At 43.0% G+C, this 144,179-nt stretch overlaps 1 pseudogene; it reads left to right on the top strand.

Moving 5' to 3' along the window:
* The first annotated feature begins 36,477 nt into the window (after nt 1-36,477).
* LOC144820355 (uncharacterized) lies at nt 36,478-93,393 on the top strand (annotated as a pseudogene).
* The last annotated feature ends 50,786 nt before the right edge of the window (nt 93,394-144,179 follow it).

Below are 144,179 nucleotides of genomic sequence, written 5' to 3'. Positions count from 1 at the left end.
GATTATGCAGATAACTAGGAAGGTTTGGGAGTCCCATTACTCCAGGATCTTTAACCCAAAGGGTACTTTCCTGAAAAATGGAAGCGAGGATGAAACTCATTTTAATATTGAGACTGCACAACAGCTTAGTCTCTCGCTCACTTTGGGGGAAGTGGAGGAGGCCGTGAGAAGAGGCATGCTACTTAAGGCACCAGGTCCTGACTCAGTACCCCGGGAATTGTTAAAAAATAATCCTGTAGTGTGGGTACCTCTGCTGCTAAATGTTTTTAAGGTGATTATTGTGGGGCGTATTCCATCGACATGGAAAGAGGCAGTAGTGGTCCCAATTTTTAAAAAGGGCAATAAATGTGACCCCTGTTGCTACCGGCCAATCTCCCTAATAGACGCATCTTGTAAGCTATTGGGGAGACTAATACTGGCTCGCCTAGAGACATGGGCAAACTCATTAGGCGTCATTGTGGAATCACAGTATGGCTTCAGAAAGGGCAGAGGTACAACGGAGCAGTGTCTCAATTTGGCCCTGATTATGGGTAAGTCCATAAAGGCCAGGGGTGTTTCTATGCACCTGGCCTTTATGGGATTATCCAGTGCCTTTGATACTGTGTGCATGGAGAAATTATGGCTACTGATGGAGACTATGGGTTTTGAGGACCCGTTGATAACTTTGCGACGTAGATTACACGCCACCACCTCCGTGGCCATTCGATATGGGCCTGGAGGGGAAAAGACAGGGCCCATCCCATCAACGGAAGGTGTCCGCCAGGGCTGTATTCTTGCCCCCTTTTTATTTTTAGTTTACACAAATGGTTTAGAAAAATTCTTGATTGAAAAAGGTTTGGACTTTCCTGAAATTAATGGCAAATACTTACCCTTATTGTCTTATGCAGACGACACAGTGTTAATGACTTTGACTGCAAATAGTATGCAAATATGCTTGGACGCTTTTAATGAATTAATCTTGGGTTTAGACCTAAAGGTAAACTTCACAAAATCCTTTACAATGGTCTGTGGCCCAAATAAGACCAAAACACGTAAATTTGTTGGCGATAATAAGGTTATCGAAAAAGTTCCACATTTTAGTTATTTGGGAAATGTTTTTAACAAATCTCTGAATTGGGACCCTCTTATAATATCACGGGTACAAAAAACTACCAGATCGATAGAGGCTCTCTTTCGCTTCGCTAGCAAACTAGGTCAAAAACCAATTGCTGAGTTAAAGACCCTGTATAAATCAAAATGTTTTCCTGTGGCAATTTACGGTGCAGGGGTATGGGGATACCATAAATGTGCACAGTTACAAATTATGGAGAACAAGTTTTTAAAACGCCTGTTATCAGTGCCAAGTAGTTCTCCAAATATATTCTGTCATTCCGAGGTAGGCCTTGATTTGGTGAGTGACAATATCCACGTTTCCCTACTTCTTTTATGGGGGAAAATTTGGTCCTCGGAAGACCTGTTGTTTTCAAAAGAAATTCTGAAAGATTGCATACATTTGGAAAATGCCTTGAAAATTCCCTGGCTGTTTTACGTAAGGGAAACCTTTGAAAAAATTGGTCTTGGTGATTTTTACAATAACCCACATCTGTTTAAATCAGATACAAAAATGGTGATTAAGAATGCATATCGTACTATATTAGGCTTGTCTAAACATGAAAATCAGCTTCCATACCAAACAGTTATACTCCAGCAACAATTTTATTTATCTTTTACTCTACACACGCAATGGCGTTTTTACTTAACTAGATTTCGGTTAAATGCACTGCACTTTTTAGTGGCTTTTCCAAAGCAAGGAGGTTGGTGTGAGAGGCTACCCCCTTGCCCATGTGATAATGAAGCTAAACAATGCACATTGCACTTTGTGCTTTTTTGTACACTTTATAAAGCTCCGCGTGATCGCTTTATTAAACCCCTCTTAAGGGACATTAGCCCCTGTAATTTTAGGGAAGGTTTTGAGCATTTAAGATCATTGTCAACTGCTGTTATATGTAGTTATATGCTCAGTTTTATTAGATCAGCAATTTTAATCAGGAATCGTTACTGATATTGTGTCTTCTGATATTTTTGATTTTGATCTTATTTCTAAAAATTACTGAAATTGCTAGAAATGTTGATGATGACTAATGCTTTTAGCTAGAATGTATTAAAGTCACGTCAATGGTCTTACATACTTGAGTGGGAAGGCGTGAGAGGCCAACCCATTTAAGTAATGTTATGATCAATTTTTTAAAACATATAGTGCACTTTACACTTATTTATGAGCCTCGTAAGGGATAACTGACCTTGATTTTATAGGAGCTTCGGTTTTTGAACGCTTTTAGCTATAATGTACCAAATTCTCCAAGTGGTTTGCTAAATTTAAGCTGGTTGGCCTGAGAGGCTAATCAGCTTTTATACAATGTAAGGATGCCGTTTTCTGATCATGCACAGTGCACTTTATATTTGCTTATTAACTTGTGAGAATGACGCTTTTGATAATGCACAGTTCACTTTATGTTTCCATATTAGCTTGGAGGGATGTGACTGAGATTATAGAATGAAATCTGCTATAACCGTGATTTTATATTGATTTTTAATGTAATTTTGTTATGGACAAATATAGGAATATATCTATATCAATTCTGTTCTTGATATATTCTGCTGGAGTTTTGTGTTTTAACTCTGGGAAATGAAATAGCATTTGTGAATTTGTAAGTTTAAAACTGTATACTTTTATGATTCTTCTTTCTTGAATCGAATAAAGTTACTACTGACGGAGTGCATCATGAGTAGGTCTGTGAGTGGGTGCATGAGTCTCTGAGTGGGTACATGATTCTCTGAATTGGTCTGTGAGTCAATGCATGACAATCTGAGTGGGTCTGTGAGTAGGTGTGTGGTGAGTGTCCAAGTGAGTCTGTGAGTGGGTGCATGAGTCTCTGAGTGGGTGCATGAGTCTCTGAGTGGGTCTCTGAGTTGATTCATGATTATCTGAGTCAGTTTGTGAGTGGGTGTGGGAGTGTCTGAGTAGGTCTAAGAAAAGATGCATGAGTCTCGGAGTACATCTGTGCATGGGTGCATGAGTCTATCAGTAAGTCTGTGATTGTGTGCATGAGTCTCTGGTAGGTCTCTGAGTGGTTGCTTGGGTCTCAGAGTGAGTCCGTGAGTGTGTGCATGAATTTCTGAATAGGGCGCCTAGTGGGTGCATTAGTCTCTTTGTTGCTCTGTGACTGCATGCGTAAGTGTAAAAAAGGGTCTGTGAATGGGTACATGAGTCTGTGAGTGTGTTTGTGACTGGGTTCATGAGTTCCTCAGTGAATCTGTAAGTGAGTGATTGAGTAAGTGTATCAGTGGGTCAGTGAGTGAGTGTGTAAGTCTCTAAGTGGGTGCATGGGTCACTGAGTGGGTCTGTGAATGGGTGTGTGAGTCTCTTAGTGCATCTGTGAGTGGATGTGTAAGTCTCTGAGTGGGTCTCTGAGTAGGTGGTTGAGCCTCTAGGTGGGCCTACGAATGGGTGCATAAGTGCATCAGTGGTCCTGTGAATGGGTGCATTGGCCTCTGGGTGGGTCTGTGAGTGGGTGTGTGAATCTCTGAGTGGGCTCATGAGTGGGTGCATAAATCTCTGAGTGGGCTCATGAGTGGGTGCATGAGTCTCTGAGTGGGTCTGTGCATGGGTTCATGACTATCTGAGTGGTCGTGTGATTGGGTGTGTGAGTTTCTAAGTGGGTCTGTGAGTGGGTGCATGAGTCTGAGTGGGTCTGCGAGTGGGTGCTTGAGTCTCTCAGTAAGTCTGTGACGAGCAGAGGTCCATACGCAGGAGGACCATCCATATTCTAATTGAGAGTACCACATGACTCTTGAGACCTACATTAGAGGTATAATTCTTATGAATACATAAGTGTCACCTTTACTTTTCAACACTCTGGCTGGAGTGGTATACTGCAGTCCAGCTGGATCAGGGGTAAAAGTTCCCCCTACCTCCACTCGTATCAAATTGTAAATTATTGGTCCTGCTGAAGATGGAGATTTTCAGCAATTTCCATCGAAACGTATGCCACTGAGGGTTAATGTTTCACCCCTTGTGATTCCGTCTGTGTATGCAGTGTTGTACTGGGATGTGTATGAGTGTGTGCAGTATGTGTCAGTGATACGATTGACGAGTAAGTGAATGAGGTGTTAGTATGCAGCTGTATCGGGATGAGAATGGATTTTAGTCCTCTAGAACAAAATGGTTACTGCATATTGGATTTACAAATAATACACTGATAAGGTTTGCCAACTGAGAAAATCAAATCGATCATGTCTATATACTGTTTTACAAATGAGGAGCATTGTCTAAATTATGTATTATGATGGAAAAACATTGTTTCCTCTTTTTAAACCAAATGACAAATAAAATAAAGTATGTTTGAATTATAAACAATGTTTGGAGATAGTTCGTGTAACAGAAGATGACCCACTAAATTGGCATTAGCTGTTAGTAAAGAAATCTAGGTCAAGTGGGAGGCTTTCTATTTTGTAACTGTTTATTCCCACTTATTCCCAGACCTGCACAGGTAACTTTTTAGGGGGGTGCCTTTCTCATCTAGATGCATGCGTAAGTGTATCAAAGGGTCTGTGAATGGGTACATGAGTCTCTGAGTGGGTAATGAATTCCTCAGTGAGTCTGTAAGTGAGTGAATGAGTAATTATATCAGTGAATGGGTATGTAAGTCTCTGAGTGGGTACATGGGTCTCTGAATGGGTCTGTGAATGGGTGTATGAGTCTCTTAGTGGGTCTGTGAGTGGGTGCATGAATCTCTGAGTGGGTCAGTGAGTGGGTGGATGAGCATCTGGTTGGGTCTCTGAGTGGGTGCATAACTGCATCACTGGCCTGTGAATGGGTGCATTGGCTTTTGAGTGAGTCAGTGAGTGGGTGTGTGAATCTCTGAGTGGGTTCATGATTGGGTGCATGAGTCTCTGAGTGGGTCTGTGAGTGGGTTCATGAATATTTAAGTGGTTGTGTGAATGGATATGTGAGTTTTAAAGAGGGTCTGTGACTGGGTGAATGAGTAAGTGTATCAGTGGGTCAGTAAGTGGGTGTGTAAGTCTCTGAGTGGGTTTGTGAGTGGATGGATGGATAAGCCTCTGAGTGGGTCTATGAGTGGGTGCGTGAGTCTCTGAGTGGGTCTGTGAGTGGGTTCATGGCTATCTGAGTGGTTGTGTGATTGGGTGTGTGAGTTTCTAAGTGGGTCTGTGAGTGGGTGCATAAGTCTCTGAGTGGGTCTGTGAGTGGGTGCATGAGTCTCTCAGTAAGTCTGTGAGTGGATGTGTGAGTCTCTAAGTGGGACTGTGAATGGGTGCATGGATCTCTGAGTGGGTCTGTGAATGAGTGTATGAGTCCCTGAAAGGGTCTGTAAGTAGGTGCATGAGTCTTTGAGCGAGTCTGTCAGAAGGTGTGTGAGTGTCTGAGTGGGTCTGTGAGGGGGTGCATAAGTCTTTGAGTGGGTGCATGATTCTCTGAGATGGTCTGTGAGTCAGTACATGACAAGTTGAGTGGGTCTGTGAGTGGGTGGGTGAGTGTCTGAGGGAGTCTATGAGTGAGTGCATTAGTCTCTGAGTGCATCAGGAGTGGGTCTGTGAGTGGGTGCATATGTCTCTGAGTGGGTGCATGAGTTTCTGAGTGGGTCTGTAAGTTGATGCATGACTATCTAAGTCAGTCTCTGAGTGTGTGTGGGAGTGTCTGAGTAGGTCTAAGAATGGATGTATGAATCTCTGAGTACATCTGTGCATGGGTGCATGAGTCTCTCAGTAAGTCTGTGATTGTGTGCATTAGTCTCTGAGTAGGTCTCTGAGTGGGTGCTTGAGTCTCAGAGTGAGTCTGTGAGTGGGTGCATACATTTCTGAATAGGTCTCCTAGTGGATGCATGAATCTCATTGTGGCTCTGTGAGTGCAAGCGTAAGTGTATCAAAGGGTCTGTGAATGGGTACATGAGTCTGTGAGTGGGTCTGTGAGTGGGTAGTGAATCCCTGAGTGAGTCTGTGAGTGAGCAAATAAGTAAGTGTATCAGTGGGTCAGTGAGTGGATGTGTAAGTCTCTGAGTAGGTACATGGGTCTGTGAGTCTCTTAGTACATCTGTCAGTGGGTGTACATGTCTCTGAGTGGGTGTGTGAGTGGGTGGATGAGCCTCTGAGTGGGTCTATGAGTGGGTGCATACATTTATCAGTGGGCCTGTGAATGGGTGCATGGACCTCTGAGTGGGTCTGTCAGTGGGTTCATGAGTCTCTGAGTTGGTCTGTGAGTGGGTTCATGACTATCTGAGTGGTTGAGTGAGTGGGCGTTTGAGCTTCCAAGTGGGTCTGTGAGTGGGTGCATGAGTCTCTGAGTGGGTCTGTGAGTGGGTACAGGAGTCTCTCAGTAAGTCTGGGAGTGGGTGTGTGAGTCTCTAAGTAGGTCTGTGAATGGGTGCATTGATCTGTGAGTGGGCCTGTGAATGAGTGTATGAGTCCTTGAGTGGGTCTGTGAGTAGTGCATGAGTCTCTGAGTGGGTCTGTCAGAGGGTGTGTGAGTGGGTCTGTGAGTTGGTGCATGACAGTGTTTGAGTCTATATACTGTTTTACAAATAAGGAGCATTGTCTAAATTATGTATTATGATGAAAAAACATTGTTTCCTCTTTTTAAACCAAATGACAAATAAAATAAAGTATGTTTGAATTATAAACAATGTTTGGACATATTTCATGTAACAGAAGATGACCTGTGGTCTGTGAATAGGTACATGAGTCTGTGAGTGGGTAATGAATTCCTCAGTGAGTCTGTGAGTGACGAATGAGTAAGTATATCAGTGAATGGGTATGTAAGTCTCTGAGTGGGTACATGGGTCTCTGAGTGGGTCTGTGAATGGGTGTGTGAGTCTCTTTGTGGGTGCATGAATCTCTGAGTGGGTCTGTGAGTGGGTGGATGAGCATCTGTTTCGGCCTATGAGTGGGTACATAACTGCATCAATGGACCTGTGAATGGGTGCATTGACTTCTGAGTGAGTCAGTGAGTGGGTGCGTGAATCTCCGAGTGGAATCATGAGTGGATGCATGAGTCTCTAAGTGGGTCTGTGAGTGGGTTCATGTATATCTGAGTGGTTGTGTAAATGGGTGTGTGAGGAGCATCCTGTATTTTTACCATTGCGGCGGGCGGTGCAGAAAGCGCCTAATATGGCGGGGGTCTTTAGTGCAACGATGTCGGGCGGATTGCCCCCGCCTTGCTGGCGGTGGCATCGTAATGGGCCCCTAGAGGTTTATCAATATATTGTACACATGTGGGATCCCTGAAAGATCCTCTATTCCTCGCATGGGGTCAGGACATATCTAACTTGACCCCTGATGCCAAGTTCTATCATCTGATTTCAGCCCTGGGGACTGTCTTGACGAACTAAAATGGAGGCCACATCTCTCTGCTCAGGTTGTGGGCAGCAAATCACGGCATTCCTGTTGGCACACGCATCCACAATCATAGATAAACACATTTGAATTTCCTCAACTTTTCTCAACAACTACCAAACAGATTTACACCAAATAACAAAAAGCACAATCTGGTACCAAAAGCTTGTTTTTTTCCAAATTTAGGGGCCAATTACGATTGCGGTGAATCCCATCCTCCGGGCCGGCGGAAGCCACCGCCTGCCCGGAGGATGCGGATTCACCGATGAGATGACTGAAAAGACCCCCGCCACATTAGGATGGCTGGGGGGTCCGCGGTGGACGGCAAGACCGTCCGCCGCTTTTCCGCCAGTCGCCTTCGTGACCGGCGGAAATAGTGCATACATATGGTGGCGGTGTCTGCGAGCCATATTATGATGCCCGTGGTCCCATGCCTTTCCACGGCGGCATTGCAAGGCATACGGTCTTTCCTCTAAGGGCCCGTTGCGGGCCCCCAGGGTGAAGGGGGGGTGGGGGGTGCACATGGGGGGTACCTATGGTACCCCCCTGCATGTGCATGGACAAAGCGGCAGGCACCGCGCATTGTGCAAGCACATGCAAAGCATGCATTTTGAACCTTGCGGCGGGTGCTACTTCAAGCAGCACCCGCTGCAATGTTAAATATACAGGATGTGACCGCCAGGGTGGGGGTCACATCCTAATTCCGCCGCTGCCCCTGCCCTCGGGGGTGGCGGACGGACACAGGTCCATCCGCCATCATAATAGCCCCTTAGTGTAACTCCATCCAGTAGTTTGTGCTCCACTCAAGGTGGCCTTGCATGGCTTCGTATATTTTATTTATGATATTTGTCACCTTTGCATTCCCTTGCACAGCACGAAGGCAATGCAAAACCTTGAAAAATTTGGGCCTTTGTCCGCGGGTAAAACTTCCGACCCTGTGGAACCTGGTTTCTGTATTAGACCAGTGCTCCATCGCAGTCAGACTTATCTTGCACATAGGTACCGGTGAGATGCACCCGGATGATGACTGTGGCTGGTCCCTAACTCTTTTGTTGCTATTTTGAAGTTTAAAATGTCATAAATCACAATACTGGTTTCCCTTACTGGAATTTTGTTGCTCGTGTCATTTTATTTATTAAAATGTACCCTATCTTTCTAAATTGTTTTTTTTGTGTGTTTTGTTTTGTGTTTAATACTGTTTTGGTAATGCATAAATACCTGGCACTTGGGGCCTGATTCATTTGTAGTAAGCCCTGCACTACACATGACCAACCACTGGTGCTGCAGCACTCTCCTTTAGAAAATAATGGAGGTAGGGACCTACTACAAAAGTGTAAGTCACTGCAAAAGTGAACAATACTATAAACATGCAGTGTGTGAATAGCACTTTGTATTAAGTTTTGCATTACTACTGTAATACTACACAGTGCAGTTTGTGAATCAGGCATGCTTTTAAGTTGAGCCTGTCTGCTCTGTACAATGGCTAATAGGGTAATAGGGTGATGACATAAGGTAACTTTAGTAACTTTAAGGGTTAACCCTGACACAGGTTGTGATGATTACTTGAGGTGGGTGCTCACTCCCTCAACAAATACCCCAATTTCTTACTCACCCCTTACAGAATTGAATGAGGCACAGGATTTTGTAGCACAATACAGGGTACAATAATTGGTCTATTCCCGACAAATTGAATTAACTCACAAGCAAGAAATCACAGAAATGGGGAAAATACTAACAAGTATGATAAAGTAGACTAAACATATTCTCCTTTTAAACTGTGGATAGTGATTAAGGATGTTTGGAAAAATAATCAGTCTTTTGGTAAACCAACACATGTGTATTTGAAATGAAATATAAGGATTTCTGTCAGGAAAATTCCATCCAGATTAATGTCTGGACATTACAGTTCCACCCAGTAGAATGGAAATGGCTCTGCCATGCATTTGCATGCTCTTAGAATGTAAAACAATCGATGAACATTCCATGTGGTCACTGCAGAAAACAGGGTTCACTCAATCCCCAAAGTTGGATGGATTTACGATAAATGGCAAAACACCTCCTATTGCAAATGTAGGATAGTCCTCTGAAGTGTTAATAATATTGGGATCATCTAATGAAAAAGTAGCACTATTGAAGTATATTGTAGTTCGACCTTAGCACCAGAAGAGGTCATTCAAAATGGGAGTAATAGGTTATGTTAATTTTAAATGTTGTAAGGTCCCTCCTATTCAACTTGAACTGCTGAAGGCAGAGCTAAATATTATTCACATTCATTATCCTGCTGCTATATTAGTACCGGGCAACAGACTTTCCTTTTTAAGATCTGATGCAGAGTGCAAAGATCAATCATTAAAATAAGTGATATAGATAGATATATACCGTTATAGATAGTGCTATAGATAGTTGTATTAGATTGAAAGTGGTGTCCATGCATATTTTAAAGTCCAAAAGTTGGAAATGGCATAGACAATACTACAACTTGATCTTTCTAAACGTAAGGTTTTCGAACAAACAACATGCTGTTCACACGTCAGAAAACAGTAATTGTGAATGTTGAAGATTTCTTACTCTCAGCTAATGGATTTTTCTATTTTCTAACTATACGATTCTAGAGGAAGGTGACAGCAAGCAGATCCCCATTGTTGCACCAATAAATGATTGATCGGTCAATATTAACTATCAATTTGGACATGCTAGAAATGGAATTGTCAAAGCTAGAAAATTCTAGTCTCATATTTGCCTGTTCTGAAGTACATTTAGGTAGATTTAGGAGTTCATTTTAACTAAATATAAAAAATAAACTTAATTGAAAAAAATATAAACGAGCAAACATAACAACTTATACATATACATATATTTAATTTACCTAAAAATAATGTATTTACTATTATCTTTATTTAATTTTTAAACTTTTAAATTATATAAAAATAAAATATATACATATATCAATATTGTAATATTAAAAAAAATATTCTATAAAGAATTAAAACATTAAATTATTAAAACAAAATTAAAACTTACATTTCGCAATATAATAAATACAACAGTAGGGAAAATGTTGGAAAGCGAAATAATTAAATTTACTATTCCAACTCCAGTGAGTACAACAGTAGGGAAAGTGTTGGATAGCGGAGGGGTAAAAATTACTATTCCCTCTCCAAAGAGTGCAACAGTAGGGAAAGTGTTGAATAGCAAAGGGGTAAAATTTACTATTTCCACACCAGTGAGTGCAAAAGTAGGGTAAATGTTGGATAGCGGAAGAATTCAATTTACTATTCCAACTCCAGTGAGTGTAACAGTAGGGAAAATGTTGGATAGCGGAGGAGTAAAAATTACAATTCCTACTCCAGTGAGTGCACAGTAGGGAAAGTGTTGGATAGCAGAGAGGCAACACATAATATTCCCACTCCAAAGAGAGCAACAGTAGGGAAGTTTTTAGATAGCGGAGGGGTAACAATTACTATTCCCACTCCAGTGATTGCAACAGTAGGGAACGTGCTGGATAGCAGAGGGGTAAACATTACTATTCCCACTCCAATGAGTGCAACAGTAGGGAAAATGATGGATAGCGGAGGGGCAAACATTACTATTCCCACTCCAGTAAATCCAAAAGAAGGGAAAGTTTGGATAGCGGAGGGGTAAAAATTACTATTCCCACTCCAGTGAGTGCAACAGTAGGGATAGTTTGGGATAAGGGAGGGGTAAAATGTACTATTCCCACTCCAGTGAGTGCAACAGTATTGAAAGTATTAGATAGTGGAGGGGTTTAAATTACTATTCCCCCCACCAGAGAGTGCCTCAGTAGGGAAAGTACTGGATAGTGGAGGGGTAAAAATTACAATTCTTACTCCAATGAGTGCAACAGTAGGGAAAGTGCTTGGTAGCGGAGAGGTAAACATTATTATTCCCAATCCAGTGAGTGCAACAGTAGGAAAAGTGCCGGATAGGGGAGAGGAAAAAATTATTATTCCCACTCCAATGAGTGCAAGAGTAGGGAAAGTGCTGGATAGCGGTGGGGTAAAAATTATTATTCCCACTCCAATGAGTGCAACAGTAGAGAAAATGCTGGATAGTGGAGGGGTAAAAATTACTATTCCCACACCAGTGAGTGCAACAATAGGCAAAGTGTTGGATACCAAAGAAGCAAAAACTGCTAATTACATTAAACAATTGGAAAAAATTAAATAATCTCATAAATAAATAAACAATATTTTAAAAATATATGATTAAACATGTTAAACATATAAAAAGAACTCATATTATAATGTTAATTACATATAACAAAAAGGTAAAAATATTATATAAAATAAATTAATAAATACATTTATAAACAATATTTATTGAAAAGGAGCAAATATCAACAAACAAATTATTTAGAACATAAATGTATGTTTTTTTCCTACCCTATAACACCACAACAATAAAAAAAGTCAACATTTTTATTTAAATGTATTCCCATAATAACATAATTAAGAATGAATTAAAAAAAATAATTAATAAAAAATAATAAAAACTCGTGTACACATTTTTTAACACTATATTCACAACACACATCTAAAATTATTTACACAATTACCATATTTAATCACTAATTAATTATTTTAAATAAATTAACAACTAATTAATAATTCATCAATACAAATTAACTTACTTCCTACCCTTCCCACCATTTATACCTACAAACACCACAGCACACACCAAAATTTAATTACACAATTACAAAAATCAATTACTAATTAATTAAATTTAATGAATTAACAACTAATTAATGATTCATCAATAAAAAATAAATATTTCCCACCATTCCCACCATTTACACCTATAAACACCACAACACTTACACAATTCCCATCATTAATTACTAATTATTTAATTTACATTAATTAACAACAAATTAATAAATAATTAATAATACATGAATTTACACATTTAACACTATAACATCACAACTAAACAAATATTAATACATACAAATTATTCAATACATTTTATATAGTTCATTTACTTCCCACCCCTTTCCCCATAAACCCACAACCTGCTACAAAATTAAAAAAACACAAAATTCATATAAAAAATGTATAACTACTAAAAATAATCAATACATTTTATATAATAATATCACGTCCCACCCTATTAACCTATAAACCCGCAACCCGCTACGGAACTAAAAACGCAAAATTCAAATAAAAGAAAATTAATAACTACTGAAAATGTTACCACATATGATAAAAATACAAAGAATTCTCATACAAAAAACAAACATCGCACACATATGAAATATATACTAAAATACATAATATTAATAAAAAAATGATATTTTTAACAACTATATTTTTGCAAACAATATTAAATACTTTGATATTTTTAAAATGGTTATTACTTACCTAAAATCGATATTCTAGACCACAAGACTTTGGCTGTCGATATTCCTGACCCACGATATTTTTGCCACGGTATTTGTGAAATTTAAAATGTTGTACTCGAGAGTCTGTCTCTGCACCATATGACAGGTGATTGGTGGAAGCCACGTGTGGGTTGACCAAGAATACCTACAATTAAAAAAGTATATTTGGGGTTCCAAGTAAGGACACACGGACATGAGAAGTCATTACCAATTTATGCCGCCAACAGGAAAAAGGCTATGATTACAGAAAACTGGCAAACACTGGATGAAATCTTGACCAGGGGAGATTATAGGCAGTTCTGGAGAATGGACCAAAACTAGAAGGAAAAACAGACCCCCAAAATAAGCTCTCAAGTAGAGTCTGCCATGTATTTATGCCACAGACTTCATGTCTGTAAGAATTTGCAATACAGAAACAGACAATCAAAAATCATGTATTCTAAATCATAATAACATATATCAATGGTAGGAACTGAAAACATTTTAGTGTAAGACAACAAGACTACAGACAAGTCCTCATTACCTTAAATGAGAGTGTATAAGGAGATGATCACCCAAATGGGTCACTGTGACAGACCAAAGATAAAGGAAGTGGAAGAAGACATGAATAGATACAAGTAATTACTATTCAGTGTGGTTAACAGATGAGAACCTATCACCATGAGGTAATCTATAGATTCTGTAAGTGTGAAAATGTAAGGTGAACCTATAATCAAGATACAGTGATGTCCTAAAAACATGCACACAAACCTCAAACTATGGTCCAAATCACGAAAGGCTTGGAAAGGTCAGCCAGTCTGGTAATTCAATGTTTCAATTGGTGTCCGAAAAGATAAATATTTCTAGGGAAATATAAGTGGGCACATTGGGGCTCATTAGGATGACGGGCGGACTTGGTCCGCCCGCCATCCTGTCAGAATTCGGGACCGCCCGCCATAAGGGCGGGGGTCCCGTGGGGGATATTAGGATGTGCCCGACACATTGGCGGGCACATCCTGCATTTTTAGCATTGTGGAGGGCAGTGCTCTCTGCACCGCCCGCCACAATGCTAAAAATGCATTGATGTATTTGCATAAACAAAGCGGCAGGCACCGCGCGGTGCCTGCCGCTTTGTTAATGCAAATGAAGGGGGTGTGCACCCCCCACCTTTCCTTCACTCTGGGGGCCCGCAGGGGGCCCCCAGAGTGAAGACCGCATGCCTTTACATGGCGGCATCGCCGCCGCCGAAAGGCACCTACAGACGCCCATCATAATATGGCTGGCGGTGTCTGATAGACACCGCCACCATATTATTCCTTTTCCGCCCCGGCCGCAAGGCAACCGGGGCAGAAAAGCGGCGGATGGTCTTTCCGTCCGCCGAGGTCCCCCCGCCATACTAATATGGCGGGGGAGAAATGAGTGTGGATGTCGGGCGGATTGCCCCCGCTAGGCTGGCGGTGGCTACCGCCAGCCTGGCGGGGGCAATCCGCCCGACATCCTAATGGGCCCCATAGTAACCAACTTATTGCATCTCAAGATATGAGAAGAGAACAGTATTAAAAGATGAAGTAACTACAGCTTATACTAGTAAGAAACGGTAACCAGTTGTTGGTCATCTTTCTGTACGGTAAAATCGATGATTGTATGTCTCCAATGATAGTGAAGTATAATGCAGTGCAAATAGGCAACTGTTAAGGCTGTATAAGGGAAGTAAATTGAGATGTGTTAATAAGCATTGTGGGAAATTCCTTACATTTTGAAAAAATAAGTGTGAGACCATGGAACCCACTTGAAGGTACATGTGATAGGGAAAAGATACCTACAATTTGTGGTCAAATTATCGACAATTTTCCGATTCCAGGGCCATATTATCAAGAAACGGCATTAAAATTATCGCTGCTTTAGTGGCAGGAGATCTGCCGCTAAAGCAGCGATAATGGGCTTGATAATATGCCCTTGTAAATTCCCATAGAAGGCCATGTTCTGGTGTGAACATGGGCTTCTATTGGAATTCTCGAGGGCATATTATCAAGCCCATTATTGCATCTTTAGCAGCAGTTTCCTGCCGCTAAAGCGGCGATAATTTTAACGCCCTTCTTGATTATATGCCCACAAGTCTTGCAAAGCTACTCAAGTGGCTTAGTTATATGCACAGTTGGAGGAGTTATACATAATTAATCCTGTTTAGTGATTAAAGGTCCAAACATAAAATGCTCACCTACATGTGACCACGGGGTCACCTGACAACAATTGGCAGAATTTGTAATTCTTCTCAGCCAGCACCAAAGTAAGTGGGAAAACTGATATGCTCCTGGGAGGAATAAAAGATTGTAGACCGCATCTTGTAGACACATTTTAATTTGTTCAAAGTCATGCAAAAAGCTTTAGTGTGCACTGCCTGTTAAATTAGTTAATTTAATTACAAGCTATTTGGAGGAACAATAAACTATAATGCAACCATTAGTGTTGTGGCAAAGATCACACAGTGTATGCCAAACCAACTTAAATTATGTTAAACAAACACATTTCAATTTGCTCAAAGTCATACAAAATCTGTGCAAAAAACTTTAGTGTGCACAGCCCATTCCATAGTTAATTTGATTGGCAGGTGCACAGAGGAACCATACATTATGGTGCAACCATTAGTGTTATGGCAAAAATCATGCTGTATACTCCAAAACAACTTAAATTATGTTAGGATCTGATACCAGTCATATAATCTAGCCTGTGTGCACTATTAGTGCTGCGGCAAACACCACGCCTTGGCAGTAACACCAATCTTTACTTGTGTAAATATCTAATTCCAGTCATACCTTCATAGGAGCTTTGATACTCTCCTAACATAACAAAACAAGCATTTTTAAAAGAGAGGCCACATACTCCAGTAGATTGACATCTGTATAGTCAATTGGGTATATCGTACCTGTCAATTGGGAGATTTGATAAGCTCTTGAAATGACAAAGTGAGCGACCAGGCAAAGAAATAGAAGAACTCCTACGTCCCACAAAGTCTAACTGACCACTGTGAATTGGATTCTGATGGAGCCCTCGCTGGACTGAGAATCGAACTCTATATTATAAAAAAGGATCTAGTAATCCCCTGTTTTTCTCAGCACCATAAGCCTTCATTAGTTGGAGCAACTTTTATTTCTCAGCATGATTATGACAATGTTATATACAGAGATTCCCGACACAGGCTCAAACCATCCTAAAATGCAATTTGTGGCATCTGTAAGACAGAGGTCCTCTTCCTCGGAACCACCCCGTCAGCATGGAATAACACCTGGTGGCCTACCACCCTGTGCCCCCCTTTACCTCCACAGAAATCTCAGCATCGTACTTGACGCCTCCCTCTCCATGAATCGCCAGGTCAACTCTGACACCTCCAGCTGCTTCAACACCCTCCTCATCCGCCGTAAGACCTTCAAGTGGATCCCCCCAGAGACAAGGAAGACAGTCACCCACGCCCTCATCACCAGCAGACTGGACTACGTAAATGCCATCTACGCCAGCATCAACAAGTCTCTACTACACAGGCTCCAGACTATCCAGAACACTGCTGCCAGACTCATCCTCAGGATCCCTCGACACAAACACATCATCCAACACCTATGCAAGCTCCACTGAGAAAAGAGTCACCTTCAAGATACTCACCTACGCCTACAAATGCCTACACAACATCGTACTCCAATACCTTAATGACAGAGTCACCCTCCACGTACCCAAACGAGACCTCTGCTCCACCAACCTCCTCCTCGCCAAAACCCCACGCATCCGCAGAGCCAGAGCAGGGGGTAGATCTTTCTCCTACATTGTGGCCAAGACCTGGAATGCCCTCCCCACCGAAATCAGACAGGCCCCTTGCCTGAACACCGTCAGGAAGGCACTGAAGACCTAGCTCTTCAACTGAATTGGACATGCTGACCCCCCCAGCGCTTATAACCCCCTGATTGATTGATTGATTGATAATGTTGCTGATGCCATGAAGCCTCTGTAATATCTACCCAATTAGCGCAAGATGACCTTGATTTAACCAGCAAGACTTTCAAAAACGTCTCCAGTTCCACAATCCATTGAGATTGCACACAAAATCAATTACAAAAATCCTCAGGGCAGGTCTGAAGTCTACACCGTTTCCACTAATAATTTCAAACTGGAATCCAATTCTTCTCCTAATCACATTGAACTGCAATAAACCCCAGCTTCATATTCTGTCATATAACACTGACAATACAGAGAGCCACTGCAAGGTGGCTCAGGTTCCCTTTGAGTGGGGGGGTCTCAGATGCTTTCCAAGTAGCTGCGAGGCCAGCCATGCCTGTGGATTTTCTGTTGGGCAATGATTAAGAGAGCTCTCCTTGGGCTAAGGTGGGGATTTAGGTCTTGTTTGAAGATGTTGGGTTTGTCTGAGTGGGCGTGTGTGACCACTCGGTCTATCGCAGGCAATAGGGGTGTTCAAGAGGTCCTGGAGCCTGAAAGTATGGCCCAGGTACCTGCCTTAAAGAGAAAAGGTAGGGGACATGGGGAACCAGCCCCCATTATTCCCACAGTCCAGGAGGAGGCAGACCTTGAGGTGGATGCCCTGGAACCTACAGTGGAGCAAGTTGCTGAACTGGGGTACCTACCTGAGTTGACCCATTGGCAGCAAGAAGGAGGACCCTCCAGGGAGGAATTCTGTGCAGAACAGAAGTAATGCCCTTCTCTTGTGGGTTTGCAGCAACAGGCCACAAACCAGGTAGCAGGTGATCAGTCTGGATCACATTGGATCTACTGGGAGAATGACCTCCTATATATCGAGCCTAAGGCTGCTGAGCCAGGGTCAGCCCATGTGCTGGTGGTACCCCAGCGCTTCAGAGCCTTCCTACTGGATTTGGCTCATGATGTACCTTTAGCTGGACATCTGGGGCAGGACAAGACCTTTGAAAGGCTTGTCACCCACATTTATTGGCCCCAGATGAGCAAGCGTTCAGACACTCATTGTAGGACTTGTCAAACTTGCCAGGCAAGTGGGAAGAGTGGGAGGAAGCACAAGGCTCCTCTCCAGCTTTTCCCTGTTGTCAGTACCCCATTTGACTGGGTGGGCATTGGCATTGTGGGACCACTGGACCCCATGACTGCCATGGGAAACAGGTTTATCCTGGTCTTGGTGGACCATGCTTCCTGGTACCAGGAAGCCATCCCTCGCAGGACAGTGATGGCCCCCGTGGTGGGACATGCACTGGTGGGGATTTTCTCTTGTCTGGGGTTGCCCAGAGAGGTGGTGTCAGATAGTGATACAAATGTTGTTTCTAAGTATATGAAGTCCCTGTGGCAGGAGTGTGGAGTAACTTATAAGTTCAGCACTCCTTGCCGCCCCCAAGGTAATGGGCTGGTTGAGAGATTCAACTGGACCCTCAAAGGCATGATTATGTGTCTTGAGGAACCTATGAGGTATAAGTGGGACGTCCTCTTGCCATGCCTTCTCTTTGCTTACCGTGAGGTGCCACATAAGTCCTTAGGGTTCAGTCCCTTTGAACTGCTGTAGGAACACCCGGTAAGAGGACCTCTGAGTCTGGTTAAGAAAAGCTGGGAGAAAGCTCCCAGGAAACCTCCTCATGATGTATATAGCTACATGCTGGCCTTCTGGAGCCAGACTAGGCTATTCAGACAACTCACTCTGGTGAATCTGGAAGCCAGCCAGAAAGAGATTAAGTGGTGGTACCATCAGAATGCCACTCTGATTGAGCTTCAGCCTGGTCAGAAAGTTTGGGTCATGGCCCCAGTGGAGCCCTGTGCACTCAAGAATAAGTGGACCGGACCATTTGAGGTGGTGGAGTGCAAAAGTGATGTCACCTACATGGTGGACTTGCGATCTCCCAGGAACCCTTTGTGGGTGCTACATGTCAACTGCAGCAGCGACAGATGCTGGAATGGAGGAGGAGACTGAGCCTCTTCCTGACCTTCTGTCTGCAACCGATCAAGATGTGTCAGTGGATGGAGTAAACCTCTCTTCCACCCTGACCCCTGAGTAGCAAAATGATTGTCACCAACTGTTGGGGCAATTCTCTGATTTGTTCTCCCTGGTTCCTGGTGTCACTGAGTTGTTCATCCATGATGTAGACACTGTAGACACTCCTACTGTTAAACACAAGGCTTACAGAGTGACTGACCGGGTCAGAACTTACATCAAGGAGGAGGTCTCCAAGATCTTTGCCTTAGGGGTGATTGAATCCTCAAATAGCCCTTGGGCCAGTCGAGTGGTCTTAGTCCCAAAGGCTGCCACACCTGGTGCCACACCTGAACTCCGGTTCTGTGTGGACTACCGAGGACTCAATTCAGTCACCAAGACTGACATGCACCCAATCCCCAGAGCTGATGAGCTCATTTATCAGCTAAGGGCTGCACGGTACCTCAGTATGTTTGATTTCACGTCTAGGTACTGGCAGATCGCCTTAACTGATGGGGCCAAAGAGAGGTCAGAATTCTCCACACCAGATGGGCGCTACCAATTCCGAATTATGCCCTTTGGTATGAAGAATGCCCCTGCCATCTTTCAGAGGTTGGTCAACCAGGTGTTGGCTGGACTGGAAGATTTCAGTGCCACCTACCTGGATGACATTGCAGTGTTCAGCGCCAGTTGGGAAGAACATCTGCACCACCTCTGGGAAGTGTTGATGGCGCTGCGCAAAGCAGGCCTCACAATCAAGGCGAGTAAGTGTCAGATCGGGCAGGGTTCCATTGTGTACTTGGGGCACCAAGTAGGAAGCGGCCAGGTGGCGCCCCTACAACCCAAGAATGAATCCATCCGGGCATGGGAACGCCCCAAAACCCAGACACAGGTGAGAGCCTTTTTAGGACTCACAGGGTACTAGAGGAGGTTTGTAAAGGCATATGGCAACATTGTTGCACCCTTGACTGAGCTGACTTCTAGGATGCGGCCCAAGAAAGTGAACTGAACTGACCCCTGTCAGAAAGCTTTTGACGCCCTGAAGACAGCCATGTGCGCAGCACCCTTGCTTCAGGCGTCCAACTTCTCAGAGGAATACATTGTCCAAACAGAAGCTTCAGAGCTTGTTGTGGGGGCTGTTCTTTCACAGATCAATAAGGAGGGATTAGACCAACCTGTATGCTTCATCAGTAGGAGGTTACTTCCACAGGAACAGAGGTGGAGTACCATTGAGGGTGAGGCATTTGCTGTACTCTGGGCACTGAAGAAGTTGAGACCACACTTAGTTGGTACTCACTTCCGGGTTCAGACAGACCACATCCTCCTCAGATGGTTGATGCAGATGAGGGGTGAGAATCCAAAGTTGTTGAGGTGGTCTATTTACCTACAGGCGATGGACTTCACAGTGGAACACCCCCCTGGTACAGAACACACGAATGCTGATGGTCTGTCCAGATTTTTCCCCCTTAGGGAGGAGAACTTCCAAGAGGATGGGTAGTTCTCCCCACATTTCAGCTGGAGGGGATACAATTAGACCTGGTACGATTGGCGTGAATCTCCCTTCCATTTTTTGCTGTTGTCTCCTCTATTTTTAATATGTTTTGCTGGTTTTAGATCCTGTGCCACGGCTATTCAGTGCCACAGTGCAAGTGCTCCTTATTGTAAATTATTGTAATATATTATTGACTCCACTTTTTTTATTTTTATTTTTTGATCCTGACAACCTTTATTTTTTGGAAACATGTTGACAAGCACAGCAGCCACTGCCAGATGCCTGGATACTTATACAAGAACCCCACTTTACATACACTTTTTGAGTGAGTCGCTCCATGATTGGCTCATTTGATTTACTTGTCAGACCCTAGTACAATGCACCATGTGTGCCCAGGGCCTGTAGAACAAATGCTGCTAGTGGGCTTGCAGCACAGATTGTACCACCCACAGAAGCAGCTTGTAAAGTGTGTCTCAGGCATGCCATTGCCGAGCCTGTGTGCAGTCTAGTACTGCCATGTCGACTTGGTAAATGCACCCATTTTCCAGTCCCTAAACCTTCCCTTTTCTACGTTAGCCACCCCTAAGGTAGGCCCTAGGGCAGGGCACATTGTATGTGATGGGTAGGACATGCCCTGATGTGGGTAGCATGTCCTGATAGTGAATGACAGCCAATTTTGTTTTTTACTATTGCTAGGCTGCCTGTCCCTATAAGCCAGAATGGACAGTTTGATTATAATATCCTATAATGCTATCTGACCCAGGGAACATGGTAGAAAAACGAATTTAGTATGCCTCAACTGAAGTTGGTTTTAACATTCTTTGTTTGACAATATCACTTTTAGAAAGTAGGTATTTTCTTGCCTAACCATCCAGGCCTGCCTCTGCTAGGTTGTGTATTCTATGTCTGGTTTGTGAGCGACAGGGGCTGGTGGGGCGCCGGGAGGCTGAATAGATCTATCTGCATTAGGAGTGGCGGGTGGAGTAGCACCTGGGCCTGAATAGGGCTGTGCCTGCCTTCCACAATGCTGGCTCCACCTCCTGTGGTGCGTCTCATAACCCTGGCCCACACTGACAAAGGAAGAATTTGTGCACTGGCAGAATGCACCCAAAACTGGTTTGGACTAGGTACAGACACGCCTTCAGAGACAAAGGATTTTCAGTATAAAAAAGGAGACCGAGGTCCCAGAACTTTAGATCACTTCTGGACATCAAGAAAAACTTTTTGCCAAGGAGAAGAACCAGAAAATCTGCAGGAGTTTTTTAATTCCCCTGTGCCAGTGTGTAATTGCTGGGGTTTACCTGCAGTGCTTTCTTTATTGTCAAGGAAAGGAGAAGGACTTTTATTTGCAACTTTCATCATCTTGAAGAAGAATCTCCAAAGGCTTGAACTGTGCTTGCCTCCTGCTGACATCTCAGGGATAGAAGACTTTACCACCAGCTCTCCCCTAAATTTCCTTGCTGGGAATTCTGTCTGCAGAAGCCTGTGTGTTGTTGGGAGCTGGAAGCGCGACCCAAGGAGAAGAAGCGTGTCGCATCTGCAGCTGTCGCCGTTGCATCACCGGAGAAGTGTGTCTCAGTCGCAGCTGTGTGTCGTCGCATCACCGGAAAAGCGAGTTCACTACCACGAGGGTCACCATCACATAACCAGAGAAGCATGTCGCAGAGCCTGTCGCGGCTCCAAAGTTACTGAATAGCCGCACATGCACGCATTGTCTTCACGTCGTCGCATCGAATCAAGGGCGCCCTCTTCACGCATCACACCGGATCGTCGCATCGCCACAAGGCGACATCTTGTTGCATTGCAACCGGGATGCACCACAAGATCGTCACATCACCTCCTCTCCAGTAAGGAACAGACGCATCGCTTACTGTGCGCAAGCACTGAGGAACAGATGCATCGCCTCCCCCGAGGCAAGGAACCAACACATCGTTCTCCCTGCGAACATTTTGCTTATTTAGCGTGACACATCCAAAGATACTTTGTGAGAAACCTGTTGCATTTATCATCTAAAGTGAACTGAGTTATTTCTGCCATGTTAAAGTCATGTTCTTACTACTGTATTGTGGATTTTTGTCGTTTGCGTCTTGTGTTAAGTCTATATAAAGAATACTTATTTTTATAAAAATAAATACTCATGTTGTGTCCGATGCTGTAGTGTTTTCACTGTATTACTGTAAGTGTTCACAAATGCTTTACACACTGCCTCTGAGATAAGCCTTCCTGCTCATGCCAAGCTAACACAGGGATGAGCAGGGGTTATTTTGGGAGTGTAGCCCCCTTACTCCGACTAGAAGCAAGGGTCACTATTTGGACAAAGGTGCAACCATTGCCAACTAGAGACCCCCAGTTCTAACAGTATACAAGACAATCTGTCCTTTACCCTGCTTTTTAAAGCCATGACATAAAATCTGCCCCAAGGTGGAGATCAATTCCCTTTTGATTTTTTACACCCCAAGTATTTCATAAAGGTCAGGCTGAGGATGTTAGAGGAAGCATGCAAGTTATGGTATCAAATTAGTCGGACAATAGGAATGTCATATTATAGTGAATTTGCACCAAAATGGAATTCACTGGGAACTCCTGAATACCTACAAGACAAGCTGTCAAACCCCTGAATTGAGGTGGGTGTGAATAAGTGGGGTCAAATTATTAAGGTGAGTTCATTGGTCTCTCTGAAGTCCCTGACAGAAACTATAGAGGGAACTTGTCCAAATTTAAATACTGCTAGTTGGCAAGTTGGGCATGTGGACTGAGTAGAAATGGAAAAGGACATAGAGAAAGGAGGAAAAGCTTCAAGGAAGTCCGCTCCAAAGAGGAGAAGTCTCCAAATGGTATTGGATGCTAGAGGAAGTTTTTACCTTGCCAACAGGGACTTGGCATGGTAAAGACGGACTGTGTTCACATGTTCTGGCAGTGCCCCTTGATCCATGTCTTCTGCAGGAAGTGGGTGAGGTGCTTTCTGGGGTAATAGCACAGAAAGTAAAGGTAAGCCTAGCACTGATAATTTTTGGGGTCACATATGGTGAGGGGACATTCTTAAAGTTGAATAAGAAGCAAGTACTCTTACCATTTGTGTTCATTTTGATGGCACAAAGGGAGATCTGTTTGAATTGGGCAGTGCCTAACCCTCTGGCTCTCCGGGATTGACCCAAAGTGAGAAGTGGGCACATCCTGCCAATGTTTCTCTAGACTAAGCTCCTTTTGTCTCCAAGCTTCACAAATGAGGACAAGAAAAAAAATAATCATATGAAAACATAAAATACTCATCCTATAGTTTTCATTCTTATTTGCCCTCCCATTTTATGCTTCCTAATCCACAAAGGTAATCCACCACCACCCTGAGTTGGTTCTAGTCTCGCATCTGATACCGGTCGTTTGCAATATCATGCGTGGTGCCCTGCTATCCACCTTACTTGGGGGATTTTGCCCTCCTCCCTGTGGCTTGAAGTTGATTATTAAATTAACATCACATTGGGCTGGATCTTGCCCAATATACGGAATTCAGGTATATTGTTACTGTGTTGACATCGGAGCAAAATTGAAAATGATTGTCCAACAATACTTTCAATCTTTCTGGTTGGAGAACCTGTGCTTGAACATCCTGACTTTTACATTGTTTAGCAAGTTGCTTAAATTTCTCAAGTTGCTAATTTCTTGCATGTCTCATAGGAGACATCAGTAAATATAGAACATTGAAATAGACCTAGAACCTGTGTTTTCTTTTTTTTAATTACTTTTGAAATCATCAGTTCCTTAATTCTGGAAACCATGAAGTTGATCAAGACTGTACTTGGACAAGCACTATGTTTTAGGTTTGTGAAAGGCACCGGATGCGCTCTCGAGATAGTCAGATTTAAGAGGCCCTTGGGTGCAAAATGCTCCTTAATAACTTTGGTAGTTATCTGTGTGACTCCAACTAAACGAAGATTATATCCCTAAAATAGGTTGTTGGCACCCTCAACATTCCTTTTTTTTCTTTGTTTCTTGCAGATTGTGTGTCCTCAGTCAAAGAACTTCGCGTTTTTAGTATTTTTGTTTTTCAGGAGAAGTTCTCCATATGAGTATTTATCGCATCTATTGTCTTGTGAAGCAATGTTGGAGCTGCTGACTGTGTGGATTTAATCTCTCGAATATCCTGGAGGAGATGGTGTAACAGATCCATAACTTGGTTATGCACTCCATGATCCTTTTGTGGCAGCAAGAAACTGATTTGCTGAATATATCATTGCTAATTAGATTAATTGAATCTAATTGTTACTTCATAGGAGGTATCATTGGAGATGTCTTAGTTAAAACTAATGCTGTTTGGAAGATTGGATAGGGTTGATATTTTTTTCAATTAAGTCAGAAATGTCGGCACTTGTGGGCTAATAATGTGCTTTATCTCTGCACAAAGTTTTGTTTTTATCCGGAGATGCCTTCAGAGAGGCTGAGTGCTTGCTACTTGAGGATAGAGTTAGCTGGTTCTGCAGCTGTTTCTGCAAGCGACTTGCAGTATTCTTATTTCGTGTACTCTAACATGGATCCCCAAGTTAACTATTGCCGACAGGTGCATTTTCCACAGGGTAGTGTGAAACATTGAGCACTGTGGCAGCCCCAGAGATAGATACTTGACTGTTTGAAACTTCTGACTAAACTTGCATTGCTATTAAGCTTGCTCTTTTAATTGATGCTGAATTGATGGTTTGATTTGGGCTGGCAGAGCCAATCCATAGAGTATTGCTCTACCTGCTTGGTTTAACATTACAATTGTCCTTGGATGTAGGCTTTATTCGAAGCAAGGAGGTGGGGGGACTTACAAAACAAAAGAAGACAAGAGACTGTTGTGCAGTTGGTTCTTTCATGCACCCAAGATGAATATGTACTTTACATGTGAAATGAGATATGCCGCCTTACCCCTGGTACACTACCACCTACTACCTCCAATCATCCACTCTATGTAATTCAAGTAACGAAAACGCTGTTTCACCCTTTTATCTATGAGCAGCCTTTCAGGAAGCGGATTAAAGCAGTCTTAAAAGGGAGAAAACTGACCACATCTGTCATCTGAGAAGATTCCTTGCCAAAAGAGAGGCATGAGCTCCTGATTAAGCACCTTGTTAAAAGTGAATTGCTTTGCAGCCACTGCTCTTGTAGAGATACAGCCCAACTACCAGTGGAGTCTGTGTTGCAGAAATATAGCAAAGATATCAATAACAGTAGCACTCTCTACGGGTCTATTTCAATTCAGTTAGTACAATACAACAGGCAATCAACAAAAGAAAAGGGAGGTAGTAATATTGTATTTATGCAACTTAACGAAATACAACAGGCTGAAGTAAGGCTCTGAAGCACATTTGAACTTATTGTTTCATGCTTTACCGTCTATTTTTTAACTGTTTGTTCGTTGCATGCTTCTGCTTCCAACAAGCATTGCCAAAGCCAATAGGTCTCTCTATGCGAGAGCTATTTGCTTCGGCAATATGTTATGTTATGTTAAATAAATTTCTATTGCGCATCTATCCAAAGGTGTCTTGGCACTTGCGGATAATGAGTTACTGAGCTAGTGCATTACTGTTTCCTAAACAGCCAAGTCTTCAGTTCCCTTGTAAAATTAAGAAGAGTGGGTATAGATCTAAGATACAATGGGAGGGAGTTCCTTAGCTTAGCACTGCTATTGATATTCCTTCCCATTTCACTTTCCTAATTCTTGTGATGGTAATCAGTTTGGTATTCGTTGACCGTAAAATTCTGCTCGGTGAGTGCCAATTGAAAGCCTTCAACAGGAATTTCGGTCCTTCTCTGTACAAGCATTGTTGGCCAGACAGAGAGCCTTAAACTTAATCTGTTGTCCCACTGTGAGCCAATGCAACTCCTGAAGGTCTCAGAAATCAACTGGAATTTGGGGATGTTCAAGGTCAATCTGGCTGCTGCATTTTGAACCGCTTGGCGTTTATCAAGTAATTTAACTCGGAGATTCATGTACAGTCCATTACAATAATCCAGTTTAGATAAAATCAATGAAGAGACAACGCTCTTTATAGTATCTCTTGGACTGCAAGGAAAGATTTTTGATATGGTTTTTATCCCAAAAAAACAGAAGAAGATACAATTTACGAACACCTGTATATCATATCTGAGCTTGTCATTCATGATAAATCCAAGACTTTTAGCTTTAGCGACCTGGGCGGGAGGACAGCCCACAGTGCAGGCCACCAAGCCGGAAACCATACTCGAGAGAGATTTCGAAACAGAGTAACCTCTGTTTTACTCAAGTTCAATTTTAAGCAGTGTCTACTCATCCAGTTGCTTAGGGCGATCATGTGATCATGCAATCATGTAATCTTAGAGAATAGCTAACATCATTATCCACAGCAGACAAGACCAATTGGGTGTCATCCGCATAGGATGTTGGAATTAAGTTAAAACTTTTAATAAGAGGGGCAAGTTCTGAGACATAAATATTAAAGGGCGTTGGGCTCAATGCAGAGCCCTGGGGGATTCCACATGGTAGAGTAAAAGGTGATGATTTAAACTAACCAAGATTCACAATTTGAGACTTCTCTGACAGAAAGGAGGTTCGTAAAGTGAGCGCTTCATTTTTAACCCCTATGGCATTCAAACTGCGGACCAATAATCTATGGTCCACTGTGTCAAAGCTGCAGAGAGGTCAAGCAGGATAAGAGCTGCTGACCCTCTGCCATCCAATGCAATTCTTATCTCTTCAGTGGTTTTTATCAGTGCAGTCACTGTACTGTAATTCGCTCTAAACCCAAACTGACTGGGGTATAAAAATTGATTGTCAAGAATATAGTAAATTGGCTCAAAATAAATTTGTTTCCACCATTTTAACTGGCAACGGAAGTCTTGAAATGGCACGATAATTTGCCGGATCACTAAAGTCAAGAGAGGGTTTCTTTATAAGAGGGAGAATATTGGCTTGTTTCCAAACTACAGAAAATGTCCCTTGTTCAAACATTTGGTTGAATATTAATGAAAGATGAGAGACGATAGGCTGAATTGCGAGTTTTAAGATCTTAGAGGGACATGGATCGGCAGGAGATCTGGAATTAGTAGCTAAAAGAAGAGGTTCTATTTGGGAGGGAGATGCTGTAGTGAATTTTGTTAAGGAACGATCATTGGGTACTTCCAGGTTCTTAGTGTTTATATCAATATCGGATTTGTCAAATTGGTCAAAGATTACGTCAACCTAATTTCTAAAGGACTGGGCCAGAGTATCGCAGAAATCTTGATTTTGAGTAATAGTGTTATTTTTTGTAGCTGAGGTCATTTTTTTTTATAACCTGGAATTATTCTTGTTAGAACTGGGGGTCTCTAGTTGGCAGAGGTAGGTACCACTGTCCAAATAGGGACCCTTGGTCTAGTCAGGGTAAGGAGGAAACCCTCTGAGATAACCCCTGCTCACCCTCTAGGTAGCTTGGCACGAGCAGTCTAGGCTAACCAAAGGCAATGTGTAAAGTATTTGTACCAACACTCACAGTAACACAGTGAAAACACCACAAACTGACTCCACAACAGTTTTAGAAAAATAAAGGTATTTTAATCTAAACTGCACAAGACCAAAACGACAAAAATCCAACATACACAGTTCAAGAATATGGTTTCAAAAGAGTTCTTAAGGTTTGCGATAGAATTCTCTACGTTGCGATAGAATTCTCTACAGATGCGTGGAAAGTTCACAGTTGCGTCACATTTACTCACAGTACCTTTTAGTTGCAACAAAGTTCCAAAAGCAGAAGCTGGTGCGGTGGAAGACAAGCGATGCGTTGCTCCTGAGACCCTGGGGAGGCGTTTGCGACAGCCCCGCTGCAGCAGCGGGCGTGTTGCGACGAATCCGGTCTGTATGGGGAGGAAGGCCACTTGTATGGATTCCGGTGCATAGGTTCCGTAGGAAGTCTGTTCTCGCAAAGGCACGATGCGACGATCTCGTAGGGGCTGTGACGATATCCGGGGCGACGATGCGCGGTCCAGCGGTGGTTCTACGACGATGCTCACAGCGACGTGATGCGGTCCGCAAGCAAGCGGTGCGGCGATCTCACCCAGCGACGACAGGCTCTGCGACGAATCTCGCAGCGATGTTCGAGTTTCCCCGCACCGGTCTGGTGCGTCCCGCAAACGAAGGATGCGCCGGCTCTGGCAGCGGTGTCAGGCGCTGCGACGATCTCGGCCTTCGTAGTGGCGGGAAACTTCTCGCACTGTCGGGGATGCGCTCCGCAAGAGAGCGATGCGACACTTTTCAACTTCAAAAGTCTCTCAAGCTTAGTTTCAAGCTTCCCAGCACAGGTACAACTTCCAGAGGCCCCACAACTGGATCAAGCACTCTAGGAAGGACAGAACTCTCTCAGCAGAGTTCAGGGAAGCTAGGGGGTGAAGTCCTTTTGTTCCTGGGACTTCAGAACAGGGAGCCAGCTCTACTCAGGCCCTTGGAGATTCCTTCAAGACAGGGGACACAGCTCAGCAGCAAAGTCCTTCCCCTCTCCTTGGCAGCAAAGCAACAGGTCAGTCCAGCAGAGCAACAGCAGGATAGTCTTTCTTCTTCAGTTTCAGCTTTCTCCTTGGCAGAGGTTCCTTCTTGATTCCAGGATGATCTAATTTTCTGTTGTCAGGGGCCCTGTACTTATACACCTAAAGTCTTTGTTCTCTCTGTGCATGTGGGCCCTGAGCCCGGTCTGAACCAGTTCTGGGTGTTTCCTGAGTACTTTGTTTTGCTGGCTTCTTCTTTCCTTTCAGAGTAAGGGACAGGGTCGTCAGCCTCCCAGCAGGAGGTGGAGCCAGCATTGTGGAAGGCAGGCACAGCCCTATTCAGACCCAGGTGCTAATTCCTCCCACCACTCCAGTTGCAAAATGCAGTCATTCAGCCTAGGGCTGACTCAGCCAGCCTCCTGGGGAATCCCCACCCCCTGTCACTCTCAAACCAGACAGTCAATACACAAGCAGACCAAGGCACACAGAAGGATCAGACAAGAGAACAGCAACTTTCTAAAAGTGCTGTTCTCAAACACAGGATTTAAAAACAACCTTTCCTAAAAGATGTGTTATTACATTCTGAGTTCAGGGATACTAGATCCTTATGTTCTATCTGGTTCCTATGGGAAGAAATGCTGTTAACCACTGTAGCCGGCATCCTCCATGTTAATCTATAGAGCCAGATAGCCTTACAATAGTGAAAAACGAAAAAGGCTGCCATTCACTATCAGAGCATGTTACCTGCACTAGTACATGCTCTACCTTTTACATACACTGCACCCTGCCCAGGGGGGTACCTTGGGCCTTCCATAGGGGTGACTGATGCGCACAAAAAGGGAAGGGTTAGGCCTGGCCAGGAGGACATGGCAGTTTCTAAACTGCACACAGGCACTGCAGTGTCAGGCCTGAGACATCATTTTAGGGCTACTCCTGTGGGTGGCACAATCAGTGCTGCAGGCCCACTAGTAGCATTTGTCATCACCAGCCCTGGCACACCCAGTGCACGTTACTAGGGACTTCATGGTGATACAAATATGCCAAACAGGTTTATCCAATCAGAATAATACTTTACATAGGGAGCACTTACACTCTGGCACTGATCAGCAGTGTCAGAGTGACCAAAGCATCTAAACCAGCAAAAACGAAATCCAGCACAGCATCAAAAATACAGGAGGTAGAGGCAAAAAGATAGGGGTAAACCACGGCAAAGATGCCAGGTCTAACAATTCTTTATTAGAATTACTAGCTTTTTCAAGTTGTTGTGTATAATAAAGGTTTTTTCATTGATAACCATTTTTTTGTAATTTGCAAGAGCTATTTTATATCTATGTTTTTCAGGTTCATCAACTTCTCTCTTGCCTCCTGCAGGCTTGCTTTTCGAGTGTCAATGCTTCAGTAAACCACGAGCCAAAATGGCCCTTCTATGCTTGTTGACAGAAATGATGGGAGCCATTTTTGCAAAAGTAGATTCGAGCCATATAGTATAATTCTTGGCGGAGGCGTTAGCGTCCATGCCACTATCTGGTGGGCTCTGTAGAAAATGAGACATTAAAACCTCTGGGTCTATTTTCTGCCAAAGCCTACTGAATACTTTAGATGCGAGTTTAATTGAAGTCTGACAAGATGAACGTAGCGTGTAATCAAAGAGTATCGCTCGATGGTCTGACCAAACCAAAGGGAGTGTTCTAGGATTAGAAATGTCAGGATTGTTGGAAAAGAGGCCGTCTAAAATATGACCAGCAAGATGCATTGGGTCATTGATCAGTTGTTTGAGACCTATTTCAGATGTCATATTTAGAAGATTTAGCGTATCTTTATCTGTGGATGAATCTAGGTGATAGCTGACATCTCCCAAAAGTGAGAAATAATTGGTTTGAAGGCTATAGTCTAGTAATGAATGAATACTGGCTAGGATTTTTTTTTAGGGCCAGGTGGTCTATAGATAGGTATTTCAGTGAATGTTTCTTGTTAGTGTACTGTCAGTTTAAAAAGAAAAGCCTTGCAGTCTGTAGTGGTAATCTCCAAGCAATATTTATTAATCTCACAACAGTGGATTAAAGCAAGGCCTCCACCTCTGTTTTAATCGGATGTATGACGTTAAAACGCATACTTTTACAACGCATACCGTTACAACTGGACTTTTACAACGCAAATACTATTACAACGCATGTATTTACAACGCATTTTTTTACAACGCAGGTACCTTTACAACGCATACCATTACAACGTAAGTATTGGTAAGTATATATATTTTTTTTAATTGTATATTATTTAAAATTATTTTTATTTAATGTAATTGTATTTAATTTAATTTAATTTAATTTTATTTAATTAATTTAATTTATATTTATTTTTATTTTATTTTTTTCTTGTACCCCTTTATCTAAAATTCCCAAAACTGACCCTGAACCCTAAAAATACCCCTTTACCCAAAAACCCAAAACTGACCCTGAACCCTAAAAATACCCTTTTACCCAAAAACCCAAAACTGACCCTGAACCCAAAAAATACCCCTTTACCCAAAAACTGAAAACTCACCCTAAACCCTAAAAATACCCCTTTACCCAAAAACTGAAAACTGACCCTGAACCCTAAAAATACCCCTTTACCCAAAAACTGAAAACTGACCCTGAACCCTAAAAATACCCCTTTACCCAAAAACTGAAAACTGACCCTAAACCCTAAAAATACCCCTTTACCCAAAAACTGAAAACTGACCCTGAACCCTAAAAATACCCCTTTACCCAAAAACTGAAAACTGACCCTAAACCCTAAAAATACCCCTTTACCCAAAAACTGAAAACTGACCCTGAACCCTAAAAATACCCCTTTACCCAAAAACCCAAAACTGACCCTGAACCCTAAAAATACCCCTTTACCCAAAAACCCAAAACTGACCCTGAACCCTAAAAATACCCTTTTACCCAAAAACCCAAAACTGACCCTGAACCCTAAAAATACCCCTTTACCCAAAAACCCAAAACTGACCCTGAACCCTAAAAATACCCTTTTACCCAAAACTGACCCTGAACCCTAAAAATACCCCTTTAAAAAAAACCTAACATATAACATTTTAAATATAATTATATACTTACCAATACTTACGTTGTAATGGTATGCGTTGTAAAAGTACCTGCGTTGTAAAAACATGCGTTGTAAATAAATGCGTTGTAATAGTATTTGCGTTGTAAAAGTTCAGTTGTAATGGTAGTGCGTTGTAAAAAATGCGTTGTAATGGGTGTATACCGTTTTAATCATTATGTACACCAGTGTGGCTGTTGTTTAGCATGGCATGGAGTGGAGTAGGATAGATTGGAGTGGAGTAGATTGAGTGGAATGGGATAGATTGGGGTAGTGGAGAGTTGTCCATTGGCATAGAGTGGAGTAGGGGTAGAGTGGGGTGGAGTGGGGTAGATTGGGGTGGGGTGGAGTGGGGGTAGATGTAGGTTGATTGGAGTGAAATAGATTCCGGTGCAGTGGGATAGATTGGGGTGGCGTGGGATAGATTGGGGTGGAGTAGATTGAGGTGGAGTGGATAGGGGTGGAGTAGATTGGGGTAGATTGGATTGGGATAGGATGTAATAGAGTGGAGGTGTATATATTGGGGTACATTGGAGTGGAGTGAGGTAGATTGTGGAACAGTGGAGCAGAGTTTAGAGGATTGGGGTAATTTGGAGTTGAGTCGAGTAGACTGAAGCGGAGTTGGGTAGATTGGAGTGGAGTGGCATGGGATGCATTGGAAATGGATAGAATGGGTGGATTATAGTAGGGTAGAATGGAATGGAGTGCCGGTATATCATGGTAGTTTGGGGTGTGGTAGATTAAGGTAGAGTGGATTGGAGTGGGGTAGATTGGGGTGGAGTGGGGTAGATTGGGATACATTGGGGTAGAGGGTGGGTAGAGTGGGATACATTGGATCGGAGTAGATTGGAATGAGGAAGTGGGGTAGATTACATTGGGGTAGAGCGGGATAGAGTGGGGTCAGATATATTGGAGTAGAATGGAGTGGGGTCGCTTGGGAAAGAGTGGACTGCAGAGGATTGGTGTAGATTGGAGTGGAGTGGGATAGATTGGAGTGGAGTGAGATAGATAGGAGTGTAGAGGGGTAGATTAAGGTGGAGTGGGGTAAAGTGGAGTTGGATAGATTGGAGTGGGATAGCTGGGTTAGATTGTGGCTGGGTAGAATTGACTGAAGTGGGATAGATTGGAGTAGAGTCTGGTAGATTGGAGATAGATAGATAGATAGGAGTGGATTCCTTTTGAGTGGGGTAGATTGCGATAGACTGGAGTGGAGTTGGATAGAGTGAGTTGGCCAGATTGGAATGTAGTGGGGTAAATTCGAGTGGGTAGATTGGAGTGGGGTAGATTGGGGTGGGATATTGTGGGGAAGGGTGAAGTGGGGTGGAGTTGGTGAGATTGGTTTGGAGTAGATTGGAATGAAGTAGATTTGGGTAGATTGGAGTGGGGTATATTGCAGTGGGGCGGATTGAATGGGATAGATTGAGGTATGGTAGTTTGCGGTGAAGTGGAGAAGGTGGTTTGGAGTGGGGTGGATTGGGGGGAGGCTACTCTAGACTGGAGTGGATGGATTTGGGTGGCATGTGGTAGATTGTTGTGAAGTGGAGTGGGGTAGATAGGGTAGAGTACAATAGAGTGTAGGTTAGTTTGGGTGGATTGGGGTGGGGTAGATTGGGGAGAGTGAAGTGGGGAGGAGTTGGATAGATTGGAGCGGAGTTGAGATTGGAGCGTGGGGTAGATTAGGGTGGAGTGGAATGGAGTAGATTGGGTGGATTAGAGTAAGGTAGATTTGAATGGAGTGGGGTAGATTAGAGTGGGGTAGATCGGAGTTGGGTAGATTAGAGTGCATTGGGATAAATTGGAGTGGGATGGGTTGGATTGGATTGGGGTAGAGTGGGGTAGATTGCAGTGGGTTGGTTGCAGTGGGGTAGATTGGGGTACAGTGGGATAGAGTAGAGTGGAGAAGCTCGGAGTGTAGTAGATTGGGGTGGGGTAAATTGGGGTGGGGTATATTGGGGAGGGATGAAGTGGGGTGGATTAGTGTGGAGTGAGTTAGACTGAAGTGGAGTGGAGTTGATTTGAGTGAAATTTGGTAGACTGAAGTGGGGTAGATTGGATGAACTGGAGTGGGACAGATTTTGGTATTCTAATGTGGAGTGTGATAGAGTGGAGTGGGGTGGACTAGAGTGGAGTGGGCTAGATTGGGTGGGTTGGAGTGTGGTAGATTAGAGTGGGGTAGATTGGAGTGCATTGCGGTAGATTGGAGTGGAATGGGTTGGATTGGATTGGGGTAGAGTGGGGTACATTGCAGTGGGTTGGTTGCAGTGGGGAGCAGTGGGATAGAGTAGAGTGGAGCAGCTTGGAGTGTAGTAGATTGGGGTGGGGTAAATTGAGGTGGAGTATATTGGAGAGGGATGTAGTGGGGTAGATTAGTGTGGAGTGAGGTATTATTATTATTATTATTAATAATTAATTCTTGTTGAGCGCATCGCTATCCGTAGGCATCCCAGCGCTTACGCAGCAATGGAAAAACAAACCTAGAGTGTTTACTGCAGGTTCTGGAATAACCAAGTTTTTAGCTGTTTCCTGAATGTCAAGTGATCTGTTGTGGATCTGTTAGACTGAAGTGGAGTGGAGTTGACTAGAGTGAAATGTGGTAGACTGAAGTGGGGTGGATTGGATGAAATGGGGTGGGGCAGATTAAGGTGGAGTGGGGTAAAGTGGAGTTGGATAGATGGGAGTGGGATAGCTGGGTTAGATTGTGGCTGGGTAGAATTGGCTGAAGTGGGATAGATTGGAGTAGAGTCTGGTAGATTGGAGATAGATAGATAGATAGATAGATAGATAGATAGATAGATAGATAGATAGATAGATAGATAGATAGGAGTGGATTCCTTTTGAGTGGGGTAGATTGCGATAGACTGGAGTGGAGTTGGATAGAGTGAGTTGGCCAGATTGGAATGTAGTGGGGTAAATTCGAGTGGGTAGATTGGAGTGGGGTAGATTGAGGTGGGATATTGTGGGGAAGGGTGAAGTGGGGTGGAGTTGGTGAGATTGGTTTGGAGTAGATTGGAATGAAGTAGATTTGGGTAGATTGGAGTGGGGTATATTGCAGTGGGGTGGATTGAATGGGATAGATTGAGGTATGGTAGTTTGCGGTGAAGTGGAGAAGGTGGTTTGGAGTGGGGTGGATTGGGGGGAGGCTACTCTAGACTGGAGTGGATGGATTTGGGTGGCATGTGGTAGATTGTTGTGAAGTGGAGTGGGGTAGATAGGGTAGAGTACAATAGAGTGTAGGTTAGTTTGGGTGGATTGGGGTGGGGTAGATTGGGGAGAGTTAAGTTGGGAGGAGTTGGATAGATTGGAGTGGAGTTGAGATTGGAGCGTGGGGTAGATTAGGGTGGAGTGGAATGGAGTAGATTGGGTGGATTAGAGTAAGGTAGATTTGAATGGAGTGGGGTAGATTAGAGTGGGGTAGATCGGAGTTGGGTAGATTAGAGTGCATTGGGATAAATTGGAGTGGGATGGGTTGGATTGGATTGGGGTAGAGTGGGGTAGATTGCAGTGGGTTGGTTGCAGTGGGGTAGATTGGGGTACAGTGGGATAGAGTAGAGTGGAGAAGCTCGGAGTGTAGTAGATTGGGGTGGGGTAAATTGGGGTGGGGTATATTGGGGAGGGATGAAGTGGGGTGGATTAGTGTGGAGTGAGTTAGACTGAAGTGGAGTGGAGTTGATTTGAGTGAAATTTGGTAGACTGAAGTGGGGTAGATTGGATGAACTGGAGTGGGACAGATTTTGGTATTCTAATGTGGAGTGTGATAGAGTGGAGTGGGGTGGACTAGAGTGGAGTGGGCTAGATTGGGTGGGTTGGAGTGTGGTAGATTAGAGTGGGGTAGATTGGAGTGCATTGCGGTAGATTGGAGTGGAATGGGTTGGATTGGATTGGGGTAGAGTGGGGTACATTGCAGTGGGTTGGTTGCAGTGGGGAGCTGTGGGATAGAGTAGAGTGGAGCAGCTTGGAGTGTAGTAGATTGGGGTGGGGTAAATTGAGGTGGAGTATATTGGAGAGGGATGTAGTGGGGTAGATTAGTGTGGAGTGAGGTATTATTATTATTATTATTAATAATTAATTTTATGGCAAGACCGGAGGCTCCTATTATGCTTTCTTATCTTGCAATTTAATTAACAGCAGCCAAGATAAGTGTAAAACTACAGTTCCCAGAGGGCCAGGCGACAACTGGGCCATGGGGACGAGAAAAAACGAGATAACAGTAACCAATCAGAGCACACCTAATAGATAAGAGCACACACTGACTGCGCAGCTTCCTCTTTTCTTGCTGCTCGCAGTCAGATTAGTGTTCTCTTATCTATGCTCGCTATGTTTCATGTTAATTTATGCATATTTATGTTTACAGCTTAATATTTATGCTCCTGTGTTCACGCGCTGTTGCGTTGCTTTGCTAGCGCTTTGTGCGCTTCCTTTCATTCAAAGTTGTCCCGCTTGCCTCACGCTTGTTTCCCCCGTCCCCGCCCCTACAGTGGTCTCTCCCGCACCGCGGTCTTCGCGCTTGTTCGCGAACGTTCTCACCGCCTGCAACTCGCCTGCCTCACCGGCGCCGGAGCCCGTTTTTCATTCTTCCCGCTTTCCACGTTGCTTCCTCACTTTCACTCGCTCTCACAGAGCCGGCTGACTGACTGCCTCCAGCCCGGTTTCCTCGCTCAGTTCAACCCGCCCCTGCCCTTCCCCTGTTCACGCCCCCTGCTCTTTCTCAGTCATCAACCTTTCTCTACCCTACTGGCTGACATGGAACACGAGAGCTCTTCTGAGGAAAACTCCTCTTCTTTGGATAATGGGTCTCTCAAGCAGGACCTTCACAGGTTTATCAACACTTCAGTTGAACAGGCAATGGAAGTCTCTATGAAAAGACTATCAAAAAATATGGAAAATTCCATGGTCAGCATGTTGTCCAAGGTTTTGGCCCATTCTGCGGGGGATAGCAGAAAACGCAAGGTGGAACACTCTGCTTCTGTGCATAAGTCAAAAAAGTCAGCTATGGTTAGCGAGTCTCACTCGCTTATGGACGAGGACTCAGTGCCTCACAGGCCTCCTACTAAGGAGGGGTTTGTCGGTTCCGAAGGCAAAAAGAAGCAAAAATCTAAGCACACAGAGTCCCCTACAAAGAAATTAATGATTTCCACCATCTTGGACACAGATGATGATATGCCTGATGCTGACGACCTATTTGATATCTTTGACGTCACTGACCCCCCCCCCCCCGAAACTTCCCAAATGTGACTCTTTTAACTTCGAACCTGTTTTTGACTCGGAGGGTCTCCCTATGTTTGACCCGTCCTCCATTCGTCATCCAAATTTGACTGAATGGCTTCCCTCTCACCATGTTGGAGAATATATTTCCGCCCGCCTTCGTCTCCCTCTTGAGGCGACTGTGCGTTCCAGGTTGAAGTCTGAGTGTCCTAAACCCGCCCTTCCAGATAAGATCACCCTCGTCCCTACCATCGATCAACCTCTCCTTACCTTCTTCTCTAAATTTGGCAAGGACCCTCGTCGTGGGGTAGACAAGGCATGGTCCACATGTCAAGACAAGTTATTGGACATTGTGGGTCCCTTAGCCCGTATTTTCGACATGGCAGAGTCTGCCCGTCTTGATGGTTCGGATCTTTCAGCCGAAGACATTTCCATGTGGGTTCAACGTGCTTTTTGCCTTCTGGGCAACGCCAATGCTGCCATTACCCACGAAAGACGTAAGGGCCTTTTGATCAAATTGGATCCCAAACTGGCCAACCTTGCTCCTATGGACCCCGGCTCAAAGGCGAATGGTCTTCTCTTTGGGGAGAATTTGGTGCGCGACATCAGCCGGTTTGTCTCTACCTTCGCTTCCCTTGACAAGGCTCAGCAATCTATCAAAAAGACTTTTGCTCCTCGGGTTTTTGGCCGGGCCGGACGAGGCAGGGGCACGCTCTTCCGGCCGTCCCTACAATCAAGGCTCCTAGACTTCTTACGACAACACCCAAGAATACAAGCCGCGCTTTTACCCACAACGAGGCCGTGGTTTCCGCGGCCGAGGGCGTCAAGGTTATCGCAACTCCAACTCCAATCAACAAGGTAAGCCTGTCTTCTTTCCCTCCTGTAGGGGGTCGATTGAAACTGTTTCTGCCAAAATGGCAATCCATAAGTGCAGACCCGTGGGTCCTTTCCACGGTTCAAGGCTATCTTATAGAGTTTTACTCTCCTCCTGTCCAGACCTTTTCCCCTCCGCCTCCCGTGTTCTCTCTGCACATGGCAAATCTCATTTCTACCGAGATAGACTCTCTCTTACAAAAACAAGCCATTCAAATTTTTCCTCACGACTCTACAGGCTTTTTAAGCTCCATTTTTCTGGTTCAAAAGAAGAACAAGAAATTACGCACTGTCATAAACCTGAAATGGTTCAACCACTTTGTGGTGTATCGTCATTTCAAAATGGAGACGATCCTTCATCTGAGGGACACCCTTCGCCCCCACGATTGGATGGTTCGTTTGGATCTCCAAGACGCCTATCTCACAGTTCCACTCCACCAGTCTCACTGGAAGTTTCTCCAATTCCAGTGGTCAGGTATGACCTACTGTTTCACATCTCTCCCTTTTGGTCTCTCCTCGGCACCATGGTGCTTCACGAAACTGCTGAAGCCAGTGGTCGCTTTTCTTCGCTCTCTTGGTATCCGTCTCATAATCTACTTGGACGATATCCTTCTCCTGAATTCGGACAAGCAGTGTCTTCTTTCAGATCTTCAGACCACTCAGAGGCTCCTTTTGGACTTAGGTTTTCTGGTAAACCTCGAGAAATCCTCTCTGGTCCCCTCTCAGAACATGGAATTTCTGGGCTTCCTAGTGGATTCGGTGGCAGCGTCTTTACGCCTCCCCCTTTCCAAAATTTCCAAAATCAAAGCGGAAATCGCCTCGGTGCTACATCTTTCTGTCATCTCTCTCAGATCTCTGGCCCGGATTGTCGGTCTTCTTTCTTCTTCTATTCAGGCGATATTTCCGGGCCCTCTGCACTACCGGGCCCTTCAGCGCTTGAAGATCAGACACCTTCGCCAAGGCCTCGCTTACTCAGACATCATCGCTCTAGACCAAGAGTCCCGCACAGAATTGCAATGGTGGATAGACCATTTAGATGCGTGGAACGGGCGCACTATCTTCGCCACATCCCCAGATCTTGTGTTGGAATCCGATGCCAGTCTATCGGGTTGGGGCGCCCGATGTGGTCCAATCTCGACTGGAGGAGCATGGTCAAGAGAGGAGTCCAGACTGCACATAAATTGTTTAGAGATGCTTGCTGGCTCCTTTGCAATCAAAAGTCTTTCCAAAGACAGGATCCGCTGTTCCATACTCTTACGCATGGACAATGTTTCTGCGGTTCGTTACATAAATCATCTCGGCGGCACAAAGTCCAAACCCCTGGCGGACTTAGCCAGAAGTCTGTGGGAATATTGTCTAGCCCATCATCTCTCCTTGACAGCGGAGTACCTTCCGGGCAACCTCAATTCAGTGGCCGATTGGCACTCGCGGTTCCTGCGCGACTCCAGCGACTGGAGGCTTTGTCCCTCCGTCTTCCTTTCTCTTTCAACTTTATGGGGTCCCTTTTCTATCGATCTCTTTGCTTCTCGCCTCAATTCTCAATTGCCCCAGTTTTACAGCTGGAGACCAGACCCCTTGGCTCTTGCCACGGATGCTTTCCTCCAAGTTTGGTCTCGTCAACTCCATTATGCCTTTCCTCCTTTCCTCATGATCAACAGAGTGCTGGCGCAGATTCGTCGCCAGGAATCCTCGCTGGTACTGGTGGTTCCTTTCTGGCAAGCCCAAATTTGGTTCTCTGTTCTTCTGGAGATGGCGATGGATTTTCCTGTACTTCTGCCATCCTTCGACGATCTTCTTCTCAACCCTCTCGGGGAGCGTCACAGCTTGATCCTGGACCACTCCCTCACTCTGTCGGCCTGGAAAGTTTCCGGCCTCCCCCTTCTAACATCCTCATTTCACAAGAGGCTGCTCACTTTATCAACCAGGCCTGGGCCCCGGGCACTTCAAAAGCCTACAAATCCGCCTGGTCTCTTTGGGCAAGCTGGTGTCTGGAAAGGTCTCTCGATCCCTTTTCAACCTCTTTAAGTTCTGTTATCAACTTCTTGGCTTCTCAGGCCAGTTCTGGGAAGGCCTATCGGACCATTAACCTTTATCGCTCTGCTATCTCCCTTCATCATACCCACATTGATGACAAGCCCGTTGGGGCTCATCCTCTGATTTGTCGCCTCCTCAAGGGCGTTCGATGCTCCAAACCACCGTTGGCTAAGTATACTTTTTTGTGGGATGTTTCTGTTGTACTTAAATTGTTCTTGAATTGGCCCTCTAATTCTGCTTTGTCTCTCAAAATGTTATCAGCCAAACTTACAATGTTGCTTTGCTTGGTTTCTATCAAAAGAGTTTCTGATGTCCGAGCCTTGGATGTTTCTTCTCGCCATTTTTCCCCTACAGGTGTCCTGTTCCAGATTCGCAGACGCACAAAGACTAACTTAGACTCTGTTTTTTATCCCTATTTTCCCGATCAACCCCAACTTTGTGTGGGACAGTGTTTGAAAATGTATGAACAAAAGACCGCTGATCTCAGAACACCCTCTTGTTCCCAACTTCTCATTTCCTTTCGTAAACCTCACCTTCCTGTTTCCTCCCCTACCCTGGCCAGGTGGGTTCGCTGGGTTATGTCCCTTGCCGGTATTGATGTCTCTGTTTTCGGAGCACATTCGGCTCGGGGAGCCATGGCTTCTAAAGCCTTTTGGTCTGGCTCCCGTTTAGAGGACATACTGAGATCAGCAGATTGGTCCAATGACAGTATTTTCCGCATGTTTTATTGTAAGCCTATTCATTCTGTTGCTTCTGATGTTATTAATTTGCTTTGAACAAGCATAATAGGAGCCTCCGGTCTTGCCATAAAATGTAGATTTTCCTAGTTATTATGACGGAAAGTCTTAATTTTATTAAAGACACGGAGGCGAGTATTATCCCGCCGCTACACTACTAACATGTGTTCTCCCTCCCTACAGCGAATCCGGCATTGCCACCTGCTTCATAGAAGATCTTCTCTCCAGCGGTTCCGTTCATCTCCTGCTTGGATGTCTCCTCTGGTTCTTCCATCCCCTTCGGATCCTTTTCCTGGACTTTGGCGATGGATTCCTCTGTTTAAGGACTTCTGCTCCTGGACTTTGGCGTTCTTTCTGGTTATGGCTATTTTTCCTTTATTCTCTATTGTTATCTGACTGTCTCTCAGCGAAAAGAGGAAGCTGCGCAGTCAGTGTGTGCTCTTATCTATTAGGTGTGCTCTGATTGGTTACTGTTATCTCGTTTTTTCTCGTCCCCATGGCCCAGTTGTCGCCTGGCCCTCTGGGAACTGTAGTTTTACACTTATCTTGGCTGCTGTTAATTAAATTGCAAGATAAGAAAGCATAATACTCACCTCCGTGTCTTTAATAAAATTAAGACTTTCCGTCATAATAACTAGGAAAATCTACATTCTTGTTGAGCGCATGGCTATCCGTAGGCATCCCAGCGCTTACGCAGCAATGGAAAAACAAACCTAGAGTATTTACTGCAGGTTCTGGAATAACCAAGTTTTTAGCTGTTTCCTGAATGTCAAGTGATCTGTTGTGGATCTGTTAGACTGAAGTGGAGTGGAGTTGACTTGAGTGAAATGTGGTAGACTGAAGTGGGGTGGATTGGATGAAATGGGGTGGGGCAGATTTTGGTTTTCTGAAATGGAGTGTGATAGAGTGGAGTGGGGTGGACTAGAGTGGAGTAGGCTAGATTGGGTGGATTTGAGTGTGGTAGATGGAGTAGAGTGGGGTAGATTGTGGTGGAGTGAGGTAGATTGGAGTGGAGATGAGTTGGATAGACTGCAGGGGAGTTTGAGGTGGAGTGGGGGTAAATTAACATGGAGTGAGATAAATTAGACTGGGGTAGATTGGAGTAGGGTTGAGTAGAGGGGAGTGTGGTAGATTGGAGTACAGCTGGATAGATTGCAGTGGAGTGAGTTAGATTGTGGTACTCTGGAGTGGGGTGTGTTGGGTAGATTGGAGTGGGGTAGATTGGAGTGGAGTGGTTTGGAGTGGATTGGGGTAGACTGAGGTAGATTAGAGCAGGAGTGGGGTAGATTTGAGTGGAGTGCAGTAGATTGGTTGGAGTAGAGTACATTGGAGGGGGCTAGAGTGTGTAGATTGGAATGGGGTGGGGTTGATTGGATTAGATTTAGCGCAGTAGGATAGATTGGGGTGGAGAATAGTAGATTGGAGTGGACTGGAGTGGTGTAGATTGGAGTGGAGTGGGTAGAATGGGCTTGAGTGAAGTGGGGTGGAGTTGGGTAGATTAGATCATCGTGGAGTGGATTGGGCTATATTGGTGTGGAGTGGATTAGACTGGGTTAGAGTGGGGGATATTGAAGTGAGGTTGATTGAAATGGGGTGGGGTAGATTGTGGAAGGGTGGAGTGGGGTTGGCTAATTGGGCTGTGGCAGATTAGATTGGGGTAGATTGGAGTGGAGTGGGGTAGACTTGGTGGAGTGGAGTGAGGTAGGATAGAGTGGAGGACATTGAGGTAGGTTGGGGTACATTGGAGTGGAGTAGAGTGGGATAGATTGGATTGGAGTGGGATTTTAGTGGAGTGGGGTAAGTAGTGTGGAGTGAGGGGTGTAGAGTAGAGTTTCATGTTGTGTTGTAGAGTGCGTGGTGTGGTGAGGCATGTCACAGTGTCTCAGAGTTGAGGGGCATAGAGTGGAGTGTCATAGACTGGTGTGGCATGGCATAGAGTGGAGTGGAGTGGCATAATATGAATTGTGTGGTAGTGCACTACCATTACAGATCACACATTTTCAATTGAAATGACCATGGTGCTCGCTATGCCACCAGTTCCAAGCTAGCCTCGCTGATGAGGGGTGACACCCTGAAACCGGTCCCACGATGCTTGTTTTCCATCCAGGGAGGACCTAGACAATTAGTTTGGGCTGGACTGTTGGGCTAATTTGCATATGGCTGGATCCAAACTGGAATGGAGTGGTGAGCAAATTAACGATGGATTAAACCCAGATCCATAACTGGAGGTGAATGTTTGGCAATGTTCAACAGTCCTTCCTTCCTCTTTTTGTATTGCATGACATTAGAACCAAATTATGGTTTTACTGCTCATAAATTGTTAAAACCCCCGGATTACTGGTGGTTGACTGAGGTAGGTACCGTAGGCCAAACAGGGACTCATGAGCCCCAACGTTATGGAAAGACAGGTCACCTCTAGAGATAGCCCCCACTCCACCCACTTGGTAGCTTGACATGAGCAGCCAGGCTTATCTTCAAGACCACTGTGTAAAGTATTTGCAATCACACTCACAGCAACCCAATGATAACACCACAAATAGACTCCACACGAGTGTCATAAAAAAACTAAGTATATGTTTATAAGAAGATATATGATGCGACCACACAATACTAAACCAACATATGCGGCGGAGTAAAGCTTCCCCAGGCCTATTACTATTGAGCTAAATTAAACAATCCTATGTAATCCCAATGTCATAATATGCAGTTTTTTTATGCAACAATCAGGTATTTCACAGCATAAGAATAATACAGATCATAATATGGCTATGTGGCGATTTGTACTGTAATGCAGAGCGTAATGCAACAACGTTGTAAACTGTTATGCCCCCGTAATGCAATAAGTGTAGTCCCCTTCAAATACTCTGTTAGGAAAAAAGCAATGCAACATGTAATAAGGTTATTAGGCATTTTGTTATGTGAAACTGATGCAATAGGGAACACATATATCAGGCAGTTCGGTATGCAATACTAACACAATGTGTAATACGACAATCCGGCACTTTGTGATGCAGGACTAAGGCGTAACACATCTATCAGGCAGTTCATTATGCAAACCCAGTGCAATGTGTAGCACACCTATCAGGCAGTTTGTGATGCAAAACTAATGCAATGGGCAATACGTTGTGCAGAAATTAGGCAATACGTCATACATTCTTCAGATACTCCGTTCTGCAGGAATAAAGCAATATGTATTTTACTCCAGCACCATTCACGGTGCCACCGGCCGTCTTGCCGCCACTCGTGCTGGCTTGCGGTTAGTCTCTGGCCACAATTGACCCCCCAACTCGGGAAGATATAACACAGTAAATGAAGCTTCGCACTCCAGCCCCAGTGCTGCCACTCCCTTGGCACACGGGCCGCGATCTGAGCAGAAGCAGAGGCTTGTGCTGCAGGACAGAGAAAGAGGCCGAGAGCATCTCCATCCGAGCCTGTGTCCCACCCTGTGAGTCGACACACGTTACCTGGGGGGCGCCAACCTACTCTCCTCTCTTCGTCCAGTGACTTGGGCCTTCGATGCAATCTCTCTGAATTTCCGAGCAATGGGAAGATCTCAGGCTGCACACTATACCTGCACTCAGAGTCCATGAGACTCATTGGACTCAGGGTGCACGATAACCAGACATCTCACGAGGGCCTCAGGCTACACACGACACACGCATGCAGTGTCGCTGAGACACACTTGAACTTCTGGTGCCCACGATCACAGGGCACAACTTGTGCAGGCCTCCGGCGGTAGAAAGCACACAGATTCCACGTCACGGAGACACACTTTATCTTCTGGCGCCCCCGATCACAGGGCACAACTTGCGCAGGTCTCAGGCTGTAGAAAGCACATGCACACAGCGTGGCTCGACACACGCTTGATCTACAGGTGCCCCTGATCATAGGGCACCTCTGGCGAAAGTCTCAGGCTGCAAACAGCACATGCATACAGCGTCACTGAGACACACTTACCCTTCTGGTGTCCACGATCATGGGCCAATCAATGCGAAAGTCTCAGGCAGCACCAAGCACACGCACACTGTGTCGCTGAGACATACTTGGCTTCACGGTGCACACATTCACAGGACGATCCTCTCAAGGGACTCAGGCTGCAACAAGCACATGCACACTGCATCGCTGAGTCTCGGTTGGAACTCCACGTGCCTAAGATCACAGGGCCCATCTTACGAAGGTCTCAGGCTAGACAGAGCACATGCATACAGCGTCTCTGAGAGTCTCTCTGGAAACTTTTGTGTTCCTGTGTTTCCTAACAGGGAACCAGCTCACCTCAGGCCCTTGGGGACAGTTAATTCAGGACATAGCACACCGCAAAGTCCTTCAAGCAGGGAGATACAGCACACAGCAAAATCCCTTTAGCCATTCCTTGGTTGAAACAGCAAACTGCAGGCCAGCCCCAGATCACACAGCAAGAACAGTCCTATCCAAAAGTCCCTTCAGTTGTTTCTTCCTTGGCAAAGGTACTCTTGACCACAAAGTAGCTCCAGTCTTGTTCACACTTGATCAAGCCATTCTCCAAAGTTCAGGGGTTTCAGCTTGCATAGTTAAACCCCTCAATGGCTTTGAAGTCTTTGTGTTACAGGGGGCAATGACCCCTGCTCAACCAGTTTTGTGTGCCTCCCTACCAGTAACACCTTCTTCCTTTGATTAGTGGGGGTCTGGATTCGCAATCACTCAGTAGGAGATGGGGCAATTGTTTTATAGCACCAGCCCAGGCCTCTTCACCTCTAGGGGCTTCTCCAGATGCAGGTCAGCCTGTGCTGTTTCACCTCCTCCCCTGAGTCAAGACATTCCCCAGATCCTATCGCTTTCAAATCCAGCCAGTCAATACACAACCAGGCAGAGACACACAGAAATGTTTGAAGCACAAAAACTCAGCCACTTTTAAAAGAGTGGCTTACAAACAAAAAATGCACACAACATTTTCATAAAATATGTGTTATTGCAGGGTGAGTTAAGGCATACTAAACGTCACCTTTCCATCTTAAGCCTTTAGGAAGATAGGCTGGAAAACATGTTACACAGCCTTCCTATTCTATTCTAATGGGCAAGATGGCCTTTCAACAGGGAAAACGAAATGGTGATTATTTCACTGTCAGGACATGGCACACACCTTAGTACATGTCCTACCTTTCACATGCACTACACCCTGTCCAGGGTAGAGCCTAGACTTGTGGGACACCTTTACATTTGAGTGGCAAAGCAGTCTTTTGATTTATCTATAAAGCACTAAATGAAGAGTAAATTACGCCAGTGCAGTTGTCGCCAAAAAGGGATAGCATCATAAAGGAAATTCGCTTGTTGGTGCCTACAAATCAGGCAGTGCGTCTATGCATGCGTGTTCAAAATTGTTGACTTTGTCAGAGATTTGTTTTAAAGTAGTTTAAACAACTAGACCACAATATAATATATGCATTGCATTCTGTTTAAAAGAGAGTATTATTGCATACATATTTCCAGGAAGGAAATTTTCCCTTTCTCCTATTGCAGCACATCTCTTCGAAATGATAGCAGGCACTAAAGTCCTTGCCACATGAAAGCTGTGTAGAGAAAGATCAGTTAAGTGCTATAAGTACTCAACTATGAAGCTACTAAACTGCGATCTTTCAACATAATGTTGTTACAGGCTCTAAAGGGAGATGCCATTCATGGAGTTTGATGTTTTTTATTGTGTGCTAGGAAGAATAAATTGGGCACAGTTAGAGTATACTTAGTATACAGAATGCATCATAAAAGAGAAGTGAGTCATCGGTATCTCTACAGAGGAATGACGGTAAAAATAGGCATGGAGAAATGAACACAGGTCCATTGGGACAGCTTACAGCTACAGACTCGAAGCCGGTACAAACGTGTGGAAAACAATTTCCCACTGGTCAATGACAGATCTGCTGAACTGTCTGTATATTTTTGTAGACTGCAAAACGGCCAGATAAATGTACACTGTGGGTATTCCGAGCACTGCCCTCTCTCGATCATGAAAAAGATATAGGTGGTTGGACCCCCCAGAAACCATAATATGCTATAGAGATGATAGATTCCGTACGGAGATAGCAGTGCAGTGAGAAAGACGCATACAATAATGGTGCAGTTATTATTTGTAATTGCTGGCATTGGATTCATGCAATGTCTTGAGCCATCTTATGACAGTGATTACTTTTTAAAATGTATTATTGATCAATGTTCCCACATAGATGGTAAAAACTAATAATGTCACGCACAGCCTGATTGTTCCAAAATTAAACTTTTGTCGCGTGCTCCAATCCTTTGAAGTGTATGTATAAAACCAAGATGCATCTCATTAGGGGATGTCCCTCAGTGCACAGCCATCGAGCCTATGAAGGCATACATTGTTAGAAATAAGTGATTGCATCAGTCCGGAGAGGATTAGGTTGAAAAGTAAAGCTTTTATTGCATGTATTTGCTTTCTTTTTTATTCTCTCAAATCTGATAGATTATCTCAGATATCTCAATTTTCATATTCCCAAAAATGTTGGTTAACACAAAATATTTCCGATGCATTTCAGGCAGCTAAGTGCCCTTCTTCAGGAGACCCATCTGTGAATAAAACCAATGATATGCGCTTGTAATCACAACATAATGAAAATGTTCAACTTAATACATTTGGTATTCAAATGTCATAACATGAAGGTGCGTTGTAAATTATTCCTGTGATATGCCTCAAATCTCCGTAATTATATCCACACGTGACTGGTTTCACTATAAAAACCCAAAGAATACCAAAATGTTGCAGTGAGTAACAAATCGCCCACATTCTAAAATCTGCTTATTGTGTGCTTGCGAAGGATGGACTGGTGATATTAAAGGCATATAGCCGAATCATAAACAATCGCGTAAACCGTGTGCACAACTATAAGTCGCACAAAGGAAAATCTGTGATTAGTAAACCGATGGATAAAGGGAAAAGTACAAAATCATCCGGTGTGCATGCAAATTCATGCTTAATGAAAACCAGTTATTACTTACGACCATGAAGTCATGGAAGCGTTCCTAAAGGTAAATACAACAAAGTGAACTGGTGATAAAAATATTCAAGTTAAACTAAAACAAAACCCGTGCCCAGTTAACTAATTTCTGTCTTGGGTTACACCCAATGGCACCTCATCCACTAAGGCAGAGGAGCGTCACCCCACTGTACCCAAGACCTAAGCACTCAGGAGCATATTTATAAAAGTTTTGGATTGCCCTTTAACCACACTAGGGGGTCCACTAGGATTGTCCGCCATCCTGTCGGGGGCAGGTACCGTCCGCCACAAGGGCGGAGGAATCGTGCCCCCAATTAGGATGCACCCTCCACAGTGGCGGGTGCATCCCGCATTTTTAACATTGCAGCGGACGGTGCTTAAAGCACCGGCCGCCGCAATGTGAAAAATGCTTATTGTGCGTTTCACAGCACAACATGACAGGCACCGCGCGGTGCCTGCCATGTTGCGCTGTGAAACGCAGGGGGTGCACCCCCCCTTCACCCTGGGGGCCCGCAACGGCCCCCCAAAGCAGGAACTGTATGCCTTCTGGGCATTCCTCCCAGGCCATCCTAATATGGCTGGCGGTGTCTGATAGACACCGCCACCATATCAGGCCTTTTCCGCGGACAGTCTTCCCCTCCGCCACGGTCCCCCCCGCCATTGTAATATGGCGGGGGGAAGAAAGGTGGCGGACGGGCAAGGATGGCGGATGGATCGCCACCGCCTGCATGGCGGTGGCGATCCGTCCGCCATCCTAATGGACCCCTAGGTTACTCAAGGACGACAAAAATCCTAAATAAGACTTGTGCTTGGCCCTTGGTTATTCTGCAGTAACGTGCAACGCAAGTCACTGCCTTGCATTACTCTACGTGGTGGGGGCATCAAATGGGTGGAATCTGGGTGCTCCCATGCTTCCACTCATGTATTCTGAGGCATTACCAGATTTACTAACACCAGTAGATCTGGGAATGCATCACAGTTGTATGTCTTCCCACCAGAGGCAGAACAAGAAGAAATATTTTGTATTTCTCCTCGTTGTTTCCTCTTTCTGAGTATGCTGCATTGTGCAGCACACTTAGAAAGAGGAATATGGCTCTAGGGATTGTTTTTGTGCAGGACGATGTCCTTTCCTGCACAAAAACAAATCTGCCTGTAACGCAGACACCTTTGCTCCATGGTGCAAGGGTGCCTGCACTGGCGCTTGGCTGCTGATTGTGCACCAGCGCAGGCAGAGGACAGGAATGCACCATATATTGACAAGACGTCTTGGTGCCTTACGTGAAACAATGAGAAATATGGGCCTCAGGGTGAGTATGTGAGCGTTATATAAATGTAATATCATTCTGGAAATTAGGAAAACCGCACTGCTTTATGCTCAGCTGCATTAGACAACATATTTACACAATCGAACCCGTCGGTGGATGACATTCAAAATGTTGAAAATGAGGACCATGCTAGTGCAAGGCAGTGCTTGTATTAAAGCGATCTGAAGTAAAAGCAATGTCTGCATTTGAAAGTGCCAGTTCACCTGTCATTAGAAATGTTTTATGGATAAGTAGTGGTAAAGATAATATAGCTGTGTGACATGCAGTGGTTATTTAAAGATGACGTCTGAGCTGAACGATCTTCCACAGGCTTCTTCGTTCAGTCATTGTAATGCGCCATTTAATAAATGTGCTCGTAGAGCGGCCCCTAGTGGACAGACTCGTTACAACAAGCTAACTGCTGCCATTGCACTACCATTGCGCTGTTACACAGTTCACACACATTACGGATTCATGTAACAAGTTGTGGTTACGGTCTGCATAATTTGTATGCATATGCCATTGTTTACTGCCTAATTTTCATCTGTGCTTATGCCCGTATATCCAACCTGCTGTTGTTTTTCTCGATACGCGCCCATGAACGCATTAGAACACAATTGAAATCATGATGTGTTATGTAATTGAAACAGGCGCAAGGAGCAGGTCTGTTGATGCTGTATCTACAGGAACGGGGCAGATTTACAAGCCCCTTGCACCACTTTTGCGTCATTTTTAACATGTTAAAAGTGACGCAAAAGTGACGCAAGGAGCTTATAAATCGGCCCCATCATTTTAAGAAGCTGCGCGCTGGTATTTGTTGGTATGTTCTGCATGACAGGAAGCGTAGTGTTGCTACTATTGTATTTTGTGTGGTAAAGAATGTCCACTGGCGTTGCCCGAAGCACATGACCCACCACAGCACTCGGTCATTCTTCCCCTCACCTGAAACTCTGAAAAAAAAAGATTGTCGCATAATAATGCTAAAAATGCAAGACTTTCTCTGTGACACCACTCGCCTTTTATATTCTTCTTTCGTGTGCACCAACACCCTCTATATTAATCTCTGTTTCAAAACAAGTAGAACTGATTACATCCAGAGTCGGTCTGGGATAGCGCAACTAGGCAACCCCCGGTTGTACAGGCCCACAACCGCCCGAAGGACTACTGAGGTGCCGACACGTGTACCCGGACCTCCCATGAAGTCCAGGTGTTAGGCTCTGGCACCCCTATGTGCCTGCTGAGGTACAACGCCGCACCTCTCTGCTTCCGGATCACCCTGTAACTCCGCCTGCAACGAAAAATGAAAACGTTAAAAAGTTCAAGCAGTCCCACCCCCCATTGGCGCACGGGTAAGAGGTAGGGAGGGGAAGTGCGTCCTAATCGACCGTCTGTCCGTGGTGAGGGGCGGCAAAGAGGCCTGAACATGGCGAGGGGGACTTAAGTACCCCTCGCCCGGCCTGCCGCCCCCCGAAGCACGTCACTGGGCCAGCCCGTTCCTTGCTGGACCCCTCCTACCCAAGGGAGGAGGGAGTACCAGCACGGAAAGGGGGGCGGGGGCAGCCCCCCGGCGACTAAGGTGCCGCCCTCTTGATGGCCACCGGGTGGCCTCGGGCAGCTGCATAGTCCCCTCATGGCAACAGGACCCCCCGCCCCACACGTGGATACCCTACAAACATGGAATAATACACAGGACACAGTGTTTGGTTGGAAAGAAAATGCTGCAGGATTTTATTACATACAACATATGTAATCAAGATGGGTTATCTTACGGGCGATCCAAGGGCAGGCCGCATTCTCGCCACCTGCCCGCCTGATGAGCCGGGCAGCACAGTGTGGAACCACCTGTGAAAACCCAAGATGGCCGCCTGGTAGGAGCTCCCGTTAAGAGCTCCCAGTGCTCGGGATCCCATTTAGGGCTTTATCCCTGTCAGCACCCATCAGCCTGCACTAAAAGTAACTGGAAATAATAATAAAAGTAACTGGATTGCAACAAAAGTAACTGGATTGCCCCGGACTGCCTGCTTACCTGATTTGAACATGCAAAGCCCAGAGATCGGCTACTGAACACTCGCCTTCAGGCACCCACATCGCGCTGCGGGACTGTGCTGCTGAAAATCCGGGAGCCTGCTGAGCCTACACTTCCCCACGGATCATCGCTGGAGCAGAAGAATCCCTGTGTAATCGGAGGGTTGAGAGAGACACCTCCTCCCGGCCGTTCCATGGCAGAAGACGCTGGTAGCTATGCTGGGACTGCAAAGGGATGAGACCATGACAACGGACCCGACCGCCCGCCCGCTCCACTGCACCGGAGCACAAGCGGTCTGATATTGGACTGAGCGGATGAGGTTTTTCAGGGAGCTTGCCTGCACTGGCTCCTACCCTGCGGATCACCACTGCGACTGGACACGGCAGACCCCCCCATCGCGCTGCCGGGACTGAGCAGCTGAGGTTCCGGGAGCCTGCATGCACTGGTGCGCGGAGCCTCGCAGGAGAAGAGAAGACGAGCCATCCCCACCTACCTATTCGGTTCCTGGCTCCCCCTGGCCAGAGGTAGAACACGACAGCACGGATGCCGTGGCCTGGAGCCCGCTGAGATCGACCTGTGCACAGCCACGCTGATAGCCATAGTGGAGCCGGACCGGGACCATCGCTGGCGCCGAACATATAGCGGGAACACCACTGCGGAATGCTCCTGCCTGCCTGCAAGCACAGCCGAGACCCCTGGTGTCTGGTCGCCTGACTTCTGCCTGCCTGCAGCTACCGCTAAAGTTCAAATTCAATCACCGCCGCAAGCAGCGCTGGTGCCCTGTTCAAGCAGGGTTCCGGGCGGTCCTGTGCGATGCCTGACTCTTGCCCCAGGCTGAAACTGCACAACGCGGCGACATCGGAGGAAGGTGAGCTCTGTGTCCACCCCCCACTCCACAAACTAAGCCCTTCGTCCCCCCCTCTCAATACCTTGTGGTATCGTGGAGCCGCGACCGGGGAACTAATTGTGTAGAGGGGAGGCAAAAGCGCGGAGAAGGGAGAGAGACCCCACACCCTGGGTACTCTCGGGGAAAACGCGGAACTTAGTGCGCGAGCCCCTCAGCCGGATGCACCCCGTCACCCCCTCCCCCCTCCAATGTAGATAGTGAGAAAAGTGAGACCATCCCCATCGTCGCGCCTGCACAGGCAACCTGGGCGACAAGGGCGTCCTCGGCGAGGCGCTTGCTGTGAGCGAAAGTGATGTAACTTATGGGCATGATGAACTCGAGATTCATGAAGGTTTTTGCACGCAAACAATTATATTGAATGTGCAAAACCGTCTACGACAGGGGTACTTTGCATGCAAGATTTTATGCCTGCAAGATCTTATCTCTCCGGACAAAGCGGTCCTGCTCTCTCCACCAACTAAAATGGCGGGGGCCATAAAGAAGAGCTATAAATCGCCTCCACTGCCCACCAGATGACTACGAGGCTACATACCAAATGTAACTCCCCCACACCGAGATAAGAATTCCTCCCAGCTAGCCTTGAGCATTGCTTGCTCAAACAGAAAACGAAATCCCCTCCCCTATGCTCCCTGCCTGCATGATTGAAGGGAAACTGCTCCTCTCTGCTATCTAAGCAACAGCAACAAACAGAGGACTACTGGGACTATTACACCTATTTGGCGGCCATGTTAGACTAGACTAATCTCTCTCAGGGCGGCCATCCTGGACTAGTCATTTTCATCATTACCTGATCACACACTAAGAACTTATCATCTTTGACTAAGCTCAACTACCGAGTACTGTGCTCAGTTATGTATTTAGACCTTCTTGTGAAAGAATGTTGGCCTTGTATTGCAGTATTATATTTCTACCTAAATTTTGAACATTTGCAATGCACAGATTGCTACCTCATATATGAAAGAATGTCTGCTTATTATTGCAGTATTATGTTTATACCTGTATTTTGAACTTTTGTACCTATACCTATTATTGTAGTATTATTCTGCTACCTGTATTTTGACTGATATTAGCAGTAACTTGTTTGCACATATATTGGATTCATTAATTCATTAGTAGTTTAGCCCTACTTTTATACGGTACAGGTGGTAAGCTTCACCTACCTCACCTTTATCCCTATCATCCACTGTTCGCTACCTCATTTATTTGGTTCCTCGATGTAAGCTACTTCACGTTGTTGCACTGATTATTACTACCTCATTCACTTCGTTTAGTCATGTAAGCTGCACCCTGCCACTTTTTACACCTAGACTACACCGCTGCTACCTCTTACATTCTGATGTGTAAATTTGATTCTACCTAACCGGTTCTACCTCTCATATTTTGTACATGGTGTAAGCTGACTGCTACCTCGCATATAGGATACATTATGTAAGCTGCACCTACGCACTGTTTGTTCCTGGACTGCGCTGACTTCTACCTCTTATTCTTTTGGCCACTCACTAGTGTCACCCCTTCGCCCTGTAACGAACAGCTGACAGTCTTTATTGTCATCTTATCTCCTACACCCAACACCACAGCCTTTCTAAAATGGAGCTCTACGGCAAGCACACTTTTAGAATCAACTACCCTTCCACCCTCACCAAAAAAGCCACTAAACGTTTTAAACATAACTTCTTGAGGTCGCACCCTGAAACACCCTTTGCCGACACCTACTTCTCACCGGGCAATGGAGCCCTGAATACTGATATCATCTTCCACACCTCACGCAGAGCCCAATGGAGAAATGCGTTCCTAACCCTTCTCACCGTCTCCACCACCAGGAAAACAATTCATGGCCTAACTCTCTCTATCACACCCTCCCTCCTCCTCCCTGGCAGGGCTACCATTACTATCTACAATAATGGGATTGTCCTAATTCAATCCACGGACAAGAACCTGGAACTACTAGACAACCTGTTCCCCAAGTTCAAAGAGCACCTTTCCAAGCTGCAGACCCTCACCCAGAACCCCACCAGCACTATCACCCCTGACGTCGCAGCCCCCGCCTACAACACCTCTACCCCCAGCACCCCAGTAAATGGCCCACCTGCCGTTAACACCCCACACTCCCCAAGCACAGTCACAAATCTCTCCACCTCATATACTAGCCGCCCCTCTAACATGACCCCTTTTACCCCTTTTACACCCACTCATACCCCCCCATCCCTCTCCCCCCTGACATAACAACCCCCACCCACAACACGCCACCATCTGAACACACCACCGCTCGGAGTTTATCCACCCTCCCTCCCATCCCACCCACGGCAGACCCCTCTCCCTCCCCAGCTCCCTCCCCACTCTCACCCACGACACTCTCACACCTGACACAACTACTCTCACCCACAACACGCCACCACCTGAACTCACCACCATGCGGAGTTTATCCACCCTCCCTCCCAGCCCCCCCACGGCGGACACCTCTCCCTCCCCAGCTCCCTCCCCACTCCCACCCACGGCACGCTCACCCTCCCAACAAAACATACAAAACATACAGTACATACCGCCTCCCCTACCTTAGCATCCCCCTCTCTCCCACCTCCTATTCTCAGCCCTCACCACCCTGTCTCCCCCACCGTACTCAGCCTTCACTCACTCTTCTACTCTCCGGCACCGTCTCCCACTGACGGCACTACCTATGCCTCCCACCCACCGCCTTCACCTACTTCACCCACACCCCTCGCCCACAAAAATGCCCACACTTTGAATGCCATCCCACTTATTAGCACCACAGAACCTTCCAACAACGCTGGTATATCCCCCCCCTCGATACCCTGCCCGCTTTCCAGCTCACTACTCAACCATTCACCATTGGCTCTCACCACCAACCCCATCCCCAATACACCCCCTGACCTGACTTTATCCACCCTCCAACAAGTCAAAGAGGATATCCTACAAATCAAAAAAGATGTCCATGCATTGAAAGACCTTCTCTCCTCACAGCCCAGCCTACCTCCCACCATCCCTCTACCCTACAAACGACGCACCCTCCCTACATACCCTCGCCTCCTACGACACCCGCGTTGGCCAACCATCCCCGTTCGCAATAACTCCCACCGCCCCCGTCGTGTCCTCAACCCACTGTCGGACCGCGACCTATGCTCTCTCCTACGCTCTTATGGCCCAGGTCCGGTAAAACACATATCCAACACAACCATCCCCATTCCCACAATTCTTACAAACCCCCTGAGGCTCCCAACACTCAACAACAGAGGTTCCGTCCCTAACAACCTCAGAAAAATTCCCCTCACACTAGAAAGCACGACCACCCTTCTCTCTCCCAAACTCAAATGCATCCTACTCAATTGCAGATCGGCCCATAGACACTCCTCCGACATCGCTGATCTAGTCTCAGCCAAGGATTTGGACCTAGCTATTCTAACGGAAACGTGGCTTACTGAAACCTCTACCCCGATTATGGACATACTAGTCCCCCCCAATTATCACATCATCAGGCTGGACAGGTCTCCTGGCAAGACGGGCGGGGGAATTGCATGCATTTTTAGGAGCAACCTCTCCGTTACCAAAGTCAACTCCCCCTCCCTTTCCTCCTGTGAACTCCTCTGCCTCGACATCACCAGCGAGGGCAAACAAGTTTGTGCTTTACATCTCATCTATCACCCGCCTGGTGACAATCTCATATTCACCCAACAACTCATGGACATGATCACTGCCAATGCCGGTCGGCAGATCACCCAAGTCTACCTGGGTGACTTCAATCTCCACTGGAACGATCAGAAAGACACAGTGGTGAATAGTCTCAAAACTTTCATTAATGCGCTTGACCTCACCCAAATATGCGATAGACCAACACACGACAAAGGCTCGATACTCGATCTCATCATTGCCAAAGAGAACTCTACACAACTGGAGGCGATACAACCCTGCGACTGGTCAGATCACCACATTATCACCTTCTTTATCAATGAAAAAGTTAAACCTAACCCGGCTCAACCAATCAAATCCAAAACATGGAAAAGGGACATGAAGAATCTTAACCCCTCTACCCTGCCTCCCCACATCGGCAATCTCCTCCTCCCCCCTTCAGGTGCCTCGGATGTTCAATCACTGACCGACCACTACCTTGACTCTATGAATATAATAGTCAATGAAGCCGCCCCACTGCAACTGAAGAGAGTCTCCACCAAAATTTCTAACCCCTGGTATGACGATAGACTCAATGACGACAGGCGTACTATGCGAATGGCAGAGCGCACCTGGAGATCGGACCCTTCAGCACTGCACCTCAAAAGGCTTAAGAACAAGAGAAATGCCTACTTCAGGAAAATAAAGCGCACAAAGTCAAACTTCTTTAGCCGCCAGTTGGACCAAGCAAAAAACAGGCCAAGAAAGCTGTTCGAACTAATCAAGACCCAAACAAAGACACAACCCTTACAATCAAACAGCACAACAAGCGACACCCCACACTGTGAAGCCTTCTCTGCTTTCTTTAAGCTAAAGTCTGACAACATAAGAAATGACCTCATCATGGATGTAAGCCGATTCCCCAACCACATCAGAATGTCTAACACTCAACCTAAAAACAAGGCATCATGGCTGTACTTCGACACTTACTCGGAAGAAGCAATACACAAACTGCTCTGCACCTTGAAGCCCTCTAATCACCTCACAGACCCTCTACCTGCTAATGCTGTAAAAGACTTCATCCCCTTGCTCCTCCCTCTCTGGACCAAAATCATCAACAGCTCCCTACAACAAGGCCTCATTCCAGACTCCCTCAAGGTGGGGAAAGTCACGCCTATACTCAAGAAACCTACAGCTGATCCGTCTGACCTAAACAATTACCGGCCCATCACCAATATCCCCACCCTGGCCAAACTGCTGGAGAAATGTGTCCAACTCCAACTAACAAAACACATTGATCAATTCGACCTCCTCAACCCTCATCAATCAGGCTTCCGAGCGAAACATAGCACAGAAACAGCTATGACACACATAATTGATGACGCCCTCCAAATTCTTGATCGCAATGAGTCCTGGCTCCTCATCCTTCTTGACCTCTCGTCAGCATTTGACACGGTCAAACATGAGAACTTGCTGGAGCTTCTAAGCACTAGAATGGGGCTATCGGGAACTGTTCTCAAATGGTTCTCGTCCTTCCTTCACAACCGGTCTCAGAAGTTCAAGATCAACAATGTGCTATCTACACCCGTACCTGCAGATCTAGGTGTTCCACAAGGATCCTCCCTCTCCCCCACACTGTTCAACCTCGTCATGGAACCGCTCGCCACCCTGCTCCAAGCCTCCAATGTCCAATTCCATATGTACGCCGACGACACACAACTTTACCTAAAGCTACAATCCCCGGAAGATATCAAACATCTGAATTCCACGCTTATCAACACTCAATCTTGGCTGGCCGATAATCACCTCAAACTTAATGCTCTGAAAACTGAGTTCCTACTCATCTCACCTCCAACGAAAATCTCCACCACCCAAACATGGCTCAATAATCTAACAGCACTCAATGTCCAACCTACCATCGTGGACTCGGCGAAATCCCTAGGCATCACACTCGACGCCAAGCTCAACATGCAGCAGCACGTTATCAAAGCCACAAAAGGAGCTAACTTCCAAATCAACACACTGAGGAAAATTAAACCCTTCCTCCCTGCCGAAGACTTCCGAACTGCTGTACAAGCTTTAGTCATCCCTCGAATAGACTACGGAATTGTGGCCCTCAGCGGACTCCCGCTATCCACAACAGCACCCTTAAGAGCCTCCCTGAACGCTGCCGCGAGACTCATCACTGGCTCAAGAAAACACTTGCATATATCCCCAGACTTAAAGTCTCTAAAATGGCTGCCTTTTGAAGCCAGAATACAGCTAAAAATTGCAGTTATGACACACGCGGCCGTGCACCACAATGCACCCAACTACCTCGCTCAAAAGTTGTCTATATCAGGAGGTTCGAGATCCAATAGAAGTGCAAAAAATCTACTCCTGAAACCTCGTAGATTCCGGAAAGAGAAAACATACAAGCGCTCCTTCTCAGGTATGGCACCCAGGATCTGGAATGCGCTCCCTCCTGAAACCAGGCTTATCTCCTCCACTACACTCTTCAAGAAAGAGGTGAAAACCATCCTTCTGGCCAAGATCTCCTGAACCTTATAAGGGCTGGATCAGAGACTCTGCATTGCTTTGTATCACTGTTCACCTTGTCCTTTGGCACTATATTTCTGCTTGGTGGGGACACTACTACGTTTCTCTCTCACTACCGACCAATATATGATACACTTTGGTTTACTGATTCACTCTCCCGATGCCCCCACTCAGTGTTCCCTCTATTTTAGGACATTGGTATAAGCCATCCACACTCCCAAGGTGTACCTGAACACCCCTGTAGTGGGATCAATGACTTGTGCTGTCTTATATTACTTGTTTACCTGATTGTATATTGAGATGTTTTATGTACATATTATTACCCTATCATGTCAGTGACTATTATACTGCTCCCACTATCTCTGTTCATTCCTATTGCCCCTGTCCTGTCTTTGTGTGAAGCGCTCTGATATCTGTAAGGATCTTGTTCGCGCTATATAAAACTTTGAATAAATAAATACAATATGGACCCTGGCACAAAACAAAAGTGGCCTCCGCTGCCTCAGAGAACCAGACCGAAGACTCCCCGGCACCTCCACAGGGAGGAACTGACAAGGTAAGTCTCACTAGGGAGACAGAAAAAAACATGTGGAGGTGGGGGCGGGCACAGGTTTTATAGGCTGGGGCTAGGTCTGGATGGGAGGCGCCCATAAAAGGGTAAGTAAGCACATTGCTACTTACAATGTGCACTTCCAAAGCTACAACTGCCAAAATGGTAGTAAAACAATAGTAAACCTACTCAAGCTCAGACTTGGAGTAAGTCCAATAAGTACCACAGATGGCCAACACCTGGTACTGCAAACCTAACAATAGAAAGTAATAGAGGTAGGGCCTTAAAATAGAATGCACAGGAAATAATGTAAAAATAAATTAATTTACTTCACCTTTTAAAAATATATAAATATGATTGTTTTTTGTTTAAAACATTATATATCAATACAAAATAAAATAAATAGTTTTATTTGATGATAAAAAAATTCAATCCACATTTTTAATTAAAAAATAAATGTATTTTTTTTAAATAACTAAATTACATTTAAGTATTTAAATACTAACCTTATGTCATTTTTTATACATATTAAGTGTTAGAACTGGGGGTCTCTAGTTGGCAGAGGTAGGTACCACTGTCCAAATAGGGACCCTTGCTTATAGTCAGGGTAAGGAGGAAACCCTCTGAGATAACCCCTGCTCACCCTCTAGGTAGCTTGTCACGAGCAGTCTAGGCTAACCCGAGGCAATGTGTAAAGTATTTGTACCAACACTCACAGTAACACAGTGAAAACACCACAAACTGACTGCACAACAGTTTAGAAAAATAAAAGTATTTTAATCTAAACTACACAAGACCAAAACGACAAAAATCCAACATACACAGTTCAAGAATATGGTTTCAAAAGAGTTCTTAAGGTTTGCGATGGAATTCTCTACGTTGCGATAGAATTCTCTACAGATGCGTGAAAAGTTCACAGTTGTGTCACGTTTACACACAGTACCTTTTAGTTGCAACAAAGTTCCAAAAGCAGAAGCTGGTGCCGTGGAAAACAAGCGATGCATTGCTCCTGAGACCCTGGGGAGGCGTTTGCGACAGCCCCGCTGCAGCAGCGGGCGTGTTGCGACGAATCCGGTCTGTATGGGGAGGAAGGCCACTTGTATGGATTCCGGTGCGTAGGTTCCGTAGGAAGTTTGTTCTCGCAAAGGCACGATGCGACGATCTCGTAGGGCCTGCGACGATCTCCGGGGCGACGATGCGCGGTCCAGTGGTGATCCTCTCTCTCGCAGCTCTTCGATACGATGGCTCTGCGACGAGGCTCGCAGCGACGTGATGCGGTCCGCAAGCAAGTGGTGCGGCGATCTCACCCAGCGAAGACAGGCTCTGCGACGACACTCGCAGCGATGTTCGATTTTCCCGCACCGGTCTGGAGCGTCCCGCAAACGAAGGATGCGACGGCTCTGGCAGCGGCGTCAGGCGCTGCGATGATCTCGGCCTTCGTAGCGGCGGGAAACTTCTTGCACTGTCGGGGATGCGCTCCGCAAGCGGGCGATGCAACACTTTTCAATTGCAAAAGTCTCTCAAGCTTAGTTTCAAGCTTCCCAGCACGGGTACAACTTCCAGAGGCCCCACAACTGGATCAAGCACTCTAGGAAGGACAGAACTCTCTCAGCAGAGTTCAGGGAAGCTGGGGGTGAAGTCCTTTTGTTCCTGGGACTTCAGAACAGGGAGCCAGCTCTTCTCAGGCCCTTGGAGATTCCTTCAAGACAGGGGACACAGCACGCTAGAAAAGTCCTTCCCCTCTCCTTGGCAGCAAAGCAACAGCAGGTCAGTCCAGCAGAGCAACAGCAGGACAGTCTTCCTTCTTCAGTTTCAGCTTTCTCCTTGGCAGAAAATCCTTCTTGATTCCAGGATGATCTCATTTTCTGTTGTCAGGGGTCCTGTTCTTATACCCCTAAAAGTCTTTGTTCTCTTTGTGCATGTGGGCCCTGAGCCCGGTCTGAACCAGTTCTGGGTGTGTCCTGAGTACTTTGTTTTGCTGGCTTCTTCTTTCCTTTCAGATTGAGGGGCAGGGTCGTCAGCCACCCAGCAGGAGGTGGAGCCAGCATTGTGGAAGGCAGGCACAGCCCTATTCAAGCCCAGGTGCTAACTCCTCCCACCACTCCAGTTGCAAATGCAGTCATTCAGCCTAGGGCTGACTCAGCCAGCCTCCTGGGGCATCCCCAGCCTCTGTCACTCTTAAACCAGACAGTCAATCCACAAACAGGCCAAGGCACACAGAAAGGTCACACAAGAGAACAGCAACTTTCTAAAAGTGCTGTTCTCAAACACAGGATTTAAAAACAACCTTTAATAAAGATGTGTTATTAAATTCTGAGTTCAGGGATACTAGATACTTATGTCCTATCTTGTTCCTATGGGAAGAAATGCTGTTAACCACTGTAGCCAGCATCCCCCATGTTAATCTATGGAGTGAGATAGCCTTACAATAGTGAAAACGAAAATGGCTGCCATTCACTATCAGAGCATGTCACCTGCACTAGTACAGGCTCTACCTTTTACATACACTGCACCCTGCCTAGGGGGGTACCTTGGGCCTTCCATAGGGGTGACTGATGCGCACAAAAAGGGAAGGACTAGGCCTGGTAAGTGGGGACACTGACCAGGAGGACATGTCAGTTTCTAAACTGCACACAGGCACTGCAGTGTCAGGCCTGAGACATCATTTTAGGGCTACTCCTGTGGGTGGCACAATCAGTGCTGCAGGCCCACTAGTAGCATTTGTCATCACAAGCCCTGGCACACTCAGTGCACTTTACTAGGGACTTCATGGTGATACAAATATGCCAAACAGGTATATCCAATCAGAGTAACACTTTACATAGGGAGCACTTACACTCTGGCACTGATCAGCAGTGGCAGAGTGTCCAAAGCATCTAAACCAGCCAAAACGAAATACAGCACAGCATAACAAATAGAGGAGTTAGAGGCAAAAAGATAGGGGAAAACCACGCCAAAGATGCCAGGTCTCACATTAAGCATTTCACTTTTGATGGGATTTAAAAAAAATCTTTACAAATAATTTAAATGGAATTTAATATATTCAAATTATTCAAATAATTCACTCAGACTTGTTAGTAGTGTTGTAATTTTCTTTATTTTATTATAAAGTTGAAATAAATATATAAAATTCATTTACATCACTTTTTAACTTAACATATGTGTACCCACTTTGTTAAAGTTTAATAAACTTTTTACATTTTCTCTCTACCTTATCTTGGGGAGCTATGTGCCCTGGTGGCAAAGTCCTCCAAATACATGTGAAAAGTTACTAATAGTAGCTTTACACTATTAGGTATTTACACGTTGAGATATAATAAATTAAATTAGACTTTATTTTAAAGTCTTATTAAAAGAAATCCTACCTTAAGTAGATATAAACATTTTACTTTTGGAGGCCTTTTTTGGGGCGGAGATCTCTGTATCGTTAAGCATAAAGAAAACCTTTGTATACCATACCATAAAGAGATCTATGCAGCCAGAGTGAAGCCCTCAACGTGTAAAGCATAGGGAAGATCTCTGCACAGTAAGGTATAGGGACAAGTAAAAAAGTATTTTCTACAAAGTTTTTAACACATTTCTATGTAAAATATTAATTGAAATCGTTTTCGTACACTTACTGTATGTGTAGAACTAAAGAAAAAAAGATATACCACAATTTTTTAAAGAATATAAAATTACATTAAAATAATTTTTCTCTAGTCTAATTTAAAAAGAAAATTCCCAACTAATGTCACACAAATCATTTTTTATTGTTCATCAATAACTATTATAAGTGTTGCACCGAACTAATTTAAATTAATCTACTTACATCTTAGGAAATGTATTGTGACATTATTGTTTAAGTGCAAATCTGTTCTTCAAGTATTTATAAATAAATAAAAAGTAAGATTTGTTGTTATATTTTGTTAACAGCATATTATATTTATCTTTTTAACGATTTGAAATAATTGAATTTAAGTAACATTACTTTTTATGAGATTTATGTTTAAGTTCCTGCCCTCATCATTATTTATAGGAGGGTGTTGCACTAGAAAATGTTGGCCACATGTAATAGTAGACTTACAACCATTTGTATTTTTAATTTTTAGTAGTAACTCATTTACACTTGTAAGTTAGGCTCAATCCCCTTTTTCAACAGATGAAGTCATGTAAGTCTATACTTTTGAGTAACTTTACAATTGGATTTTCTGAATAGCCAAAAGTAGTGAAAATACTCAAGAGTGTGAGGGTTAATTTAGCAATGCCTGTATTAAAAGATTATTAATCTTATATGTTTTAAATTGCTTCGTAAGCTCTTTTGCACTCATGGAAGAACAATAGCCCTCAGGGTCAATCCAAAAATTAGCAAAACCCATCCCCTCATAAGCCTCTTTAAAATATTTGATCAAAGGGATTTTGTAGGCGAGGGGATTGTTACATATTTCCTCTAAACCACTACAGTAGTGTGATAGCTCAGGCATAGCCCACAAATGCCTTCAAAATGTCAATGGTGAAAATTCTATCTTTTCAGTGATCGACCTCATCCCTAAGTCCAATCTCAGCGGAATCAAGGGACTGCTAGCTGGTAAACAAAGAAGACACCTCATAAACGTATTCTCAACCATTACCAAAGATTTTGAATCTTTATGACCCCAGTTCTCAGCACCATAAGGGGCTACAGCAAGTGCCTGGCAATCACATATCTGGAGGACCAGGGAGACAGATCTACATCGGGACCCCTTGTGTAACTTCAGCAGCCCCCCTATGTGCTGCTCCAGTTTAAGTCTCCGCTTTGCTATATGATACGTCCAGTTCAACTTTTCATCTAGCGTAATGCCCAGGTAATCGAAGACATGAACCTGTTCTAGTGGGCTGTCCTCTAGGATGAAATTTGGGCGGGTGTTATGACAGTGTTTGAAAACCATATATTTTATTTTATTCATGTCAATTTCCAGTTTCCTCTACACACAAAATCTACTAAAGTGGTCAAGTATTTTTGTAGCCCCATCTGTGACTTTGCTAAAAAGAGAGTATCGTCAGCAAACATGAGGGCCAGAAGCCTCATGCCTGCTAATCCAGAAGCATCATTGTTGCAAATATTAAGAAAAACAACAAAGTCATTTAAAAATAGTATAAATAGGGTAGGGGACAGAACACAGCTCTGTCTTATGCCCCTCTTTACTGGGAAGGGTTAGCTACTTCACCCGGTTTTCCACACCTAACTTGGGCATAGTTGTTTGTATGTAATCTCTCCAGTATTTCACTTAGGTAGGTTGGAACTCCCATCTCTGTTAACTTTTTCTACAGCAGGCTTCTGGGGACCAGGTCAAACGTTGCTCTAAGGTCCACAAAGACTGCATAAAGCCTTCCTTTTTCTATGTTCACAGTTCTTCAATAGATCATCTGTAGTCAGAAAACCTGATCTACAGTAGAAGTGTTGGCACAAAAACCCACTTGTAAGGGACAAAGTATGCCTTTCTCTTTTAGCCATTGCTGAAGCCTGGTGAGGATGAGCCTTCCAAAACGTTTTTGGGTGGTGTCCATCAAACTAATCGGCCTATAGTTGGTAGTGTCCAAGGGGCATCCCTTTTTACAGATTGGAAAAATGTCAGTCTCAGCCCACGATTTGGGAATGTGTAGCTCATTTAAGATGGAATTGAACACCCCTGTGAGATAGGTGGCCCATATATCTATTTCAGATCAAAATAGGTCCTCAGGTATCTTGTCAAAGTCTGGGGCTTTGTGGGGTGCAATCTTTATAATCACCTGCTCTATCCCTCTCTACGCCATTGTAGGAAAGCCTGAAAAGTTTCCAACTACTTTATCGAATGGAGAGTTTACAAGAGCTTCAGATGGCATAACCTCCGTTTGAAAAATGAGCCATCCAGGCTGTCGTGTTTTCCTATAAACATATATATAAAAAAAATTGTATATATAGTCCAAACAACTATGAGTGCCTAAAAGCTATGTAGCTCAAAAACTCTATTGGTTAAGATTTCCAAATTTAGGTTGTTTTGAAAAAGGCCATATTTTCCCCAGCACACAAAGAGTCAAATGTTTCTGTGTTGTGGCTGGGAGATGCAACATCACTGTTGCTTGCTAACGCAGATTACGATCTCTGCAACACCTCACAGATCAGGTCAGTCGAGCACAGATGATTTTCTGTAGTGCCCACAGCCGATGCTTGGGAATCCTGTTTAGTCTCCATGACTGGTGTGCCTGTAGAAGAGCCGGTCTCCGTTCCAACACGAGCTGAAGCATCCTGTGGTGGCTCTAAGAATGCCAACCTCAACAGGGGAATACACTGAGGACAGAGCAGTACATGGGCCTTTAACGGGTCTAGTAAAACTTCCATGTCCAGTGACATAACCAATGGAAGTGTTAGGCAGAGATCCAACACGCATTCTTGTCTGCAAAAAAGGCAGTAGAGGACAGGCAGAACACAGTAAATCCAGACTGGTCGAAATGATAGGAACCAAGACTCGCTTAGTTTCTGAAGGTGAGGTGTGCCCAGATGGAGTACAATGCGATCATGGTATTGGAGCTCCAAGAGTGTTTTTTCCATCTCCTTGGGGACTGGGACGTCCATTGCGTATCAAAAAAATGACATTAGAATACCTGCTTCTAGGAACAGGATCAGCCGAAGCCTTCCAAAAATGTTTCCGAATACGAATTAAGTTGGGATCAACTCCGAGGATTGTCTGAAAGGTGCTTAACAATCCAGAGCTAGGGTCTTAATTACGTGCACTATACCCGTCGTATCAGACATGTTGAAGATACGCTGCACCATTTCTATGAAATGGAAAGGGCAGTTTATGTGTACTAGTGCCTTTATCTCAGCTGAGGACCTTGCAACCTCAAGATCACAAGTTTCTTGGGCGGAGGTTAATGGCACGCTTTGCTGTAAAAGCATGGCTTTCATTCGGCTCAGAGTATCAAACCGTATAAAGGAAACATTCAATGAAGGCCATAACGGCGCCTTCCTGACTCTATGGGTCGGTGGAAACAATACTTGCATACAGCAAGTAACCCTGGAGCTTACAGTGACAAGATATGCGATGCTTGGGAGCATCCCACAACAACCTTAACCATTCAGCATCAAGTAACTCCCATTTGAAAGCAACCTGAACACCAGATTAATAACGGCAGCTGGGGATCCTTTCAATTGACAGGATAAGTTAGCAACTGAACCATTACAGGCCCCGTGAAGCTTGATTTTCTGGCATATGAGAGATCTGCTTAAAGAGTTCTCGCAGTCGTTAACACTAAGAAACACTTCCATGTCCCCATTCCTACATTGAAATCTTTATGGTAATTCCCAAGATTCCTTGATGAATTCCCTACCCATCACTTCATATCTGGCCGCCTTTTGCTGATCAAGGCAATCCTGAAACTTGAAAGTTGTGACGGGTAATGTTATATGGCCATGGCTTAACCATTCTGTAGATGGTGATTCTACCACAGCAAAATGTAACTTGTCTGGTTGTTCAACGCCTTTTCCAGGTTAATTCTATCTATTTCACAAAGTCTCTCCGCAGCTTCTTGTTGAGAGATCTTTATTACGCTTTCATTATAGAAAGCGTAATAGAAATGTTTCTGAAGTGGCTTTCGGGGACCTAATAAAAAATCCCTTACATCCACTTCATCTGAGAGTAAGGAGAAGTGCTGTTTCACCTGGGACAATGTTGAGATTTTTACCCAATCTAAGCACAACTTCCCAACACTGTATGATATCACCACCCTGTATGTTCTCTTTGTACCTAGCGTGGGTATGGCCTATGGATACCAAACCCTTCGGTTGTACCCCTAAATATTGATTGGCATCTGTTTGTGTCTGTGGGCCAAAGAAGCCATCCCTTCCAATTGGGGTCTGAAGTATTGTACTGCATGATGTCATCTATCAAATCCCCTCCATGTAATGTAAAGTTTTGCCAGCCCTCAAAGTGTGATGGTGTTGGAATTCGAGGTGTGTTCAAATCCTTGTTCTTGGCTAGTCCAAGAAAGGAAGTCTGCTGCACAGTGTCATTCAGGAATATTATCTGCTGTGGAATGAGGCACACTCTAAAAAGTGCTTCTGTTCCCTGAACTTGAGATTCCGTAGAACCCCAGACTGGTTTTATGTCTATAGTGTCCTTCCATAAGTCGAAACCCTGTTCAGACAGTTGGGAAATAAAGGATGCAGAATATATGTTCGGTGTTAGTCATCAAATTTTTCTGAGCAGGTGTAGGTGCAGTCTCGTAGTAATATGAGGTCGGGTCAGAAGTGTTAAACCCTGAAAAATAAGAAAATGTCTGTGCAAATGTTTTCAAATTACCTTTTGGTGGTGTTGGGCAATGTTCCTATTCGTGGTATGTGAAGATATTTCATGGGATACTTGATTTGTGTAAAAAGTGATTACCATAACGATGCTAACAGTACATATTGTTGAAATCTGATGTGTCCTCTAACATTTCATTGCTTGAAAATGCAGCGGATTTTTCTAAATCAGACAACATATTATTTACAGTTTCAAAGTCCCAATCATCAGAAAATGGACTGGAGGTAATGATATCATTTACAGAAATTCTAAACAAATGTAGTATTTTCAAAAGTTCAGTGGGGCCAAATACATCATCAACTTTTTCCCAAACTATACCATCAGGAATTGGACCAGCTGTAATGTTCACGGAAAACAGTTCTCTTTGTTCATGATGAGATGATGTATGAGGTTTCAGAACCAAGTTCACATTTGATACTGCAGAGCGTTCTTAGAGATACTTTCCATTTATAAGTAAGCAAAAGGCAGTCACTACGCCAATCCAGAACAGAAAAAATAATATTCCAGTTATGATCCAGAGCTGGAGCCTAGGTGAAACCTAGTAAGTCTTTTTCAGAAAAGTGTAGAACTCACAAGTTTTTGCTGATGGGAAACTGGAGCTGGCGCTGTCTCAGGTTCACTGGGATCAAGAGAGAAGGTATCAAAATCATTGAAGTAGCCAGGTGCAGTCCGATCTCTCTTCTTTGGTAGCTCAGCAGGTTTTGTTGAACTGGCAGACGTCTCTTGTAGAAGCATTATGATGTAGACATTGGTTGAAGGTAGAATTAAAATTTGGCTTTCACTTGTGTTTTGAAGTTCTGTTTCAATAGGAATGAGTTCCATTTTATTGTTGGAAATTCCATCATTTCGTATTTGTTACTCTTTGAATGTTATGAGGCTTTCAGTCTGAACTTCCTGTATGGTAGCGAGAGGAGAGCGTCTGCTACATAGGAGCCCTGAGGCCTACTATTCAGTATCGGCCACATAGTGTGGTTTGGTCAGATCAATGGAGACAAACCTCTTTTCTGGACAGGACGGATACGGGCTTTCTGTGTAATGACCCAAATTCATACTTGTCCTCGATCTTTTCTCTGACCAGATCCTCGACTTTTGGGATCCAGACAGGTCTTGCTGGGACAGATTTGACTTCCCCAGTGGCAGTGCGTTTTACTTGCATTATTTATTTTATTTATTTAGTGTTTTCTATAGCGTGACCATGACACTACATAGGGTGTCAGAGCACTTTACAGGAGCATTTCAACAATCCGAAAGTTATATATTACAAGACATGACTGGTTTACGACATTTACATTTCAGGAAGGCATATAAACACATATAATAGTCAACAGATTGATTACCAAAAAGCCTCTTGAACTATAAAACCACAGGAAAATGTATATATAAGTCCATAAATGGATAATGAGCGGCTTGCGTGAAATTTGAAACAAACATGACAGGTTAATAGACAGACGTTCCGCTGTAAGGATTTAGGGGAGACATTTCCTCATATAAACTGAATGTTGCATGTTGCTTAGTATGCCCGGGATTCATTCAGATGCTGTAAAACAGCCAAACCTTTATTGATATCAAATGTTTTTTAACTGCCACTGTGCCTTCATAATCAGGATCAGGTATTTGCGTTCTCATCCCACATAGGACCTCGTAAGGAGTGACAGCCCTAGAGAACTTCTTGGCATATTATTAAGGGCTCGTTGGACCCTGTATAAGTGAATGACCCAACTACCACCCAAACCAAATACTCTTGCTGTTAAAGATTGCTCGTTTTTTCCTCTCCATGACTGAATTTCCCTACGGATGGTATGGAGAGGAGTACCGTAATGCTACATCCAAACCTTCCATTGCCTCCTTGTAAGTCCTAGAGCTAAACGAGGGGCCCTACCCATGTCGTGTAGTTCCTATAAACCTATATATAACCTATATAGGATCTGTGCGTTCAGACAACATACACTGTAGGATTGGTCTCCAGGCGGACTCTAGATATCCCACTGGATATGTTAGACTGTATTCCAGCACGCTCACAGTGCCACTAGTAACCCCTCTTACCAAGGAGAGAATAGTTCTTTGCAACTTTGACAACCCTGATCCCTCAGGATCGTGGAAACAGTGCAATACTTTTCGCTCAGTCACTCGTGCTCAGATTGTCTCAGAGAGATACACAGAGTAAATGGTCGGGACGTTTTCAATAAACATTTATTGAACCAGCATGAATCTTGTGTAAAATAGATGTGCTGAAACAACCATAAGAGAGTAACAGATATAAATGATTATAAGCACCAACCGAGTAAAAGCATGGTAGATTTCTACCATAGTGCTAAAACAATGTATACAGGCAGGTATAAAAATACATGACTATAAAATGCGTACTCCTACGATGCGACCCTGACTAGATTTACCTAAGTGTACCTAGCATGTATGTAGGTGTAAAAGCCAAGAATCTCTCTAGGATAAAGTCAACCCCATTGCCTGAAGTGAGAGACTGTGGGACCCTGTCTTGGTCTCGTGATGGACACCTCACAAGAGATGTCAGACCACTGCTAGCTGGAGTGTCTGCATGCAGGAACTTCAGCGTCTTGCATCAGTGTGTCGACGTGGAAGTCCTTTTCTCCTCTCTTGCCTCAGCAGAGATATGGTGTTTATATACCCAATGTGGTCCCCCAGGGGATAAACCTTGCTGTGTCATTTTGGAATAGGATGACGGAAGGAATGACCCGTATAAATAGTTATTATGCAGGAGATGGTGTCCTGCTGTGTCCAGCTGTGATTCCAAGAATCCTTATGCATAATGAATGAGGCTAGTTTTCAGAGAAACCCCCATGTCATTTAGGCATTAGCGTAACTAGGTAAAAGGTCATGCCAAGAACCGTTATGTAGTGTAATGGCAGGGAAAATATAGGTGAAAGGTCAGGTTGCTGCGTGAGCCTATATTTGGCACCTGTATGAAACATAACAACGCCTCTGAAGCAACATTATTGTCTATCTTAAGTTTCTCCTCCCTGTATCCTGTGCCAATCAAATTCCAAAAGAGTATTTGGTTGTCATTCCTTGCATCAGCAACTAAAAGGCCACAATTTTCATTGTCCCAGTCCCTTTTTACCTTAACAAGGACCGATTTATAGGCAGCTCTTTCAATTGAATCTCACCCCTCCTCTGGCTCTCGTTGAAATTAATCAAAGTGCGTTTAGCCAGTCTGCATTGTTGATTGAACCAGAATGGTACAATACCCCTTGTTTCCTGGTTTCTCGCTTCTTTAAGAAATTAATTTTTTAAGCTCCCAAAGAGGGAATTATGCACCGCTCCAACCTTTGCCAGGTCGGTCTCCAGTGCAGAGACCAGGGTAAGGCTGCAAGTCCTCCCCAGGGACGGTTCCACTTTATTATGTATAAATCGCGTGCTTTCCTCAGATTGAGCCACTGCACTCCAGTGAATTCTGCGTTTATTGTGGGAGGGTTGACACCTATTGTCCATTGGATTAGCTAGGGCAATATGACTGGGCATCATAGCACGTTCTAGGGACATCTCAAGAGTATTATATTGCAGTCATGCCTAGGTATCGCAGCCATATCCATTTGGGATGGCCATAATTTGACATCTACTAGAATGTAGCGGATTTGGCTAGTGCTGGCTTTCCTATTAAAGGTGTGCTTACCATCTTTATCCAATTTAGTCCTCCCATTGCATGCACAAATACTGTGATTCAGAGTTAAAGCATTTAATTGAACAGCCAGTGGGGACCTCTTTTGAAATATACATATATTAAGGGCAGGAATTAGCCAGATCCTGTCGACCTCAGAAGACAGAGTGTGGCTGGCAAGGTCTAGAGGCTCAAATTGGCTGTACAGCAAAGGAAAAAGAAGATTACAACTGTGAAAGAAACAGATGTGTAATAAAATGCCCATTATGTTTGTATTCTCACATTCTGCTTACTGTCTGTGTAGCTAAAGATAGGCTTAACTTCTTTCAGGAAAAGCCTGGCAAACAATTAACCTGTTGAGGGTAGCATCTTTTAAAAAACAAGCAATCATTTTTAACTTCTGGAGATTGCACAACAAATTTATATATGATGACATTATTACGCAAACAAATAGTCCCCATATATGGGAAAGCTCATGGAAAAATTAGAATTTGGCTTTGACAGATGCTATTGCAATCGTCAAGAAGGCTGAACTATCCAAAGGCTGTTCTAAAGCTGCCTTGAACAGTAGCATGGGCAAGGATCCTTATGCAGAATTTTGCAAAGGAGGGATCGTTCAGCAAGGAAGAAAGATTGAAATATATTCAACTCTGAAGAAAATCAAACAGGAAGAACAAAGGAAAATGTAATGAATCTAAAGACAAAGGTCAAGAACTTTATAGACGTCAGGACAGAGACAATTTATACCATGATAAATGTTGTTCTGCTGTTGTGTAAATATATTCTAATTGTGGAATACAAAGTCATTATGCAAGATTGTGATGGTCAAATGCATTGAGGAGAATTCTAGTACAGTTGTATGGGTCTAAAGATGCAAGTACATGTGAATGTGTTTCGAGTGTAGACACAAATGTATCATAGTTAAGTCTTCACACAAGAAGCACCCCGGTATACAAGACACTTAGTGGGGTTACTATCTACATAGTGGAGGATTCAAGTTTGCCCTACACTATTGTGGACAAACAAATCTGGACAGAGAATTGTAAAGGAATCATATGCACTTGTTTACACCCTACTGATATACAATCTAACAGTTTCACAGGTTAGACTATTCCAATGATGAGCTACAGGTCTTCAACATCAAAAGTCGACAAACATTTCAGAAAATGTATGTGGCAGTGACAACACCTGCTTTTTAAAGTGGATGGATCAATGAGTTTGGGAATCACTAATGCCAGCAGTAAAGGTTTAGGCACCATATTATCACAAATTGATGAGCATCAAAAGAGGTCACAATTACCTTTGCATATTGCTTTCTTTCACACACAGAGGAATCTTGCACGGTCATTGAGAGAGAGAGTTGATGGCTTGTGAGTGGGAAGCGTCTTACTTTTGGCAATTCATGTGGGAATCAAATGTATATGGCGAGGAGGCCATAAACCGCTCATTTAAACCCTTATAGCGAGTAGTCTGTTGAGAGCAATGCCCCATCTGGCTAGAATTTCTTGCATCCTCTAAACTCTAATTACAGATTATTGAATCACCACGATATTAAGGCAATACCATGGGGATACAGACCACTGTGGTGTCCAAAACACCAATTTCCAACAACAAGAATAATTTACCACTGGTAGTAATATGTAAAGCCATCTATATGCAAATTACAACCAAGACAGTAAAAACAATCTGGAGCAGTGATAAAAATATGCTCAAGTGTCTCTCGTCTTGGTACCTTATTCATAATATGAAAGCCTTTTCAGATTTCCTGGCAGCGGTACCTCACTACCAGTTGTAATATTTTCTAATTTTGTAAAACCTACTGGGTATATACTTTCTCATCAGTCTTACCATCATTTATATTTTTTTGTTGTTGATTTTATTCCATCTTCATCATGGTGTATTTCAGCAACTTAATAATTATTGATAGTGCTTTTGCAACAGACACATATTTCTCACCATCTGGCATATTTTACCCTCAATATATTACTTAAAAGCTTTCTTCACATTGTAATCGCACTTTGCATCAAACGTTCTTTTGCAGCTGCGGAGGTGCAGGTTTAAAATTCTGTCAGTTAAACTGACAGTTTTGTTCTTCTGTAGGTGCAACATGTGTCAGCTTTTCACAGCTACGCCTGCCAGTAAAATTAACCACGAATAATATATAAATAAATCGCTAGCTCAGTTTCCTGCACAATGTAATGTCCTCAAAATAATCATCTCTCTAAAAGGAGGACTTTGGAGAGATAGTCACAAAAAAATTATAAACTTTAAGTGGATTTTTATACAAACTTCGAAACATTTTAACGTTTGTAAATCCTTATTTTTTTACGAGCAATGCCAAGAGAAAGTTTACAATTCCGCACGTCCCCTTTTAAAACATAAAAATATATTTCTTGAATGTATTTCATGGCAGATGGAATTTTGGAAGCTAACTTCGATTTCTTTGCATGGCCCATCCAGTAAAATATCATATAATGCTTTTTATGCAGGAAAAGCTGTACACTTTTTTATATTAAAACGTTGCTTATCTCTGTACGCACCACCGAACCAAACAAAGTGAACAGCTGTCATTTTATAATCTTATGTTGAAAATAGAACACAGGTGAAATTGTCACTAGGCAATAAATTCATATTTTGTCCACATACAGTTATTACTGTGTAAGGTGTGGCACATTAAGTTTTATGCTTTCGGACCAGTCAAAGAGAGAACGAAGGCAATCCACATGTTCAACCCAGTTGGAGAAAGGAGGTGATCAATTTCAAAGACGTACAAAAGTGTAAATCTATCTGGTATTAGCATTTCTGTGATTTATGTCATTTTTTTAAATAATTCAGCTGTTTTAGAAAGCGCTACCAGTGGCTCTACTGTCCTACCTATTTTAGGGGTGTACAGTGGAAAATGCAGAATCGGTTTCAGATAGTAGTGCTTGTCATGTGCATTTTGATAGCAATTGGTCTCTGTTGGTTGGTTTGCACGTATAGGCTACTGAAGAAAATGCATATTCTTTGTGCATAGTATTTTCCTGAAATATTAAAATCTGTAAGCGTTACATTCAAGAGGTGACGCCATAGGAACTGCAGAGAAGAAGGAGCCGTGAATGCGACTAGCTGGAGAGACTGATGGGTAGCAAGTCATTCATGGCCTGAAGTGAGTGCAGCTGGAGAGGGATCTATTGAGCTGTGCTGATCTTTAAAGAGTTTAACACGGGAAAAAATCCTTTTATCTGGGAACAGAATTAGCGGTTTCATTTAATTTAATCTGTGATGGGCATACCCACTCTATTGCATGTTTAAACTGTAGGTATTGGAGCTAATCTTTATGCAATCGTTTTGAGGAATGCTTTAAAGCCTGCTGGTTTGAATCTAGGGAAAATCTGCCTCGTTGGAAGGCCAACTGATACACATGACATGGTGTCATGTTTAGAGTACATGAAGCACGTAAAACGTGCATATACAATTTCCAACTGAAATCATAGATCATAGTTGTTGGCTTCACAACACTTGCTATGGGTCTCATGACTTCAGACTGTGACATGGCCGAGCTACCCGTCCCATGTGTGATCTGTGTAGGGAGAGATCACCGTGGACAGTGGGTTACTGACATGTGAACTAAAAGAAGCACCTGTTATAGGATAGTTGACAAACATATGAGGGAGAACACACAGAGTACCTTTTAGCATCTAACATATCCGGCATTACTATGAAGAAATTTGGGAATGTGATATACAAATTCTGACGGACACCTGCATGCATTTATTACACAGTGAAGGCCCTGGGCTGGGGCATCAGACAAACCTGACTGAAGAGCGACAGAGAGACTTGTACTTGGTGACTTGTATGTGTTCTATTAGATGTCTTGGTGGCCGTTTGCAGCAAGTGTGGCATGCTTCTACGAGTAGCGAAGGGTTGATCTTTCTGACCTGACAATGGTGGCCTCAAGACTAGGCAGGCCTTGCTGCTGATAAGGATGCATGTTGTGTGGAAGATCTACCAGTCACGTGATATGGAGACCAATACACGGGCTGAAACAAAGTCACTTAATTGTGTCACCACATACAACTCCTCTTCAAATGAAATAAAAAAGCTCATGAACAACAAATGGTCCATCTTGACTTCCAATAAACTCTCATTCGAAAAAACAATGTTTTCGTTTAAACCAAACAAGAGCCTGAGGAACACACTTGTACATACAGATATGCATAAACCGAAAACAGACAATCAACTGACTCTGTGGAGCAAACCCCCAGTCAGAGGTCACTTTCCCTGTGGGTCATGTGTAGTATGTCATTTCATCACACAGACGAAACAGATAGAACTAGGTCTGGGTTACCCCTGGGAACAGCTTGGTCATACAAATTGTAACTCTGATAATGTAGTGTACCTCATCAAATGCCCTTGCCAACTCATGTATGTTAGTATGACCACTAGAAAGGCTAAAGTACGAATATGTTAACATCGAAGTACTACTAGATGCTCTATTGCTGATACTAAATTGACAGCCCACTACCTATAGAAGGGGCACATTGACCATGACCTAAAATGGACTATCATAGAGAAGGTAAAAGGGTGCACAAATATAGCTGGGAGACTGCTTGAAAGAGAGCAACGCTGGGTCTATAGACTCAAAACCCATAACAAGGGATTGAAGGATTCCATTCCTTGGAACAAACTGAACTGTGGGTAACGCCATAGGCTCCATGGCTATCCCAGCTCAATGATTAGTTTACATATGTGGAAGTAAAGAGACGTGTCGATTCTTACACTACTGAGGATACCAATACCACTATAGATGTGGGTGAAAAGAGACAGGTTTGCTCTTAAACTACTGATGATACCAATACCACTCACGGTCCATAGATCTAGACACCTGAGTACACCCAGACACTGATTTGGCATTCCTCTCAATCATGACTTTACCGATTTCCTCACATAAGGGGTCAGCGATTTCATTTCGAACCCCTTTTGACTCATCACCCGAATGAATGAATAACCTTAGAGTTCATGAGGCAATGGTGATAACAACTAATATGTCTCCCTGTCGTTACTTATCATTTTATCCTTTGAGAGGATTTATAAGAAGGGTAATTGATGAAAGGACCATGTGTATATAGTTATATAAGCGTGTGATTGCTCCAAGAGTTTGTGTACACTACTACAATTGAAGTCTGTTGTGTTCCCATATGTACACGCATTTTTCAGTCTGGCTTTGGCAGAGTAATCACGTTGGGTATCTGACAGCTTCTAAAACTACAGTTCCCTAGTGTCCTAGTGAAATGCATTGTAGTTCTTATGACGCAATTGACGCTGCATGACATCAGCTTGCGCCGGGGGCGGGGCTGGCTGCTCCGTTTCCCCGACTCAGTGCGGGGAACTATCACATAAATACCGGAGCTCAGCACAAAATTGTGCAAAAGCCCTAAGACACAGACCAAGTAGGTGGAGTAACTGGGCAGGACCCTTGATCTTGATGCAGTGAGTACACTTCTCTACGGAGGTATGTTTTGTGTTAGCATAACCACTCCACTCTTCTAACTACGAGTGGTTTTTAGGGCTCGCTGTGAAAAGCGTGCAAAAACGCGCTCTAGCAGAGAGAACTATAGCTGTCGGCTCAGCCGACAAAGAGTGGAATGTGGATACAAGACCTGGTCGACACGAGCACTATTACCCCGGATTGCACTTTTTTAACACATGAGGCAGCACCCTTTTACGTTTTTCATTTTCTCTAACCTACAGGTATTTCACATGTGATCTTCCCAGCACTCACGGGAGAACTGTTCACTTTGAATTTTCGATTGATAGCGCACCACAGTGGTTCTGTAATGGCACTGGTACTTCCTTTCTACAATAAGGTTCTCTCTCAGCGGCACTCCCCAGCCATTGTCCTTTATGTTGAAGATGTAACTATTTATAGAGTGGCGTACAGATGTTTTTGTTGCTGTCTTGTAGATTCTCAAAAGACAACATCACCGGATGCAGTTAACTCGAGACTCGACTTCTTGTTAAGCTTAACCCCTGATGAAGGGTTCAGTATGAACCCGAAATGCATTGGGATTCTGGGGTAATGTTTGTGAATCTTGTGGAAACATAACAGGATTACATAATACAACTGTTTCATTTGCTGGATGATTTACATGTTTTTCTAGATGTTTTGCATGAATAACAGAAACTTCATATGAATAACAGTAGAACGCAGAAAGTATTGTCTATTGTTTCGTTTCTCAAACGTTATAAATTAAGATAATAAAAATACAGTACATAATACACATGTGAATTTGACGAATTTTTGGATACCATTTTACAGGCTCATGGCCCTTGTGTTGTGCCTCTAGTAGTTCGGGGTTCTCCCGAGCCCATATTTAATCAGTTAACACAGTTTTAGGAGCAGGGCACGCTCCCCCACAACTAGAGTGCACGCTAAAATCACAAAATTTGAAGAAGTATTTGACTCCTAACACAGAAACTTAGGTGTGCGGACCCACTTTCCTGATTAACACGCGCAGCACTTGGCATAGGATTACGTTGCGCGCGTGAACTTCTGCTGTTTTCAGCATGGCAGAAGAATCGGATCGCGTCGCACGCCTCGTGAACAGTTGACCTGACTGACTTTGGAATGCAGGGGGAGTCTGCAGAGGGACGCGCGACGCTGTTCACGAGGCGCGCAGCGCTGATAAACAGGCTGGCTGCAGTTAGCATAGTGTGCCGCCTGACTTGTATTTTGTTGCCGTGTCTTTGTTCACGGACGCCTCCCGGCCGCTGTCTGTGCCCTCATTCCCAGCCCCTCCAACCTCAGGAGCAAGACCCCCATTCTCAGGGACATCGGGGAGTGGAGTGGGAACGGAGAATATACTCATTAAAAAGACAGCTCCCTCTCAGTGACAGTCTGGCTGTCTTCCTTCAAAATGGATTTTGTTCGCGGCGTGCCTTGAAGAGTGTGCATGTAATATCCGCTGAGAGGAGGCGTGTGACCATGGGGATGAGCGGGGGAGAAAGGCAAGTTTGGATTGATGCATGGCTTGCACGTGTGCCCTCCTTTCGAGACGCGTGGGCTCCTCGGGAGGGGGAGCAGTGTATCGAGCGAGGCAAGAGCAGCCTCGTCTGCGTTCCACTAATAGGCAATAATGTAGTCTGTATGCTGTCAGAAGCGGAGTGTATGCGTTGCATTGTGATGCTTATTCGAGTGAGAGAGAGGCAGGGGTTAAGGGCAGTGGTACAACCTGATACCTGCATCCCCCCTTCAGCACCACCTGGGGCAGAGAATGCTGCGCATACAGGTCACAGGCTCCCCCTTCAGCTCAGATGCTCTTCCGGTAACCACCCGCTGACCTACATTGACTACCCCCCCACTTGCATTTCAGCAGGTGGTAAATGTCAATAGATTTATCAAGCAGCTGCTGCCAGCGCCACAAATATGCCCCATAGCTGACATCTGTATCTGAAGTTTTTCAATGGGAGCCCGGATTGTATTGTAATTGTATTCATATAGCGCTTACTACCCTTGATGAGGTGTTGAAGTGCTTTTCGGAGAATATCACGTTACTCCGGAATCCAAAAAAGAATAGTGGTGAATTAGTATAAGGAAATATGAATTAATTTGAGTGGTGGACATATGAGTCTGTTAGTTGGATGGAAAAGGAAAATGGAGAGATAGAAGATAACTAACACTCCCTTTAATTATACTAACATCAACTGCACCGAAAAGTAACTCTGTATGCTTCCTTTACTGACTTAGAAACAGCTTTTGATAGCATAGTCAAAGGGAGACTATGGCAAAAACTTCTAAAATGTGAAATCTTGTTGCCTTTGCTGACTGCTATCACTTCATTGTACATGAGAACATGGGTAAGGGTGCTCCTAATCCGAGAAAGGGTGGTATCAGAGAAGCTCTTTACGGACCAGGGCTTTAAACAGGGCTTCATACTTGCTCCCCTGTTGTCTTATCTTTACTTGGCATATGTGATGGATGCTCTAAAAAAACAAGCATTTACAATACAACAGGTCTCGCATTATTAGAGTTTGAGCTATTGGCATTGTAAATGACAATGCCTTTTATTCATTTGCATCGGTGCGTAAACAAGCACTTTGTACTTATAGTCCATGCTTATGAGAAGCAAAGCTGGCAGTCTCTTTTACTGCCAGCCTTGCTCATGGTAAGCAAGGACTATACGTTCAAAGTGCATGTTTATGCACCGATGACAGGTTTTAAAAACAAATGATAAAAGGCATTGTCATTTACAATGCCAATAGCTCAAACTTTAATAATGCGAGACCTATTGCATTGCAAATGCTTGTTTGATTTTGTTCCTGCCCTTCCTCCCTTATTTCTTTTCAACTGATGCTCTTAAGAGTTTGACTACAGGGCTACCCCCCGCAGTGCTGCGATCTCTTGAGAAGATCATATCTCTCTAAATCGGGGCAAGGGGCTCATAACAGATATAGAGATGACACAATGATATTGATCAATGGAGCAGAGTGTATATATATATGTGTGTATGGTCTGGTGTGGATGATGATGGGTATAGTGTTATGGCACAACTGGAGGTCACACTTCTATAATGAATTTGGATTAGTGACAACATGCGAATTACATTGCCACTTTGCACTGTATAAATAGTTGGACTCAAGAAAGGGTCATGAGACATGGCAACAAATCAAATAGCAGCTATCTGCTCCTTTAATAGAAATATATACATAGGAAAAATTCCCTGATATTCTAACCAGGGAGGACAACACTTTTTTGCCCTAAAGGAAGTCCGGGACCCAACTGGGCCATTTATTTTTACGGACTGAAACATGTTGGCAAAAGGGTCATGGGACCATTAACCTCCTTGCAACCCCTATTATATTTTTAATAGTTTAATATCCCCTGCAGCTCCATAATAATGGGATACCTGGATCTGTAGGAGGAATCCTAATCTTTATACCCTCTGGCCATATTCTTCTAAGAGCTCCCTGAAACATGGTTGAGCCCACCCTGACCTTTAGGAGTCAGGGTGAACCTGATGATGGAGCATGACACTACTAGAGTGTGGAAGGGTTACACGAACAAAAGGAATTGCTTCCGTCCCCACGACTAAGTGGTTGATACCCGACAGGCTTCTTCCTCTTCCTATCCAAAACTTTTTAGATGGTGAGGTACTCATAGTGATAATTAATTTGATATGGAGAGTGAGACATGCCCTGGGTCTACTACTAAGCGTAGCAGCTGCCACTGGTGTCCTTGCAAACATGTCCTTTTTTTTTCATCTTGCCATTTTCTTTATTTCTCCATAGTGTGTCGCTCCATCCTCCAAAATATTCACCTCTGTGGTGACACCATGCCATTTACCCACTTTCTCTGCTTCACTGCACTGTTTGTTCGAAATTTCGTGTTTTTTTAGTGATAACATCTTTCATTTTAATATACAAATACTTTTTTCTAACAAACTACAAGCAAATAACTTTAGTTTTAACAAATGTACATTAACGTTGTGCAATTGCAAATATGTCTACATTTGATATTCAGGGTTCTTTCAGCCTGCTCATGTTCCACAATTACATGAGCCAGTGGATTGTGTGTCACTAGCCCATAATGATACACATTCTTATTTGAATGAATCACATCGCCCGAGTGAGACAGGAGAACATTGGATTTGCAGCAGTATTCCAAGGACTCTATGTGCAGCAGCTCCATTAAGACTCAATGGTACCTGTTAGACCTGGCCCTTTTTGCAAGTTCATCCCCAAACTTTTTGCCTTTTGCCTCCTATTTTTCTGACCCTGTTTTCGTTGGCTGTAGGATTCTGGGCACTTTACCACTACTGATTAGTGCTAAAGTGCATATTCTCTCTGCATTAATTGTGACATTATTGGTTATCCATGATTGGCATATTTGATTTACTGGTAAGTCCCTAGTAAAGTGCACAGTTTGAGCCAGGGCCTGTACATCAAATGCTACTAGTGGGCCTGCAGCACTGGTTATGCCACCCACGTGAGTAACCCTGTAAATGTGACTCAGAGCTGCCACTGCAGTGTCTGAGCAAACAGATTTACCTGCCATGTTGCCCTGGGAAGCACACCCACTTGCCATGCCATTACTTACCCTTTTCTTACATATAAGGCACCCCTCAGGGAGGCCCATAGTATTCCCATGGGCAGGGTGCAGTACTTGTTAAAGGCAGGACATGGACTGGTGTGTGTGACATGTCCTGATAGTGACATACTGTGTGTTTCGTTTTTCAGTGTTAAAAGGCTATCTGTCCCATAGGCTATCATGGGAGTTGCTTTGTAACGTCTTACATGTTTCACATTCCATAGGGACAAGATAGAGAAATGGTGGTTAGGTTCTTTAGACTCAGAATTTATTAACTCACCTTTTGGTAAAAGTGGTTTTTAAATTCTATGTTCAGAAATGACACTTTTACAAAGTGTTTTACCAAACAAAGGGGTTGGGCTCATAAAATCAGTAAAAATTGCAAAAAACACAGTTGATGGACAGAATGTAGAACAATGTCATACATTCACCCAAGTACAAGGATCTGGGCCTAAATCCATCGTTTGTTTGCACTCCACACCACCCTGGGTTAGACACTGGCTATATGCAAATCAGCTCTGACCCTGTGCCTCATGGGAACAATCCAGTCCGAACTACCAAGCCATGTCTTTCCCAGACCGGAATCAAGCATCCAAGGACCGGTTTCTGGCTATCAGCCTTCATCAGCCTGGATAGCTTGACTCCAGTGATGTGGAGAGCCTGGGACTCATGTCTGAGCATACCCAGCCCACTCGGGGTGAAAATTGCAAAAAACATAGTTGATGGACAGAATGTAGAACAATGTCATACATTCACCCCAGTACAAGGATCTTGGCCTAAATCCATAGTTTTTTGGCACTCCACACCACCCTGGGTTAGGCACTGGCTATATGCAAATCAGCTCTGACCCTGTGCCTCATGGGAACAGTCCAGTCCGAACTACCAAGCCATGTCTTTCCCAGACCGGAATCAAGCATCCAAGGACCGGTTTCTGGCTATCACCCTTCATCAGCTTGGATAGCTTGACTCCAGTGGTGTGGAGAGCATGGGACTCACGTCTGAGCATACCCAGCCCACTCGGGGTGAAAATTGCAAAAAACACAGTTGATGGACAGAATGTAGAACAATGTCATACATTCACCCCAGTACAAAGATCTGGGCCTAAATCCATTGTTTTTTTGCCCTCCACACCACCCTGGGTTAGGCACTGGCTATATGCAAATCAGCTATGACCCTAGGCCTCATGGGAACAGTCCAGTCCGAACTACCAAGCCATGTCTTTCCCAGACCGGAATCAAGCATCCAAGGACCGGTTTCTGGCTATCAGCCTTCATCAGCCTGGATAGCTTGACTGGATAGCTTGACTCCAGTGGTGTGGAGAGCCTGGGACTCACGTCTGAGCATAACCAGGCCACTCGGGGTGAAAATTGCAAAAAACACAGTTGATGGACAGAATGTAGAACAATGTCATACATTCACCCCAGTACAAGGATTTGGGCCTAAATCCATCGGTTTTTTTGCACTCCACACCACCCTGGGTTAGACACTGGCTATATGCAAATCAGCTCTGACCCTGTGCCTCATGGGAACAGTCCAGTCCTAACTACCAAGCCAAGTCTTTCCCAGACCAGAATCAAGCATTTAAGGACCGGTTTCTGGCTATCAGCCTTCATCAGCCTGGATAGCGTGACTCCAGTGGTGTGGAGAGCCTGGGACTCACGTATGAGCATACCCAGCCCACTCGGGGTGAAAATTGCAAAAAACACAGTTGATGGACAGAATGTAGAACAATGTCATACATTCACCCCAGTACAAGGATCTGGGCCTAAATCCATCATTTTTGTGCACTACACACTACCCTGGGTTAGACACTGGCTATATGCAAATCAGCTCTGACACTGTGCCTCATGGGAACAGTCCAGTCCGAACTACCAAGCCATGTCTTTCCCAGACCAGAATAAAGCATCCAAGGACCGGTTTCTGGCTATCAGCCTTCATCAGCCTGGATAGCTTGACTCCAGTGGTGTGGAGAGCCTGGGACTCACGTCCGAGCATACCCAGCCCACTCGGGGTGAAAATTGCAAAAAACACAGTTGATGGACAGAATGTAGAACAATGTCATACATTCACCCGAGTACAAGGATCTGGGCCTAAATCCATCGTTTTTTTGCACTCCACACCACCCTGGGTTAGACACTGGCTATATGCAAATCAGCTCTGACCCTGTGTCCCAGGCTCTCCACACCACTGGAGTGGAGGCACAGGGTCAGAGCTGATTTGAATATAGCCAGTGTCTAACCCAGGGTGGTGTGGGGTGCAAAAAAATGATGGATTTAGAGCTAAGAATGAGTAACACATATATACATATATATATATATATATATATGAGAAACCACAATCCTGAAGCGCCGAACAGCAAACGGACAGAGCCAGGTACAGACCACAAACCAAGGATTTAGAAGAAAGTAATGTGCTTTATTCCATCAATGGGGATGGCAGCATGACGCGTTTCGTCCGGGAAACCCGGACTTGATCACCATATATATATATTCGAAATAGGATTTTCTTTTGTATTTTCAAAGAAATCATCCTGCACTCGTGCGTGGATATCTTTCAATCAGGCTTTTATTTTGTGTTTGTTACATCCATCAACGCGTTTCGGGAGTCATGCTCAGTCAGTCACAAATCGCAGTTTAACGTTTCTCCAAACACAGCAGCAGCTGATACAATGAGGACCTTATGGCAGTCACATTTATTGCTTTTAAGTACAGAACGTCATTTTGGCAACAATTAACGCATTTCGGGACTCTCTCCCTTTCTTACGAGTGCCATAATCCATGTTTACAATAGATTTATATGGACACGTGACTTTCAAACGAGAATGATAGTGAGGAAAGACTCCGCTGTGATAGTTTCTCAATATTCCTTGGGTCCCCAACGCTCTGCCTCCGTTGCCAGAGTCAGCTGGGCGATGAACGTCAGCACAATGTCCGCGTCTCCCCATGAAGTCACAGCTGCTTCTGGCAGAAGGCCAATTGCTGGGCTGGTTCTTGAGGCGGTTTGAGGGTAACCCATACCTTGGAAAACCACAACAAATTGCTAATATATATATATATACATATATATATATATATATATATATATATATATATATATATATATATATATACATATATATATATATATATATATATATATATATATATATATTCACTGAAAAAACCATAGGTTATAGACCATATATAGTTAGGAATTAGCATTTAAAAAACCTTATTTTACTCACACAAAACCATTGAAATTCCATATATAGTTAGTTGCACTAACTATATATCGCGCACCCGCAATCCACTGCTGATCATGTCACATATTACATCATTCATGACATGGTCAGTGACATCACTGATGACATCACTGATGACATCTCAAATGACATCACTGATGACATCACTGATGACATCTCAAATGACATCACTGATGACATCACTGATGACATCTCATTTGACATTACTGATCACATCACTGATGACATCATTCATGTGATAATACGATGAACCTCTTCAGACTCTAATATAACCTTAGATACACTCAGTGTAAACAGACACTCACAGACTGTCACTCATCCATGAAGTTACACACACACCTAGTCAGTCATGCTAAGAATCAATCACTCCTCCATTTTCTCAACTATACAGTTATACACACCTTACTTATTCAAACACATACTAACACATATTTACTCTCTTATACAATCCCGGATACAAGTTCACAATGATCCATACAGCCACTCACACATTCACTGGCTCTTATGCACAGTTATTTATATATGTCAACTCTCACATGTACTGTGTTTTACATATGTACTTACTTTGACATGTAGCACTGAGATATCCATTCACTCACCAATACACTCATGCACACAGTCAACTGCCCATGTAGCTGTTTCCACATGCACTCTTGAACTCATACACCTAGTGAATCAACTGCTCACACATCTATGCACAGAGTCATACACCTCCCAGCCACCCCTACACAAACTCAATCTCCCATACAAATACTTGGGCAACCAATGAATAACACATATAGCCTCTCGTATAGCTAATGATCAACACATGCAGCAGTTTATATCACAACAGACATAATAATGCACAAATTAAGACAGTTTAGTCACTAACCCATGCATTCAGTGAGACACATTTAATCACTCACTCATACAGTCAGTCACGCACCTACTAAATCCTTCATCCAGACACTTATACATCCACTCATTCTTCAATATGTAAGACATATTTTAACTTTACAGAAACATACAGTCACTGGATGTTGTCATCAGTGATGTCATCAGTGATGTCATTTGAGATGTCATCAGTGATGTCATCAGTGATGTCACTGACCATGTCATGAATGATGTAATATGTGACATGATCAGCAGTGGATTGCGGGTGCGCGATATATAGTTAGTGCAACTAACTATATATGGAATTTCAATGGTTTTGTGTGAGTAAAATAAGGTTTTTTAAATGCTAATTCCTAACTATATATGGTCTATAACCTATGGTTTTTTCAGTGAATTTTCAAGGTTTTGTAAATGCTAATTCCTAACTATATATGGTCTATAACCTATGGTTTTTTCAGTGAATTTCAATGGTTTTTTAATAGCAAATATCATAAACTGTCGAATGTCAAGTACGTGGTAAGTAAAAACATTTTCGTGTTTATGCACACTGATCTGCTTTGAATGCTGCTCCCCACCCCTCATTTCTATTAGGAGTACTCTCTCTTTGCAGATAGTGAAGGGTAGTTAACGCAGGCCTTTGCCCCCGTTGTAATCCGTCGTGCCTGCTTCTCTCTCCATTTGATTGATTGTTCTCTTTGGTTCATTCTCTATTTACAAACAAGCACAGAGTCGCAATACTCTGTTTAGTCTTTGCAGATAGCGAAAAATCGTGTAAAAAAACTAAAGGAATCGAGCAAAATCAGTAGGCCACTAATGGGATCTCTTTTTGACCTCGCTAAAATAGAAACATTAGGAACAACCTGTTGAAAATAGCAATGTGTATGTACATAAGCGGCGTTCATTTGTGTTCACAGTACCCCTTGTTGATTGTTTGAATCGAGCATTGAATTGTTCGAAGTTGGTTCTCTTAAGGATCTTCTCTGCCTGCAAACGAGGAAGAATAGGAATATTCTCTCTCCCTTTGCAGATAGTGAAGGGTAGGTAACGCAAGCCTTTAACACGTCGTACCTATTTCATTCCTCATTGATTGATTGATTGTCCGAACATTGACTGTTTGGGAATTAGTTCTTTTTGGAAGTATTCCCGGTTTGCAAATAAACGTAGGAAAATCTTTGCAAGTAGTGAAAGGGTACGTAATGCGGACCTTTCTCCCCCGTTGTAATCTGTCATGCCTATCTACTCCCCACTGATTGATGCACCTGTTTCACCCGGACCATTTACTAGAGATAGGTCATCTGGCCCGACCAGAGAGCACCCCTAGTGAAAAGGACATATGCAAAAATAACGAAGTGATCACTGTATCCTGTTAACAGAAACTTTAGCATGAAACAACCTCGAAAGAAAAGAATAGGAAAACGAAAATCAGTAGGCCACTGATGAACATGAACTTTTATTAAACAACGAACAAAGAAACGATAACATAACGTAATGATAAAACCTATTAATGTCCTAGAAACAAGAAAACGTTAAAATATGCCAGTGGTGAGAGACCAGAAAAACAGTAAGAGAAACCAAATCACCCCTCGCTGTCCCACCGCCTGCCACGCCAAAAAAATCGATAGACTAGGGAAAATGCAAGTCAGTAGAACATCCGCCCCCACTCTGGAAACTACCAAGGTGGGGCAGGGTTGCGGCTACGCCCAGCCGGGAGCAGCCCATATAAGGCGGATCCTGTTGCCACGCCTCGGCCAGGAGATGGGAATGTCTCCTCGACCCTCCCCTCTCTCTCCCAGTCCGGCCGCGGTGGCCCTTGACAGTTTCAGGTAGTCCCGCCACATGCTCTTCCGGTCCGGCCACCAACGGTCGGGGGGCCGAGGCCGACGGGATCTGGCTGCAGCCGATAAACCAAGAAACCCGTTCATGGGGCCAGAGCCAGGGGCGTCCGGCCGACATCTACCGGAAGCCCGGCCCGAAGACGGACGGGACACTTCTTCTTTCTTGAATAATGGCTGCGACAACACTGGGGGGGGATGTCTTGCACATGCCTCCGACCCCCCCCCCCCTCGTCCTCATCGCCTGGTCCGGCCATAACAAATGTCAAGCGAGACGCCGTGGGGTGCACTGGGAGGGAGAGACGGTGCGAACAGGCCTCTCCCGCCTCCCCAGGTGGAGGCTTCCCACCTGCACCCTCAGCGCTCCAGGCGCCCGGAAAAGGGTTCTTCCACTGTAGCCATGCTGCAACGTCTCGCCCGGCAGGGTGGAGCCAGTCCGCTCATTTGACCCCGCGATCGCCAGTAGCTACCGAACTCTCAAAATGGCGGTCGACCTGGCAAGAGCGGGCCCAGCATAAAGAAATGGCCCGGTCACTGGTTGACTCCACCACCGTAGTCCTCCACGACCTTGAAGATTCTACAGCAGCCGCGGGAGTCTCCGACCCCCGATGGGGAATGACTGCCATGATCGCCCGTGGAGTGACGAAACTGTATCCGCGGGACGTCGGCGCTCCCATGCTGGCGCCAGCCTCACTTTGAATTACTAGAATCCTGCAGACCTCAGTTCCGGTAAAAGCACAGTGTGACCCGGTAGGAAAAATTGTTGCACCCCCTCCCCTTTTTGACTGATAGTTCAAACCACCGATCCTTTCCTTTGCCCTTTTAACGGAACTTTGGACTGCCTCCCCCTCTTTTACATTTTCTAGAGAAAACAAAACATTAACCACTACATTAGCATAGCAGTTGACACCAGAACTGTTTTCAAATTGAAAACCAACAACATCTTCAACAGAATCCTTTTTGTTTCTGCTGTGACCCTGCTACAGCACAGGCATTGTCCCCAGCAGTAATTCTGCAATGCCGGTAAGAATAGCTGTGGTGCCTACTGGACTCACTCACCCCCGCGGCGCCCCACGCCATTATTTGCTGGGCGGCAACTTACTAGACATCACTTTCGTGCCATCTAGATTTCAGCGCGTTCTGCTGCCTTGGAACTATTCGCACAACAGACTGCTACTGACGACCCACCCCCAGGCAACATCTTCTGAATTTTCATAATTTGAAAGAACTAATAACAGGTCCTCATCAGGAATTTCCTCTTCAATCATCTCATCAGGAATTTCCTCATGAAAAGTCTGCAATGATGATTCTTGTAACTCTATGGTCTCCAAACATTCGATAAATTCGCCATCAAGAGATTGATCAAAAAAATCATTCAAGTCATCTCCTCCTTGTGAGAATATTTCATTGTTGGTGCTGTCAATTTCAATAAATGTAGTGGATAATTCAAAAGAAATTGCCACGGTCTCTTCGTTGTTTAAATGTTTTTACTGTTTTTGTTTTGTTGTATATATTTATATGTTATTAAAGTTTTATATTCCTACTACTTTGTTGGAGTGCTATATATTTTTAATGTGACACATAATTGTAAAAACTTTGATGTACAAAGAGTCATTCCTAGAATCTTCCGCTTCAGGCTCGGTCCCCTCCCCAATCACAATACAGGATGGTTTTCAGATAGTAGGAACACGTGTGGTGTGACGGATCTCATCGGGTGTGGGCCTTGATCTACTATAACTCCTTTGAAGAGGGGTGATTCTTTACAGCTGGAGCCATAAACTACATCTGCAGGGCTAGCTGATAGTCTGGACAATCGGACACAGAGGAAGAGGAGTGTCAGAGGGTGCGGTAGTGAATAGGGCGAAAGGGAGGTGTCGGGCGGGCACAGAGTGTGATTTTCAGGGAAGAGCAGCGCAGATGGGGGGAGGTTTATTGCCGATGCATAAGACAGAGAGCGGGGGTGACCAGTGCCTGGGGAAGATGCTTGCGAGGGTGGGGAGCCATGCTCCGAATCGACAGCGTGCAGAGAGTGGGTCTGCTCAAGGCATCTAAAATGGCTGCCGTGCACGACAAAAGTGTGGCATTTCAAAAAAGGCAAGATGGCGCAGACATTGTTTTTCAACACTTCCTCATTTCCTTCCAATCGAACGTTAACAGACGTTGGTGCATATTACCAAAGTTAAGCGATATTTATCGCTAACGATGCTTACCAACGAATTTTTTTACCGCTAAGCATCGTCTGAAATTATCGAAGATAAACCTTGCTATTACCAAGGTTTATCGCAAATGCGATAATAAACGGCCGCAATGCATGAATATCGCTAAAAAGTCAGCGATATTCATGCATTACCGAGCTAATGCTCTTAGCCATGTTATCCACCTCCCATTGGATAACATGGCTAAGAACTGCTCAGGGCAGGTGTTACTTTTTGGAGATATTCGCGCTTAGCGCGAATATCTCCAAAAGTTGGTAATAGGAGATAGATATCTTGCATGTTGTAATGCAAATTATTGTGGTATATGGAACTCATACCATAATCTCTCAGGAAAGCAGAAACTGATCCTTTTGGGACCGCCTAAAAAGACCTAGGGGGTGAGGGGTACTCTACTTTGCTCCCTTTTCACGTTCCGAACTATTTTATTTTACTCTCTTCTGTAATTACACAAAATCGCAGCAATAAGATGCATCGGAGACACACAGTGAGAGAAAGGAGGCCGGAGATGAAGAAGAGATGTCAAATACACATTGGAGATAATATAGTGGCAGAAGGGAAGTAAATATGAGTAAACTTACCATGTAACATAAAAATGTTGCACTCTATACTATAAGTCTCATTTTATACTACAATCACTTCGCTACAACCTCATAAATTAAAAATAAAAATGAATAATGTCTCAAACAATTTTTGATTTCTAAATATAAATTTATTCTTCAGAATTTTCTAAATTTGAAAGAACTAGTACCATGTCCTCATCAGCAATTTCCTCATGAAAAGTCTGCAATGATAATTCTTCTAACTCTATGGCCTCCAAACATTCGATAAATTCGCCATCAACAGATTGATCAAAAAAATCATTCAAGTCATCTCCTCCTTGTGACAATATTTCATTATTGGTGCTGTCAATTTCAATCAATGTAGTGGAATCATTCAAGTCATCTCCTCCTTGTGACAATATTTCATTATTGGTGCTCTCCATTTCAATCAATGTAGTGGAATCATTCAAGTCATCTCCTTGTGACAATATTTCATTATTGGTGCTGTCCATTTCAATCAATCTAATGGAATCATACAAGTCATCTCCTCCTTGTGACAATATTTCATTATTGGTGCTCTCAATTTCAATCAATGTAGTCGACAATTCAAAAGAAATTGCCACGGTCTCTTCATTGTGAGCCATTTTATTTTGAAATTGCTTGCTGTAAATTGCAGAAAAAAATAATCACTTTCATTTATCGTTTTTAGTAATACATAATATAAAACTAACTTTATCAAGTATTTAGTATAACAGAAGGACTGCAAATAAATAACAGAAAACATTTTTCAAATTATCTTCAAGTGTACAACATAGTTCCCCTTACAAAGAAATTGCCACGGTCTCTTCATTGTGAGCCATTTATTTTGAAATTGCTTGCTGTAAATTGCAGAAAAAAATAATCACTTTCATTTATCGTTTTTAGTAATACATAATATAAAACTAACTTTATCAAGTATTTAGTATAACAGAAGGACTGCAAATAAATAATAGAAAACATTTTTCAAATTATCTTCAAGTGTACAACATAGTTCCCCTTACAAATTAACAACTCACCTTTTTAAAAGTAGGAGAAGTGTTAGTACTGTGTAAATCAAACACCAGAAATTCACCACCAACAATTCCTCACAAATGTACCTCAGACAGTAGTATCACAAAATGGCTGTGGTTTCCTCTCATTTGACATATATACATAACCAATTAACTTTCATCACACACAAATACAAAACCAAAGTAACATTTTAATTGGTTCTAAATTTCAACACTTTCAAATGTGTTTTCCCCATGCAATTTTCCATAGGACATTTACATACGTCTACAGCCTGAATGGCTGAACGGAATTACACCAAACTTGGCAAAATGGTACATCAAACCTAAGAGGTCAGGAAGAATCTACTATACCCCCTTATGGTCATTTCCCCCTTCGCTTTGGCCTCCTCTTGTCTCTCAATCCTACCGAGAGACAAGATGGCGGCCGCTACGGACTGTTTGGAATGTTGACAGACGCCGGAGAACCAATCAGCTTCGCAAAGCTCCGTAACACGAAAAGTACTCGAAGCGGAGCGCTGTTACAGATATATATCTTTTTTTGAACGTTAATTTCTCAAAATCCACTGGAGCACATATATTGAGACCTAGCAAAGGCACATCGGGCTACCAGTCCCTAATATTTTGCCAAGTTTCGTGCAAATCCATTCAGCCGTTCGATTATTATTATTATTATTTTTTTTTTGCCCCGCGGGGCCCTTTTAAAACCTCCACATCAAACCTAGGGGGTCAGCGAGGATCTACTATGCCCCCTTATGGTCATTTGCCCCTTTGCTTTGGCCTCCTCTTGTCTCTCGATCCTACCGAGAGACAAGATGGCGGCCGCTACGGACTGTTTGGAATGTTTACAGACACCGGAGAACCAATCAGCTTCGCTTCACAAAGGTCCGTTGCGCGAAAAGTCCGCTCACCGGAGCGCTCACCGGTCCGCTGTTACAGATATATATCTTTTTTTGAACGTTAATTTCTCAAAATCCACTGAAGCACATATATTGAGACCTACAAAAGGCACATCGGGCTACCAGTCCCTACAATTTTGCCAAGTTTCGTGCAAATCCATTCAGCCGTTCGGGCTAAAAGTGAGGCCAACCGCCCTATGGAAAACTCAATGTTAAAAACACGTTTTGGGACCCCCCTTTTTTCTCGGCCCCCCCTTGACGAACCCCCCCCAAATATTCAAGGGCTGCTCAGAAACCAAATGTGCCATTTTCCTGAAAATTTCAGCCAATTCCATCCACAAACGCCAAAGTTATTAGACATAGAATTTTCAAAAATCCCATAGAGAAAAAATCCTAACTATATATACCTACTGGCGACCGCCAGTAGGTAATATATATATATATATATACATATATGCTCCTCCACCATTACCGGTAAAAAGATCAACAGCTGTCATGGGCGGTCCGAGAAGGGTAACCGGTATCCCAATAAATTCGCTCCAACACTCCTCCTGATAAGGACGATACTCGGACACCCAGGTTGACTAGCAAGTGAGGTTTATTAGGCAAGTAGAAAAGCGACGCTTTTCGCCATTACGGCTTGTTCACGCTCACCAAGTTAATCTAGACGCCATCTTAAATACATGATCACGTAAAAATACCAAAGTGCAATGTGAAAACAACGGCGGACATTTTGACATGGAGTGTTGGCAATTGTAAATACTCGCATATGCATATTATAATACATTATTATGCCAGATCGTTACGCATACTATTATGAACACTGGTATTGTTCAATAATAAAATGGAATGGTGGCAAAAGATATAAATCATACATTGTCTGTCATAATTCATAAAATTTACATCATAACATTGCCAACAAAGTTCCAATTAAACCGGGTAATAAACGGACATGGAATAATATAAATACATGGTTAAAAATGCCAAAACCAGGACTTCAATGAAACCCATGCCACGTGATAATATATACGAGTAAGCGGTAATGTCATTGGTTGTTGTCATGGTATTCTAGTATCGTGGCAGTTCATTTGTCTCCAGAATTACTTTCGTAACCATAGTATCAAGTAAATAGAAGGGTTTCCATTCTTTCCACGCCCAAGTGGGCTTTTCAAGCAGAATGAACGTAGTTGGTAATTCGATACTCCATATAACATTGAGTCCCTGCCCTAGTGGGCAATTAATGCATTTCCATCCAATATAACCCGGTGTCATACTAATTAGTCCGTCAACAATTAGCACAAGTGCCCATATCCTAAAGAATTAAAAACAACAAATTTTAAAAGCAAGCAGGATGATACAGTACAAAAAATAGATAGCAGTCAAAATACAACTATTCATACAGATGAATTGATAGCTCCTCACTTACATTCAGGCCTTTCGGTGTAAGACAATCAAAGTCTATGATGTAACGAGACTCTAGTTTGCGAAGTGACAGTTCTCTGTTACCATCTCGCACACCCAGATTCACACAGTCAATTATAACCATCTGTACTAGATTTTCATCTTGCATATGCATTTCTCGAAAATGGCGAGCAATGGGATATTGTTTGTTACAACCCCTTATGGCACGTAGGTGTTCAAGCACCCGTTTTTGGCCTCATGTTTGGTGCTTCCAACATACCACTTGTAGCACGGACAAATTAACACATATACACTGTATGGGGTGTTGCATGACAGTTTTTTTCTGATGACAAATTCCCTAGATGTATTGGGAACTAGTAGTGTCTTAACATCCTTACTGTTTTTACATGCCTTACATTTACGACAGCATCTAAAACCCTGGGACTTGGTATTCACATCAGAGTCGATACTAGTCACATAATTGTGACTCAATTCATCCCGTAAGGATCTGCTTTTCTTAAAGGTAATTTGTGGGTTGTCACTCAATTCTCTCTTTAGGTGGTCATCAGTCAATAATACATGCCAATGTTTCCGAAAAATTCTGCGTATCTCGTTGGCCTGTCCCGAAAATGTAGTGATAAATCTCATATTATTGAGATCCTCCTGATCTTTATTGGGGTGTAGTAATTCGTCCCTGGATTTCAATTCTACTCTAGCAGCAGCATTAGTTAACATTTTTCTGCTGTACCCTCTCTCTAAAAATCTTTCTTGCATCAATTTCTCTTCCTCTTTATAGGCTGCCAAAGTGCTACAGTTCCTCTTGGCGCGTAACAGCCAAGTAGGGGATACTTTGTACTAGATTTCTAGGATGGCAGCTTTTAGCACTGAGAATACTGTTCCCCGCAGTTTTTTTGCGGAAGAGTTTAGTTGTGAGTGTTTCATTACGCACTTCCACCAACACATCCAAGAATTCAATTTTTTCTTTACTGACATGTTGGGAAAATTGCAAATTCAGAGTGTTACTATTGAGTTTCTCAATGAAAAGATTCACAGACATTGTATCCCCTGACCAAATGAAAAAAATGTCGTCAATGTACCGCAGCCACAGGACAACGTTGGAAAATTCTGCCATCTCGCTGACAACCTGCTCCTCCCACCAGCCCATGAATAAATTTGCGTAGCTGGGGGCGAAGCAGGTTCCCATGGCAGTGCCCTGTGACTGCCTGTACACAACTCCATCAAAAATAAAAAAAATATTTTCCAAACAAAACTCAATCATGGCCAGGATCATTTGAGAGTGATGCAGTAAAGAGATAGATCTCATTTTCAGAAAGTGCTGAACAGCTGTCAAGCCCTATTTGTGTTGTATGCTTGTATATAAGCTGCTCACATCTAAAGAAACCAATAGGAAATTACTTTCCCAGTGGATTCCATTGATGATAGTAAGGAAATGAGTAGTATCTCTCAAGTAGGAAGGAAGTGCCACCACGTAAGGTCTAAGATAGTGGTCTATGTATTTTGAAGTGTGTTCCAAAAGGGACGCAATAGAAGACACTATAGGTCGTCCTAGTGGGTTATTGGCGTCTTTGTGGAGTTTCAGGAGTAGATAGAGTATGGGAATTCTGGGGTGGGCACAATACAGATAGTGAAATTCCTCCCACTCCAACAAACCTTTGTCCCTCCAATCCACAAGATGTTCCCTGTACAAGATGTTGGATTTCAGTGTTTCATCATAGTAAGTCTTTGTGTAGCAAGTGCTATCGTCCAGTTGTTTATACCCTTCAGATAGATATTTGTCCTTATCTTAAATAACGACATTGCCACCTTTGTCAGATTGTCGTATCACGATTCTCTGATCAGATCTTAAACTTTCAATAGAGGCAATTTGCTCTTCAGTCAGATTTTTATGTTTACTTGCCAATTTGTTGTAACGTATTTTTTGAAGATCAAGTAAAACACCTTTTTAGAATACCTCAATGGCATCACATTCTATCAAGGGTAAAAACACGGATTTGGGTTTAAATTTTGTACCTGGATTGACTCCCAATTCTGTACCCCAACCCCCCTAATCAGGTGTAGATTCAACAGTATCATGATCCTCAGATAATGCATGTAGCATTTCAATATCACATACATTAAGATTGCTTTTAATCGTACTTCTACTTGCAGTTCCAGAGTCCTTAGGTTTCGTATTAAACCACTTTTTCAGTTTAAATTTCCTCGAGAAGAGGAACAAAACTATCCTTGTCTGTGCAAAGTTGAAATTGGACAGTGGGCAAAAGGAAAGTCCTAACGCCAGGGTTTCAATCTCACTCCCAGATAGTGTTCGTTGTGAGAGATTTACCACAGTCATATTTGTTGTTTTTTCATACCCCTGGTTTCCATTCCCACTGGAGTGTTGCTGGCGTTTGATCCTCCTCTTTTTGGATTGTTTGTTGTGCCTCTTCTTCCTCTGTTGCCTCGACCCCGTCCTCGGGGTTTCCCCCCTTCCCCTTGGTAGTCTGTCTGATTCTGATTGATCATTTGGAACTGCAATAAAAAATTATTTTTCTTCTTCTGTGGATCACTTACTAATTCTTGATTGAGGCCAGAAGTTGAGGCATCTGAGATGTTCCCATCAGAGACATCACTCTCTACGATCTCACTAGTATTTCCTTCAGGTTTAGCTGTTGAAGCACCAACTGCACCTTTCTTGGTGAATAGATGGTCATATTTCTTCTGAAATGTCAACGGCCTGATAGACTTTATAATCACGAAGGAATTTTCTCTGTTTTTTCGCAGTAATTTCTTCTTCTAGCTTCTCCAATCTCAGTGGAAGTTTTTTCATAAACTCCTCGAACGCCTCTTTAGACATCAATTGTTCAATTTCTGCTGTGAGTTTCTCAATTTGTTTTAATATTTTAGCACAATCTTTGAGTGCGTATTTCACCAAGATCCTCATCATGGTAATTGAACACGAGGCAGAGTTTTCAGACCATTCCTCTAACATGTCTGTGTCCGGGTCCTCGTACGTTGGGATAGTGAAAATACGGAGACCCGTACATGCATACATATATATGTATATATATATGTATGTGTATATATATATATATATATATTCACTGAAAAAACCATGGGTTAGAGACCATATATAGTTAGCTGGACATTTTATTGACATAAAACCAATGAAATTCCATATATAGTTAGTTGCACTAACTATATATCGCGCACCGGCAATCCACTGCTGATGATGTCACATATTACATCATTCATGACATGGTCAGTGACATCACTGATGACATCACTGATGACATCTCAAATGACATCACTGATGACATCTCAAATGACATCACTGATGACATCATGACACACCAATACCAGTTACTACATACGCACTCACTGATTCCTACGTCTACACACACATTCACTTATTCACCCATACAATCACTCATACATACAGTCACTCATTATTACAACACTATCATATGCACTCATACACCTATGCAGACACTCACACACTGCCACTCATCCATGGAGTTACTCACACACCTAGTCAGTCCTGTAAAGAATCAATCACACTTCCATTTCCTCATCTATACAGTTAAACACAGAACACCATACTTCAGTGACATCACTGATGACATCACTGATGACTTCTCAAATGACATCACTGATGACATCTCAAATGACATCACTGATGACATCATGACACACCAATACCAGTTACTACAAACGCACTCACTGATTCCTACGTCTACACACACATTCACTCATTCACCCATACAATCACTCATACATACAGTCACTCATTATTACAACACTATCATATGCACTCATACACCTAGTCAGTCCTGTGAAGAATCAATCACACTTCGATTTCCTCATCTATACAGTTAAACACAGAACACCATACTTTTCACACATATACTAACACATACTTACTCTCTTATACAATCACTGATACAAGTACACATTGATATGCACAGAGTCACACACCTCCCAGCCAGCCACACACACACTCAGTCTTCCATACATCCACTCATTCTTCAATATGTAAAACATATTTAAACTTTACAAAAACACACAGACACTAGATGATGTCATCAGTGATGTCATTTGAGATGTCATCAGTGATGTCATTTGAGATGTCATCAGTGATGTCATCAGTGATGTCACTGACCATGTCATGAATGATGTAATATGTGACATCATCAGCAGTGGATTGCGGGTGCACGATATATAGTTAGTGCAACTAACTATATATGGAATTTCATTGGGTTTATGTCAATAAAATGTCCAGCTAACTATATATGGTCTCTAACCTATGGTTTTTTCAGTGAATTTTCAAGGTTTTGTAAATGCAAATTCCTAACTATATATGGTCTATAACCTATGGTTTTTTTCAGTGAATACATATATAAACATATATAGTCTGCATATCTATATAAATATAAATGCATGCATACATATACATATATGCATACATATGCATGTTATTTACATGAAAGTTTTAAAAACACTAATAAAAGCAAAGCTAAAAAGCCACCTCATTACAAACAGAATGGCTTTAACTTAAACGAGGGCGAGATCTATTGCATTTTCAATGCTTGTTTACTTTGGTTCTATCAAGAAGGCATTCAGATGTGTCACACATTTGCCATAAATTCTGAATGTTAGCACTCTAGTTGCTCATTAGATCACTGTAGTAAAGCTAGTGCTCACCAGGGAAGTCTGCTGCTAATCATGGTTTGCAGCCATTTTCCTGCATTTTTTATCCCGCAGACTTTCAGTCCGCATACCATTATCCCGCAAGGTCATTGACCTCGCATACCATTATCTCGCATTTTTTCAAAACGCATGTGCATTTATCGCGCATGCCTTTACAAAGAATTACGTTTTAAAGGCATGTATGGTAAATGCATTTGCGTTGTGAAAACCACGATGACGAGAGAGGTAAGTGGGTTTGTGTCAATTTTTTCGTGGGTTAGTGATTGTGTAGTGTAGTGTAGTGTTGTGTAGTGTAGTGTTGTGTTAGTGTAGTGTTGAGTTGTGGTGGTTGTTTAGTGTAGGGTCATGCTGGGGGTAGTGTTTTAGGGTTTAGGGTTGTGTTGTAGTGTTTGCGTACTGTAGGGTCATGCTGGGGGTAGTGTTTTAGGGTTTAGGGTAGTGTTGTAGTGTTTGCGTAGTGTAGGGTCATGCTGGGGGTAGTGTTTTAGGGTTTAGGGTTGTGTTGTAGTGTTTGCGTAGTGTAGGGTCATGCTGGGGCTAGTGTTTTAGGGTTTAGGGTAGTGTTGTAGTGTTTGCGTAGTGTAGGGTCATGCTGGGCGTAGTGTTTTAGGGTTTAGGATAGTGTTGTAGTGTTTGCGTAGTGTAGGGTCATGCTGGGGGTAGTGTTTTAGGGTTTTGGGTAGTGTTGTAGTGTTTGCGTAGTGTAGGGTCATGCTGGGGTGTAGTGTTTTAGGATTTAGGGTAGTGTTGTAGTGTTTGCGTAGTGTAGGGTCATGCTGGGGGTAGTGTTTTAGGGTTTTGGGCAGTGTTGTAGTGTTTGCGTAGTGTAGGGTCATGCTGGGGGTAGTGTTTTAGGGTTTTGGGTAGTGTTGTAGTGTTTGCGTAGTGTAGGGTCATGCTGGGGTGTAGTGTTTTAGGGTTTTGGGTAGTGTTGTAGGGTTTGCGTAGTGTAGAGTCATGCTGGGGTGTAGTGTTTTAGGGTTTTGGGTAGTGTTGTAGTGTTTGCGTAGTGTAGGGTCATGCTGGGGGTAGTGTTTTAGGGTTTTGGGTAGTGTTGTAGTGTTTGCGTAGTGTAGGGTCATGCTGGGGGTAGTGTTTTAGGGTTTTGGGTAGTGTTGTAGTGTTTGCGTAGTGTAGGGTCATGCTGGGGGGTAGTGTTTTAGGGTTTTGGGTAGTGTTGTAGTGTTTGCGTAGTGTAGGGTCATGCTGGGGGTAGTGTTTTAGGGTTTTGGGTAGTGTTGTAGTGTTTGCGTAGTGTAGGGTCATGCTGGGGGTAGTGTTTTAGGGTTTAGGGTAGTGTTGTAGTGTTTGCGTAGTGTAGGGTCATGCTGGGGGTAGTGTTTTAGGGTTTAGGGTAGTGTTGTAGTGTTTGCGTAGTGTGGGTCATGCTGGGGGTAGTGTTTTAGGGTTTAGGGTAGTGTTGTAGTGTTTGCGTAGTGTAGGGTCATGCTGGGGGTAGTGTTTTAGGGTTTAGGGTAGTGTTGTAGTGTTTGCGTAGTGTAGGGTCATGCTGGGGGTAGTGTTTTAGGGTTTAGGGTAGTGTTGTAGTGTTTGCGTAGTGTAGGGTCATGCTGGGGTGTAGTGTTTTAGGGTTTTGGGTAGTGTTGTAGTGTTTGCGTAGTGTAGGGTCATGCTAGGGGTAGTGTTTTAGGGTTTAGGGTAGTGTTGTAGTGTTTGCGTAGTGTAGGGTCATGCTGGGGTGTAGTGTTTTAGGGTTTTGGGTAGTGTTGTAGTGTTTGCCTCGTGTAGGGTCATGCTGGGGGTAGTGTTTTAGGGTTTAGGGTAGTGTTGTAGTGTTTGCGTAGTGTAGGGTCATGCTGGGGGTAGTGTTTTAGGGTTTAGGGTTGTGTTGTAGTGTTTGCGTAGTGTAGGGTCATGCTGGGGGTAGTGTTTTAGGGTTTAGGGTTGTGTTGTAGTGTTTGCGTAGTGTAGGGTCATGCTGGGGGGTAGTGTTTTAGGGTTTTGGGTAGTGTTGTAGTGTTTGCGTAGTGTAGGGTCATGCTGGGGGTAGTGTTTTAGGGTTTTGGGTAGTGTTGTAGTGTTTGCGTAGTGTAGGGTCATGCTGGGGGTAGTGTTTTAGGGTTTAGGGTAGTGTTGTAGTGTTTGCGTAGTATAGGGTCATGCTGGGGGTAGTGTTTTAGGGTTTAGGGTAGTGTTGTAGTGTTTGCGTAGTGTGGGTCATGCTGGGGGTAGTGTTTTAGGGTTTAGGGTAGTGTTGTAGTGTTTGCGTAGTGTAGGGTCATGCTGGGGGTAGTGTTTTAGGGTTTAGGGTAGTGTTGTAGTGTTTGCGTAGTGTAGGGTCATGCTGGGGGTATTGTTTTAGGGTTTAGGGTAGTGTTGTAGTGTTTGCGTAGTGTAGGGTCATGCTGGGGTGTAGTGTTTTAGGGTTTTGGGTAGTGTTGTAGTGTTTGCGTAGTGTAGGGTCATGCTGGGGGTAGTGTTTTAGGGTTTAGGGTAGTGTTGTAGTGTTTGCGTAGTGTAGGGTCATGCTGGGGTGTAGTGTTTTAGGGTTTTGGGTAGTGTTGTAGTGTTTGCCTCGTGTAGGGTCATGCTGGGGGTAGTGTTTTAGGGTTTAGGGTAGTGTTGTAGTGTTTGCGTAGTGTAGGGTCATGCTGGGGGTAGTGTTTTAGGGTTTAGGGTTGTGTTGTAGTGTTTGCGTAGTGTAGGGTCATGCTGGGGGTAGTGTTTTAGGGTTGTGTTGTAGTGTTTGTGTAGTGTAGGGTCATGCTGGGGGTAGTGTTTTAGGGTTTAGGGTAGTGTTGTAGTGTTTGCGTAGTGTAGGGTCATGCTGGGGTGTAGTGTTTTAGGGTTTTGGGTAGTGTTGTAGTGTTTGCGTAGTGTAGGGTCATGCTGGGGGTAGTGTTTTAGGGTTTAGGGTAGTGTTGTAGTGTTTGTGTAGTGTAGGGTCATGCTGGGGGTAGTGTTTTAGGGTTTAGGGTAGTGTTGTACTGTTTGTGTAGTGTAGGGTCATGCTGGGGGTAGTGTTTTAGGGTTTAGGGTAGTTTAGTTGTTTAGTGTATGCTAAAGGCATATTCGTTCTAAAAGTTTTCGTTATTTTAATTTGCGGCCTAATAGTACATGCGGGATTTTTTTTGCGGACTGATGGTATGCGGGATTTCGTCATATATTCGCTAATCATACTTTCTATGGCAAAATGAACCCCCTCCTTTTGTTCCTTTTTAAATTAAATGTTTTAAGAGTTACCACTTTATTCCAATCAAGATGGCTTCAGGTGTGCCATACCTTTGTAATAAGTAGGACTGTTAGCACTCTAGTTGTTCTTTAGAACACTCTGGGACATTCTGTCATTGGGCTATAGTTGGGCTACATCTGGCTGATATTTGGGCTACATTTGTTTTTTTTGTCTCTGGTGGCCATCTTTGGGCTACATTGGGCTACATTGGGCTACATTGGGCTACATTGGGCTACATTTGGGCTCCAACATATATATAGCCCAATGTAGCCCAATATATATTTTTCAAAGTTAATTTTCGTAAAAACCACTGGAGCCTATATCTTGAGACATAGCAAAGGCACATCGGGCTACCAGTCCCTACAATTTTGCCAAGTTTGGTGTAAATCCATTCAGCCGTTCAGGCTAAAAGTGAGGCCAACCGCCCTATGGAAAATTGCATGGGAAAAACACGTTTTGGGACCCCCCTTTTTTCTCGGCCCCCCCTTGACAAAACCCCCCCAAATTTTCAGGGGCTGCTCAGAAACAAAATGTTCCATTTTCCTGAAAATTTCAGCCAATTCTGTCCCCAAACGCCAAAGTTATTCGACATAGAATTTTCAAAAATCCCATAGGAAAAAAATCCTAACTATATATACCTACTGGCTATCGCCAGTAGGTAATATATATATATATATATATATATATATATATATATATATATATATATATATATATATATATATGTATGTATGTGTATATATATATATATATATATATATATATATATATACATTCACTGAAAAAACCATAGGTTTCAGGAGTTATATAGTTAGGAATTAGTTTTTAAAAAACCTTTGAAATTCACTCAAAAAACTATAAGTTTTAGTGGTGTTATAGTTAGCTGGACATTTTACTCATACAAAACCAATGAAATTGCTCCTATATAGTTAGTTGTACTAACTATATTCCGCGCACCCGCAATCCACTGCTGATGATGTCACATATTATATCATTCATGACATGGTCAGTGACATCACTGATGACATCTCAAATGACATCACTGATGACATCACTGATGACATCATCTAGTGAATTTTTCTTTTGCTTCGGTATTTAAATATGCATTATATATATAGCAATTTACATTGAAGAATGAGTGGATATATATAAATAAATATTTGGATGGAGGATTTAGTAGCAGTGTAATTGACTGTTTACTTGACCAATTTATAATGTCTCACTAAATATAGTGGATAGTGACTAAACTGTGTGAATATCTGTATCACTTTGTCAGTTGTTGTGTAAACTGATTCTACAGTTGGTTACTAGCTATGTGAAAGTCTATATTAGTTATTGATTAGTTAACTGAGTATTTGTATGGGAGTGTGAAAGTGTGTGTGGTTCGGTGGGGGGTGTTTGACTGTCCAAAGATGTGTGAATAGTTGATTCAGTAGATATATGAAGTTAAAACTACATGTTCTAACAGTTTGGGTGAGGGAATCTCTGTATGGGTGTGGTGATGAGCAAATATATTTCTCAAAGGTACAGGTCCAACAAACTAGAAAAATAAAAGGCAGTGTATGTGTCAGTTGTTGTATATAAATAAGTATACATAAGACACAATGATTGTGTGAGTGACTATATGGATAACTGTATACTTGTAATAATGATTTTATAATTCACTAAGTATGACTTACTTTCTAAATGAATAGAAGAAGTGGTGTTTGTATAAGTGTTTTGCTAAGTAAATATGTAAGTATGATCCATTGTTTGCATTAGTGAGTATGATGACTTCATATGTGAATAGGATGCATGCTGTTGTTTAATGTCGATATAGATGTATAAGTATTTTTGATAGTGTTCTATTGTTCATTGACAGCATGTATGAGTGAATCGATAGGTAAGTGATTAGATGTGTGTATACATCTATGAATCACTGAGTGGATTTTTAGATACTTGTATTGCTGTGACAATGGATTTAATTATGATACTCTGTATTTTACAAACAGTGATGAAAAATTGTAATAGTGTATGAAAAGGTGTATGTGATTGTCACGTGGATGATGTCATCAGTGATGTCATCAGTGATGTCACTTGAGATGTCATCAGTGATGTCACTGACCATGTCATGAATGATCTAATATGTGACATCATCAGCAGTGGATTGCGGGTGCGCGAAATATAGTTAGTACAACTAACTATATAGGAGCAATTTCATTGGTTTTGTATGAGTAAAATGTCCAGCTAACTATAACACCACTAAAACTTATAGTTTTTTGAGTGAATTTCAAAGGTTTTTTAAAAACTAATTCCTAACTATATAACTCCTGACACCTATGGTTTTTTCAGTGAATTTCAAAGGTTTTTTTAAATGCTAATTCCTAACTATATAAGGCCTGAACCCTATGGTTTTTTCAGTGAATTTCAAAGGTTTTTTAAATGCTGACTCCTAACTATATAAGGCCTGAAACCTATGGTTTTTTCAGTGAATTTCAAAGGTTTTTTAAATGCTAATTCCTGACTATATAAGGCCTGAAACCTATGGTTTTTTCAGTGAATTTCAAAAGTTTTTTAAATGCTGACTCCTAACTATATAAGGCCTGAAACCTATGGTTTTTTCAGTGAATTTCAAAGGTTTTTTAAATGCTAATTCCTGACTATATAAGGCCTGAAACCTATGGTTTTTTCAGTGAATTTCAAAAGTTTTTTAAATGCTAATTCCTAACTATATAAGGCCTGAAACCTATGGTTTTTTCAGTGTTTTTTAAAAATAAATTGATTGGTTAACTGGCTTATTAAGTGTATCTTAGTGAATACATATATTAGCGAGTAATGTTTAAATATTTAAATATATGCATGAGTGATATAATATGTGACGTCATCAGCAGTGCATTGCAGACGTGCAAGTTATAATGAGTCCAACTAACTATAACGTGGGAATTTCAATGGTTTTATGCGAGTAAAATTTCCAGCTAACTATAACTGGTGTGAAACCTATGGTTTTTTCAGTGAATTTTAAAGGTTTTCTAAATGCTAATTCATAACTATAACTGGTGTGTAACCTATGGTTTTTTCAGTGAATATATATATATATAAAATTTCTATGGCAAAATGAAACCCCTCATTTTGTTCCTTTTCAAATTAAATGTATTAAGTGTTACCACTTTATTCCAATCAAGATGACTTCAGGTGTGCCATACTTTTGTCATAAGTAAGACTGTTAGCGTTCTAGTTGTTCTTTAGAACACTCTGGGACATTCTGTGATTGGGCTATAGTTGGGCTACATCTGGCTGATATTTGCGCTACATTTGGGCACTTTTGTCTCTGGTGGCCATCTTGGGAGACTGCATTACAGAATTTTTTCTAATGAAATATAAGAGGATTTGAGAAGTCACTCAAAATGTGCCCTAATTTTTCTTTCTTCAGCACTAATCATAATTTCTATGGCAAAATGAACCCCCTAATTTTGTTCCTTTGCAAATTAAATGTTTTAAGTGTTAACACTTTATTCCAATCAAGATGACTTCAGGTGTGCCATACTTTTGTCATAAGTAAGACTGTTAGCGCTCTAGTTGTTCTTTAGAACAACTCTGGGACATTCTGTCATTGGGCTATAGTTGGGCTACATCTGGCTGATATTTGGGCTACATTTGTTTTTTGTCTCTGGTGGCCATCTTTGGGCTACATTGGGCTACATTGGGCTACATTGGGCTACATTTGGGCTCTAACATATATATAGCCCAATGTAGCCCAATATATATTTTTTCAAAGTTAATTTTCGTAAAAACCACTGGAGCACATATCTGGAGACATAGCAAAGGCACATCGGGCTACCAGTCCCTACAATTTAGCCAAGTTTGGTGGAAAACCATTCAGCTGTTCGGGCTAAAAATGAGTCCAACCGCCCTATGGAAATTAACATGGGGAAAACACGTTTTGGGACCCCCCTTTTATCTCGGCCCCCGCTTGACGAATCCCCCCCAAACTTTCAGGGAAGGAGCGGAGCGCCGCGAGGCAAAGTTAAGGAAAATTTCAGGAAGATTCTTCAACCGGCGACAAAGTTATTCCCAATAGAATGTTGTGATTTCCCTATGGAAAACAATCCTAACTATATATACCTACTGGCTATCGCCAGTAGGTAATATATACATATACATATACATATACATATACATATACATATACATATACATATACATATACATATATATATATATATATATATATATATATATATATATATATATATATATATATATATACATATATAGATATATATAGATATATATATGACACTTCGAATGAATTCAACTGCTTTTATGTAAATGGACAGTGCACCTCTGGCACATCGTGACTTCTTAAGCTAGGTTGAATTGTTTGAAAATATAACAATTGATGGTTCCCTAGGTTTCAGAGTCACTCTTTTTTAAATTGTTTTAAAACAGTAGGCGCACAAAATGCTGGTCAACTCGTTTAGAACCCACTACATCATCTTTTTTGGTATTTTCATCAGGACACAGAACGGATATCCACTCTCATGCAGCTTGAAGCATTGGCACAAGTCTTCTGGTCAGATTATTTTGCTAGAAAAAGGGACTGACACCCCTCCTTCGTAATGCGATCTCCTGTTTTTTTCAGACACCTTGTTTGGAAAAAGTGGAAAAATGTGTATATGCACGTTGCAGTGTTCCCACGGCGTTCCTTTTAAGTCACTCGCTGCTCAAAGTCTGACAGCGTTACGAAGGAGGGGTGTCAGACCCTTTTTCTAGTAAAAGAATCTGAAGTGAAAAGATGATGTCGTGGATTTACAGCTCGGCGCGTGAAGAGCACATTTTGTAGCAGTCCAGCACGTGGTGAGCACTTTTCTTTCTGCTATAAACCCAACAGCTGTGCTGACCAAGTTTAGAGCGTGTAGAGCACTTTATTGGGGTCCTGATTTCAGGGCCCAAGTTAAGAGCATGCCAGCTGCACCTCCACTACCCTCTCCAGCAGCAAAGAAAACCACCAGGGGGATGGAGCTCCTGATGGCAGGGAGAAACGCCAACCACCCTGCAAAGACCCCCCTCAGTGGGACGCCGTCTGCAGGGAAGCTTTGCGTAGCAACAATGGGGTCCTATGACAACTAGTATTCTGAGAGGAGGGATGCCAAACTGTCCCAAGAAGAGCTGAAGCCCCAGCCCGGGAAGCCTCACGCAACTCCAGGAGCGGGCGTGCCTTCACCCGGGAGACCTAACTGGGTGCCGGGGAGTTCAGGGAAGTTGACTGCTGAGGGCAAGCAGCTCCCTTTTTGAGTGATGGTGGGGGACTCAATTAGGTCTCCTCACTGGTTGGGTCCAGTTGGCCTGCAGCAGCAGCCTGTGCAGTCGTGGGCAGATGCTCCAAAACATGAGAAGGATCAAGTGAGTGGGGCGACTGCACCGCATGGTTGTGGGTCAGCTACCTGGAGGTGATTTCACCCGCGGGGGACCCAGAGAGGTCTCCCCACCAACGGGGGTATAATACTGCAGGCTTTTACCTTGGGGGGGGGATTCATTGAAATTGCCCCTCCGCTGGTAGTAGGCGCGCAGGTTGTCCTGTTACCTACTTTCCGGGCCTGATTTTCCATTAGGTCTTTTTTGTCCCATTGTGATGATTTGTGGGCTTGATCTCCAAACTTGTTGCATTGTTTTTGGGCCCTGATGTGTTTATTCATGTTGCATTGGCCCTGCAGGGTTGGACTAATAAGTACTGTTATCAAACACTGCACAATATGCCCAATGATGGTGTTTTTCATGATGTTATGACGTGTGCCTTATATAAGTACATGCTATAGTGCACTAATTGTGTTTATGACGATTGCCTTATGGCAAAGTGATTTATGATCTATGCACTATTGTGACTATTGCCTAGTTGGCAAAGTGATGGTTGATTTTTTTTTCTTTCTTTTTATTGGGATTTTATAAATTGTGTACAATCATAAACATTTCTTGTTACGGTATGGTTGGCACTTAGAAGAAGAAGAAAGGCGGAAAGGATAGTGCAGTCAGAGGGAACAGAAGAGAGGTATAGGAAAGCCCGGTGTGGAGGTGTATTGTACACCAGCTAGGCACTAGCTAAGCACATGACATTTCGCGGCTCAGAGTACAGGGTTCAATCACAGTTGTCCTCGTTCTTGGGGTCTTGAGGTCTGTTCCGAGGCTCTTTCAGAACTGGAAGTTTTGGTCCTGTCTGATCATGGGGGTTTGTGCGGGACAAGAAACCTGTCTAGGGCTTCCCACAAACCCCTGGAAGATGCCTTCCATGGGGAGTACTGCATCGCCAAGCTTTCCGTTCCCCTAAGGTACATAATCCAGTTTAGCCAACCTTGGAAGGTTGCTTTGCTTGAATCTTTCCAGGTGTTTAGTTCTGTTTTAACCGCTGCTGTCAGTAAAAGTTCCATTAGTTCCTTCTCCTTCTCCGATGTGAGGTCCATCCTCATGAAGGCTGTGACAAGGGATGCGAAGTCTCTCTTTGTTTTACGATTGAAGACCTTGTCTATAAAGTCAAACACCCTTCCCCAGAAAACCTTGAGTGCTGGGCAATGGAAGATGAGGTGTGCTAAGTCTCCCTTCTGTGTGTTGCAGTTCCAGCAGAGGGAGTCCTCTCTAAGGCCAAGTGTGTGTAGCCGGTCTGGGGTCCAGTATGTTTTGTGGAGTAGCCATAGATTAGTTTGTATGAGGACTGGTGTGATCTTGTTTTGTGTGGCCGAGGCCCAGAGCTTTTCCCACTCCTGGGCGCTTAGACGGGGGTGTAGCTGTTTGACCCAGAATTTGTTTGTTTTAGCATTGAGTTTAGTATTATTTGGGCTCTGTAGCTTATATATGTGTGAGACTTGGTGTCCTAGTTTGTTGATGTTAGCCACATATCTGAGGATCGAAGGTTGGGTGCTGATTAGTTTGGTCTTTGATAGGGCTGCCTTTACTTTTAAAAATCTGTAAAGGTCTAGGTCTTCTAGTTGGTAGCTGTTTTTCAAGTCTGTGAATGTAATGGGGGATGATCCCTTCTCTAGTTGGTGTCGGAAGCAGATAATCTTCTCTATCCATGTCTCAAATGTAAGGCTCTTCTCCTTATATTTGATTTTGATGTTTGCCCATAGAAATTCTGATTTGGTACTTCTGGTGGTGACCTCCAATTTCCTGTCTATCTTTTGGGGTGCTATTTTAGTATTTTTAAATATCAGCTTGGATGTGTCTGGGTAGGAGTTTGTAGTGAGTAGTGTGAGAGGGTGCATGTTGTTTAGTATGGCCTTTTCTACCTGTAGCCATGCTGGGGAGCAGTCTGGCCTCTGGGACACCCACTGTGTACTCTGTTTTTCCAGGAAGGCTAGTTGGTAGGTTTTGAAATGTGCCAGATTCAGACCCCCCTGTGTTTTGCGAGTCTCAGTTTCCTAATGCTAATCCTTGCTTTCTTGTCCCGCCATAGGAATTTGGTGAGTATGTTGACGATTTTCCGATGAAAATCATCTGTAAGGAGGAGGGGGAGCATACTTGACAGGTAATTTATCATCGATGTGATCATCATTTTTATTGTTTCTATTCGTCCCCACCATGTGATGAATTTAGGGCTCCATGCCTCTAACAGTTTTTTTACTTTTTCTAGAAGGACGTTTTCTTTGTGGCGTAGGGAGCTGTATAGGTCTGTCCCGAATAGTATGCCTAAGTATTTAATGTTTCCGGTCTGCCAAGTCAAGCCAGAATCTCCCAGGGAGTCTCTAGTGCAGTGGAGGTTTAGTGGCTTGCATTCAGATTTTTCGTTGTTTAGCTTGTAACCTGATAGTTTGGAGTACTGTGCGATTTTGTTCATCAGGGCTTTAAGGGAGGATATCGGTTGCTCAGTTACAATTAGGATGTCGTCCGCGTACGCGGCTAGTTTTACGACGGTGTCTTTGATTCCGACTCCTTTAATGCCCTTGTTTAGTTTTATGTCTGGGATGAGAGGTTCTTAGGCCAATAGGAACAGAGACGGTGATAGTGGGCAACCCTGTCTGGTTTCTTGTTTCGGCTTGAAAGGTCTCGACAGTGAGCCGTTAATAGAGATGCAGGCTGAGGGGGATTGGTAGAGGACCATGGCCATCTTTATGTATGTCTCCCCCAGGTTGAAGGCTCGCATGCATTCCACTAGAAAGGCCCACGAGACCTTGTTGAAGACTTTCTCTGCGTCTAATGCGATTGCCACTGCTGGCTCCGTCTTTGCGGAGGTTTATTCTAGAATGTGGCAGAATAGACGTGTGTTGTCGCTGGACATGCGGTTGCACATAAAACCAACTTGGGCGTTACTGACTAGTTTAGGGAGAATTGAGTTTAGTCTAACCGCCAGTATTTTGGCGTAGGTTTTGCAGTCCACATTGATGAGGGATATGGTTCTGTAATTCTTTGGCGGAGAGTGGTCCTTGCCTTCTTTAGGAATGACTATAATGTTTGCCTCTGTCATGGATTGGGGAACTGACCCTGTCTTTGCGGTTTGGTTAAACACTCTTTCCATGGTAGGCGTTAGTTGGGTTGGAAAGGCCTTATAGAAATCTGCAGAGTATCCATCATTTATTAAGTATGGGTGCAAAATCCGTTCCGCTCGCAAAATTTGCGGATTTTTGGCAATTTCGCGATCCGCGAATCTCGCGAAATTGCCGAAAAATCCGCAAATTGGCTCGCAGGCGTATTCTTTTTTTTGCACAAATAGTAACGTTTTAATCAGCCCAAACAACTAGTGAGCACGGTCTAGACTAGGCAGGTGTGCTTCCTCCCCATATCTACCGCCTACAATTAGATGTAATCCTTGATGGAGGTCTTTGCATCCATGAGTTTCTTGAGCGCAATCCCTGTGTACTTCCTGTGACCAGGAGGCTGCTTTCTTCTCATTTGCTGCTCGGATCGGTCTTTGACCCTTTATAAACTATAGGATTGTGAACTCGCATGGAAGCCCCACCCATTTGGCCCCGCCCCACACACACTAGGCTATGCAACGTCTTCCCGCCCTTTCCTCACTATGATGGACAGCTCACTCGAGGGACCTTGGTGCCTTTCGGCGCGGTGGCAAAGTTACAGACACATGTGGTTACATATTTGTGCAAATCCGCGAGTTCGCGGATTTTCCCGCGAACTCGCGGATTTTTTTGCCATTTCGCGGACAGCGAATCCACAAAATTCACCCATACTTATCATTTATGTGAATGTGGTCTAATGCGTTTTAAGTGTAATACAAAGGATATTTTTATATAACCTTTTTTTTTTTTTTTTTTTTTTTTTGTCCTCATTAGCCATAAAGTCGATCCAACTATGCTCTTAGCCTCTCAGACACGAGGACCGTCCCCCCCATAGCACCAAGGAGCCCAATGCTGAGCCCCAGGTGCCCAGAGAGCCGGCCCCCATGCTTCCAGCAGAGCTTGAATAGACGTACTCCCTTCAGACCAGTTCGGCCAGATGTCCTGTTGCTGTACGATACCACCCTTTTGGACAGAGAGATTTTAGGCCTAATCATCGGACCCGGGGAAAAAAAAAAAAAAAAAAAAAAACCCCGGGTAGGCTAACTATCCCTCCTCCAATCGATCAAAAGGTGCCAAAATGTAAGAGATCGAGGGCTGCATGTTCTCATTAAGTCCATCTTTGAGGTTGCGTATAATGAAGACAGCCACTCTGCATGCGTTGGGGGATTTATGTTAATCCAGTTTTTACAGATCTCTCTTCTAGCCAGTAAGATGGCATAAAACAGAAAATCTCTCTCTGATCCCTTGATGTTATGATTTAATCCGAAGATGACCAAAGACCATGACCACGGGATAGTGACACTAAGAATAGATTCGAGTGTTGTTCTAACTTCATGCCAAAAGGTGGCAATACTCGGACAGTCACAGAACATATGCAGGTCTGACGCTGCCGGTAAGGAACATTTACTACAGCACTTCCCTGTTTGGAATTTCGACAACCGTTTAGGAGAGTAATATGCTCTATGAAGTGTGAAGAAATGATTGCGCCTCAGCCATGCTGGCTTGACGATTTTATAGAGGAGGATAAAAGATTCCTCCCAAATATCTCCCCTATCTGGTTCTCCCTCAGCACCCCAAAGTTTTTCCGGGAGGTTAAAGTCTCGCTCTCCATCCTCTATAATATGCCAATAGAAGAGCGCAACTTCTTTTTTCCCCGCCGGTCTATCCACTAGGATATTCTCGAGAGGGCTTTCCTGTCCCATCATTCCTTTCTTCTTAATTTGAGTTCGAATCCAACTTCCTATTTGTAGATATACTATCCAGGAGAGTGGTGATGTTACTTTAAGCTTGAAGATATCCCAGCCCAAGATTGTTCCTTCCATCAGCAGATCCCCCCACTTTGTGATCCCTGCGTCCAGCAGGATTCTTTTGACTGTGTTGGCTTCCTGTGGTGCTAGTCCAGGTAGGTCCCAAATTGGGGCGTGTTCGGATAAGTGTCCTATCCCGATCTTAGATTTTATTTGGAACCATTCTTTTAAGCTACTCAATAGTGTCTTTAGTCTAATTTTTTTTTAAAACTTCTGGTGGCCGAACTTGAAGAGAAAACCATTCACTGGAAGGTCCGAACCCAATAACATTGCCTTGTACATAAGCCCATTTGCATTTTCCCAGGGGAGCTTAAGTAACATCCTAGAGTGGGTCAGATGAAATGCCCAGGCATAATATTCTAGGTCTGGCAAAGCGAGCCCCCCTTTTTCTCTTCTCCTTCTCAGCTTTTTCCAAGCTAATCTGCTGGATTTATATCCCCAAATGAATGAGTTAATGTTTTGCTGGCATTTTGCAAGCTGCTTGGTGTCAAAAATTAATGGAATGGAATTAAAAATAAAAGTGAATTTCGGGAGAATACTCATTTTTATCAGGCTAGTTCTCCCATAAATGTTGAGCTGGAGAAAAGACCAGGCTTTCATAAGAATTTGGGATTCTCGGGAAATACGGGCTAAGTTGTTTTGAGCCAAGTGATCCAGATCTTTAGTTATTGTGATGCCAAGGTACCTCATTGAGGATTTTGTCGGAAGTTGAGAATTGTGAATGTTCCAGACCATAATTTCGGTTTTTCCTGCGTTGATTTCGTAACCAGAGAATTTCCCAAAATTTTCCGCTTTCTTTATAATGATGGGAAATGCCAATGTAGGATCAGTTGTGTATATGAGAATGTCATCGGCATAGAGGCCAATCTTCTTTTCCCAGCCCGAAAAATTAAAATGTGGGATGTTGGTATCCTCCCTAATGGATTGTGCAAACGGTTCTACATATAAATTAAAGAGAAGGGGGGACAGGGGGCAACCCTGTCTTGTTCCTCGGCTGATTTTAAAAGGAACTGTTCGTGTACCGTTTATTAGTAGAGATGCTCTGGGGTTGCTATATAGTAAGCCTATAGTCCTACAAAATTTGGGTCCCAAGTGAAATTTGGTCATTATTAAATTTAAGTATGCCCAATTTACCCTATCGAACGCTTTAGTGGCGTCGAGGGTCATGATAGCCAGGGGTAGGCCGAAGGTTGAGGCAATATCCGAGGCTCCCACCAAATCATAGGTTAAATCAGCCAATTGCCGACCTCTGATAAACCCCTTTTGATCAGGGTGGATGATCGAACCAATCTCGCTTCCCAATCTCGCAGCCAAAATTGAAGTAAAAATCTTGTAATCATTATTGAGAAGCGAGATTGGGCGATATGATCCACATTCGGCTGGGTCCTTGCCAGTTTTTAATATTAGAGCTATATTGGCTTCCCCCCAGGAGCTTGGTGGTGTCTGCCCTCTGATCATTATGTCATTAAAAAGATTTGTAAGGACAGGGGTAAGGGTGGAATTGAGTGTCCTATATAATTCCCCAGGGAGGCCATCTGGTCCCGCGGCTTTGCCCTGTGATAATTGCTTAATGGTGTTATAGACTTCTAATTCAGTGATCTCCTTATCTATATTCTCTGTTTGGGAACTTTCCAGTTCCGGGAGGATTATATTATTCAGCCATTCGTTCCTTTCATCATCATTGACATTCAAATCCTCTGTGTATATGTTCTGGAAGAACTCCCTAAAAGCTTCTCCTATGGCTGTGGTTGTTGACCTACTGTTAGCTTCCCCAGTGACCCTCACTTCTTTAATACAATTTCTTGATTGGTCCGCTTTAATTTTCCAGGCCAACAGTTTTCCTGCAGATTCCCCATATTCAAAGTGTGCAAGTTTACTTGCCTGCCATCTTTTATTAATTCTCTCCTGCAATAGTGTGTCTAGCTTGGCTTTTAATTCGACTTTCTCCTCTTGATTATCTGAGGGGAGCTGTTCTAGTGATTCTAAAAGAATTAATTCTTGCTCTATATTTCTTATTCCTTCTTCGTATTTCTTTCTCCTGTATGAGGCCCTCCCTGTAATGCACCCCCTGATGAAGGCCTTCCAAGCCTCCCATACTATAACCACGGAGGTAGAACCTAAGTTTTGGTCTAGGAAGGAAGCTGTTTCCTGCGTCAGATACTCTTTCTCCTCCTCCTCCAGTAGAATTGTACGGTCGAAAGACCAAGAATGGTGGGTAGGTTTCTGATCTAATTTTACAGAGAAAAAGATGGCAGAGTGGTCTGACAAGTGTAGAGGGAGGTATGTTATACTTTTAACCAGGTCTTTGATAGATCGACTAAATAGAGCATAATCAATTCGTGATTTATGTCTGTATTTATAGTTGTGGTAAGAGACTCCCAAACCCTTGCCGGACCTTTGTCTCCATAGATCTATTAGGCCAAGGTTCGACATACATCTGAGCAATGTATCCCTCATATTACTATGAACGACCGCTCTAGAAGTGGTGATTTGTCTAGCTTTGGATCTAGGACAAGATTAAAGTCTCCCACCCATATTATGGGATCGGAACAAGTAATCAAGTGGTTCTGCAGGATGTTTAAGTAAGAAGGGTCGTCCTGGTTAGGTCCGTAATAGCTGACGATGGTAACATCCTTCGAATGTAATTGAGCTTTAACTATCAGCCACCTACTGCTTAAATCTGTTTCCCAGCTCGTGATCTGGGCCCTTGCCGCTTTTTTGAAAATTATGGCTATACCACGAATGCTAGTGTTGTGATCTGTAGTTATAAATATGTCAACCCATTTGAGCTTCTTAAGTATGTCTGTAATCTCTTGTTTGTTCAAGTGCGTTTCCTGGATCGCAATGATCTGCGCGGGTGAGTCCCGTAGGTACTGTAAAATTCTATTTCTTCTAGCCCTGACACGCAGACCATTTACGTTCCAGGATAAAAATTTGATGTCCGACATTAATATATAGGGGAGTTGCCCTCCCCTCTCCTCTGATACTTTTTTTTGCAAAAATGCCTGATGTTAATTGTAACTCTTACTATTTTGACCAAGCAGCCGCTTTGAAATACTGATGGATCTATATCCTTTATGATTTTAAAATTCGGTTTATGAGGACTTTTATATTTTGCCTTCCCACCCCCCCCCTCCCCTGGAAAACCCCCCCCAACTTACTCTGGCTTGATGTGTTGCCAGCTTGTCGTCTCTGGCGTTTTCCTGCTCCATGCCCTATTATCTATATTATTGGTCACTATGTTTAAGATGAAGGCAGTAATGACTCATAAAGCCCTATTTTAGATCTTTTGTAAGGTGATTATACTATTAAAGATGCTTAGGTGGCCAAGGGTAATTTAGAGCTGTAGTGTGGGAGCTAGAAGTAAGACCCAGTACGCTTTTACCCCCAGACTATTGAGGATAAGTATGCTAGGAGTATAAGTTCTGTGTGAGATTCCATGTTTAATAAACTTGTACTTAATTGTCTCGTCCTAATGTTTAGTTTTCTTATGTTTTTAATAACGAAACTATATATATATTATATTCCTCATTTTTCCTTATTTCTTTTTTTTTTTTTTTTTTTTTTTCCCTTTTTCCTTGCCTTTCTTTTTCCTTCCCCTTTTCCTTTTTCCCTTCCACATCCCCACCTTTTTATCCCTTTCTTTTTTTTTTTTTTTTTTTTCCCCTTTTTTTTTTTTTTTTTTTCCTTTTTCTTTCCTCCTTCCATCCTATCATTTTTTCTTTTCTTTTTTTTTTTTTTTTTTTTTTTTTTTTCCATTTATCCTTCACCTTTTTATTTCCCTTCTTCCCACTTTTTTTTTTCCTCCTTTTTCCTTCCTTTTCCTTCCCTATTTCCCCTTCATGAGTTTTTATTCATTTTCCTATTATTTCCTATTCTTAACCTATTTTTTTTTTTTTTTTTTCCATTTTTACTCTTCTTATTTTTTTCCTTTTCCTTTACCCCCCTTTCTTAACTCATTGAACAGATTGCTCTATTATTTATTTAATTATTTATTATTCACCCCTGTTCCGGAGGATTCGCGTGTTCGCTAATAGTCACAAGTAACTCATCAGCTTCAAAGGGAGACTTGACATTGTACATTTTATTATTGTACATTACCCTTAGAAAGGCGGGGAATCTCATTTGGACAGTAGCTCCTAAGCTTCTGAATTTATCCATCCGTTGACCTAGTTCCCACTGTCTATCCAGTGTAGTTTTGGACAAATCCGATCTCACTTCAAAAGAGAAATCTAGGGTTTTCAAGGTCTTAGCTTTCAAGGCTAAAGTCAAAATCCTTTCTTTCAGGGAGTATGTTAAGAAATTTACCAGTATCTTCCTTGGTTTATCTCTACCTTGTTTAAGGCGGAACGGATCTCGGTGTACCCTTTGAATGTCTGTTTCTATCTCAGACAAAGGTTCATCCATATTTAGAGAGTCCTTTAATATAGTTGCGACAAAGTTCTTTAGATCTCCTCCTTCTTTTCCCTCCGGTATTTTAAGAAGCCTTAAGTTGTTTCTTCTGGAGAAATTTTCTAGAGACTCAACCCTCTCTTTGACTGTATTGCCTTCTCTTCTTAGTGACTGAATCTTTCCCTCGGCAAGCTCCAGTTTTGCCTTGAGTTCTTCAACACTGTTCTCTAATCCCCCAGTTCTTAGTGAGAGACCATCCACCTTGGACTCCAAATTTTCACACATTGTCCGGATCTCTGCTTGAGTGAGTCTGGACTCCTCAAAACATCTCTTTGATTCCTCAAATCCGTTTCTGATCTCTTTCCTCATACTGAGAAGTATGGCTTGAATGGTATCGCCACTGCCGTTATCTTCGCAACCCCCGCTGCATTGATCCAAGTCATTTGTGTTACTTCCCGCTGCTACAGTGGGGGCTTGCTGATCTGGAGGAGAGGTTGCGGTTGCGTCTGCTGGATCCCCCATCTCTATGCCCCCGGCTAACTCTCCTTCACCTACCAGTTTCCCTTCCTTATCTCCCAGATTAGCAAGTATAGCTATGGGAGGTGTAGGAGATATAACAGTGGTTATATGTGTAGCCTCTTCCACTAATGAGAGTGCAGTCTGGGTACAAGGAGGTTTTTGAGCCTCCTGATTTATATTTAAGATCTGGGGTAGGACCTTAAAATAAGACTTCAGTGAGGGTGTGATTCGGGAACTTTTACTAGTTTTTGTTTTGGAGCCCCCCTTAATCAGAGTGGCCTTATGTGGCAGCTCTTTTGGGGCGATATACCGCAGCTGATGTTCCTTACCCCTCTTCGCTGACCTTAAGACAGGGGGGTTAAACGTATCAGTTGCGGCCTCGTAGCTAAACTCAAACTCAGAATCTTTGAGGGGCTCCCCCGCTGGGCTTTTTTCAGTTCCCTGTGCTTGGGCTGTCTCACTAGCACTTGAAGCAACCACTAATTCCTTGTTTTTATTGCTACCCTTTCCCTTCCCCCTTGCTTTCCGCTTCCCCAGGGTTCTAACGGAAGTTATATGCGTATTCTCCTTCACAAACTGGCTAGAGGTAGAGGTAGAGGTAGAGGTTTTTTGTGCGTTGAATCTAAAGAATTCAGATGCAGGGCCTGGATTCTGCAAGGAATTATATCCCTGTGTGTCTGCGAGGTTCTGACTGCAAACAGGCTGTAACTCACCTCCCAGAGCGGATAACACCCTCTCCCTTTGCTGGTCCCCCTTACCACCCCAAGTGGCTATTGCAGCTTTTTTTGTTGATATGCTGCGCACCGCTGCCCTTCTGCTTCTTCGGAGCTCCACAGCTGCGTCCCCCCAGCGGTAAGGTGCGGGAAGAAAGGGCTCCCCCCAACACATTGGCAGTTCTATTCAGTCTTGTTTTTTAATGCAGCACTGATACTGTTCTCCGTGTATATGAGGCGTCTCAACTCAGGCAGTATGGCTAACTTTATTAGATTTCTTAGATTTTATTAGATTTATTTATTTTATTTTTTTTTTCTCCCCTCTCAATAGGAGTGTCTGCCCCTCTTTCAATTTTTGATTTTCAACAGACTTGTCCCTGCTGACCTGGTCTAAGGGCCAAGATCTCCCCTGTCAGAGCGCCCCTGCAGCTCAACCGGCTGCAGCACACCCCAAACACAGCTCAGATTTCCTGGAACTTGGGACCGGAAAACTCCACTCGCTTCTCCCCTTTCCCTCTCACCTCCTCAGTCAAAAAACCCCCGGAGCCCGCTCCAAACCTCTAGATGAGCAGTCCTAGTGAAATCTGTCTGCACCGTTCTCGATCTCGATCTCCTGCAGGTCAGGTCAGTGATCCGCCGCTCCCAAGCTCCCCGCGCCGCTCTCAATCACCGCAGGTCAGCCGCCCGCAGCTGCGCCTTCTCCCTTTCACTTCCCTTGTTGCGGAGCCAACGGAGCCTGCTGCAGTGGAGCCTGTTACAACACCCGCTCAAATACCGAACGTACTGGTAAGGTTCCGAGATCTTCTTCCTCTGCTTCCTCTGCTTGCACACACAAAAGGCCAATGACCAATGCTACTAACGCATAACGCTCGGAGCTTTCGCCAAAGACGAGCGCACCGCTCTAACTAGCGGCCACCATGTTTTCCTCCTCCCTCCCCGTCTCGATATTTTTATATAACCTTGTGTGGAGTCTCGTTGTGGTGTGCCGAGTGTGTCACTGGTGTGTGTGTGTTGCACAAACACTTTACACATTGCCTCTGGTATACGCCTGATGGCACTGCCAAGCTACCAAGGGGGTGAGCAAGGGTTATCGTGTATGTAACTCCCTTACCCTAACTAGAGTTGTGGGTTCTGCCTGGCTTAGGTGCATACCCTAGACAACCAGAAACCTCATTTTTAACAGTACCCCATTGTCTATCCCATTTAATTATTGTAGAAGTGCGTGCTCATTAATGTGTGCCACCCACTTTGATCACAGTGTTCCTGGAGGGCACGGAGTCCTTGGGTGAGCCATATTGACATTGAAGTTAGTGCTGGGTGGAAGGGGAAATGGTTCATCTAAGGAGAGGCCGTGTGGCTATGATCCACATGACAAGTCTAGGAGGCACTCTACCACACAGGGCAACAACTTTCTTATGCCTATGCAGCAAGTGAGAAGTTTTTGTGCTAATCACGCCAAACCACAGCTGGATAGGGTAATTCATACTGTTAAGTTATAGAGATTTTATGAGTGCTCGCCCACCCAAAGGACTGTTGGTGCTTAACTTAGATGAAGTTAAAATGTTTCAGATAATAACTATGTTTTAATCTGACGTCTGAATTTAAGAGTGCAGGTTATTACCCTCAAGCGGCCATGTAGGGAGTTCTATACACTGAAAGTGCAAACCGAGAAGCTCTAGTCTGAGAGACCTTCCGTTCAGGATGTTGAGAATTTAAGAATAACACATCGGTTGGAGATAAACGAGTGTAAGGCTCTTGAGGGAACGTACCGAAGCTTGATGCGCATTTATACAAAGACCTCTGAACCGCGAAGCGGGCCCTTAATGGAATACGTTCTTGAACCGGAAGCAGTGAAGGGAGTGTAGGAGGGCACGAGCGTGACTTTATAGCAAGGCACGCGCGACAGCTTGCAGTACATTTGCAATGAAATATGATGCCCCAGAGGAAGTTCTGGCTACCAGAATTTACGAATGATGAAAGGCAGGGCAGCTGATGCATGTGTCCCTTGTTCAGAAAAAGCATAGAATAAATTCACTATTTCTGACTGCAAAGTATACAGCCAGAAACAATCTGGGAACCCTGGGAAATGTACTTCACTAAATGTAATTAATCATGGCCCACTCTCAGCAGTTAATGTATTACACAAATACAGGAAAGATTAGTGTGCATTCAATCAATGTCATTACATATTGAATAAGTATTGCTTTAACCTTGTCTCTCTGGCGCTTGGCCAAGACTCTTAGCCCACTTAAGCACAATGAAAAGAGCGGAGGCATCCCCTGGCTCCCACTGATCGAAACGAAGACATATTTTTAGAAAAATCACGGAGGTTTCCACTGTGGTTAGCCCTGCTAAATCATGTTGCTCCTTCGGTGCTCTATAACGGACATTATACAGAGGAGCAGAAATAAGACAGTCTGCGGAGCTTTTCTTTGCAAACGATGCTCCTAAAAATAGGGGTCAGATAGTTAAAACATTAAAAATAGTCATATTACATGTTTCTGGCGGTGAGTAAGACAGTGGATGGAACAAACTTCTTTCCCACTGATGTATGAAAGCAGATTTGTGGATGTGGCAATGTGTGACAGGAATATTCTTCATATTTCTGATGTTTCTTTTTGTTGTGGTGATTATGTCTTGTGTACTTTTGTGGTGATGTGTTATTGTACTACAGTATTGCATGTGTTAATCATAGATTGTATTGTATTTGTTGCATTGTGTTCGTGTTGGCTACTTTGTTGTGTTGTGCCTGTTATGTTCTACATTATATTTAGTTACTGCGGTTTGCTCAATTGTGTTCTAAAATTACCCTACGGATGTTAATAAATTCTGCTACATTTTCAGCCCAAAACAGTACATTTATTAAACGTTTCAGCAACAAACAACCATTTACCAATGTCAAAGCTGATACAATACCACTACTCTCGATGTTCCACTATTTAGGACACAGTGACAAGACAGCACACAACTGGCGCAGAGTTTTGCCTTAAATTATCATAGTGCTCACTTTAAATGATAAACCCCAAGGACATAAAACTGATGTCAGGAAGAATTATTAACCTGACATATTACGAGCAAATTCACAGTATTAGAGCACACCTGAGGGAAAATCACTCTCCACATATCATGTTTGCATTTCTTTGTGGGTAAGTGTAAAATATGATGTTTATTATGGGTTTGCAACTTGACAACAATGAAAACATGGCATGTCACACTGATTTCATTATTGGGAAAGGAAGGCCTTTCTACTTCTCTAGTGTTTCTCTCATGCAGTAGAGATACACCACAGAGAAAACATGTTTTGCTAACTAGGGAATTTGTGTAGGAAAATTCAAGGAAACACACATACACCTATTCCCCCGTATTCCTACTTATATACATGTAATTAATTAAATGTGCATGATTATTTATCTTGCTTTTTGCAAAGCACAGAGCAGTATGATTTCAAACACTGTGGTTGCCACCGATATTAGTACAACTCGATATTACCCAAATAACACCTATACTCCCAAGAGTATGACATAACGCCTGTTTAACCCCACATCATTAGCAACATTACCAATATTCTAAGCTGTGGAATCCTGGTTTAAAGTTAATGGAGAATGGGGAAGATCATAATTGTAATTTGTTCCATGCAGGTGACACTTTCATAGATTGCTATAATAATGCAAACCATACAGGAGGGTGTCTACGCACAGCTTCAGAGTGCACAGGCAGTATTGACGACCATAGGCCTTACCATGAAAGAATGGGCTCGCACAAGGCTCCATATTGCATCATATTGCACCTGTTTTTATGCAACTGCACTGTGTAATGCTTATACATTTAAACCAAATTTTCTCTGAGTTTTTACATGAGCTGGTAACGCCATGACAGGGCCAGCAGTCAATGAATGTTGGAAAGTCCAGTTTTTTTAGGAATAGCCTTCCAACATTAATTTTTCCTGTCTAGTACCACCATGAAAGGGAAATTAAAAGATAGATAGATAGATGTTATTTAGCACAATTAATGGAAATCATTGGCATAATCACATCAAAATATTAACCTACATATACATACATACAGATTATAACATATAAAAAAGGTAAAGACTAATCGGTGGGAAACCTCTCTAGTAATGGTCACAGAGTTCACTTTCTTACTGAGGTCTACCTTTTCTGCATTAAAACATAGCCAATGGCTGAGATGTGGTAGGCACATCAGAATGAAGCACTCAGCAGGAAGATGGGGGAGGAATACATTCAAAATGACGGAAAGCAATAAAAAACATTAAAAACAAAATAAGACGTAAGATATAGAACACAGTAAAAATAAAATTTGCACTATAACAAGGCCATTAAATACATTGGGGCAGATCTAGAAGGAACGGACGCATCTGCAGATATTCGTCAGTTTCCTTGCGCCCGCGTCAAATGTCCCTGTGCCACCATGTATGTGCTGTATTTATAATACAGTGCTCCATGGCGTGAGGATTAACAGATGTGTCAGAAATTCTGACCCATCTGTTGGCCCAAAAGTCACGCATTGCTGGAATTGTATCGCAACCACGACACAACTCCAGCAATGTATTTTGAGGCCTATACTTACTGAACTGCATCACTCCTATCGCCTGCTTCAAGCAGGCGAAAGGTTTTGATGCAGTGGCGTCCTAAAAGTTAGCCAGTAAAATCTTGTAGATTTCACTGCATCACTTTTACGAGGCCTTCCTGTGTAGGAACGATGACGGAGCAAGGTTCCGCACGTAAAGTGACTTGCTTGGACTCAACCCTCTCAAAATAATAAGTAATGTATTAACCAACATGTTTTGTCTGCTAACAAATGCATCACACGACATTTGAGGTATCTAGGGGAAGCTTGTCTATGTGCTTTTACTAAACAGTAACGCGAATGCATTAAAATGGCCGTCGCAACGCGGAAACGTTTCTGCGCATGCGTCTGTCATACCCACGTGGCATGACGTATTCTTAAGCTTGGAGGGAAATCTTTGCTTCTGCGCACTAGAACTAAAGATGGCTGCTCTATGTTCTCATGCTCTAACACTTGCATTGCTGCTTTTACTAAGTTGTTCGTTCTGCCTAATCCCTAATGCTGTAGTTAAAATAAAGTAATGGGAATAGAGTAGAGATAAGTGGTATACAGTGCATTCATTTATTCTTTGTTCTAAAACTGTTCTTCTTTGACTTTGCTATTAGCTTGTGTTTGGACCAATCAAGTACAATGTTGCTTCATCTTGGGTTTTGAAAATGAGCATGTGCTGAATTCACCCGAGTCCAACAGCCATGGCATTGAACACGGGCCAACTCCTGACTTGCTAGAAGATGCTCATGGGAACCTTACCTTTTGACCCTCTGGAAGGAAGCTGAACAAATTGTTATATTTCATTGTAATTCTTATTGATACATTCACTGCCGGGTGGAATAAAAGTGCATGGGAAAATAAATATTATGGGAGGGAACGTATGGCGTGATGACCTCTCCTCGTCCTTTAACTAATCAAATTGAGGGAATACACACATTTGCAACATTGGGGGTGATACACAGCCCTGGAAAATAGTATAACTAAGGTAGGCTTAGCTAGTTAGATTGTCCGACTTCTCCGAATAGCTGACCTATCACTGACCCAATGCACTCAATAGGCGATCGAGAACAGAGGTGCTGGCGAAGCACTCTGTAAATGTAAATGTAAATGTAAATGTAAATGTGTAAATGTGTAAATGTGTAAAGGTGCTGGCGAAGCACTCTGTCAGAAGATTCGGGAGCAGAGGTGCTGGCGGAGCACTCTGTCAGAAGATTCATTAACCCAATCGGGGTTCTAGGAAGGAGTTCGAAAACCTAATCGGCGTTCCTGAGGGAGAAGACTCACTAACCCAATCGGGGTCCAACTGTTAGCCGCAGAGAAGGGTGTAACGCTGGCGTTGCACTTGGCTGAGGGTACCTGGTTCCATACTGAATCCATCCTAATTTGGTCTTCACTGGTCCTGATCTACACCTGTGCTGTCTTACTGGCATCTGATGTACAAGAAGTTCTGTTCTTTATCCCAGCCTGTGGCCAGGGTTGGTCTTCACACCATTCTAGGTAAATATAAAGTTGTGTGGGTATGTCATTGTGCTGTTTCCCTTTTCTTACCCTTCCTATGTTTCAATGCTCAACAAAGTTTCATAATATTTCTACATCATCTTGCTTTGATTATACTCTTTCTAATTGAATACAATTGAATCAAATTGGTTTGGACTCTAACATTTAAGAATTTACATAGATAAAGTGTTTAAATCTTTCCTGAGTCTGTGGTTATTTATGAGTGCAAATGTTTATTTACTACCTATTTTCTTGCTAACTCCCTTGATCCCTTAGGACTCTAGGTACCGGTGACTAGGATTGGTAAGGAAAGGTATAGGTCCTAAAAGGTTAAATTCAAATCGCTGATTTAGCGTAGGTTTACCTGTTTTAAAGTGTGTATGTTTTATGGGCCAAAGTGAGAATGGAAAAATCTCGGGCAGGTGAAACCGCGCTCTATCAGTATTTTTTTGGGAGCAGTTAGATGGTTAGGGTTTAGTTAAGATAGGTAGTTAGTTATGTCAAGGGAGTAAGCATGGGAGCCTCTATGGCCCCCTCGATAGCAAATATTTATATGACCCGCTTTGAAAACAACTGCATTTTTAATGAAATGGCCCCTTTCTTTGAGTCTGTTTCCCATTGGTGCCGTTACATAGATGACATCTTTTTTGTATGGACCGATGGGGAACAGACTCTAAGAGAGTTCCTCCTATGGATAAATCTAGCGGATGTAAATCTGCGATTTACTTCACATATTAACAGAAATAAAGTGGAGTTTTTGGATATATACATAAGAAACAATGAAGGCCTGCTAGAAGTGGATTTATACACTAAACCCACTGCTCGTAACACTCTGTTACACTTCCAGAGTTACCATCCGAGCTGCCAGAAAAACAGCATTCCCTTCTCTCAATTTTTGAGAGTAAGGCGAAATTGCACGAATTTAAAAGATTTTGATATCCAAGCTGAAGCAATGAAACAGAAGTTTATCCAAAGAGGATATCCTCACCGTTTGATCAGAGAAGCCTATAAGAGGGCCCACTTTTATGATCGAGATGCCCTCCTTAAATCTCAAAAGCACAAATCTGACCCTCAATTGGTGTGCATTACCAAGCACTCTACCATGGACTCAACAATACGGCAAATAATCAATTCTAACTGGCATTTGTTAAATATAGCTGAGAATGAACAAAAGATACCAAAACCAATGTTCGCCCATAGGCGAAACAAAAATTTAAAAGACCAGATTGTCCATTCTCGGCATAAAAGCAATACGAGAGGATCCTTTCATTCAGAAATCAATTGAAGGAACCAATGCATTTAGAGGCACTTCACGCTGTGGATCCTGCCAATCCTGCGATACCATTATCACTGGTGAAAATATGAGGTTTAACAACGTAAACATTAATGCCAAGGAGCTATGGACCTGTAACACCAAGAATGTAATTTATTTGATTACATGCCCCTGCGGTTTAGGGTATGTCGGAGAGACATCCCGCATGATAAAGACAAGACTGACAGAGCATAGATCGGCAATCAAAACTCAGAAACTATCAGCTCCGCTTGTGAACCATTTTTTGGAATACAAGCATGAACCAGAAGACCTCAAGTGGCGTATTCTGGAGAGAATCCATCTCCAAAAAACACAAGGAGGTGACGTAACACGCAAGAAAAGGGAAGTCTATTGGATTTTCACCTTGGACACCTTTAACCATGGATTAAATCAAGAATTACCATGGGAAAACGCAATTACATAAAGAGATGAAAATAAAAAACGGAACAAAATAAAAAAGAGTAAAGTGGGACCACACACGTGCAATATCCCTCTTTTGCTGCTATTGAAAATTATCATAGCTGTAAATACTTCCAATAAAATATGTAACTAAGGGGAAGGGCGCGTTGAAAGTGTTGAAAACGTTTTAAATGTTGAGAACACATACTCTAAAAAGGTATGCCTAGAATGGAAAGCACTACTGCCTTGCAGTTTTTCCATATACAATCTCGAGCACATCTATCTAAGTTAGTACCGCTTTAAATAGGGGCAGAACCTTTTTGAAATATCCGGCCAATCCCAGAGTATAAATAGCGGGAGTAAATAAACCAAGGGTAATCCTTCGTATCTGTCGGAATCAGAAGCGGGACCACACACGTGCAACCATCGGTACAGCATACGGGTAAGAATTAGGGAGCAGTCCCGTGCTAAGCAAACCCTGTTTGTATCAAACAGCGATAACTTAATGACTGACAATAACAATGTCAGTTTGTCTTGGCATACATCAACTAACGTATGCTCGCTGTGTTTTTTCCATAGCCGACGGGAACGCTTACAATCTCAAGCGCCCGACCCCGCCCTACACAAGGCGTTCAACGGGACGGAATCGAGAGAGGAGTGACACGGGGAACTTATTTTAAACTTTGGGTTGTTGCCAAAGATTTTAACAAGGTAAAGATGGTTTGGCGAATTTAGATATCTTTTGTGGGACCCTCTCTACTTATAACGCACAGATCTAACTAAAACTGGTTCATTTACGTTTCTTGTCGTTTTCACTTAGGGAAACAGACTATTTTAAACAAGCGACCCGTTTATCCAACTTGTTTTCAACCGTGGCTCGCTTTCTGTGAAGAGTGTTTAGAGCCCGCAAAAAGAACAAACAGATTCTGACAGACGTACTCGACATCATTTTCGAGAAGTAGATCACCTTTTGAAAGGTAATGGTTACAAATGTAAAATAAGGTTACAACTAAGGTTACAACTAGGGACAACAATGGAAATGTTTATCGATCTTTATTAATGGAAATAAATGGAGACTGAAATAAGTGAGGAGGGTAAAATAACCCTTTCTGCTAAATTAAAAATAGGACAGATAACGTTGATATAGAAAGGAAATATTCGCGGTAAATGAATATAAACGACATTTTAGAAACAAGGAGCCAGAACAAAAATTAAGTGCTGAGAAATCCAAAAAAACGGACTTGTGGTTATCAAGTCAGAAAAGTTAACATCACTCAGTGCCAACACATTAAGTGCCAAAACATTAAGGCTCAATACCGCTAAAAGCTAATATTTGACATCCCCTCCTCTTCCAGGTTGTTTTTAAAAGAAATATATCGGGAGAACGATTGGACTAATGAAGGTAGAAATGAGATGGGAGCAGTGATTCACACAGAAACAGGTAAAATAAATGAGTTTAGAGAAACCAGGAAAAGACATATGAGCAAAACAAAATTATAAACTTCTATATGTAAATATAATACTCTCTCTCCATACAGACTTCACATGCCTGCCCTATAAATTATAGAAAGGTGCCTCATTCCCTTCAAAAAAAGAGCCCCAATCGAGCTGTATAATGTGGATAACATTAAGACTGTTAGGTAAGACTCTTTTTGGTATTATCTACTTAAATAAAAACTATGAACAGTAAGGGTGCCTGGTTACAAGTCATTTAGTGAACCTATTACCCAGTTTAATGAGCCCAGGTAAATAAATCCAGGAGGTCCTTCACTAATAAGTAGAGCCAGTTTGGCATTTGTTTGAAAAACAGACTAGATTATAGGTATTTTTCTGTTGTAAATGCAACGTCAATGCTGCGATAGCAGTACAGAACTGATGTTTTATCGTCTAGAGTGTTTGTAAATATACCAGAATCATCATGTTGGATCAGTATTATATTTTGAATCTATTTTTGTGTTCATCTTGAACCATTAGAAAGAAACTAGTACTTTTTATAGAAAAGAAGAAATGTATGTTTCCAACTGTTTCATCATTTTTTGAAAAAGATTAAACGTCTGGCCAAAGAAAATTCTTGTCTTTGAAAATTGATATCAATATATGACCGTCTATGGTAATGTTATGAGCAAAGATGTAATATACTGTAAATTGGATGACTAATTAAAACGGTATTCTGTTTTATCTAGAATAATGGCTGGATAATCACCTGTCCTGAGGAAGACATATTAGATTGTCGAAACGCGTAGACACAGCCAAACTCACCTGTATCAGGATTATACTGTGAAATAATTTTTACTATAAATTTTGATGAAACTCTGTGTTTTCTCTTTAAACAAAAGAAGGGATTAACTCAATGGTTTTTTGATATTTTAATCATTTTTACTAAATATACGTTGTGTATTCAATTATCTAAATGGATCTATACAATTTTATATCATAATTAAAGATTATTTTTGATATCATTTTTATTCTTTGCTCATTTTATATGTTGTTCGTGTGCGAATTCTGTAAAGTTTATTACATGTCCTAGAGAAAAGCCAGATTGTTTTTTGTAAGTCTGCCTGGGTGTTTATATTGCACAAAAAATGTATAATACAGTGCTCCATGGCGTGAGGATTAACAGATGTGTCAGAAATTCTGACCCATCTGTTGACCCAAAAGTCACGCATTGCTGGAATTGTATCGCAACCACGACACAACTCCAGCAATGTATTTTGAGGCCTATACTTACTGAACTGCATCACTCCTATCGCCTGCTTCAAGCAGGCGAAAGGTTTTGATGCAGTGGCGTCCTAAAAGTTAGCCAGTAAAATCTTGTAGATTTCACTGCATCACTTTTACGAGGCCTTCCTGTGTAGGAACGATGACGGAGCAAGGTTCCGCACGTAAAGTGACTTGCTTGGACTCAACCCTCTCAAAATAATAAGTAATGTATTAACCAACATGTTTTGTCTGCTAACAAATGCATCACACGACATTTGAGGTATCTAGGGGAAGCTTGTCTATGTGCTTTTACTAAACAGTAACGCAAATGCATTAAAATGGCCGTCGCAACGCGGAAACGTTTCTGCGCATGCGTATGGCATGACGTATTCTTAAGCTTGGAGGGAAATCTTTGCTTCTGCGCACTAGAACTAAAGATGGCTGCTCTATGTTCTCATGCTCTAACACTTGCATTGCTGCTTTTACTAAGTTGTTCGTTCTGCCTAATCCCTAATGCTGTAGTTAAAATAAAGTAATGGGAATAGAGTAGAGATAAGTGGTATACAGTGCATTCATTTATTCTTTGTTCTAAAACTGTTCTTCTTTGACTTTGCTATTAGCTTGTGTTTGGACCAATCAAGTACAATGTTGCTTCATCTTGGGTTTTGAAAATGAGCATGTGCTGAATTCACCCGAGTCCAACAGCCATGGCATTGAACACGGGCCAACTCCTGACTTGCTAGAAGATGCTCATGGGAACCTTACCTTTTGACCCTCTGGAAGGAAGCTGAACAAATTGTTATATTTCATTGTAATTCTTATTGATACATTCACTGCCGGGTGGAATAAAAGTGCATGGGAAAATAAAAATTATGGGAGGGAACGTATGGCGTGATGACCTCTCCTCGTCCTTTAACTAATCAAATTGAGGGAATACACACATTTGCAACATTGGGGGTGATACACAGCCCTGGAAAATAGTATAACTAAGGTAGGCTTAGCTAGTTAGATTGTCCGACTTCTCCGAATAGCTGACCTGTCACTGACCCAATGCACTCAATAGGCGATCGAGAACAGAGGTGCTGGCGAAGCACTCTGTAAATGTAAATGTAAATGTAAATGTGTAAATGTGTAAATGTGTAAAGGTGCTGGCGAAGCACTCTGTCAGAAGATTTGGGAGCAGAGGTGCTGGCGGAGCACTCTGTCAGAAGATTCATTAACCCAATCGGGGTTCTAGGAAGGAGTTCGAAAACCTAATCGGCGTTCCTGAGGGAGAAGACTCACTAACCCAATCGGGGTCCAACTGTTAGCCGCAGAGAAGGGTGTAACGCTGGCGTTGCACTTGGCTGAGGGTACCTGGTTCCATACTGAATCCATCCTAATTTGGTCTTCACTGGTCCTGATCTACACCTGTGCTGTCTTACTGGCATCTGATGTACAAGAAGTTCTGTTCTTTATCCCAGCCTGTGGCCAGGGTTGGTCTTCACACCATTCTAGGTAAATATAAAGTTGTGTGGGTATGTCATTGTGCTGTTTCCCTTTTCTTACCCTTCCTATGTTTCAATGCTCAACAAAGTTTCATAATATTTCTACATCATCTTGCTTTGATTATACTCTTTCTAATTGAATACAATTGAATCAAATTGGTTTGGACTCTAACATTTAAGAATTTACATAGATAAAGTGTTTAAATCTTTCCTGAGTCTGTGGTTATTTATGAGTGCAAATGTTTATTTACTACCTATTTTCTTGCTAACTCCCTTGATCCCTTAGGACTCTAGGTACCGGTGACTAGGATTGGTAAGGAAAGGTATAGGTCCTAAAAGGTTAAATTCAAATAGCTGATTTAGCGTAGGTTTACCTGTTTTAAAGTGTGTATGTTTTATGGGCCAAAGTGAGAATGGAAAAATCTCGGGCAGGTGAAACCGCGCTCTATCAGTATTTTTTTGGGAGCAGTTAGATGGTTAGGGTTTAGTTAAGATAGGTAGTTAGTTATGTACTGATTATTTTTGAAATTGTATTAAATTTATGTGTTAACCAAAACCCGTTTGTATTGTTCTATGTTTGTGTGGGATCCCCGGGGGCAGAATAGCGGGTGGTAAATGGAAGCCACTTTGCAGTGAGGTCACTTGCCTAAGGAAGTAAGTGGGTGGTTAGGTAAAACTGGAAGCACTGATTAGGGATTTTCTGTATAAATATGTGAATAAATGATAGCAAAAGAGTTCACTGGTGAAACTTTGGCCTTATATCACCTAGAAACAGGGCCGGACTGGCTACCGGGCAGTTGTGTGTGCTGCCGAGCTAGGGGCTAATTTCTCTGTGGTGGGGGCTTATTTCGTTGATGGGGACCTGCGTGCGATTTGAAATAAAAAAAGCAAAACGAATTTCGTTTTGCACACGCAGGTCCCCATCAACGAAATTAGCCCCCAGCACGGCAGCACACACAACTGCCCGGTAGCCAGTCCAGCCCTGCCTAGAAAGGGTAAGCCCGAGGGAGTAACAGGTTCTCTAATGATTGTATGAAGAGTAGGCGGAAGGGATCTACTCGCAGTGTATGAAGAGTAGGCGGCAGGAATCTACTCGCAGTGTATGAAGAGTAAGCAGAAAGGTTTTACTCGCAGTAGGTGCAAATCATCTTTCCTTTGAATTTAGTCACTTAGGCACAGTGGCGAATGTTTTTACGTTGTTAATTTATGAATATTGCATTTAAAAGTGAAAATAAATAAGTTCTCGTATTACCTTGCAAAGGAGGCAGTCAGTTGCGGAGCTACGCTGATGTCACCTAGAGCAGCGCTGGGATTGGTTGAGACAGCGGGTGTGTAATTGTAAAGGAGGGGTGAGTGCAGGAGCGTGGGAACTTGTCTCATGAGAAAAGCTGCGTAATCATTGGTTGGAATTTATTTGAATTCTAAACACTGATTGGTTTTGGAAAATAAGAAACACGCTGGTATTGGTGAAGCATTTAGTAAACAATTGAGTGTAGCTGCATATTAAATTTATTGGTGCAAATGACAGGTGGCATTTAGATCCAACAGTCATAGGAAATAGACCCAATAGGAGGTACTTAGGTTTTGCGCACGAGCAATACATAAGGGGAAGACCTCATCATGTACGGAGGAGAGAGAAAAATTTGCTATTTAAAAGAATTAATAATTTCTTTAATAAGGACAAAACTATTAAAACTAGAGAAGGGATTATTATTCCTCCAGCAAATACGCCTACATCATACATGATGGTAGAAAGGGGCTACCACACCTGTGTGTGGTTAGAGAATTGGACAGAGTACACAAAAGATGATGGTGTTTTGGCATTTCCTGAACATGGTACTTTTAATGGTAGAATTTTGTACAATTTGAGAACCCGCATGAATGAATTAGATCCCAGACCTAGTACAAAGCATTAGAAGAATGGGAAACTGAGGCTTTTGAGTGAGATAGGCCCAGAAGCGACAGAAATTGGAGTACATTTTTGCCCAGATTTCCAAAAGAGACAAGAGATAAACAAATGAAGAAATGGAGACCGTTTATGTTAGTAGAAGGAGTATATCCTGTACTGACTTTAGAGGAACCATCAGGAAGCAAGTGCACAGAGAAAACAAAAAATGTAAGGACCAGTGGTGAATCAGATGATGACTATTTGGAGGATTTGTCAATGAAAAGTCCGCCACCTTACAATGAGGAAGCACATAGAGTTCTTAAAACCACCTTTGGCTCCGCAAGTAGTGCATGAAACTTCGTTAGGAAAAGTGCTACAGAAAAGGGAACGAGATGCCATAAATAAACAGAGAAGTTAATTAATTCAGAGAATTTCACAGCTGAATATGAGTCCTGAAGCCTTGACCATTCGGGTAACCATAGGTCCCGTTGTTCCATTATATGGAGAGAAACAGTCCTGTCCTAAACTTCCTGTTCTGACTACACCTGTAGTGCAATCTAGAAAAGAACCCTTGATAGTTGATGATCAAGCAAGTGAATGCGCGTCAGTGATTTCCCTGATGGATTTACCTATAAGGGAACCGGTGGGTGATTCAATCAAGAAAAACACTCCTGGAAGTTCTAGAGAGGTACGGATGGAAACATCTTCAGGTACAAGAAGTAGTAGTATCCCCAGAAGAAGTAGAAAGATGGTCCCGAGAAATAGAAAAGCCAAAATCTCAGCCGAAGGTATTGGATATTTTTAAATTAAGAGTTGAATTAGAAGAAATGATGGCTGGAAATGTGAGATTAGAAAGGTTAAACACTCTCAGTGAGGACAAATTGTTGTTTATATGTCGAAGTATTACTCGAAATACTAAAACTTTTCATGAAAAGCTAATGAGTTTGGCTTCTGAAATGGGAATTGATATTGGAAAATCTAACATTTTACAGAAACCTTACTGGGCTGAATTTTCTGACAAAGATTTAGAAAACATGAATGTGTCAGGATGTAAAGTGCAGATCAAGGAGTTACTATCATTGTGCAGAAGTGGGGTGATTTAGACGAAAGGAAAGCCAGATGGGCAAAGAAAAAGGAGGAGGCCCAAGCAAAAAATACTGCAAATGAATATTTATTAAAAGAACCAGAAAAAGTGGAAAGGTTGTGCCCGATGAGAGAAGTACCAGGAGGAGGTTATGTGCATGTCCCATGGTCCCGACAGGATATTTTATCATTTACGAATGGTTTCCCGAAACTCGAAGAGAAACCTGTAGAGTGGTACAGACAAGTCGAAAGATCTGTAAAGGTTTCAAAAGTACTGTTAAAGGATCTAAATGGGTTGTTTGATATTGTAGTAGCCGCAGATTTATGGACAGAATGTAAAATCACTAATGATTGGCCTAATGATGAGTACCCAAGAGACCCAGAGACAGGAGCACCATCAGATGACGTGATGAAAAAGTATCATCAAGTCATAACATTTCTGAAAGGGAAAGTACCACCAAAAGAAAGAGATTGGACAAGAATAGACAGAACTACTCAAAATAAAGATGAATCAGTGCATGCATATTATGAACACCTTTTACAGGTATTCAAGCAGTACAGTGGTTTGGAAAGCATTGATACGAAAGACATGACACATTTTATTTATCGATTTGTGTCAGGGTTAAAGCCAGAAATTTCACAAATAATTAAAGATGCTAAAATCTGCTGGCAGGTCAAGCCGGTAGATGAGATACTTAGGTATGAAAAATATTGTGGGGATGAAATTGACAATAAACAAAAGAATTTAGAAGAAAAAGTAATATGGGCACAAGTAAAATTAGCAGAGCAACAGGAACTCCAGTTACATCAATTGAAAAATAATCAGATTCAAGGAGATGGAAATGGGGGTAAACCAAGAGGTAGAATGAAAAGAGAGGAGGCCAAGAAAAAATTTCCTTGTCATGGGTGTGGAAAAATGGGGCATTGGAGGAACGAGTGTAAGGATGTATTGAGTAACAATGTGCAAAACGATATTTTGAATCCAGAGACACGGACGCAGAATGGGGTGTCAAGGAAGCCACAGCAACAGGTAAAACAGAACCAGTTACCACTTGTACCTATGCCAGATTCTGGGAGCCAAGCAAATTACAAAGTGGATACCACAAATTGAGAGGGAAGTGGAAAGAGAGATGCAGTGACATCACAATTTCTTTTGAGTGACGCATTTTTTGAGGAAGATAATTACTGACGGTGCCTGAGGGGGGAGGATGAGGTGTGCGTGCTTGGCGCATCCTTTCTGGTAGATCAGTCAGTCCATACATTGAGGGAAAAGTTGAGGTAAATTATGTTACCTTTTTGTTGGATCCTGGCGCTACCCATTTTACTGTGAGAACAGCAGACAATCCAAACCTACCCCTCTCGGGAGAAGCGATCCAAGTAGTGGGCATTTCTAATACACAAATTAGTACCTCTGTTACAAAACCTATGGAAATCAGAATAGGTAATTTCAAAGAAATGCACAAATTTGTGGTGTGCGACTCCAGTCCAGTAAACCTATTAGGTAGGGACTTACTGTACAAAATGAATTGCACAATATCCTGCACCCCAAGTGGTGTTGAAATTCAGACTCCTGATGAAAATGGAGTTTATAAATTAATGTTGGCCAAACAGGAAACTGAAAATAAAAAGATGCTAGTGGAAGACCTTCCAAAAGAATTACAGCATACAGTGAATCCTGAAGTGTGGGATTTCACTGGGAAAGATGTAGGATTAATGGCAAATGTTGACTCAGTAAAAGTGACAGTAAAAGAAGGTGAATTTTACCCAAACATTCGACAATACAAAATGAGCCCAGAAATAAAAGCAGGTGTTGCAGCAGAAATTAAACGTTTGGTTGATTGAGGCATTTTACAGGAAATAATGAGCAGTCCATGTAATTCACCAATAATTGGCATAAAGAACCTGAGTGGGAAATACAGGGTTGTACAAGACCTCCGCTAGGTTAATAAGATTGTCGTCCCATGTTGTCCAGTTGTGGGGAGCCGGATGGTTCACGTTAATTGATTTGTGCCACGTATTTTTCTCCATACCATTACATCCAGATAGCAAATATATTTTCTCGTTCAAATTCGACGACCATGTCTACATTTGGAACCGTGTCCCTCAGGGGTACACAGAAAGTACCTCGATTTTTAATCAGAGATTGAAAAAATGTCTTGAATCATTGGTCTTGCCCGGACAGTCTGTTCTGGTGCAATATATAGGCGACCTGTTGGTGGTGTCTAAGACTCGAAATCACTGTGTTGTTGATACCATTGCATTGCTGAAATATTTGGCAGAAGGAGTGTCACCTGAGAAGTTACAATTCTGCACCACATCGGTAAAATATCTGGGGTTCCCATTTAGAAAGAGGTGTCAGAAGAGTTAACTCACTCTGAAAGAATCAAAATAATCAGAAACATGAATCTACCTCAGACACAGAAAGAAATCAGAATGTTCCTTGGGGTTTTAGGTTACTGCAGGCAGTGGGTTGTGGGATTTGCAGTCCTAGCTAACCCTCTGACACAGATGACAATGAAAAGAGAAAAAGACCCAGTAGAGTGGGATGACGAAAGCATGACTGCCTTCTTGAAGCTGCGAGACTGCCTCTGCTCAGCTCCAGCCTTAGGGATGCCTGACTATTCAAAAGAGTTTGCAGTATTCTGTGATGCACGCGACAATTGTGCATTGTCTGTTCTGACCCAAACTCATGGTTTAATGAGACGTCCTGTGGCATAATTTTCATCCACACTAGATCCAGTGGCATCTTCATTGCCAGGATGTTTGAAAGCAGTAGCTGCAACCTGTATGAGTCTTGAGCAAAGTGAATCCATTGTTATGGCACACCCTGTAACTGTGTATGTCCCACACTCAGTGGTGATTCTGTTAACCAGAACACATACTCAGTATTTGACTCCTAGTCGGCTGACTAAGTATGAGCAAATTCTTCTAGGTGCAGGAAATGTGACCATTGCCAGAAGCACTGTCTTAAATCCAGCTACACTGTTACCTGATTCACACTTCGCAGGAGTGAATGGGGAAGTGGAGCATGATTGCATCGACCTCACAGAATACAGTACAAAGCCCCGACCAGACATAAAAGAAGAGCCATTGTTGACATTTGAATATGAGCTATTTGTGGATGGCTCATGCATGAGATATGAGGAAGGAGGATTAAGTGCTGCTTATGCTGTGTGTACTCTGTGGGGTCCAGTGGAAGCATCCTATTTACCTGGAGTCAAGTCTGCGCAAGTAGCCGAATTAGTTGCATTGACAAGAGCCTGCAAATTTGGGAAAAATTTGAAAGTAACCATATACATTGACAGTCAGTATGGTTACGGGGTTGTGCATGACTTTTGCCAACTATGGATGCAAAGAGAATTTCTGACTTCTTCGGATACTCCTATTATAAAATGGACATTATGTAAAAGACTTACTGGAATCAATTCAATTACCAAAAGAAGTGGCTGTGGTCAAATGTGCTGCTCACCAATCTGGAAATGACCGAGTGACAGCAGGTAACTGATATGCTGACCAACTAGCCCAGCATTGTGCCAAACATAAGATGGCAATAAGAAAATCGATGCACATGGAAACAGCTGCCAACTTATGTTGCTTGAAAGAGTGAAAGCATGGGAAGAAGTGAGAGATTTGCAAAATGAGGCAGAAATGAAGGAAAAGGAAGAGTGGGAGAAAATAGGATGTTGGAGAAGGGCTGAGGATGGTGTTATTGTTTACCTTGATGGGAGACCTGTGTTATCAGATTGTATGCTTGCTCCTATGCCTAGGATGTATCATGGAAGTTCACACATAGTTAGAGACGCAAGGATAAGGCAGTTCAGACAGGGTTGGTTCAATGCGAGATTCAGGAATGTAGCTGAGAGTCTTTGCCAGAGGTGTATAACATGCCAACGAATGAATCCTGGTAAAAGAACTGTAGTGTTGCCAGGTAAAATTGGAAAAGCAGAAAATCCCTTCATAAGACTCCAGATTGATTTCATCCAATTACCCCCTTGCCGAGGACTGAAGTATGTTCTCGTCATTGTCTGACTGTTTTCAAAATGGACGGAAGCCTAACCTACCCGCAGGAATGATAGCATTACTATAGCTAAACTACTATTGAGGGAACTCATACTACGTTTCAGTTTTCCAGTAACGATTGAATCAGACCGAGGGTCTCATTCTTAATAATGAAATAATTCATCTGATCTGTGAAGCATTCCAAATTGAGCAAAAGTTGCACTATGCATATCATCCAGAGGCTTCTGGAGTGGTAGAATAACTAAATGGCACAATCAAGCCACGATTGGGAAAGATGTATGAATCTACCCGATTGGAGTGGCCTGATGCTTTACCTCTTGTTCTGATGGGACTCAGAAGCATTCCAGACAGAAACACAGGCTTGAGTCCCCATGAAATACTCATGGGAAGAGCAATGAGGCAGGCATGGGTACCAGGACACAAGCTGATAAATATATCTGATGATTTAGTGCTCGAGTACTGCAAAGAACTGGCTGACCAAGTGCGTTCTATTTCTCACCAGGTTGGGGAAGATGCTGTTGCCAGACAATCAACTCCAGCACATGACCTGAATCCAGGTGGCTGGGTAGTGATAAAAGAACATACTCAAGAATCTTGCCTAGCACCAAGGTGGGGAGAGCCACATCAAGTGATATTGGTTACTACCACAGCTGTAAAGTGCTGGGGAATTCCAACTGGATCCACGCGAGTCATACCAAGAGGGTGACTGAACCTGATGAAGTAGAAGCTGAAGGTTGTGCAGCTGAGGGGTCTCAAGAAGTTGATCCCAAAGTAGTTGATGAAGACCAACCGAGCACCAGTCAGGATGAATGGATTCCAGTAGTCGACATACCTGCAGAATTTATGAAAACCAGAAGTCAAACCTATCTAGATAGACAGAGTGATAGTGAGGATGAGTCAGGAATAGAAGAATGTACTCAGATTACAGAAATCCAAGTCAAAAGTAATTCTGAGGAGGACCAGATAAGGAAAGATTGGTGTACTCAGACATCGAAACTCCAGCCAGAACTCCAGAGTCTGAGGAGGGAAAGATAGGTATTAGGGCGAAAGCCCAGGCAGAAGACAATCAAGAAATCCAAAGACCTGAGCAGGACCAGATCGGGGTAAAAAAACGTACTCAGGAAAAAGGAAGCGAAAAAAGTCAAATTCAAAATCAAAGTCAATTACAGCAAACTCTTGAACAAGGCCAGATTAGTATCCAGGCAAAAGAAATAAAAATAAGACCTGGACCAAGTCAGATAGAGAGGAATTCAGAAGTTGACAGAGGACAAATAGTGCCACAACTGAGCGATAATAAAAGAGCATCTGAAGAAGGTCAAAGCACAGTGCCAGCTAAAAGACTCAGAAAGGGAGATAAGTTGCCTGGTTTTGTCAAAAGACTGAAATTTCGCCTTAAAACAATAAATGAAGAACCAGAGCAAGTAAATGAAATATCAAGCCATGCTGGAACATCCACAGCGATACAAAAGGGGATGATGGACGGAGCGTTTGAGCAAATCAAACACTCACCCCCAGTCAACTGATCTGGGTTTAATCCATCACCATTCTTTAGCTCACTCCGCCACCCCAGTTCAGACATGGCCATATGCAAATCAGTCTGACCCTGTGCCTCATGGGAACAGTCCAGCCCGAACTGCCAAGCCATGTCTTCCCTGGACCGGAAAAAAGCATCCTGGGACCGGTTTCGGGTTCATAACCCTCATGAGCCAGGCTATCTTGAATCCAGTGGCAAAGTGAGCAAGGGACTCACGTCTGAGCATACCCTGCCAACTTAGGGCGAACAAAGCGATACAAAAGGGGATGATGGACGGAGCGTTTGAGCAAATCAAACACTCACCCCCAGTCAACTGATCTGGGCTTAATCCATCACCATTCTTTAGCTCACTCCGCCACCCCAGTTCAGACATGGCCATATGCAAATCAGTCTGACCCTGTGCCTCATGGGAACAGTCTAGCCCGAACTGCCAAGCCATGTCTTCCCTGGACCGGAAACAAGCGTCCTGGGATCGGTTTCGGGTTCATAACCCTCATCAGCCAGGCCATCTTGAATCCAGTGGCAAAGTGAGCAAGGGACTCACGTCTGAGCATACCCTGCCATCCATCACCACCCCCTTTTGTACCGGAACATCCACAGAGCAACCAAGAAGGAGACGTCCACGTTTGAAAAGACTGAACAACAAGTTCAAAGGACCTGAGTGGACGTACGTCATACTTGAAGATTTCGGAAATCTAAAACTGAGTGATGACAACTCGATTGTTGAACAGACTGACGAAGAAGTTAGATCAACTTGAGAAAAGAATCATTGGTTAAAGTCTGTGAAAAAGTGACAAAGAGGGGATAAAACCTCCTTAGTCAGAAATGGCTGATTATAATGTTAATGGAAGACCGAAAAGAAATGGTTTGAAGACATGTTGTAGTATATGCACATGTAGTATAGTAATAGTAGTTATAGTTTGGTTTGGATTGACATTAGCTATACCTTACTCAATGAGCAAAGAAATGCAGAACAAAACTAATATACTTGAGCAAGTAGATTCACCTAAGACAATAAATACACATACACAAGAGAAAGAAGTTAGTCTTAAGCAACCTGGAGTAGATTTAGAAGCACCAGATGAGGGAGACTTACATTATAAAAGAGCTGGTAATATAACTCATTTAAATGTATTTGCTAATTTGTTAGTACATTATGTAGAAACTATGGAAATCAGTGATTGCTACGTGTGCATGAAGTTGCCCACATCAGTAGCTGAAGGGGTCACTTACCATCACTTACCACTGACCTATGGTATTTGATGTAGCATTTAAGCTAGTCTGTTTCATAGAACAGGAACATTACAATATTATTATTCTAATGTTGATGTAATCTTTTCTGAAGTTCCTTTACGTAGAAATTTAAATCGTATTTCTAGTACTAGAGATTCTACTCACTTCATGGGAGATTATTTTCTAACAGTAGGATCAATAGACATAGATAAGGCTCACAAAGAAAATCTAACATGCATATTACAAGAGAAAGAAAAGATGCTTTTAGACTTAGTCGAGAAAAGGAAACAGGATTTAAAAGCCACTGATCATAAGCGAAAGATTCTTAAATGGGCTGATAATAAAGAGTTTACCTCTAATGGCAAGACTCAAGCTGCTATGTTGCTGGATTTCGAAAAGAAATGGAAACTATGTCTCCATAGGGAGAAATCAGATTATTATAACAATATATTCATTGGTTCCAGTGACTGTGCACACAATTTCAAAGTTATTGGGGGTTGGGGTTTCAAAGATGGAACTGACCCAGCATTCCCTGGAATTTATTACATTTGTGGGAACAAGGCCTATTTTAAATTGCCTGATCATTGTTACGGACGTTGCTATTTTGGAATAGTATTCCCAAAAGTGTACCACGTAGAGAAAATCCCTGGAAGCAATGAAGAAACTAATGGATTAACTAGTAGTAAAAGAGCATCATTTGCTCCAATAGTAGGTGACATATTTAGTGCAATAATACCTTCAATGGGAGTGGCTCTAAACACTCAAAGAATCTGCAAATTGTCAACAGTAGTGGATCGCTTATCGACTGACACTGCTAGTGGATTTTTGATGATCAATACCGAATTAGTTGCGGTAAGATCAATGGTTTTACAAATTCTACTTGCTCTTTACATATTATTGGCAAAAGAGGGCGGAGTCTGTAGAATGTTGAAGACGCAACATTGTTGCACTTACATTCCAGACAAAAGCGTAGAAATTAAAAGGTACGCGAGAAATATTACCAATTTGAGAGAAGAATTAAAACCACTGGAGGCTGACAGTGCATGAAAGGGACTAATTAGTGGTCTCTCCTCAATAGGTAGTTGGTTTACTAACGTAGAAAAGAGTTTTGTAGGTAAAATACTGATGCCAATGGTGGGGTGGCACTATTGATTTTATGGATAGTAATTTGTTGCAAATGTTGTAAACATAAAAAGATATATAAAGTAAATCAGAAAGGGAAGAAAAGAAACTTCAGTGAAATCGAGCTTGAAGAATTAAATGGGGATTTGTATAAAAGGATGATTAACGTCCACATGAATAATGGTGAAAAAACCTACAAGAGTGTCTGAAGAAATAGAAATGAGTAAATGTTGAAAAGTTGGCATCTGTTTCTGTAATTTGTGATGATATAAAATATCATCAAAGAGGGGATTGATGGAGCAAGGTTTCGCACGTAATGCGACTTGCTTGGACTCAACCCTCTCAAAATAATAAGTAATGTATTAACCAACATGTATTGTCTGCTAACAAATGCACCAACACAACATTTGAGGTATCTAGGGGAAGCTTGTCTATGTGCTTTTACTAAAAAGTAACGCGAATGCATTAAAACGGCTGCCGCAACGCGGGAACTTTTCTGCGCATGCGTCTGTCATACTCACGTGACATGACATATTCTTAAGCTTGGTGGGAAATCTTTGCTTCTGCGCACTAGAACTAAAGATAGCTGCTCTATGTTCTCATGCACTAACGCTTGCATTGCTGCTTTTACTAAGTTGTTCATTTTGCCTAATCCTTAATGCTGTAGTTAAAATAAAGTAATGGGAATAGAGTAGAGGTAAGTGGTATACAGTGCATTCATTTATTCTTTGTTCTAAAACTGTTTTTCTTTCACTTTGCTATTAGCTCGTGTTTGGACCAATCAAGTACAATGTTGCTCCATCTTGGGTCTTGAAACTGAGCATGTGCTGAATTCACCCGAGTCCACAAGCCATGGTATTGAACACGGGCCAACTCCTGACTTGCTAGAAGATGCTCATGGGAACCTTATCTTTTGACTCTCTGGAAGGAAGCTGAACAAAGTGTTATATTACATTGTAATTCTTATTGATACATTCACTGCCGGGTGGAATAAAAGTACATGGGAAAATAAAAATTATGGGAGGGAATGTACATTTTAATATTTGAAAGAAATGACTTCATTCTGATATGGTGTGATGACCTCTCCTCGTCCTTTAACCAATCAAATTGAGGGAATTCACACATTTGCAACATTGGGGGGTGGTACACTGCCCTGGAAAATGGTATAACTAAGGTAGGCTTAGCTAGTTAGATTGTCTGACTTGTCTGAATAGCTGACCTGACTCTGACCCAACGCACTCTATAGGCGATCGAGAACAGAGGTGCTGGTGGAGCACTCTGTCAGAAGATTCGGGAGCAGAGGTGCTGGTGGAGCACTCTGTCAGAAGATTCGATAACCCAATCGGGGTTCTGCGAAGGAGTTCGATAACCCAATCGGGGTTCCTGAGGGAGAAGACTCGCTAACCCAATCGGGTTCCAACTGTTAGCCGCAGAGAGGGGTGTAACGCTGGCATTGCACTTAGCTGAGGGTACCTGGTTCCATACTGGATCCATCCTAATTTGGTCTTCACTGGTCCTGATCTACACCTGTGCTGTCTTACTGGCATCTGAAGTCCAAGAAGTCCTGTTCTTTATCCCAGCCCGTGGCCAGGGTTGGTCTTCACACCATTCTAGGTAAATATAAAGTTGTGTCGGTATGTCATTGTGCTGTTTCCCTTTTCTTACCCTTCCAATGTTTCAATGCTCAAAGAAATTTTCATAATATTTCTACATCACCTTGCTTTGATTATACTCTTTCTAATTTAATGCGATTTAATCAAATTGGTTTGGACTCTGACATTTAAGAATTTATATAGATAAAGTGTTTACATCTTTCCTGAGTCTGCGGTTATTTATGAGTGCAAATGTTTATTTACTGCCTACTATCTTGCTAACTCCCTTGATCCCTTAGGACTCTAGGTACCGGTGACTAGGATTGGTACATCAAGGTTTAGGTCCTTAAAGGTTAAATTCAAATCGCTGATTTAGCGTAGGTTTACCTGTTTCAAAGTGTGTATGTTTTATGGGCCCAAGTGAGTATGGTAAAATCTCGGGCAGGCGAACCCGCACTCTATCAATGCCAACCCTGCATACATTAAACCTGATGCAGGCATAATGTGATGCAGGGGTTTACAAGGTGATGCATCTCCCTAAATATATCACGTTGTAATTAGGCTGTAATGATTGCACCGCCGTTGCATCAAAAAAAGTGATGCAATTGCGGCGCAAGTAGGTCCAAGTGGATTGTAAATCTGCCCCATACTTTCTAATAACAAAGTTGAGGCCCATTCCACAAGAACGTTAATTATTGAAAGAATATCACTCCGGTAGGGAAGAGGAAGGTTTTGAAAGCAATTCTACAGTAATTTAAAGGCTAACTGAATCATTCATAAAGTTTATTATTATCATAAAGTCCTAGGATACTTATTACAATTATCAGACGTTTCAAGAATTTTGAAATTAATTGCATTGATTCTCCATATAAACTGGCTTTCAGCATCTCATTACAAGAACAAATGTTGAGGATTCTAAACATCAGTCTTAGCCAGAATTTTGCATGCGAAGAAAGCTTTTCACAGATGCATATCAAGTGGATTTCATAGGATAATTACTTAAACCTCAAACGGGGTCCAGATATCCCTTCATTCTACCATAGCTATAGCCTTTCAGCAGAATCAGGCCAAATCATAGTTGCATTAACTAGTGTTTCTGTAGCTTTGGAAGAGGCACAGTTAAATAAATAGGCAGTCGCAGGGGGTCGTAAAGTTTGAGGGTCCAGCTACCATGTGAGCATTTTGCCAGCTCCTATAAAGCAGCCAAGGCAGAGATGATTTTCACCTCCTTGGTAAGTGCCCTCGCTAGTACTTTGGGCAGAAGAGAGTTTTCCCAAAGATCCTTCGCATCCAGATTGTATAAGGCCTGCTTGAGGTGAGTTTTCCAAGCTGACCTTTATGCAATATTTCTCGCCATATAAGGCTCTTGAGAGATCGATTGTGGGCTTCTTTGCTTTACCGCAGTAAGATAGAAATCTAGTCACAAGCATGAGATTTTGTTTTGGGAGATTGAGTTCTAATCTCATTTGCGTTAACGTGGTGCATTAAGCAGATGGTAAGTTTGTCTGTAGAAGTTGCACTATTCCCTACCAGCCAGGTGGCAAGTTTTTCATCAGTGCAATGGCGCCATATGGAAATGTTGGCATTAGTTTGCTGTTGATCACTCTTCTTACTGCAATTGTATCTGGATAGGCCAGAATATTGCATACTTTTTTTATAAAACTCCAGGTAGTGATATAGAAATGTTTTTTTAAAGAGTTCTGGTGGGTGAGCTTGCATGCATTATCATCCACCCATATCCCCAAGTATTTGCATGATGATTATCTCTCTACCTTCACATTGTTCAAGGCCACAGAATCCTGCTTAATTAGTTTGCAGCTAAAGGTTTGTGCTTATTTATTTCACTTCTATTTTCTTGGCAAAACTGCCCAAGTGCATCCAATGATCTTTGCAGCTCCACTCGCATTTGATAAAAAAACGGGGTCATTGATGCATTGTAGCTAACCCTGGGCGAAGCACTACGCTCCACTCACGGAGTTTGCGAAGTTTTTGCAACTTCGCACTACGCGAGCGGCACGTAGCACAGTGCGAACATGCGTAGTGCAGCGTAGCGTAGTGCAGCGCTCATTTTTTGCTTGTTCGCGGTCCTGAACGTCATGTTCGCGACCGCGAGCAAGCAAAATGACATCCCGGCAAGATTCTCAACGCGAGGAGGTCAGGTTTCTCATTGTGAGTGGTTGCGCATGCTCGCGACCGCTCTCAATGAGAAACTACCTGTTCGCGTTGAGAAAGCTGCCGCTCGAGTAATAATCTCCTCGAGCAGCAGAAAACTACAGCTCGCACTGTGCAAGATGCCGTTTTCAATGCTTGCACAGTGCCGGATGCTTGTCCGCACTGTGCAATCATTGAAAACGCATCTTGCACAGTGCGAACATGCTACTACGCAGCTCGCGTAGTGCTGCGTGAAGTTCGCGTAGTGCGAAGTGCACTTCGCGTAGCTTTGCGTAGCGCTACTTCGCGAACTACGCCCACCCTTAATTGTAGCACTTGAATTTTCTGACTGGCAAATTTAGGTGGAAAGGCTGAGACAGAGGACAGGGCAGCTGGAAGGTCTACAAGGTAGAGATTAAAGAATAGCAGTGCAAGGATATAGACTTGGTTCAAGCCTCTTTTTTCAAGTTGGTGAAACTCTAAGTTTCTCCCATGTATAAGTGTAGGGATTTGTTATTGCTCGTAAGAGGTCTTGTGGAATTCTCCATTGCTGTAATTTCTTTCACAAGACATCTCTTGCACCACTGTCAAAAGTAGTGGCAATGTTGATGAATGCTGAGTACAGTTGCTTCCCCCTTTTTCTATTGAATCTCCAATCAGTGTGGAAAGGCAAAAGAGAATGTCCTCAATGCTGCAGCCTTTTTGAAAGCCTGCTTGGAAAATTGGAATTAGTTGCTCCTCTCAAGCTCAAATTTCCAGCTCTTCATTGAGAATTTTAGCAAAACATTTAGGGGCATATTAGCAAGGGCTTTATCGCTGCTTTAGAAGCACTTTTTGCCGCTAAAGAACCAATTTTTTTATCGCCCTATCAGCAAGCTGTTGCTAACAGGCGTTAGCGACAGCTTTCTGGCTATAGCTGCCGGTTTTCCTATCGCCTTGCATGCCAGCGATGATTATCGCTAATGACATGCAAGGTGGGCGTTCCCAACTAGAAGCGACTGAAAACAGTCACTAACACTACTTCCCCCTATCACCAACGCAGGCGTAGTGATAAAAAAAGTTGCTCTAAGCGCGATTATCGCTAGTATTTAAAACCCGTGAAAACCTGACTTACCTAAATTCCTCAATGGGAGGTGGGTTTTCAGGCTAAGTGTTAATGCCTGAATATCACTGGATTTCTAGCGTTTTTCAGGCATTTCACCGCTATCG

Source organism: Lissotriton helveticus, chromosome 2_1, assembly GCF_964261635.1.
Source record: "Lissotriton helveticus chromosome 2_1, aLisHel1.1, whole genome shotgun sequence".
In the NCBI taxonomy this organism is placed as follows: Eukaryota; Metazoa; Chordata; class Amphibia; order Caudata; family Salamandridae; genus Lissotriton; species Lissotriton helveticus.
This window is presented reverse-complemented; position numbering and strand designations above follow the sequence as displayed.